A 144,179-nucleotide genomic window follows, 5' to 3' on the forward strand; every position below is an offset into this window, starting at 1 on the left:
TTGGTCATATTGTACTGAATGCAGCGTGCACCTTGAACGGATTGCGCAGTGAAGTTTGTAATGTGGCATGCAAATAGAAGCATATTTCGGGGTTGTACTTTCCAGGCGAACCGCATGAAGATCATCGAGTATAGGCAGAGGGCTAAAATATAAAACAAACTAATTTATCGAGCACTTTTCTACGAACCGGCAAACTTATTTACCAGTGGTCATTGTTCCGGAGATGATTTTCGGGTCCTTTTTGAAATCAGCAATGGCAGCGATAGGAATTCCCCAGTTGGCGACCGGTCCCCAAAAATGTGTACTCATCAAGTACTCTCGAAATTCCTTACTCTTCAAACTATCCACTAATTTGCGCCCCAAACCAGATGCCATCGTAATGTTTGGATAAAGTCTGGTGATTTAATTAAACGGATGATTAGATACTGAAGGAATAAATGACAATACCGGTAATAATGTCTAGCATCGTTGAATACTCACCCGACGAGATTAAGAGCGAACTGTTATCAATCGCACGCAGTAGTTGAATGTGAACGATGATACTATTATGTAATTTGTGCCAATTGAGCGTTGTGACGTGTTGATTAAATTTGATCCGTTTGCCAAAAACTCTTCTGCACTAAGATCGCCCAATTTTAAAGTTGCCGCAAATTCAATTATTCGAGTGCAGCTTTAGCTCACGCTGACTGCTAAAATAGTTATTCGATAGCAGTTCGTTGGATTTGATTAAAGCACTTTCACTAGTAATACTTATATACTAAAAGCACCGATGAGAGTTTGGTATACTACCTAACTTACGGACACCCTTCTGGTGGCCTTGAACAATACGTAATCACCTGGCCAGTGATTCTGAACCTGAAGTCGTAAATCATGCAATATGTACACGAAACGAAACGAGTGATACGTACGAAAAATAATAACATATAATTTTATGCTGAGAAACGTCAAAATCGACGTCGTAGCACGCAGCCAAAGAGACCCGCATGCAGTAGCGGAGAAAACAAAATAATTAGACTTCATCAACATCGGCAAAACGATATGAATTCATCGAATTATATGAACATCGCTTATTAGGCCATATGAATAAAATTTTGTTTTATACTTCTCCCATAAAGTTTACACGGGAGTAGCAAAGCAAACTATTTTATTCATAAGGCCCAATTTTGATAAAAAAATATTTGTAACTTAAAAAAGTACAAACTACAATAACGCTATGGAAAATAGCCCGGCCATTGAATCCCATTGTTTTCATGGATTTAGAGAAGTTTCTACTACAAAAATGAAAGGTGGATAAGTACCTCAATAATAAAAAATACAATTTTTCTACAAAAATCTTTGATTTACAGTAAATTTTTTCGTTTTGCACTACAACAGAACGCAAATTTGAAAGAAAAAAGAATTTTATTAGAATTTCAGTTAAATTGTAGTTGTTCAATACCTTGGTATGAAAACAAAATGATTGAAATTTAATGTTGTGAAATCATTCTTACCAAAGCAGTGCTATTTGTAATGCAATCACGGTGAATTTTAAATAGTCACATGCTAATAAATAAAATAAAATAACAATAATACTATAACTACGGTTCGCCCCTACGATAAAACTGAACCTTGTCGTGGTGTAGGGCTTTTTAACTAATCAGTAAATGAACAGCGGTCACGTTTACTTCTGAATGTGGGTATATATCAAAATACTTTTGTAATTTCAAGTGGGACTCGGGGTAAAAATTTACCAAATGTGATTGTTGCGTTGTTCAGAAAGTGCTTTTATTCCGTTTAAGAATAAGGCCAGTATGGGGATCTCTGACAATAGATGAAGTTTTCTGGGATTCATCCCTATTTATCACAACTGTCACAAATATCTCCGAAAAATGTTGGATTGATTCAGTTGGTCGGGGGCTTAGGGTTAGTAAGGGGATGTAAGCGGGATACCAGATCCGATTGGATGCCGAAGGACCACTCTGTAATGATTACGGGTAATAGCACTTCTTAGGTAGCAGATGGGAAAATTAGGTCAATTCGTGTCGCGTGTTCAAGTTCCGGCTAGGCGGTGCTGCTAGATAGAGTAGGATTTTTGCACTGGCCCCGTGGCTGTCCTGAGCTCTGATGGCTGCCCGCGGGCTCTGTCTGTGGGAAGGGGTCGAGTCTTAAAGAGACGTTTAAGCCCAGAGCTTTACAGCACTTTGCTCTCGAGGGTTGGAAGGCGGGCGAGTCTCTATATTTTGAAGCTTCTGTCGACTACCGCGAACGTCCAGCTTGTGCTGCGCTCAATTTACTTTGTATCGTGGGAATGCATTGTGAATGCTAAGGGGATGAAAGATTAAATTTACCCTGAGTTGATCCGAGTTGCTCCGAAATTTGTCTTATCTATTGGTTCATTTGTGGTTGTTTGTGTTGGAAAACTGAAAGCGGGCGCGCGGTTGAAGACCAGTGTCAGGCGGGGCTGACGAATTCTCCACTTCTTCACTATACCACATATTGCAACTCGAGTGGTACAAAAAGTCCAAAGCACATTTACAAATTCGATCTATTATTTTTCTTCTCATCATCATCATTATCATCATCATCGTCATCATCATCATTATATTTAAAATATGACATTCCGGCCTTTGGCAGAGAGATCTTAGAGTCAGTTCGTGGAGTCCGCGCAGGGCCGAAACGCCTCCGCCTGCGGGTATAGGCGTGACGGCTATGCTTGGGGCTCTACCTGTGTTTTAGTGGGCGCCAGTGCCTGTCTCGTCAGGTAGAACTGATGTTTGAGGTCTCCCTGACACTTTGTTGACAACACAAAAGGGCCCAGCGCAGAGTTTTATACGCTATTAAGCGACCAGTTGGATAACCCGAAAAAAAAAGGAAAAAAAAAGGAATAATACTATAACTACGGTTCGCGAAACTTTTGCAAGGGATATGGTTATTGGTTTTCAACCATTTATTTGTTAGCATATTAGAATGAAATACACAAAATCTCGAGTATTTTTGGACCCAAGTTTTACCAATGTATGTGATTCTCATAGATATCGACTACCGTCATCCGGGGCGAGATTGTGCCAAAAAAGTATATATTTTTGTTCTTTAGCTCAGTATACACACAATTTAGGAACTAAGTTGATTTCGAAGCTGCCAATATATACTAAATTGTTCAATTAACAACTACCGTAGAGATGGTCTAGTTACAATGAAACCTAATTTTACTGGAAGTGCATCAACTTTGGCACAATCTCACCCCTTCTAGGGGGTGACATTGTGCCAAAAACATAAAGTTAGGCTAAAAACCTAAACAGTGAACATTAGCATGTTTATAAACAATACACATAAAGATCAGTATAAAGTAGTTCATTTGGGGCCATCCATGAACTAAGCGGACTATCAGGGGCATGGGGTCGGCCAAAAACAACGCATCATACAAAAAGTATGAACGAAAATAACCTGAGGAGGTCTGAAATAACTAAAAATGAGTTCGTAGTCAATGGACAGCCTTTATATAGCCAGTAGCATTTCTAGGGTTAACAAGGGGGAGATATATGAAAGGGTGTATCCTAAGGAAGCATATCTATTTGATTATTTAACAAAAGTAACCATTACTTCGTTCAAGAACCCGCGGCCGCAGAACATGTGGCCTATCCTACCCCCCTCCCCCCTCCTTAAAACTGGCAGTTTATTCACGGTATAATATATTCGTCTTATATTAGAGTGTTTATTCAAAGTATCTGAAATTTCCAGAGAAAAAGTAAAAATTAATTTAAATTATTTAGCAGACCTATGATGCAGTTTGCTCCAAAATGGATGATGCTATCTAATCTGTCAAAATATTGTGCTCAATAGTAAAGAATGTGAGTGTGCTGGTGTATACTGACGTATTTTTGTTGTGTATGTGAAATCCACAAATTGGATCGATCATTATGGCTTGGCACAATCTCACCCCCGTGAAGCTCGAAAAGTACAAAGTTTCGAAAAATATTATTTTCGTAATCAAAACTTATCCAACACATAATAACCTTTCGAAACATTGTAAATGATTAGTTTATATACCTTCAAGATAGCAAGTTGATGCGATTTCTTGTTTGGGTTGGTTTATGCGGGACATTTTTTACAAGCGTTATTTCCGCGTATTTTTGATCGCGAACTTTGAAACCCTGCTTAGGCTAAATAGTTTGCTAATATTATCTGTGTTCCATTCTAAGTTATGAATAAATATGTTATGTTCATCATCATTTTGAATTTAAGTCACCAGTTTCTACAGATATAATAAATTTTCACAAATAAACATTTTTGGTTTTTGGCCCAATCTCACCCCCGTGGCCCAATGTCACCCCGGATGGCGGTACGGAGAGTTTTTTTTATTGTTGAGCGTCTTAGTAGAATCTCAAATAACTCCTTTTTTCTCATACTCATAAATGCATTAAAAATTCTTCACTAGGCAAATCTTTTTGTCGAAACTTGTGACTCACTGGCAGGTTGACACAGGCGCTATTAGCCGTCTTTGACAGAGCGGCTTTCCACACTAAGCTGGTTTGCACCGGCAACCGGAAATGAACGACCGAAATACTTATAGATTTCACGGGTTTTCAGATGGAATAACAAAAAACACGGAGCTTAATCACAACACGCCTCGATTGCTGAAAGGTATAACCGCAAGTGAAGAATAAAACGGCTAAACGACACATTGTAATGGTGTCCGGCGTGGTAGCAACAGAATACCGCCGAATATCATTCTCCTATATCATGGGGATGGGGAAAGCGACTTTCGGTGAATACATATGCTTACCATCTGGCTATTCGACCATCTGGGTTGCAATCAAAATTGGTTGTTTATCAAATCACAAATTGGATTCTAAAATACAGCCGCGTAGCTAGCGTAGAACTACGTTCGGAGGGTAGCTGGCTGCGAAGTCTGTGGTATAAAAACAGATGTACCAAGTTTCCAAATCGGAATGTAACACGTAAAATTTGCTTTGCTTTGTAGCAAGCAAAAACAGGATCGAAAGTGAAACTTGTACAGTAAAATTCCAAACGACGATTTCCACTGGTGGGGTCCAAGTTTAGATCGAAGTAGAAAATTATACTGTAATCAGCTCGGAAGTCGAGTAGCGATTGAATGACGATAATGGGTTTACTTTTCTTTTTATGTTATTTCAATAGTCTGACACGTAAACATTATTGAAGAAGGCAACCGCCACAACAGCACAAGGCCGCCGACACTAGTTTATCCTGCTTCTCTGTCTTGAAGCAGCAGCAGCCACAATCACAAGCTTGGTGAACGTAATCGTTGTCCGTGCCTGGGAAGCAAGGCTATCACAAATGTATGTATGGGAAAATGTTAACTTTTCCGTTAATTTTTACTATGTAGCGCTGGTAAAACAATCTTTTTAAAAAGCTTTAAAATTGCTGCATGTTTTACGAATCGAATGGTATGCGAACCATTAAAATCCGTTCAATTGGAAGAGCTATTAGCGTTCAAAATCTTTCATTCTTTCGTGACGCTTCGTCCAATTCAAATTTTGGATTGACACCTTGCGGTAAGACGTAGTTCTACGTCAAAAAAGTGACAGAATCTCCAGAACAGAATTAAATGTCCTGAACGTAAACAATTTTGTTGAAGTGTAAAACCACCCCTTTCCTTGAACCGATATCACTTTTAAATATTAAATCTAGTCCAATTTGATGTCCTGAAAGTGAAACTTCATAGAAAAGCGGTCACCTTTTCCTTTTGCCAGATTGCATCCATACACTGAAAGAATTTGTTCGGAACTGTTGTCTTGTTCGGAAACAGAGCTGAAGGGATATTTGTGCATGTGACGTGATGCAGCAATTCTCAAAGCGAGGAAAACCAGCGACTCTCTAATCCGATGAAAATTTTTCGATGAAGGAGGGGAAAGAGCGGAAAGCTGAGGAGGAAGGGGATATATGTATGACCGCATTTCAAGGTCAAAACTAAACACATGAGATTAGTCTATGTCATAGGAACGGGGGGCCTTTCCCTGAAAACCCGCGCTGAGAATCGCGGCTAACACGCTGACAGACGAACAACGTCACGTGTAGTACCTTGCAAGTCGAAAGGGCCGACATAGTTTCGTCGTCCTGCCAGTAAAAACAAGTTAGATTTAAACTTCTCGGTCGGTGGTTATCTACAGTAGACGGAGGAAGAGGCACAATTTGTGTCTAAAACCCAACCAGACGCGTCGCTGTCTTAATAAGTGGGGTTTGCAGTCTCCTTTTGTCCAGCGTCTCTATGGTTGAAAGGTACAAGTACCAGCGAGCCACATGCGCTTGCCCTGGCGGGTGTTGTGGGTTCAAATCCGGTTATAATCTTAGATTATAGCTTGGTTCGACCCATGCACCTTCCAGCCTTGGACAAAAGGTAGGAGTCATAACGACTACTTGTTAAGCGTAGTTACCAATAACCCCCCCCCCCCCCCCGCCTCACCTTCGCGCTCTTTCCCCTCTACTTCTAAAATAAAAATTTTTTCATTGCTTTCCCCTACCATCCCTCCATCAATTGTAGAACCACTGTTTCAAAAAAATATTAAGCAGAAAATAAACAAGAGGACGGAGTGCATTCAGTCACCTCGATCTTCCATTTATGACAGACAGAAGGTGCATTTAGGGAACCTGTTCAGTGAAAAAAAATCTGGCAGGAATTCATCATTTTCGGGGAACATTGTCGCTTCCGTTTTAACTTACCCCGCATTTCAGCTTGTCCCGGTGTACCTTACCACATTTCGATAGTTGCAAGTTGGTTGTAAGGTCTTAATTTGACTGTTGACATAATTTGTCTCCTCAACTGATAGTGCCGAAGTTTCGTCTATCTTCAGTATACGCAGTGGCCGACAATATCGTGTTAAAAACGGTCACGGATTCTCAAACATGCATTTACTCCCATATTTTATAGAAATCGGAATGCTTAAGGTTATAAATATGTTTGAGACTGTTCTCAATCTATCATCAGAACTGAATCGCTGTTTGAATTCAGAATGTCCTGAGCGCTAAGCAACTCATCGTCGAAAAAATTGCTCAATTTTTCTTGATTTACCGTAATGACTCATGATGAGGTGCGATCTAGCAGCTCCAGAAGCTCTTTACTTTAATCAAAGTTTCAGTTACCGTAATGATATTGTTATTTCGGAAGCAATTTTGTTGACCATCCAAACCTTACGGTAGCTTGGATACGGCTTTCTTCGACGGCGCTGGTTTCCATCAGCATAGAGCCGGCGTGGCTAATGCTGTTTCAAGCATTCGTTTCCATTCAACTCAAAGTCGGACCACTCGTCGCCAATTTCTCATGCCTTTCAGAAATCGCAAGTTGTTTTCGATCTAGTGGAGCCACCTTCTATGTTCGGCCACTCTGTTCCTGGTGCCGGTGGGGTTGTATGTTGAAGAGAACCGTTTTCAGCGCATTGTCGTTAGGCACGCTTAGATAGGTGCCCGTCCTACCGTAGCCAACCGACTTTCGCCAGATGTACGATGGGAATCTCTCCAAGCAGTGCCCGTTGTTAGTAATTCATAAGCCTCCGTACAGCTTCAAGCAGTTAGCAGTGTACAGCTTCAAGTCCATAAAGAGCTTGTAACTCGACGGGGTACCAGCGATCCCAGGAAAACTATCAAGAGTCCTAAATTGTGCGTACATTGTTAGGCATTTCAGATGCGTTTTACACTATTTTACAACCGCCTCCCATAGGCCACCGAACTGTGACGGGTCTGACGGAGTCCGACTGAGACTGAGCAATCAATTGTTGCGGGGAAGCTGAGAAAGTATGAATTTTCTGGTCGGAGACCTGAACTATGCCAAAAGAAGCCGGTATTGTAGTCGCGAGTCTGCTTATCTCCGCATAAACGATTGGGTTATTTCGAGTGTAAGTAAGCCAACAATACACCGGATTAACATTTATTTTCATTTATTTTTCTTTCGTATATAGAGAAGATACAAAGGTTGTTTAGCTTTATTTATTCGTTTCTTCCTTCTTCTCTGATGTTGTTCTTCTTCATTTCATTTCTTGTTTCGTTTGCTATTACGGTTTAATCTGTTTGTTTGTTTTTTACTTCTTTTTTTTTTTATTAACTTTTAGGTATCAAATGTGTTACTCTAAACTCTGCAAATCGACTTGCCTGATTGTAGATAAATTGGAATTGAAAGTCACCCTTTCGCTTCGGTTACTCACGGAACCAGTTTGGCAGTCAGTTGCGATCAAATCGTGAACACAACAGAAACCGTGCCTTCAATTCCACTTTATTTTCCTATCACCTTCGCATGACTGACTGACTGACTGACTTACTGTGGTTGGTCGTGTGTATGTGGGTGTGTTGTATGAGAAGTGTATGAATGTGATTGTGAAAGGATTTGATTTGGCTTGTCTAATTCTTTTTTTTTTTGAATATTTTTGTTTAGGTTCCCGTCTATTTTTTTATGTTTTTTTTGTATCTATTACCAATTAGTAATTTAGTTAACTTTTTCGCATAAATGATGGAGGTTACGCGATACCAAAAATAACGTATTTTATTGAAAAATATATAAATCAATTAAAATCGATTAACAAAACAATAGAGAAATTCAAGAAATTGAGTCGCGGGTTTTTGTGTTTTGTCAAATGATCAGTGTTTGTGAGTATATGTGTGTGTGTGCGTGTGCGAGGAAATGGATAAGTAGTAAATTACTGAGAAAAGAAAATGCTATATTGTACATCAAAGCACAAAACAAACTAAGGTAACGTGTAAGTGGACGAAGGGATGGTGCGTGTCAAGAGGTATGTATGAGGGGAATAAAGAAGGCTAACAAAAACTGTCTAAAAGGAGACATACAAAGTTGATACTAAGCGAAACAGAAATCCGGAGTGCAGTGTGAAATCGTACAGTTTAGCCTGTAGAAAGTGCCAGGGGTAATGATAGATTTTTTTTTGTTTCTTGGTAATGAAATTTGTCTTCTCATTTTAATCAGTGTTAGTAGTTATTTCCGTGTTTAACAACTCGCTAGTTTACGTTTGTTTGCTATCTCTTACGCATGGTCTCGCTGTAACCGTGCCTTTTTCGTGTTTCTCATTGGCGTACTCTCCTCGGATGGTTCAGTTTTTGCCCATTTCGAATGGCTTTTAGGTGGTAGATTACTTCGATTTGACCTGACGTCTCCAAAATCAAGGGGGTTGTTTCATTTTTGTTGCTGTTGTTTTGTGATTTGAATTACAAACTCGGTTATTTATTGTTACTGTTGTGTTTCTGGTTCGTTTGTTTGTTTGTTTGTTGATTTGCATGTTACTGTTGAATATTTCTTGCTTGAAAGTTAGTTGCTTTTTTAGATAAAGAGATTAAAACTATTTGCTTCATTATGTTTAAGGTTAAAATTCTGTGATACATCTTATGATTCTTGTTTTCCATATTTTGCTTCTGCTTGGTTCTGCTAAACTAGTTTGACAGCGAAAAGAAAAAAAACTGGAGACTGTGTTGCTATGGTTTGCATCGTTTTCGTATCGTTAAAATTAATTGTTGTAAACATTAAATAAAAAAAATAGTGTGTGGAGGCTTTTGGATAATTTAAAATTAATTAATTATTTTAATTATGTATCTCTATGAATTAGACATTTTACGGTAGAAGGGGAAATCGTTCATTGTTATTTTCTGTTTTGCTTCATGCGTATGATTTAGTATTCAACTTTTGATCATTTATAGTGTGAATTTGCTGCAGTTACGATAATTTAGCGTGGCATGCTTGTTTTGTATGAACTAAAGATAAGGATAATTTTATCTAAAATAATTAAAATTTACGTTAATTAATCAAAATACAATATAAAATAAAAATATATAATTAACATAATAACTTCTCAATATATATTTTTATACAAATATTTTTTTTTGTTTCCATTCTCTGATCCTAGCAGTGTTTTCCCCTCACTTAGCTCGGTTTATATTTGATTCTCTTTTTATAGCTTCTGTGCAATATTCATCCGACTTGTCAAAATTGCCAAACAGCGCGTACTATTAAGAATAACATCTAAACGTTAATATTTATTTTATTACATTTACTTTCCGATGAGATGACCACGCACGCGCGTTCAGTAGGCTGGGCTTGAAGCACCGCGAATGTCAGCGCGTTGCCAGTGGGAACAAAGACGACGATCGATCAACAAAGATTTACACGAAACAAAACAGAAAGGAAAGTTAATCCATAGAAAAGTTAACGATAAAAATGTAACGAAAAGAATAACAGCTAGAAATTATCCAAATTTAAAGTTTCCTCGTTTAAAAGAAAAAAAAACAACGTAAACAAATGAAAATGAGAACAAACTAACTGCTCTGGCAGCACTGGTGGTTTTCGGTGGTGAAGAAACCTACTGAACCGCTACTACTGGACACTTGCGAGTCGCGTGGTTTGCCGTCGACCGGGAAAAACGCGCTACAACTAAATTCCTAAATACAGTCGTTATTCCGCTATAGGTTTTGAGTTTTGAACGTACACAAAAATAGTTTAAAAATAATGATTGAATATTGCATAATTTTACGTTCCGTTCATCCCCTTTTTATCGTCTGCTACTATCCCACGAATACAATCAATTTTGTCGAAAAATAATTATATAGAAATGGTCCTAGCACTAAAATGTTATCTTTTAATCATGAACTGCTTGCTATCGCTTGTTTCGCTTTTTCCGCATACGAGTTTTGCTTTCCTTTTTTTTATTTGTTGCCGCATCGCCAACCATTTTTTTTTAAATTTTTGTGATGACCGATCCACCCGCCGCCTATGCCCTGGCAACACTGCCACTCAGTAGACTGCTTGTCCTCATTCCGGAAGGGGGTCCATGATCAGATCATCGATTCTAGCTGTTTGCCGATCACTTTTCCTTGCCCATCTAAATAACTTGAAATTAATTTTCATTCAGTCTTTTCTCCCACTTTTACGTTTTATGTGTTGTGATAGTAAAAGATTCCCTTTTTTTACATTCAGTGCGTTTGCATTTTGTTTCGTTTAATAAGGCAGCATTTTGGGGCACCGTATTTCGTAGAAAAAAGAAAAAACACCACGACGACTACGCTTTTTATTTCGCTCTGTTTGCTTCATCCAATTAAATTTTTTATGAAAATTGAAAAAAAAATAATAGAAAAAATCGCCTGCTGTTCCGTTTACTAATGAATGAGTGTGTTTTTTTTTATCAACCTTGTGTTCCGTTGCCTATCTGCAATCTGTTCTAAATTGTATGCGGAAAGTTTTTAGTATACTCAATTCCTATCGCTGCTGGTGTTGCTGTGCTTGAACGATTCCTTAGTTTGTGTTTCTACTTTTTTTTTAATGCAGAGATTTGTTTTTGCACAAACAATAAGCAAAGCTGGCTGAAAGCCAAACCTTGAAGAAGCAAAAAACCTATTATTTACCTATAGTTTGCAGTGTTCTATTCTGTGTGTAGAGTGTATTTATGTGTACGGAAGCTTAGCGTACTTCTACGAGAAACCGAAAAAGAACAAAACTTTTGTTTACACATTTTGTAATTTTGGTTTTTTTCGTCATGATTTCAACAGCGGTTGATAGATGTTTGAACTTGGTTTTTTGCTTTAACAATTTCGTTTCGTATCAAAGCAGGTAACGAAAATATTAACAAATTCAAGCCTTGTGTCGCTTGAAATAAACGTAAAAAAGTGACGACGCTACGGCAGCGGCCATTTTGGAGTTAAAGTTTCCTACCGAAAGGACCCAATATCTAGACGTTGTTGGTATTTTCTTTCCCGTTATTCTGCTTCTTCCTGCTCACCTTGTTGTTCTTGTTTCGAAAGCTATGCCGATGTTAATTTGGGTGACGTTTCGATTTTTTTTCCTCTGTATAGTTTGTCTCCGAATTCAATATTGTCAAGCCTAAAAACTGGTTTCGTTTTACCTAAAGCCCACGGCGCGCGAATCACACTTGCCTTATGTTTCCGTTTCCGAAACGGTTGATAATTTCGAATTTAGTTATCACTTCCTAAAGGTTTTACCGGGTGGTTTTTCTACTCTTTCTTTGGAGAGATTTTATCCTGATCACTTAATTTTGTGCTTTTAGCCGAGTTGGTTTTTAATTTTAAGAGCCTAAATTCTACACATTCAATTTTATAATTTGTCTCCTTTTTACATTTTTTTTTCGATAATCACATTTCACCATATTGTTTTTATGTACTTTTCGTTTTTTTTTTCATCAAAAATCACTAATATGCTTTTTTAGTATTGTTTGCAATTTAAACTGATTTTTCTTCTAGTTTTTTTTTTGTTTATTACTAAATACACGATTTTTTCGCACTTTCGAAATATTTATTTACACCTTTTTTGCATTTTTTGCTTCGCATATAATCCTAGATGTTCACCGAATCAATTTTTTTGTTAATTTCTCTTCGAAACGCAATTTCAATTGATTTACTTTTCCGAATTTTCGATACGAACGCCTATTTTTCTTCTAATTTTTTTTGTCGACATCACTAGCTGACAGTAGTACACACTAAACGGTTCATAATAATGCTTTTGTAGTGCCCGTCTTCTGCAAAGACGGTGGTTGCGTTCTTCTCAGTAGTATATATATGTATAGGTGACGCAGCCTCTAAGCGAGTCAGAAAACATTGGTAATAATTTGAGTAGTATTTTTTTTTAATTTTTGTTTATCACTTTCCATTGCCCAGCCCTCGGGTGGTGGAGATCCGCCATTGCCTGTGTTTACAGCAATATTATGTTTAATTTTTTTTGATAATCATATTGGAACACTGGGAAATTATTGAACTTTCGTTTATTTTTGCGTTTGTCTAATTGAAATCGAATCCAAAATGGAGAATTTTGTCTTCAATCAGAAGATAATCTCAGCGATTTTTTTTGGGGTGTGTGGATTTTGTCCGATGATCCTACCATGATTTGTTTTGTTTTCTTCATTCTGTTTCACGTATTAAATTTTTCGTTAATTTCTAAATCTTAAATATTAAGAATTATGAAAAGATCAGTCATTTTTCCTTCTCTTATTATTGTTTTTGATGATTAGCGAAAGATAATTTTGTTTATACAATATGTTGCCTTCTAATTTTTGTATGTCAATTTCTTAAAAGAGTCTAATTTAATCGTATTACTTTTTTTCTTAATTTTTTGCTTGTGTATGTGAGTGTGTGTATATTTAAGTTCACATTTGAAGCTGTTCTACTTCTACTGGTACATACAATTTAGAGTTTAACTACAATTGTGTTTGCGAGACTAAAGATGAGAGTAGACCAGAAAGTAGCGGTTCGATAGCCTGTTGCTATACGCGGTAGTAATAGTAATGATAGAAGTAGTAGGCGATGGTTGCCACGCTTCCTTTGCAGGGGTGTGCTTGTGTTACCAATGTGGCTAATTTCGGTTCGGTGTTTTGTTGATTGTTGTTTGCCAAATTTTAGCTATTGTTCCGCGCCTCTGACTGTCTCTGTATGGGTGTTGGTGTATGTTTGGTGTTGTGTGTGTGCAGTTTATGTATGTTGCGCTGGTTCCGTTGTTCGTCGTTCGTTTTGCATACGAATGACCTGCTCTTCTTAGCTCCACACCGAGTAGGTATCGGTGTACCACTGTTCCCCACCGTTGGTACCGAGGGGCTGCTGGGGCAACGGTTGGCTACCCCAGTTATTACCAAGATTTCCAAGTGCCGCTGCTGCTGCCGCTCCGTAACGCCGTTTGATATCCCCTTGATTTTGATGACCTCCGTCGAACTTACGTTTACCGATTGCTGCTGAAGCAGGGGCGTGTAAGCAGAGTGAATCGGATATTTGTTTTGTTTTAGGGTTATTTATCGAGCGAGAAAAAGACGAATGCAATGGGAGGAGAGAAATATATGGAAAAGAAAAATTGAAACAGGAATTAGCTCACTTTTCAGTATAATATTTTACAGTACAGTACGAATGATACATATTGTTAATCTTATCTGCTAAATGCTCTGATGAATTTTTTGCATATCATTCTGCATTTTCTCGAGGAATGACGTATTACGTGTTTCATCTAACAAATGATAATTAACTTTTCTTAGGATACGGTAATTTGAGTCTGTTGAAAATAAAGTTGACGCTTACGATTGCTTACAAAGAAAAATATGAAATTATTTGTAATTTATATTTTCTGGGATAGATCCGCTGGTATTCATTCGGGCGACGGTCGTTCAGCTACGTAAAAAATTATACATTTTAAGTAAAACATGGTACCACATTCAGCTTGATAATGTGTAACACCAAGGGAAGGTCGGCTAACCAAGCCCGGTTGGCATCTGTTCGCCATGCCAGGAGCGGCTCAAAACTACGTCTTTACTATCATGTTAAGGGTGACCGATCATCGTCTTCGTACTAGTGTGGGATTCTAAATAGTGCTCATTGGCGTAGCTAGAGGGGGTGCCTAGGGGACCAGCCCCCCTCTAAAATTCTGCAGGCCCCCTTCAGAAATTTTCACCATTGGAAATTGAAAACCGCAAAAAAATTCAGTGTATATGTTCTCAAAAATAATTCCCTCCTTATTTTTCTCCAAGCAAAAACCAAACGAATATCAACAGCTTTGTAGTTATGATATTACACATCAAAACCTGACATGTGATAGGAACGAGGGAGGAAATCTAATCACAAGCGAATGGAAGCAGTTTTTCGATGAACACATCAATGGCGAAGTTGGAAAAGGATACGGAACGGAAGCTAACCTGGGAATGCCCATGAAAGATAGTAATGTTCTAGCACCTGACCTCCAAGAAGTTAAACGAGAAATCGAGTTGCTGAAGACCAATAAAGCCGCTGGTAAGGACCGTCTACCGGCAGAGCTGTATAAATATGCCCATGAAATGCACGCAACGGCTCTACACTGAGTTATTTCCTAGAGGATTAGAGGAGAGAGATAGAGGACGGAGAGGCATAACGCTGATAAAGCCGCATACAACGTACTCTCCCAGATCTTGTTACACCGACTACTACCGATAGCACATGGTTTCGTAGGGAATTACCAGAAAGGCTTCATGGAGCTCGGGCAGCCATGGACCATACTTTTACCATTCGACAGATCAGATGTCGGGAGTACAAGCCACGAATCACATCTTTAAAGCAGCATACGATACAGTCGATCGAGACCACCTATATGGCAGATAATGGAAGAACACGGTTTTCTGCCTAAACTGATGTTACTGATCAGAGTTACATTTGATCGAGAGTGGGTTTCGTGCACATCTCGGAGACACTCTCGAGTCCCTTCGAGACGCAGCGAAGATTGAGAAAAGGTGACGGCTTATTGTGCATGCTGTTCAACATCTCTCTTGAGGGGGTAACGAGTCTAGCGGGTATCGAAAAGAGAGGCACAATTTTTATCTAGGGTAATCAACTCCTATCCTACAACGACCGTACGAAGCTAACAATGTACAAAACCATCATTAGATCGGTAGTTCTTTATGTAGTTGAAGCCGGGATGCTGCGCATGGAGGTCATACGCGCCATTGCCGTGTGCTGCAGACGATATTTGGCGGAGTACAAACTGAAAGCGGAGAGTGGTGGAGCCGGCGTTTGAATCACGAGCTACAGGCACTGCTTGGAGAGATTCCCATCGCACATCTGACGAATTTCGGTAGGCCACGGTGGTTCAGACATGCCCTAAAAACATGCGACGAAAATAGTTCTCTACAACAACTCCATTGACACCAGGAACAAGGGGGCTCCACGTGCAGGATGACTCGACCAGGTCGAAAGTCATTTTTTTGGAAGGCACACACTAGGCCCCTTCTACCAAAATTTCCTAGCTACGTCAATGATAGTGCTGTACACAATGGCTCTTTAGCCAGACAGGTGGTTGGGTTCAAGCCTAACATGCCGTCGTATAGAAACCAAAAGTTTCAAATAGCACAGATAAAAAATTACGGATAAGAACAATCGGCAAAGCGACCAGGGGATGAAATAAAGACAGCGATTGGAAACTCGGAACAGAGAATTGTAAGCCGCTCTGCTTCACAGGTTGTGATAGAGTAATCTACGACGCACTTCAATCTCGCACCTTCGCACCTTCGTAGTGCTGCAGGAATTTCGCTGAACAAATAGTATAGAAATGCGTGGCTATCTTCCACAATCGGGTAGCACCCGATCAGTGCGAGGATAGGTAGACTGCGGATTAGCCTGAATAAACGATGACTGCCCGTCGATCACCGTCAGAACAGCCACTAACAGTGTAGCAACGAACGTCTAGGCCGTGGGGAATAGGCTCGACGTAACGAATGTTTTCACGAGAAGTGTCAGAAGATATTAGATAAGAAGAACCCAGCACGGGTAGTAATGCTGCGCAGAGCCACACGTCATAATGAGGAATGATATTGACAAAAGTAGAGGGGTTAAACCCGAGAGATTGAGGGCGATGAACTTAAGCAAGAGATGAACAAGTAGTAATTCGGACAGATGACCATTGGTGCATTGATCGAAAGGCCGAAGCAGCACTTCGATGAATCCCAGAATATCGTGAATGCTTAAGATCAAAAGTTGAAAAGGCTATCAAGCCGCTGAAAAACAATAAGGTAGGGAGAAGGATAATATCCCAAGTAACAATGTAAGTTTTATTGCACTCTTACAGTGGTTTTCACGACCAATTTTGGTCATAACAACCATCATGATCTATAATACGCTAATTCGCCACGAAGCGTGGACGTTGAAAGAGTGCGACCGACAAGTTCTAGGTGTTTTTCAGCATAAGTTCCTGCGATCAATTCTTTGCGGCATATTAGAAGCGACTAAAACACAGCAGGCTACAATCGACTGGCCACATAGCAAGAATGCCGGTTGAGAGACCAGCGAAAACAATATTTAGCAGTGAACCCGACAGAGGAAGACCACGTACCCGTTGGATAAGCGCTGTTGACGTGGATGCTAGAGCAGCGGGTGTTAGCGCCAGGGCTTGAAAAGGGGTCGCAAGTTGAATGTGACTGCGTGAATGCGTACGCTTTCCGCATTCAACTTGCGCTTTTTGAACGACTATTTGACTGTTTTTTGAATCCAGTCAATCTGCCGCTTGCGCTGCTGCGGTCTTGCAATTCATGTGGTCTCTCAAGAGCAGGCTTCTGCCGTAAGGAATCTGACTAAGGAAGTGACAGGTAACTCATTTTCGGTTCGTCGAAACCAAGTGCGCATGAATCTCGATGAAACCTTCTGAATCTTTTGCTCGAAAACTTGCGAAGTATCAGTCGATGAACGCGACTGAAAATAATGACTGCAAGCAAACGGCAACAAATATTATCGTATCATCACGAAATCGATCCGTTCTGCCTAACGAAAACACCAGGCAATCAAATTTGTATCGTACAGTTCATAAAATCGCCTAAATGTTGGACTCGAAAAAATATTGTTCGAACTTTTCCTAGCAACTTTGAACAGAGTCACGCACAACAATCATCGTTGAGCAAATCAGGTTTAATGATGACAGTAGGCCGCGAGTGACTGAGCTCCAATGTCTTTTCTTTAGTCAGATTCTTTATTCTGCCGCGCTCTGCAAAAAATCTCAATTTCGTCGTGCACGACGATGCTAACGAATACGACTGCGTAGTGATGGACGATGAAACCTATGTCAAGACAAACTTCATGGACGGCAGTTTTATACGGCAATTGGAAGGGGATTGTAGGTGACTAGCATTTTTAAGCATATGAAGTTCACTTAGAAGTATTTGGCTTAGCAGGCTATCTATACCGGTGGCTTGAAAAGTGATATTTTCATTGTAAACAGAATCGTTAACGAGGAAATTTACGAGCGCGAGTTTCTGGAAAAACATCTGAACCCTCTCCTAGACCAACACGATTATTCCGTGCTATTTTGGTTGGATTTGTTGTCATCCTGCCGTTACTGAGCAAAGGCCATGGAGTGGTGCGCCATCAACAACGTGCAGGGCTCAGGGATAAAAACCCTCAATACGCCAGAGCTTGTGTCATCACCTTAGGAAGACCCAAAAAAAATATTGGAATCAAGGAGCATTTAAAAGCAAACTAGCGTTCAACGGCGAACAAAATGGACAAGGTGGCTGCACAACATAATAAACAAAAATATAAGTGAAATAACACGTAATTTTATATGATTAGCGATCTACCATTTATGTGCATGTCAGTAGACATAAAATTACAAGATTTTTTCGAAGTGTGTAGAGAAAACCATTGGGCTGATTAAAATGAAAATTTGTACACCTATTATGGTAACTCTCGACTCACATGGAGAGTATTAATCGGAAACCTTCGAATAATTACACGAAAATATACCTCGAAAGCTTGTGTTAAAATTTGAGGTGGATCGGTTCAGCCGCTTTCAAGAAATCTTTCTCACCGACTTTAAAACCACAGTCTTAAGAAAAACGTGTGCACGTGTGAAAACGTTCGCGTTCCTTATTTAATCGCCCAATCGCAGATTTTTAGTATTTTTACCGAAGACCCATTTCATTGGCATCTTTGTTTTAAGTAGTAAATTTTACTGCTTAGAGAAAGTAGTCGTAGCATTCTGTAAGAAACGGTACAATTAAACAAACCCGATGAAAACAAGTATTCTACAGAAAATTTCATATGAGTTCCGATGGATCCAAAAAAAGAGAACGCATGGTCGTTTGTCAACTGTTCTGGCAGTTTTAAGCGAAGGAAAGGACTTTGCTGTTGGACGAAGTGTCCCAGGTAAAAATTATTCAAAATGTGGTTGCATCAATTCTCTGAGTTGAGTTTAATTGCAAGAACCGTGAAAAAAGGTAATTTTTTACTGCAAAAATGGGTATGTCTGTAGAAATTATATTTCTACTATGCTCTAGGCTAGATTTTTACGACTTCTATTACCACTCCAAGTGTAACGACAAAAGATGTGATCTAGATATTCCCTCCAAATCTGAAATGAAAAAAGAAGTTTAAAACATCGTATAACAAAGTTTAGTTTAAATTTTAAGCAAATTTCTCGTAACCTTTCGACTTTATTTCCAACAGATTTCATCTGCCCATTAGCTCTCTTCGGTGGAAGTAGCTTCCTTACTTTCCGAACTGACTGCAAAAAATTCGACCAAGATCACTCTTATCCCTATCACAATTTGTTATGCACAAAAAGGCGCGTTTCATATTTCTGATAGTTTAATTGCATCAATAAGTTATCCTAGGGTTGCCTGGGTGCTTTCGTCGGCTGCTAACTACGCTGCTAATTCCGATAGCCTATCATGTACTTCTAGTTGCCTATTCTTGTTTTTTTTTTTAATTTTTTTTTTCGATGGAGAGAAATTAAATAATTAAATCAACGATGGTGGAGATAAATCAAAATGCCACCGAATTTAGAAGCAAATGTAACGAAACGCAAAAATCAGCTACACTTCAAATCTTGATCAGCTTCTCGCTTCTTTCTTGAACAGGGGTGTGGGGGGGGGATGGAAAAGTTTTTTTCATTATTATTGATAATATTTGTACGGCTGTTTTTCGGGACCATCTCCTTGTGGGTGAGGTTTTTTGAACGGTTTTGATTTATTGATTTTCGAAAAACATGAAAAAGGGAAAAGAAAAAATCAGATAAATGCAAATAAAAAAAAAGAAAAAAGAAAATGAAAACATCGCGATCGCAAAGCTTGCGAAACCGGAATAAATTGCTGAGGTAAGGTAAGTGTGCAGTAGCCACTGTTGCGTTGTTTTGTGGCTGAGTTCTGTTTCGAGGCACAAAAAAAAACCAGAAAGAGAAAAATATTTTCTTATTTCCACGTGAAGAGTTGGATACAGATAAGGCGGCTACCAAACGAAAGACACTCCAACTACTATCGGAACTATGAGCAAATGATGCAAATATTTTTTTTTGAATTGTGAAATAAAACTAGAACAAGTTGGGCAGAAAAATTTTGGCACTTACCTGCGGAAGGTTGGGGTCGAATGAACCGATCTTTAGCGTAATCGGGCTTTAAGGTGGTGTTGTTTTGCTTATCAGTTCTCGGTGCTAAAGCAATAATAGATATGTAGCTACACATAGAGTAAAGCCAATTCGGTAACGAGTGTAAACAAAGTACAATTTACAACACGAAACTAAATATCTAGTTCAAATCGAAGGGAAAAACAATAGAAAAGGACAAAAATGGTGCAAAACCAATCTATGGAATTACTGGAGAAGAGCGAAAAAACTGATCAACATTTATCTAAACAATAAAAGTAAACACTGCATCCAAGCCTTGAGTGAAAATAAAACAAATATTTTTTTCTTTCTATCAACGCTCTAGTCGTCGGTAACTGCTTCGGTGCAGGGGTGCGGGTTAATTGACGAAATAATACAAAAAACCGAACGGTTGAAAGGAAAGAATAGAAATATATTTTGATTCATTTTTGTTTTGCAGTTTGCAGAAAATAAACAAAAAATAAACTAGATTTTCCTTAATAAGTGTCGAATAGCACAAGTTTGTGTTTATTTTCATTTTCTTTTTCTTTATTGATCATAATAATTTGTTTATGTAGAGTAGGCTGTGGATTGCGTTTAGCGCAGCCATTATTTAAGGGAAAGGTTGACGGGCATGTGTGTCTGTGTGAGCGTGTTGGCGGACTTGGGTGACATTTTTTCGTTAACACCGACACACGTTTCTTTCTGCACTAGATTCTAACACTATATAGACATTGAGTTTTTAAGCTACTATTCTCATAGTTAAAACTAAAATAAGGCATTTTCTTTTATCCTACGCACACTACCTTCTCAACATACCAGAAAAAAAACGAATCGATTAGTATTTTTGCTTTTGTTTTTCTTTGCTGTTCAATTTGGTTTTGCCGGAAGAAGTTTTGTCAACTTCCCTTTTTCTTCCATTTTGCTTGTCCAAATTTTTCACCTCTGACGGTTCAGAGCACTTGTATGATTAATTTTTCAATTGACTACAGGAGAAAAATCTATTACGCTAGACTCTAACAGTGGTTGTTGTTTATTATTTCATCGGGGAAACCTCGTCCGGTCGCGACTAGTGATGCTCAAAGTTTGGAAAAGCGATCAGAAGTTTTTGAGAATTTTTACTTAACAGGATTTACGCTTGGTTCCGAGTTTGAGATTCACTAGTCGCCACAATAACTTTTTTTATGATTCGCCGGAAAACGCTGGGTGCAATCTGGCGCTAGGATGTTTCCGGTGAGCGTGCAGTCCAAATGTGAAGCAGAGCATTACGGAAGCTGTAGTGGTGAAGGCATTATTGCAGCGAAATGGCGGATGATGGCATTATTGGCATGTGTTGGTGTGTTTCGTTAGTTGGGTTGTGGTGAATTGGTTCTTTTAATGATGGTGTGGTGGCAGAAGCGGACAAAGAGTTATTACGAAGATTAACTATTATTTGGGGTTGAAACATGAAAACGAACAAAATTTGCTGCGATCAAAACGGGAGCAGCATCCGCTCGGCGATAAAAGATGAGTTTTAGTTGCAACTGGAGAAGGATACAACGAGCAGTATAATTATTAGGCGATAATGAATGTGACACGAAGTTGAACGAAAAAAACAATAAATAAAAATGAAATACATAACTAAACAGTTATCTTACAATACAATTTGGTGCAATCATTCTAACATCAAGGACAGAAGATGTATAAATAGAACGTAGCAGATTATAATTAGGATGAAATCAGACTTATCGTAATAAATATCTTCTCAATTTTCAGTATTTCTCTGCAGTGTTGTTTAGGTTCTAGCATTCTTGTAACAATTTTAGCGGCAGAAAAGAGATGTTGTCCATTGCTTTGGATCCTGAGTTCAATTTTGATCTCGAATGGTTTTAAATACTAATCGATTCATTGTACGAACAGTTTTCATCAAAAAATGCGCATTTTTTCATTTTCGGCGTGGCTTAATTAGTTCTTCACAATATATAAACAATTAGGCTAAACATGGATTACGTTCTAATTTGACGATAGTTTCGTCCTAAGCGTTAGAGGATAAAGTTTCTGTGTTTTCGTTTTGTTTGTTACATGTACTATAGCGATTGAAGTAATGCAGCCGGAGTGAACAACGGCTTGTGTGTAAACTTTTTGTTTCTCAGACAAAAGACGTAGTGCAAAACTTAAAAGCGAAATATTAAATTTAAACAAATGTCACACTATACCTGGGAATGCAAGGACCACTAATATGAACACGTCAACGAGTAAATAATAAATCCACTCGGCACACATGCAAACATACAGCGTCATATGGGGGCCGTGAGGTATGACTGAAGTCGTAATTTAATTCAAGAAAAAAGGAGGATAGATACAAGTAATAAATTGGCAAATTTTTCTACTGAAAATATTTGCAGTAAATACCGGTGTGTTGAAAGTGAGCCAAATTTAACAAACTGAACAATGATCTGGTAAACACACTAACACTGGAACAGTTTCTGTGTTCGATTTTTTTGCTTTTGGCGCATTTTTTTGCTTCCGTATTTCTACATTCCTATGTTTAGCTTATCATCTACTAACAAACAAGAAACAATATGTGCGTTGCCTACGCTTCACAATCTGTTTTCTCATTTCTTCATATAAACGAAAGAAAAAACACTATCTAACAACGTAACGTCTAAATCGTAGGTAATTACAAACTAAATCGTGATTGTCTCTTCCCTTAACGTGTTTTTTTGCTATGACTGTTGATAATTGTAGCATATAACCATGATTGTTTTTTTTTTGTTGCATTTTCGTTTAAATTATAAAACATTACAAATAAACAAAAATAAAAAAGATAAACAGAAAAATGAAAGCTGGCCGTCCTCACCTGGTTTTGGAAAAGGGTGTACGTCGCCACGAAGGTTGAGACGAGTTTGACCCACCCCACGGACCACCACCGCCGCCCCGATTGCTGCCGGAGCCCCCGCGGTGCCCACTCGCCGACCCAGCGGGACCCCCGGGCGGTTGCTGTTGCCACGGTGCCCAACGATTCGGCCACGTGCCATGGTTCCACGTCCACGACCAACCGCCTGTGCGTTCGTTTACGGTACAGTTTTTTCATAAGCAAATTTGCATTTTGCACGCGTGATTTTTTTGTTTTTTTTTGCATTGTCAACGCATGAAAAAGCCCGAATCATTGCGTTTCAGTATTGCGACGGTTGACGGTAGGTTCCACCGCATTCAGTTACGTTTGCGTGTGTTTGGTTCGTGGTTGTGATTGTTTGTGTGAAAGTTTGTGTGTGGATGGGTGTTTGGTTTTTGTTTTTGTGTTTTGTATTTGTGCGTTGTATTTTGCGTTTCGGACGCACGTCGATGAATCAACAGAAATGAAAATAAAAGAAAACACAAGAAAAAGAAGAAAAGCAAACAACGCGTTAGAAAAATGGATTGTCGCTCTTGGTTGGTTGGTAACAAAATCAGGAACTTAAGAACTAAGATAAGACCTATCGTAATGGTAACTCAGAGTAATTATACATGAAATCACCTAACAACTTGGCTCTTGACAATGTGACAATGCACTTCTGAAATTGATTTTGGTTTTTTTTATAGAGTTTGTCCTAGAAAAAATAGCTAATTTGATGAAAATTGAGAAGACTAGCTTGACGGGTATACTTGTTTTGCCCGGAGCACCCCTTAGCATCTAATAAAACATTATTACTTTATTTTTTTGTATTATAGTTTCCTCGCAGCGGGGTTGTATTTTGTAAAACAATAACAATAGATGTTCGAAAACAGTTCAAGTTATTTTAAACAAAAGAACGAAGGAGAACAGCAGACAAGCGGTTAACACTGAAAGTCAGGGTGCGCGGGTTGAAAGTATATAATGAGTGAATGTTATGAATGAACTTTTGAATATTAGAAAATGCTTGATGCTTCCGTAAAAAGTAGTCATTAAAATGATTTAATATATAATTGGTTTAAAACTAGGAAACCTAAAAACGAAAAGTTACGTTTCAAGAATAACACTGCAATCGTGGCCAAAATATGAACAAAGGAGTGTCCGAATAAATATAAAGTAGGAACGCAGAATGTGATTCCAAAAGTAGTAAAAAAAAAAAACATTACTGTATGAAATTTAAAAGCGTTTTGTTAAGAAAGCAAAGGAAATAAGCATTGGAATTACTAAATAAGCATTAACAATACAGAAATAAAAAGCGACTAAACTTAACATGTGTATGTCCTATGCGATTAGACCTAAAACAGAAATGTACTTTGAAAATGAAGGTAAGTCTCGTGTCATAACACACAATAGAGGAACGAAAAACGTAACAACAATCGAGTAAACATGTACTAAATCGAACAGCGGAGCAAACCTTTTGCTCTCAAACGATTTTTCGCAGTTTCGAACCCAGCAGGTTGCCGCCTCTTGCCGTGGCCGCCGATCCGGAATGATGATGATGGTGATGGTGATAGGAGTGATGATGATGGTGAGACGACGATGACGGTCCACCACCATGGTAGCTACTTTCGCCTCCACTGGCCCCACCCCGTTGTTGACCGTAACTTCCTGAGGTACCGGCGACGGCAGCGGCCGCAGCGGCAGCTGCAGCTGCTGCGGCTGCCGCCGCCGATGCCGCACTCGGTGGGTAGTCGTAATAGTAACTCTCCCGGTACCCACTCCCGCTGCCGCGATAGTAATCGTCGTAGAATGGCGGATCGGCGAAACCTCCTCCAGCGCCGCCGCCGCCATGATGCGGATAATCCGCGTACCCGTAATAATCACATTCGAAATCTGACAATTTTTTGGGATTCGATTTTGTTACGTTTTTGTTGTTTTGTTCATTCGATTCAGATACAGGTAAGTACATATGTATTAGATAAACAATTAGTGTGTAGTACCGTTAGTGTGGATAGCACATGAGTAGATGGCGCGGCAGTAGTTGTGGTAGATTGTCGATCGATTCCCGGTTTTGGTATGTGTGTGTGAGCGAGGAAAAGAAGAGAAGATAGAACCAACAAATGCGCTCAATCAAAACATCATGAATTGCGACGCGCTTGCCTCGGTTGCCTAAACTGGGTCCTAGAAATGTAAATTTTGATTTCGTTTTCACTGTTTTGGTCGAGAAGTTGTTTTTTTTGTTGATAATTTTGATCTACTTTCACGATGTTTTACTTGCATTTTAAACTATTCTAGTGTAAATTTGGATTTCTCTTCTCCCACATGAGTACCGAGGAGGATTTGTGTAAGCGGCCAATCGGAAAAATGCATGATACTAAAGAACAAAATAAAACCAAAACCAAACAATGACTAATTGAAAAACCAATAAACCCAAAAAAAACTAAACATGATACACTACGAAAGAAAGAGTAAGCGAATATTTATGGGAAATTAAGGAGGAATAAACGCGATGGTTATTGTATTAATTCACGGGCCCAAGTGTTGGATGTTCGGTTACTTACCAGTACCGGAGAGTACGCGGCTAAGTGGGTGGAAAGCCGAGGAGGAAATAGTTTCAGTTGACAAATAAAAGAAGTTTTGCATTGCAAGCAAAAGCGACTGTTTCCGTCGATAACAGTTTACATTCTTAGGATGTTTTCCTAACAAATTGGGGGTATGAAAGGGGGAAGGCAGCTAGGAAAAAGCGCCCAACATAGCTCTAGCCATCCCAAGCCCCTACCTAGCGCCTCCAGGTGGCCATACCTAGAAATACTTCAATTTGTATAATTGAGTAGCCAAGCTAGGAGGTGCGGGGTCGTGCGGTTTTCAGTTCCTAACCACACGACTTTATTTTCAGGCATTATATGATTTAAACTAATATATTTGGCAAACTAATCTATTTTCAGAGAGCGAAATAAGGCGCTACATCATTGGCCAATTGCAGCCTGGCTTCTGGTCTAAATGTCATTAGTTCATCCTTTGATTTCAAGGAGTTTAATGGAATTAGGTATTTTTTCTGGTTCCACTTGATTCCTTGGAATACTCTCCGCGGTATACGCTGCGCAGTTGGCCTGGCCTTTGGCAAGAAAAATATCTGATTCAAGTAATCGATTTGCCAGGATGCTGGGTTAGCGTGAGATTAGATTAGATTAGATTAGATTAGATTAGATTAGGATGTTTTCCTAACAAATTGGGGGTATTGAATGTGCAAAAACACCCATGAATAAAACGATTGACAATGACGATAAAACAATGTCAAAGCCATTCTTGCTTTTTTCGTGAATGGTTTGAAGTGTGCCAAACAGAGTTCTCTCAATCTTGTTCATCGGCACTTCTCTTTAGAATTGCTGTAAATAATTTCCCATAGGCTAACTGTCAAACTAACGCTGACGGATGCGTATCGTCTTTTATGCTAGCTAGTCAATTAAACGTGTTATTTTAATGGTTTAATTTACCAAAGATGTAAAGAAATTAGCTCATTTCAAAAGTTTCTAACAAGTTATGACTTACACGTTTCCGATTGGCCGGAAATGTAAACACGCGGGAGAGAGTTGGTTGTCTTACTTTTGAGCAATAAAGAGCCTACCGACAGGAAAATTACTCCGTAATGCAAGTGTTTAAAGAGTGTCCCACATCAAATTGCACCACGGAAGAAACGCTGTAGAAAATTACTCATTGGGTATTTTCTCTTGAAAATTTGGTTAGAAGTAGTTTAGAGTGTATTGTTTACCCTGTATTTTTATCGCGGTCAGTTTTTCAAAAATAGGAAAAAATGGCGTTACCCAAAAAGCAACATCGCGAATTTATTTTGCTCAAATCAAAATCATGAATGATGAGATTTACGTCAAGGCGGACTTCCGGCAGCTTCCGGGGCTACTGTACTTCACCGCCCAGCACAAATTGGATATTCCGGAGGAAGTAAGGATGCAGATATTTTCACAATTTGCCAAGAAATATATGATTTGGCAAGCGATCTGTGTGCTCTGTTCGTGACTACCGTGACTGTAAACGGACAGATCTACCTCAAGGAGTGTCTACAGAAGCGTTTGCTTCCTCTGTCGAAGCAATACGGCCCTACGGTCTGACTGGATCCAGCTTCGTGTCCCTATTCAAAGTGGTACGAAGCTTACGAGGTTACTTTCGTACCCAAGGACATGAACCTCTCAATGAACCGGAACTAAGGCCCATCGAAAAATACTGGGCTATTATGAAGCAGGCATTGCAGAAGCATCCGAAGGATGCAAAATCTGAGAAAGACATGAAGCAAAAGTGAGTTTCCATACAGATAGCAGTGTACAGCTGCAGTCAGATGTTGTACAAAACTTTTTGAATGGAGTTAAGCGTAAGGTGCGAGTATACGGTTAGGGTATTGAAGTTTAATGAAATAAATATGCCAAAAGCTTACTAATAGGTTATATTTTATTGTCTGAAAGTTTGAAAAGGATCGGTCAATTAAGTAACTTTCCACAGCGTTTCTTCGGTGGTGCAATTTGATGTGGGACACCCTTTAATCATTCTGTCAAGAGTCTATGGAAAATTGTTAGAGTCAACGCGCATATATCCCGAAACTATGATCTGTAACAACATTAAAGCAAATTTCAGAGATATGCGGTACAACACACCAAACGCAATTTAGGAAAGCATTATTTCAGAGCAAATCTATTTGCATGTTTTTTCCACATCTCTACAAGCCAATCGGGAATGAGAATGGCGTAGAGAAAAAAGGACATTTTCATTCTCTATATGGGTACCAACAAAGTAGCTGCTACACTACTAAGGTAAATTTAAAAAAAAACATCAGAATAAACTAGAGATAAATAATTATCTGGTTGGAATGACACATGCTTAGTTATTAGCGGTAGTGCCGTAATATTGTATAGCACTTCGCGTAACTTTTAACGCTACATACAGCAAACATTCAATAACTGTCGGACAACTTACTAGTTATTGAATAACATTCACCTGAGGATAACTTCGAAAAACGGTGCTGTATTTACTATAAGATTATTAGACATAACAAATGTTCATTTAAAAGAAAAACTTTAAAAAAGGCAAATCATTATGTAAGAATTATCTTTGTTATCAAAAGTTTGAAAAATAGTACAGCAAAGTAGTTGAATATATTGTAAAACAAAATACATGAACACAAACAGGAGATGCGCAATAGATAGATACTTTTCAATACGGTTTTCTAACGGGTGACAACTAAAATTTTGGAATTTTTTCTCAAGCTGTCAAAAAAAGACAAAGATACATGAAGAAAGTCTGATCTACCGAAATTAAAGATACATTATCCATTGTTGAAAAAAAAGTGTACGATTGAAAACGATCCGTAATCGGCTGTTCGGCGAAGCTTTCGTTTGACGTCGAAACAGTAGCGTTGTACGGCTGTCATGTCAACTTTGCGAATACATCTCTTGATTCTACAAATCAACTGTTTGCAATTCGTGGCTCTCCAGTTATTTTTGTACATCAAGGAACCTCAAAATCCCGAAGAAATCCTCGATTGGGCGCACTGAGACAGATTTTACAGGTCGTGGTCTTCGGGTAAAAATGGGATCGAATGGGTTCCTGAATAACGATTGTGTTTTTTGGCATATTGCGATGATGCTCTATACGGCCAAAACACGTATTGTCCATCTGCATGACGTTTTTGTAGAAACGGGATCAAAATTTTCTTCAAACATTCGTCTGATGCATCTTAATTGATAGCCAAACCAGAGGGCTTGTTGTTGAAGAAACGAGAAAGAGAACGATGTCCTTCTGCGTCCATAATTTTGGTTGGTCTTCCACTACCTTGCTTGCGAATAGTTGTTGGGCATCTTAGGATATGGTAAACAGTCGAAACCGCAACATATTCGCTTTTTAAAGGTTTTTTCCGAGATTTCTGTGGAAGTTCGTAGAAGTGTACAACGCGCTCGCGTGATGCTGTTTGTTTTGAGGCCATTTTAAGCAAAACTTGGCAAGCATAAACAAAACAAAAAATACTGACAGAAAGAGGAGAGAAAGAGCTAACACATACACACTCTCATTTCTCCCTGAGCTCGTTTGTTGTTGAGTATAGGGGCCTCGAAAAAATTCCAAAATTTTAGTTGTCACCCGTTATTCGAGTGTCATAACTCATTGGATATTGGTTTGAAATTGAACTAAAGTTATCTAGTTTATTCACTTGAACAACATTGTTGTGTTCGATGTAAAGGTATACAGTATAGGTACATGTTGCATAAAAAATACTGACAAAGATAATTGACTCTAGAAAATCGGGCGGCGGCCGTTCGTTGATTGACGGAAACATCAACGCTCCCTCTGACAGCGAACTCGATGACACGGTTCAATCAATGGTATCGAGAATCGAAGCCCCTACTAATGAGACGGATGCACAGTGGAATGTTGCATGCAAAACATCGATTATTGCTGTCAACCTCATATGCGTTTTGTAGAAGAAAAAAAACAACTCACCCTGTGCTATTTGATATCGTAACGTGACGGGACTACTACAACTACAAACACTACGACAACTACAATTACACAGATAAGCTACGAATATTGATACTAGTTAGTTACTTATCGCAGAACTAAAGGATGCTGGAATGGCTGTGCCAGCCAAGGAGAACCGTGTGAGAGTGAGGGTTAGTAACGCAGCTAAAGGAGCGGTGAACGGGAATGATTTATTAGGAGTGTGCAATTAGTAAACGACATAAAGGAAAGAGCAAGTTATGTGTTGTTCAACTGAGAAGTTTTTTTTCCGTTTTTGATGCGATATGAAACATGATTGCTGTGCAAAAATGATCTGACTTCTCAGCCGAAGTTGTTGAGGTACGAACAGAACCGTGTTTCCGGTGTGACTTTTCACCGCTCAACTATTGCTATGTGGGCAGAAGCAGCTGGCTGCTTGCTAAAGAGGGACCGTTGACTAAAAGTACGGGGTGCGGTTTGAACTACTTAGTTTTACATAACTCGATATTTGCTTGGCATTATACAACGACTTTTAAAAGCACTTTTAATTCTTTGTTTTTTTCGATGAAACAAATTTAGTACAGTCCTGCGGATGGGAGCGGGGTGACAATTTTGAGTTTTTGTTGTCTCTATTGAAATTAATAGAATCTGTTTTGTTTTAAATTTTGTAACATAAAAGTAATAATAAACAACAACATTTTTTCTTAGAGTTTAAAGAGTCAATTGAAAAATCATGCAGTGTCTTTCCTTTTTTTTTCTCTCAGTTTTTGGTTTTGCTCGCGAAGACCTGGATACTCAATTACTCTAGTACTAAATATTTATCATCGATACTATCGTTTCGTGAAGTGTGCGAAAAATAACCAAGGAAATAAAACCTACATGCACTTAAAAACTGAATAGACGAAATGGGATTTTAAAACGAAATTAAACCGAAACAAAAACTAATACTTATAAATTTTCCTCTCCGGGTGAAACCATACTGATATTTTTAACCCAATTTTCATGGTGTAGAGAGAAGATACATTTTGTCTGATTTCTATGTTACTTTAGGGCTGATCATATACATTGAATTCAATTTACATGTGTAGGACTACTCGTTCCAAAAAAGAACTGCTCGTAGAGTATTCTTTAGTTCGAATCACCGACTTCATTCGATGCTACATACAAAGAGGAAGAACAAATCTGTATCGTATTTTTTCTCTAGCATTCGTTGCTATGATTTCTATCATGTATGCTTGGACTACGATTCACCGTCAACAATGTTGGCGGCTTGATGGACGTACAAGAAAGTGAGAGAAAATCAAAAATTGCATCACTTACCATAGTCACCGCGGCTCATCGGACCGCGCATGGGAGCTCGTGGACCACCGGCGCCGCTAGGAACTCGCATCGGTGGCATTGCACCTGGCATCATACCGGCATGCTGGGGCGACATGCTGTAGGGAGGAACGAAATCACTGCAAAATAAGCACAATTTTAGCAACGGTCCGCCAACTTCGCCCGCTAAAGGGGGCCTGACTTATGATGGCTAACAAGGTGTGGAATCTTACACTTTACCAATCTTCATAGGCAAAGAAGTTTCATAGGAAAGAAAATGTCTAAATCTATTTACCCGACTATCCCCATCCTACTCTGCAAGAATTGGTTCATGCGCCTTTCTCGTGCTCGCAGAATTTCCTCCTTCTTCTTTTTGTCGGACGGGGGTTTCGCCAGAGACACCTGTGAAAACAAACGTTAATCAGCTCGAAAGGCTTTCTAGCGTGACGATTGCTAGTGGTAGCTTTACCTCAATATTAGAACCGTTCACCTCTTTGCCGTCCAAATCCTTCATTGCATCGACTGCGTGGTCACGGTCTTCAAAGTGCACAAAAGCGTAGTCTTTGATTTTCTTCACTCGTTCAACTCGACCAAACTGCTCGAAACATTCCTGTGGCACAACGAAAAATAAAGAAGAGAATTTAAACTGTCACCAACAAAGATCCAAGAAGCGGAAATTCTTTGTTCTACGCTTACCTTTAACTTCTCCTCACTGGTGTCCTGTGTAAGGTTTCGCACGTATAATACTTTCACTTTGCTCATCGTTTGCTCGTCCGGTTCCTCTTGAGGGTCCGCCCAGTCCACTATAATATCACAACCCCACACCTGAAAGCGGTGAAAAAGATGTATAGTAAAAGAAACAAGTACGGTAACCAACCTACCTATTTTGGATCCTATCTGCAACTGTACATGATTTGGACACTTTCATTTGATTTAACCTTTAGTGTCCAAATTATGTGCAGCTGCAGATGGGATGCAAAATAGGTTGGTTACCCTACAGGTAACTATGCAAACCAGTTGAAAAACATTGAATTTATTAGATCCTTGATTGCAGCTCAATATTTTGCACACATTTCTGGTTCTCTTGTAAATCAAAAAGAAAGGGAAATTATCTGTTCTGTTTTTGAACTTGCCTTCACTCACTTCAGTTCATCTTAGGCGTGATAGAGCCTTAAGTTAGCTGAATAAAATGTTCAGCAAAGTTAAAGAACATTAAATTTAGAATTACTTTGCTGAAGAAATGAAAGTCCTATCTCTTGTGGTTGATAAGGTGGAGTAATTTAAAGTTTTTTTTTGACGGCGTGGACATAAAAAATCCGTTTTTTCTTAATATTTCCTTTCGTGTTTATTTCTCACAAGTCTTGCCTTCTGAGCACTTTCACATCCAATGAATACGCACATTTTGTTTGAAGGAATCAAGTCGCTATCTCCTTCGGTTCTGTAGCTATAGGCATTTTTTCTAGAAAAATAAGCATTTTTCAAATGTCAATAACGCAAAAACTGCTCAAAAGCAGAAAATCAGAAAATTTGGTATAGATGTTTCGTAATATATTGGCCACCAAAATTAATTGAGATCGCATCGGTCCAGGTCCTTTTTTGCTAGACCGTATTGAATAATGAAGGAGAAATTACCATTTTACTTAGCGAAATCACAATTTTTACGTGAATAGAATGGATTAAAAAGCGAAAATAAGTCTAAATGTTTGTATTTATTTTAATCATCTGTAATCAGCTTATGAAGGTGGCTCTGGGTTTTTTTTTCGAGCTGGAAAACCTTTTATCTTAGTGGATATGAAAGCTGTAATATTAATTAACTGTTGTCGCCGAAAATATAAGAGTAATTCTCGTTGAAACCGGGCTGCTACTGACACGAGGTCTTCAGATATTGGAGCTTCGAGTACACATTTGGTTGAATTGATTGAAAATTGTTTAAAAATGACAGATATACTTTTAATGTCTCGAAAAAGTGGACCCCTCGATCGTCAAGGAACAAAATTTTGATGCATGGCTCTACTGTAGCTGATGTATCTGATATTACCGAGTGGGATCATGTCAGAAGAGGCACGGGAAATAATTAACAAGATATATAGGCGAGTTTCACATACGCGAAAATTTTCGAGTGAGAAAACAACTACTGATTTAATGAGTATAATGATGCAGTACTCAAATCCGCTAATATCAAACATTAGAAGTATTCCAGCTCGTAAAAAACATGAATTGCCCCGAGAAATTTTAACATTATTAATTATACATGATTAAGATAAATACAAACATTTAGACTTATTTTCGTTTTTTTAACACATTCTATTAACGCACTAACGTAAACATTGTGATTTTGGCAAGTAAAACGGTAATTTTTCCTTCATTGTTCAAAACGGTCTAGCAAAAAAGGGCTGACCTGGACCAATGCGATCTCAATTAATTTCGGTGGCCAATATTTTACTAAACATCTATACCAAATTTGATTTGCTGCTTTTGAGCAGTTGTTACGTTATTGACATTTGAAAAATGCTTATTTTTCTAGAAAAAAATGCCTATAGCTACAGAACCGCAAGAGATAGCGACTTGATTCCTTCAAACAAAATGTGCGTATTCATTGGATGTGAAAGTGCTCAGAAGGCAAGACTTGTGAGAAATAATCGCGAAAGGAGATATTGAAAAAACGGATTTTTTAGGTTCACCCCGTCCAAAAACTTGAAATTACTCCATCCTATCAACCATACGAGATAAGACTATCATTTCTTCAGCAAAGTAATTCAAAATTTAATGTTCTTTAACTTTGCTGAACATTTCATTCAGCTTACTTAGGCCATAAAAAAGTTTATGTTTTGTACTCGCCTACTAAGATGGCCACCCTACACCAAAAAATGCAGAAGTTGAAATAACAAATTTTCTCCGAAGATACTATATACCTAGGACTAACAGTTTTAGCGTAATTTCTTTTGTCCACCTAGATTTGGGTTTCAAAATACCCTTGCGAAATAACTTTGTGAAGAGGAATAAAAAAACGGGGACATATGACGTTATTTTGACTTTGGCAAGAAAACTACTCCTAGCTGTTCTGGATATCAATTGAACTATCAGAGCATATATTTCTGCCCTGTCGAACGACAGAGATATCCCTCAAATGCAAAGAATGCTCTGTTCCTGCCTTCACAAGTTGTAGATTTTTCAGACTGCAATCATCATCAATATCAAATTCTAGAGAAACATGTGAAAAGGGCCCATGTGTCCCGCTTATCACATTTAATGTTTATAACAGTGAACTCAAAAATGAATGCGACAATGCAGGCGGTAAACCAAACTTACCATCCTTACTCTACTATGAACTGCTCAAAAAACAAATAGTCACAAATATATTCTGTTGATACACTTACCTTTATCCTTCCCGTTCCGAGTCGCCGCTTCGCTAGCGACGCTGCCTTGTGTGATTCGTATTCGAGGAAACAAAAGCCTCGGTTTTTCTTCTTGTCGTCTGGTGAGCTGTAGATTATCACTTCCACTAGGCCGGCTACGGGTAGGCCAGAGTCGGGAGTACACATTTCGGATCGGTTCGTATTCGCAGGCGGGTCGAGAAAAAAACGGAAAAAAGTTTTGTTGGCCGCCGGTGGCGGTGGAAAAGAATGGATAGAACAAATCAAATATGTTAGTACATCGTCGGGTGTGGTCAGCAATTATCGATCCTTAGCGAACTATTACTTAACAATAAGGCTACGCGCCAATTTGCAGCGAAACCCGCGAAACTTTTGAAACCACCTCAATAGGTACAATCAGGTTGGCTGCAAATTTCGCCGCTTTCTAAGATTGTGGTTAATTTTTTTTTTATCTGAATAAGATTATCGAATCAAAAAAGACCTCAGTTCAACAGGTTGGCGATTCACTGGGAGAAGTAAATTTCAAAATTCTGCTCAACGTTCTAGAAAGCATGGATTTCAACACACCCAATCGTTCCGCGCTGTTGAAGGCCGGTATCGAGAACTCACCCCGATGCCAGGCTCAACAGAAATGGAATATTTTCTAAGCCAAATTCAGTGCCAAAAACGCTTTATCCCTGAATATATACGAGGTCGGTTGTGGACCCGGTAGAGCCTAACTACGGGAGAGCGAAAAAACAGCGTTGTCGAAAGGTTTTAAAATTTCCAGCCAGCCCTCTCCCGTAGTTACCTCTTCCGTTAGATTGATGACAAATTCGTATCTAACAACATCTATTGCTTATGTTACATCGTAAGAAACACGGTAGGGAACACAACACTCATGGGGGATACTCAGGGAATGGTTTGAAAATGAAAAAAAAAGTTAAACAAAAGAAACGAAAGCTTACGGGTCTCGTGTGAGGGAAAAAGATACAGAATACGGTACGGGCTCGGAATCGAGGGTCAGGTGAATGTGGACAGTAGCCAGTTACCACTTGTGTGGTTATTTACATTCAAAGACTAATATTTATCAAACCGGGAATAGTGGAAGTGGTGAAATCATAGAGTTTATTTTTTCTAAGATTCATAAATATGAGTTTTTTTTCGGAGCCTTAAAGTGGAATCAGTAATCTGTTCATATATTTTTTATTCCACACCGAAGAAATACTCTGTGTGGCTTGAAGATTTGTAACACTTACAACGAGCAACATGAAACGTTCATCGGAATCGGCTAAAAGGCCCAACTATAGAACGGGCATTGAGTTTCTCCAGTCATTACACTATAGAGGCATAGGACCAATGGTGGGTAAGTTCCAATCGGTTATTAGGCCGAAAGTGTAGCGAAATCGTTGATATATGTAATAGATTGACTGTGCATACACAAAAGTTTGGCCGGATCTAAAAGTTTATAGAATAGAGATAGTAAAAAAATAGACACAGAAAAGGAGTGATATCGGAAAGGGTCGAATTGTGTTTGGCCGAATTAGAAAAAAAAAACATTTTAATTTGGAAAAAATGGTCCCGACCGAAGTGAGTGAAAAATTTCGCACGAAAATATACACATTCAAATGAGAGAAACAACGGTTGTGTCTGGTTGAATGTGAAGAGGTTTACATCTTCATACGCCGTACTGTAGCTTGACAATTCGGGTCAAAATTTTTCGATTAACAAATCATCCAATACGGTGTGTGTTTGGTGTGGAGGTAAAAATTTTGACAGCTGTTCGAATTGTCTAAAAATGGGAACGTCCAATGTTTTTTTTCGGTTTTCTTTTTTTTATTTTAGCCTATTTTTCGGGGGCCGAACCAATCCGTATGAAAGGGTGTCTTTTTGGGGACCAATGATACGTTCGTATTTTTTCTTTTTGCTTCCGGGGCATCCTTTAATAGGAGGGTACAAGAAGTGCGAATTTGGCAGTGAATTTGGAACCTTTTGTTTTCTAGTTTCAGGGTGGGAAATTGTTGAGCTACAGAACTGTGAAGAACGAGTCCTAAAATTTTCCGATCGCAAGCTGTCGTTGAGATATTTTTAGATTACTGCGGGAAGGTGTTTCCACGAGAATGATGGTGTGTACAAAAACAATTTCTACGCACTACCAAACGGAAATCCAAAACCTATAGCCATCTCATTCTGGAGACACCTTCCGATACATAGTTCTTGTTGATGCAATTTTGAGTGGTAAATTTTGAGAACAAAAAACAAACCGAATTTGAAAACAAACCAATCAGAAAAGTAAAACAGAACAAAAAGCAAAAACCAATCTTAGTTTCATTACTGTGACAGCAAATCGTGTGTAGATACAATATAAACGGAACAGAAAAAGAAGCCAATCAAATGCGTCAAATTCCAATCGCTAGTGTACAGTAGTAATACCAAATCACACTTGTCGTTGGGCGGTCGATAGTTTTTATTTTTTATTTTTTTTGCTGTAGATAGTTAAGACTAACACTATCTGCTACTTGTTTCTACACTTCTGGCAGAGCAAACTTGCATTATCTGCCACACTTCTTTTCTGCAAGTGCAAGAATCAGCCAATCCAATTCATTCGAGGTTGTCGTCCGTGGGCGTCAAGAATTTGGATGCGTAAGAAATTTTGTCCGGATACCGGCTAGGTTTACTCAAAAACAAAATCACATTCCTCTAATTTTGTTCGTACTTTGCTTTTGCTTGCAATAAATTACGTTCGCTGGTAGATTTTGTGTGGGACTTACGTGCGTATTTAGCAAATTCCTCTAACAACTCATCGCGATCTCTATTCTTAGGAATATTCCCGACAAATAGCCGGTGATTGTTAAATGATATCGTAACACCAATCTTTTTGCCTTTCCGAATTTCATAATCATTCAGCTGGAATTGGATAAGTTTGACAACAAATGGGAAAGATTTTGGGTTCAATGCATACTCTTTTAGACAGTTTTTTTTTTTGTTGTTGTTATGAGATTTCGATCAACAAAAGATGGAAAATGATGCGAAACAAAAACATAAGTAACGGAATGCTCGAAATGAACCAAAAATCGATGGATGGGAATCTAAGCATGGTTGGCGAGAACTTAACAGTACACTGCGGGAAATTGAATGGTGCGAATGAGACGAAGGAGTTTTTCCGTTCTCGAATGAGTTGATTTTTTGGAACCCTTGTTGTTTGTTATTATTAATTTGTTTTCGTTGATTTTATTGACGATGAGTGAAATCGAACGAACGAAGTAGGACTGTTTTGAAAACCTTGTGTTGCACACTATTTCAATGTTTTTTTTCTTCACTACTAGTAGCTTTTCATTTTCGGTTAAAGAATTAAAAGAATATGATTTTTTTCGTAAGATAATGACTGGAGATTAGAATTGAAGTCTCTTGTTCGTAGAGCATTCGCATGGCAAGCTAACGAGTGCGTGTGTATGTGTGCGGTGTGGGGTTGCGATTAGCCACGTAGATAACATTGCTGCAATGTTTCTGCTGAATGCAATCAGCACAGGATTAGCACAGTCGAGGGTGGGCATTGCGCGAAAGGATGAAAGTTAGAATGCCGACTCTAACGAGATGAACGAAAATGGGTGCGACGTCAGGTGCTAAATTCATTCGTCGAGTTGGTGGTGATCACATGGTGTGAGGTGAGCTTTATGAGGTGATTTTGGTCGCGTGGGTTAGCAATTTGCCTTTTGTGAGTAATTTTGATGACAAATGAATTTGGAAGCCAATGTTCAATGTTAGAAACAAAATTACTACGAACCGAAATCATAAATGTTGATCAATAGCTAGCTAGAAAAGAAACTGATTCGTACTGAAAACATATTTCGTGGGAGCAATCGAACTTACGTAGCGTGCGTGGCGTATCCTCAAGTAAATAAACTTTATAATTCGAGTACAGATTTCCACCGGAGTGCAACCTGAACGGTCAACGTCCGCGCTAATCCCACAATGTAATGAACAAATTTTGCTTGCTTGAACACACCATCTGGCAATCGGCAAGCAGTGAAAATGCCCACAACGTTGCAATTATAATCATTCTGCAACTTGCTTGCAGATTCCTTGTAATCCTTTTCCCTTTTCGACGGCCAGCATCGCGCATCGGACTGGATAAAGTCAAGTGCACGTATGTTTAAAATTAGCTTCGTTCCTTCTCCCCGCCCCGGTAAGAGCATATTTTCGGGCTATTGCGCAAAGCCAGGTGTTGAGCAACGATTAAATTTTAGTTGCATTTGCAACAATGAATCGGCCATACATTTGCCAGACTGATTCTGAAGTAGATGGAGAAAAAGCAGCTCAGAATCTTGTGGATGAATTCGGTCGGTTGGAATAGGTTTGCAAAATGCAAAGCTAAGGCAGTTTTGGTTGGTCAGGTCTAATATAATAGGGCATTCTATTTCAATCTGTTTATATATCATCATCTGTCTATATCATCTGTAAAGTTAATTCCAGCATTTTTGTGACAATTTCGTCTCAAAATTGCGTTTTGTGCGACTTTTGCAGTATCACTGCACTGTTGAAAATAAACAGTTAACTTCGACAGCATTGATATTTAGGTTTTTACGACCATGTTCTACTAGCAAGAACATTCCGGCACATAGAAAAAGCTGGTAGATGAAGAATTTTACAGAAATGTTTTAGACCGATATTGATTCGGTGGTAGCAAAGTGCATAAAATCACAACATAAACCTTTAGACCTACGAAAAACTCAATACCTTCGATGGTTTTTGATGCCACAGGGTTATGATACACATGGAATGCCTTTTTCAACCGAAAGCCATGAATTTTAAAAGCTTTTGTATATAGAAACCGAAGTATGAGTTCAACAATTTAATTTGAACAACATATTTCGTTGGATCCAAAGCCTAATGTCGGTTTGGTTTCAAAGTGAGCTTTTGAATTTTGCCTTGAAGTTTACTGCCACTACTCGCATAACAGTCCCATTTATGACGGATTTCACGCCAACTCGACCAAAGGTTGACACGACCCTCTCAGAATTCAATGAAACTTTGTGTGTGTAAAGAGTTGATGTAAATTAGCAACTTTGCATGCTTAGTTTTTCCAAAATTGCTCTAGACTAACTTTTGGAAAGGCGCAATTTTTTTCACTTTTTTTTTAATAAAAAATTTAACTCGAAAACTATAGGACCTACAAAAAAATAATGTATTAGTGACCTTTAGAAAATTTTCTGAATTTTTATAAAAAAATACTGAAAAAAACAAAAATAATTTTCTGCACTGGAAAAAAGCATTTCAAACCCTAAAACTCGATTTCCCAAAAAACGCCATCTCAAAAATTTATGAAATTTTTTCTGGAGACAGATAATTTTATGGCCTATAAGTCTTCCGTACATCGCAAAATAGTCAAATTGAAGAGAAAAAAAATTCCTAACAAAAACTTTTTCATTTACACACTGAAAAAAAGATATAAACAGCCATAAGTTTTTGTTAGAAAACTTTTTTCTCTTAAATATGACCATTTTGCAATGTACGGAAGAATTGTAGGCCATATAATTATCTATCCTTAGAAAAAATTTCATGAATTTTTGAGTTGGCGTTTTTTGGGAAATCAATTTTTAATTTTTGAAATGCTTTTTTTCGGTGTAGGAAATAATTTTGATTTTTTTCAGTATTTTTTTATGAAAATTCAAAAAAAAATTTTATGAAAATTCAAAAAAAACTCCACAGAAAATGGGACTGTTATGCGAGTAGAGGCAGTTTATGCATTTGGAATAATTTCTGCTGCTACCTAAACTACTTCAGAATTCGTTTTTCTATTTGTCCAGCAATATTTCCTAGTGTAAAAGTTGTGCTGTATCTGAGGAAAATAAGCGAACTTAAACTGAGCAAAATTCTAAAACATTTGTATCCGAGAAAAATCGGTCCAGAATGCATTAAATAAATCAGGAATCTCTCGCTTTCAGCATTTTTCAGCAGTGCGAAGATCATGGTTTGTTTTCTTTTTTACTACACTGTGAATATAAATGCCTTTTATATGATTTAGCAAGCACGGGAGTTCTTACGGGAGATGGAGTGAACCTAGACTTACGGAAAACAAAAGAACACTACTGTAATGTTCCGATTTTATCAGCTCCCGATTTTGTCTACCCCCGATATGATCAGCTTTTTATCCCGATTTTGTCAGTCTATAAATTTGTTGTTTAGCTTTTGTGCTTTTAAACATAATTAATAACAACTTCAGACTGCTTAAAACTATTCTGATTCTCTGGGAAGAGCTTTTAACTAAAATGATACCTTCTTGCGAGTAATTCGGGGTCAAAATTAGAGTATTTTTATAGTAAAAGTTCTACAGTTCCAAAACAAGCAAAGATAGAGGTATACTATATTGTATTTTTACTATTTGTACAACTTTGTAAAACATGAAAAAGTCATACAACAACTACAAAAACAGCTAAAATATAAAAATTGATTTTATCGATTTTTCATTTATGAGAAACAGGATTTTTCTATCTTTGCAGAAGGTTACTAACTTCAGCAAAATTTCTTGTAAAAATATGCTGTAAAACTTTGCAGAACACATCAATGTGTTGTATTGAAACTAAAGAAAAATAAATTTTTTATTGCACTTTGAATTCCGCTGGACGATAAAACATAAAATTTTAGAAACTCTTCCAAAGGTTCCATAAACCTAGAACCAAGTTTTCTGGCTCAAAGCTAATGCGCACCCGAAAAGGTGCTGAACTAGTGTGCTGTGCCCGGTTCATTGAGCTTTCGGTTGACCAATTAAGGGTTAAAATTTAATTTTTAGTACAAGTCTTCGATATTGCAACGTCTTAAGTCTAGAATCTTGAAAAAAAATCCCGATTTTGTCAGTTTCCCCATTTTGTCAGCCCAAAGTTCAACATTACTGTATTTGGAAATTTGCCCATAACATAGAACTAGTGTTTTCGACTTTTCTTTGGGGTTTTCGCCATTAAATTTTATTGAAAATTTCTTCCTACCAGCTTTGCCGAAAACTATTTACTTCAAGACTTTATAGCTTATTAACCGATTACCCAAGCAACAATGTGAGTTTTGTTGTACTCTTATGGTGGTTTTCATGGCCAATTTTGGTCGTAAATGCTATCATAAGAGTGTAATAAAACCGAAATTGTTACTTGAGCGTAAAACAAACATTTTCTCACTTCGGAGAACATCCATATCGGGAAGACTCGAAAGTCGGCATTAGGCGGTTACATTGAAAAGCTTTATTTATTTCCTGAACTACAACCTAAATCGGCTATTTTCGCAATCATTTATTGTGTATGATCATTGGAGTGTTAATTCAGCAATACTGCTTAAAAAGAATATATTCGATTTGAACTCGAAGGTCAGATCAAATAGAAAAAATGTGTTTTAAGTAAAAATGAATTGAATAAAAGTGAAATAATAGGGCATAACAATTATATTCAAGTTACAATTTCAAATAAGTTATTTATAAGTTAAGTTTAAATAAATTTTCGAAAGTTGTCTAACTTTGAAACAAACTTCATACAAACGTAATATGTGATAATACACGTGATATTAAAAAAAATCCTGCTTTGAAAAGTAAAATGATCAAATTACTACAAACAATCATTATCATTAACAACAAAACTTAAAGGTTAGTTCTTCTTCTATCGGGCCTAAGTCGTAACAGAAGCAATCATCAAGCAATCGTAAAACATGAGTTATGGAGGCGTAGATCGGATGCAATGAACTTACAGTGGATGCGTAAGTAACGATTTCGAGAAAGGATCTGTTTGTGCAACGAGACATCTTTGCTTTCACTAGAGTGGTACAGGGATTAAATATGTTAGTTATGTTGCATTAAACGTCAAAAATAAGTTATTGAAAATTTTGTTACGATGTAATCTTTTTTTCTAATCCGAATCCTAGTTAGATACAATCCTTGTACCACACCAGGCCAGCGCATGCCAGCGTATGAGTGTGTGTATGTTTGCATGTCAGTGTGAGCGGAAATGTTTCGAAGAGCAGAATTCAGCGGCAGTGCCAAAATTATTTTGCATTCAACCAGGGGGACGTGAATTAGAGGAGGCGCCTGCATCTCCGTCCCTATTCGGACGCGCTGTTATCGACGACCGACAGCGACGACGTTTCGACCGCCCTTCCCCCCTCGCGAAACTATATATCCTCGCTGAACTCGATTGGTTGGTTGACTGACTTGAGAATCTTATCAGAGAACGCGTTGCTTTTTCACTTGCGTGCGACCGATCGCCTGAGCGCCGAGGGGCTTGCTTTGCTGTTGGTTGTTTGGTTCATTGTTCTCAAGCTTTACTTACGCTCCAACACTGGAATTCCGTTTCCACTGGTCACTGTATGCTCCAGTGGCAAGTGGGGCAAAACTTAAGCATAAACTTATAGCGAAAACAATAGTAGAAAAAAAAACGGAAACTTAATTGCTAATCGGAAAGAAAAGTCGATAACAAACTCAAGCGTTTGTTGTTGTGGTTGTGGTTGTTGTTGTTGTTTGTGTGATGGTTATTTTAAGATTAGAAGGGGAATAAAAGTTGTGAACAAATTTTGAATGCAATTCTGCGATTTGCGTGTTTACCTGTTAGTTTACCAAATTCGTCTAATATCTCCTCTTTGCCTTTTGATTTAGGTATGTTGCCTACAAAGAGGCGCAGATTCGGTACGCTTACGTTAATTTTCAAACATTTGCCGGGCTTTATTTCATAATTATCGAGCTGTTGAGGGAAAAACAAACGGTACAATGGTGAAGAGAAAGAGTGAAAGAACATATAAAACATACATGTGTTTGTGTAAATAATAAAGGAAAACTGTCAGCTTGTAACATTGGTGAATGGGCCAATTTCAATAAAAAATGGAAGTGCATTGCAAAGGGGTAGCAAAGGATTTTGTTTTCTAGAAATTTAGATACTCAAAGGGAAGGAAGTAATGAAGAAAGAAAACGAATTTAAGGAAAATATATATCGGATAAGAACACAATACCAAAACACCATCGACTAGAGATGGCCTACGAGAAAAGTAAAATAGAACTAAAATAGAATAACAGTGGACGAAAAAAAAACAAAACTAACAAACTAAGAAAGATAAAGAAATAAAGCATGCTCGTGAATAAAATAAAACCAGACACTAGGGGGAAGTAGATTTTTCAAACATTACAAGCTATTTGAAAAATTAACTTCTCAGCGAGTGCCAATTGTGGATAAAACTTATTTTTTGTTCCATCATTAATTTTTCTTTTCTTTCGGGTTGGCTGTAAAATAATCTTTCAACCAATAAAACACGTAGATATACCAATCGATTCGTACCCATCGGCGTTACTGTACCCAATCGCTTAACTTTGTGCAAAGAGGAGATTCTCCTAGCTGCCAATCTTACGGTTGCCGTTGTGAATTTCGCCGATTATGGTTTCGGATTAGTTTTGTCAGTCGATCAGAAAAGGCAAAGGAAGTCGAGCGGGAAATAAAAATGTTCATCAGAAAGAGACAGAGAGAGTATGTGCACCCCATTCTGGTGTTGTTGTAGCGACTTCGAATTCAATTTTATTTTAAAATCATGAAGCGTCTCCATAAGGTAATTTTTGGTAGGAGAAGAAGGATAAATCGACGGCGACTGTGCGTGTCCGCCGGTACTTAGGATTCGATTCGATAAACCGATTCAATTACGTTTAATTTTCACAGCAACATGATTGCCTCCTGCAAAGGGAGCTGTGGCGGCTGCCTGACGATTTGTTTTGCAATGCAAACTGCAAGTATTCTTAAGACTCGAACTTCTGTGTCGGTGCATATGCTTAAGGCGTGCATATAATGCTAGTGCGCTGCATCGTAAAAGGTGTGGAGGAAAGTAGTAATTTATTTTACCGGTAGCAGCTGCCGGCGTCATTTTTTTCTCTTCGACTCGCTTTCTTTCAAACCTTCTTCCTGCTCATCCCGACACGTTTCATTATGCGGCAACAGTCAGGGATGTCTGCGTCCGTGCATTCGGCCGACCGGAAGCCAGCTGACTTGCCACAGGTCATTAATTTTGAATTTCTTTCTCTTTCCACACTAATCGTCCTGTGCTGCACAGTGAAAGTGGTTACGCTGCTGCTCTTTCACCTCGCATGAAAGAAAGTAACCTGCTGTTGCTACTAGCGGTATACGATTTTACGATAGATGAATAAAATTTACAAAGCGGAAGAAGGTGGCTGATTATTTCATCAACAAAATGGCGATTATCCGAAATCGATTCTTTTGTCCGTTTTAGTCCATCCGCCGTGCGAATCGTACACTGACGTCGGTTGCAATGTTTCAGTTTACCACCTGCACGGCTCTGTAGCGCACAAGTACGCAAGATGCATAGTATTCGAATGCACCTGGATGAGGAGGAGACACAAATCTTCCACACGATTGTGAGAAATTTGCTGCTCGAGCCACAAATGCTGATACCTGCTGATAGCTTCTTTTGAAAAGTTATGCAAAAAATGTAAATAATTCATCATCTTGCAAGACTAATCGAAATGTCACAGCTTGGGAGAAAGAACTAGGGAATATTTCATTAAATATTAGAATTGTAATTTCGAAACCTTCGTCTTGTTTAATACATTATATCTCAACAGAGTTGAAATCCAGTTCACTTACTCAGTTATTATAAGTGAAATTTTGAGTTTTTTGTTGGTTTTCAAGAAAAAACTTTTAAAGGTAGAAAATGTTGGAGATTATTTGATTAAGTTATTTAATAGATTTGTAGAGTGATTTGAAGATTTAAAATTTAAAACTTAGTTAAACCAAATAGCTGAGCTGAGTGGAATACTGATTAGAATCTTTCTAAACATCAAATTCAGTTGGAATTCGCTCGCTAAAAGTTCTCTCGTCAAGGGTGGTACAATCTTCAGTTGAATTCTCCATCTCCTAGGATTATTCCCTTGAACCCGTCAGAAATGTTTATTAAAACCATTTAAACTACATTCCAATGTATATTCAAGCTAAAACTGAACCACTCTAGTGGTCGTGGACGCGGATACAGGTCTCCAGCAAACACTACCCATTCCGGGTTGCATTATTAAATACGTTCAATCAATTGAATAGGGACATAGGGAGGTGCACATACTGCTCTCATCGGTCCGGGTTCGAAAAACGTCGAACACTGCAAAACACACACGCTGCTAGTGGAAAGAAAAAGGTGACGCGAAGAGGTCTCACGCTATCATTTGGAGCCACATGATGATGGTTCGATGGGTCGGTTACCGTTATATCGCTTCTAGGTTTCCGGGTGCTTTCAGTGAAGCGTGGCAAAATGTTTCCTGCTTCTTCGCCACCGCCACCACCTGCGGCGTCAGGTCGAGGTCGTCCTTGTGTAGCATTTTGCAGCACCCGAAACGGTTGATTAGGATCGCAGCCCCTCCCCGAAACGATGTTCGCTTGGCTCGGCTTCGTTAGCGCGATGGCAGATCAGCTGCATCATCAATTCGTGGAATGAGGGAATTTTTTTTTGCGACGGCTGCAGTTGTTAGACGCGTGTCCTGACGCCTAACGGGACTTTTGCAGCCGATTGCACATGTGAATTTCTTGCGCCCTGTTGCACACGAGTGGAGTGAGGTTTGAGAGGGGGGATGCGAGTAAGTGTTTTGTTTGCCGGCGTGACATGGAACGGCTTCTGCTTGATTGTTCGACTTGATCATGGCAGGTTTTTGTTTTTTGTGAATGGGTTGTTGTGCAATCCGTATGCCGCTACAAACTACTGAACCGTACGCAAAACCATGAGGCGCCAAGATAACGGGGTTATTTACAGATGGTGAACTGTATCTCGTGACGGATATATTCAATTGGTTCAAACACGTTGACTGTTTTGGCCGCTCCCACGGTTGAGGGAGCAGCATGTGTTACTATACTCGGGAGCATGTAGTGCAAAGATTTAGAGAATAAATGATCTAGGATTTTTTTTTCAGTAGAAGGTAGAACATGCTTGATAAAAGGAAAGGAATCGGAAAAATAGTTTTTTTTATATTCCTATCAGAGCACTGTTTGAATGAAAAGTAGTTTTGTATGCATGTACTTCTCGTGATGTTATACAAATAAAGTACAGTTTTTCGAATAAAATGCATACAAATATTTTCTCAATGCAGTACGGAAGAGCTGTAAAAATACTATATCGCATTGTATCAAACTAAAAGGAACTAAAATTATAACAGAAACAGAAGAAAAACAGAATCGATACAAAGATTTTGTGGCCGAATCATCAGCGCAGCTGTATTGTTATTAATACCAACAGTATTAGTAATATCCTGACGAAATACATAAACCACGAAACACCAATCACCTCTACTCAGTTACAAAGATTTTAATGAGAAACAGAGAGCTAAACTAGAAAGGTTAGGAAAGACCAGACTCCGCTACAACTACAGTTTGTTTCCCGTGTTGTTGTTGTTTTTGTTGTTGTTGTTGTTGTTGTGGTTCTAGTGGTTGTTTCATGTTGGACTACTTCGAAAATAGTTCTAAAGCAACCGCACCAGATGTTGCAACATTGCAACAGTAGTACAAAACAGTAGTGAGAGGGCAGTCCGAAAAAAGTAGATGAAGTAGAATTCGGGATATTGGTTGAGGGGACTGTCAGTTTCAAAGGGTTCAATGATATGCCGGAGATTACGATCTACTACTAGAGAAATACGTTACAGGATTACGGGTTGACTACGGGGTAACGGGAAAGACAGAGTGGGAAGACGTTTCAGGACGAAACAAACAACGAAAAATGGTCGGATGGATTGGGGCAGAGTGGTTTTGTAAGTTGGACAAGTAAGATACGGGCGGCCAAGCGGAAACCAGAAACGACTTACCTCTCTCACAGCATTGCAGGCGGAGTCTCGCGAGGTGAAGGTGACGAACGCGTAGCCTCGATTCGTCCCAGTCATCGGGTCCATCATGAGGCGGAGATCCCAGATTTTGCCGCACTTTTCGAACAGCGGTATCAGTTCGTCTTCGTACATGTCTTTTGGTATTTTACCGCAAAACACCTCACAACCGTTGCCCGGAGTGCCACCCTCCCAGTTTGGAGGCGGCCCGCCGTACTTTCGTTGTCCTGTAGGGTGACAAAAGAGAAGAGGTTAGAATCAATTACTCAATTCTATGGTTCTGTGTCAAGTGGTTAATTAAGAGATTATTTAGTTTCTGCTCCAAAGTTTTATAGACTTCTTATCTAACGAACTGCTACAATCAAATAACATTGTTGATTTCAATACCTGTAGTCACATCGAGTGTGTATCCTGTGCGTTCCAGAATCGCTTTGATCTTGTCCTCGTCTGGACCTTTTGCTTGTACTGTTATTGCAGGTGTAGGAAGTCCTTGCTGGCTGGCTCTGCTTTTCTGTCTGTAAGATGTAGCAGCAAAGAACGTATGGTTGGTTCGCGAACGTACAGTTGGGTGAGCATGGCATAACGAAGGATTTAACTTACCGATAGGTTTTCATCACTCCGCACAGGTAGGCCGATTTGTTGGACACATGCTCCAGATTCGATTCCAGAAACTGACTCAGAACGTTCAAGGCTCCGTCGACGGGGAACTCTTTTAGTGCGTCCAGAGCTCGCTCATCCAGTTCGGAGTGAGCAAGCTTGCCGGTTTTGTAGATGTCGTCCAGCTTGCCGGCCACCTGCAGGAAAAAGAGATAATTGATTGCGAAAATTGGGTAGTAGGATAAACATCGTTTTCGTTTTCTGTCAAGATTTTTTCAACAGAATTTTACTTTTTATTGAGCGTAACTATCATAAATAGATTGTACCATAACTCCTTTTTTGTGCAAACTTTAATTCAATTCAATTCAAAATAATATATCAACAAGTTCGGGGTAAGGGAGCCATGTAGCCGGAAAGCTTACCGAGTTTGATTTGACGAGTGAGCGGTGTTTAGTTAAAATGTTAGTAGAATCTGACCATTCTCATGGATGGTTTTATCATGGATTCCTTTCTTCGTATTGAATTCTGCATTTACCAACACTAAATCCATTTGTCCATAGGCAAATTATAAGTTATTTTGCCTCCTGGTTTTAAAAACAAAGTTGGTGCTGCAAAGTGGTAAGGAAATATACGCACTTTCTTTGGGCTGATACTGAGAATGATACTGGTTCGAGGTGCGTAAAGAAGCCAGGGGCGGACATTTGCCTGGTTACCCGGTGGGCCACCATTAAGAATTTCGTCGTTATACAAAATGAAATTTTATTTCAGTTAAACTCTTTCTACAACTCACGAGTGCTCGATTGCTGGAGCCCCATGATTTATGAAATCAACCGATTTGATGATTAAAAATTCAAATGTAATTTCTCATATATAAATTCAATTCTCTTTGCAGCTTTAATTTGGACTTGTGATCCTAAACTCCGAAATATACTTGTAATAGTTTGCAAATTTTAAACCAAAGTTTCTAAGTTAATGATAAACTCATGTCATATAGCTGGAATGTCTACAAATAGAATTGTAAAATTTTGTTATTTTTTATATTTCTGCTAAGTGCAGCTCAATTATACGAATAGAAGATCAGAAACTGCAATCAGGTATGACAAAAAAATGTTATATTTAATAGTCTATGTGTCTATATTTAATGTAAGTGTTTCTAAACTTCGAATTGCTTGGATGAAATGACTCCAAAAAACTAAGGATAAATTCCTTAAAATTATGAAAGTAAAAATTCTATTTCATGCAAAGCCGTCCTATTGTTTATAAATATAGTAAAGATTTGTATATCACGGTGGGTGGTGCTATACGCCCATCGCGATATCTGCGTCGAATAGATTATGGTCCTTAGATGAACGTGCATCATCCTCGATAGCACACATTTACCAGTTGCGATGTCTGCTCCGAAATCTACGGCCTCTTCTTGATTCTCTGCTTAAAACAATTTTGGTTACTCTTTCGCCGGACATTCTAGTCACGTGACCAGCCCAGCGCAGACTGCCACACTCTACTATCTTCATTATAACAGCATTTTTGCATACTTAAAACAGCTCGTGGTTCATGCGTCTGCGTAACACTCCATTTTCCATTTTGCAAAATTTTACGCTAAAACCCCAAGCACTCGTCGATCAGCTTCCTTTACCGTCCATGATTCATGTCCGTAAAGGGTCACCGAGAGGATTAGTGTTCTCTAGAGCGTCAGTTTCATGCGAATTGGCAAGCTACGGAACTTCAGCCACAAAACGTAATACGCAGAACACTGCGACTTATATCTTTGTCATATGTCACGAGCATACCAAAATATATGAATTCATCTAGTACTTCATATCCTTCCCCATTCAGTTCCTCTTCGGCACCAACACCATTTGGACTTCCACGTTCTCTGCTAGCCATGTACTTCGTTTTGGCGGTGTTAATGGTAAGTCCCAATTTCCCAATTAAATGACCTAAAGGCTTCTTTCCCAGCTCTGCTGTTGATTTCGTTGATATTAACGTCATCCGCAAAATCGAAAAGCATGTGAGGTCTCATCCGCTATTCTGACACACGAATCAACGTAACCAGTTCTGTAGGAAAACCATGTCCTAGCGTTACCTGTCACAGCTCATTTCGTTTGACTGAATCGTATGCCGCCTTGAAATCCAAAAAAGATTATGAGTCTGCAAGTTGTCCTCCCGGAACTCGTCATTTACTAAACGCAGGGTAAATATCTGATCCATCGTGAAACGACCCTCATGAAAACCAGCTTGGTACTCGCTGACGAAGAACACCGCTAACGTTCTCAGTTTACAACACAGGATGGGGAGAGCACCTTATAGGCAAAGTTGAGCAACGTAATGCCTCGATAGTTTTTACTCTCGAATCGATGTCCGTTTTTGAAATTTATGGGAAATGAGGCCAATCAACCTCCTCTGATACTTATTTACCACCCATATCCTGTTCCTGACAATGAGGCGGCGAATTGTTTCGTACAGCTGCTCGCTTCCGCTTTTAGAAGTTCAGCCAGAATACCATCCTTCACAGCAACTTCACCGTTTTTTAGCTCACTGATACCTGCCCTCTTAACCTCCTCCTGTGTTGGTGGCTCCACAGCTTGGCTGTTACTCATAATTTTTATCCTGTACCTGCTGATCTTCGTGTTTACTTCTCTATTCAACAGCGTCTGAGAATACTCTTCCACCTGGCTGCTACCGTCGTTTTGTCAGTAGCAGGTTGCTAGCACTATCATTGCACATCACAGGCATGGCATGCCCAAATTCTTGCACCTGTCCGTTTTGTAGAAGCTCCGTATGTCGCTGGCAATCCTCTCCTCTGGACCGGCGAGCACGTGCTTTTCGTACTGGCGTTTTTTAGACGGCGGGTTCTTTTTTCTGCAGCTTTACCAGGACGAACCAAAAAGATTCGCGCAAAGTCTCTGCTACTTATATATATTGATCTGTTGACATACTATCATTTATAAAATAGGCTTATTTGATACTTGCAATTTTGTATGTAATTAACCCTATAACTTAGAATCTGCAGAAATATAACTGGGTGGTAGATGAGGAAAACACTGTATTGGCGACAAAGATGCATAGCGGCACTCATCAGAATGTGGAAAGTGCTTTTCCGGGTTCGCTGAAGGGCGGTCAGTAAAGAATCAAATATTCACGCTGCGGCAGATCCTCCAAAAAGTCCATGAATACAGAATTCAACGCACAATTATTTCATTGATTTCAAAGTTGCGTATGATACCATCGACCGTAAAATCATGGCCATTCTAACCTCGCAGGGAAATTTATCAACGTGATGGTCCCTCATGTGGGCTGTTCAACATGCCGCTAAAGGATATTATGAACGGAGCAGCACACAGGCACAATCTTCAGCAAATCTACTTAATTCGTCTGCTTTGCCGATGAAATGGATATTTTCGATAGAACAACATCTGTGGTGATGGCTGAACAAACTAAAACTCAAAGTAGAGAAGATTGGGTTGAAGAAAAATGCGTCAAAACTAAAGTACCGTGAACCGCTAATATGACGCACACGCTAAAAGATGGTGACTCGGTCCTAATGAGTTTGTTTTGTTTCGATCGTGCATCGAGCTGCTATGCTGCTCGTTCTTCCCGTACTCGACACTCGACAGTGACTAAGTCGAGTCGAGTTGCATGACACGACATTCAAAATAGAGCCCATAATTATTCGATTTACTGTCCTTGTAACACTGATGTCTTTTGAGTAGATGTCGTTTTTTGTGTTAATTTACTGTCATGAGAATATTGCAGACTGGGGCCGTCTAATCTCAAAGACCCGATGGGTCATTTGGCTCCCAGTCCGCCGTTGAAAGAAGCCTTTAGGCAAATTGTAACCAGTTTTCGCACTTCCTGGCTGTAGAGAGCCAAATTAGTCGCAAAGTGGTAAAAACATAAAGGAAATACGGTAAAAAAACCGACACAGAAACAGAAGCATCGGTGATAAATCGTTCGCTCATTCAATAGCGATAGCGCAAAAAGAACGAAGTGTGGAACATAACAAAACACCTGGACGATATTTCACTATAGAGCATTTCCAACTCAAAACGCTAAAAGAAAGCCATTTTTCTCTGAATTATTTTTAATTGGAATAAAATTTTGCTGATATGTTGGATACCACGGGAGACTTTATTTTCCATTAAATATAATTTTTTCCGACAAGAGTAACTATTCAAAAAGGCGTATTTGGAAATCATGGAAGCATATATACAGTACATGATCAAATTTTCTTTAACAATGTTGCCAGTCTGTGAGTTTTTCGTATCGTAAAAGGGGTATGAACATTTTTACAGATTACAGCATAGTATGGACATATATGTGGATCATTGAACTGAAAAACTGGCAACACTGTTAGAGAAAATTTTACTATATACTGTATACATGCTTTCACAATAGGGCAAAATATTTGTACACTACATAGAGACTCACTGCTTCATGAAAAAGTAACTTTGCTCTTGGTTTTACATGACAAATTGGGGGTTGCTTGCTTCGAAACGCTGTATCTCTGAATCGGTAAGGAATACCTCGTAACGATAAGTGATTCTTATGTAGAAAAATCAGGGGAATACTATCGAGTTGGAATTTTAAAGATCAAAATTGAGAAAAAATAGAAATTTAGTTTTCCAATCGAAGTAAAAAAATATTTGGCAGCACTGGTGTTAAAAATTAATAATTTTTTCGAATTTCTTGGGCAATTTTCTTTGAAAATATGAAAAAAGTGTCTTTCTAGACTTAATATTTCCGGAGACATAAGCAAAAGAAAATAAACGGATTTGACGAAAACAAGGTTTTGCTTATAACAGGGTGGGAGGGGGAGTCCAATCGGCACCAAACCTGGGATTTTTGCCTTTTGATCCAAAACGAACAATCTGACCGAATTTAGTAAAAATCCGAGAAGGTCGATTACACGGGTCTCGGACACTTGGCGTGGAATGACCCATGTACATATTCAAAAAACCCCAAGAATCGTGAATGCAAAATGTGTTATTTTATCAACTTGTAATGAAGAAACACGATCAAAGATCGCAGTATCATTAGGCCTATAGGAACAAACTTACCTTTTTGTCGAGTCCATATTCCAGCAGTTTGCTGTAATCCTCTGTCCGTTCGCCATCGCCAGCGCCTTCTCCCATTTTCTGGTTTGCCATTTCTTCCACCAGTTCACCATTACCTTCGGCCATTTCTGAAAATAATTAACAAAAGCATAACCTTATAAGTATTAATGCATTTTACTTTCACAGAACGGTTGGTCAAAACATCAAGCAACTTGGCTAACGCAACTCATTGTAAATGGCATAGAGTAGATGGGGGAAGAGATGGAGGAAGCGATGCGTCACGCACCCGCCCGCCTTGGGAGAGGTCAGGAACGAACGGCATACGGCACAACAGACGCAACGTGACAACCGTTCGTTGCTAGACAGACTCAGTAGAAAAATGCATGGATGGAACCCGGAAAGAATAAGACGAGAGAGCCAGAATAAAGCGCGTGAGCAATTCGACGCTCTCGTTAGGCATCGCGCCGCACGTTCCATGGGGCCGCGTGCTGTCCCCGCGGTGAGAGCGAAAAGCGATAGCCGGCTCTCAGCGGAGTATGCGTATCAACCACATCATTGCATTTAATGGCGATTGCATAGACAAAAACCTAGCCCTCAAACTGGGATCTCACTTGCTAAAAACAGAAAAAAATGTATAGGAATGAAAAAAACATCAAAGTATTTATCCTCCCCTGTAACCCCTTTTTTCGATTGTAAACATAGACGATTGACGACTAGCTGGCGAATATTTAGTTCAAGGCCGACCGGGGCTCATCGCATCGACGCACACTACGCACTCGTGGCGCAGGCTCTCTATCTAATACGCACGGTCAGCTGGACGAGGACCAAACATACAAACCAGTCGTCGGTAGACGCAGGGAAGTAGCGAAAGCAAAAAAAAAAATCCGCACATCTACTATAATCGCGAAATTTACGCACCACCACGATGCAAATTCAAGCCACACGCATATTGCCAAAATATAGCCACCGACTGACGGTAAGCTTAGGCACGCATAGAAGAGATTGCGAAAAAAAAGCGCGTCTTGCCATTTTTTTGTTTATTTCCTATCCTACCCACTTTGGTTGCGTCTTTTACGCATCTTTCGCAAACACTCGCAGAAATTTAAAAAGACAATTAGCTCATCGCGCTTGTGGACTGCGGACCGAAGCGCGGGGTGTTGTGTATGCGCGTCTGGTACATCCTTTGCTGCGAAAGTAAGAGTTTCCACATTGGAAACCACCCCCTAACCGGGAAAAATGGGTTCTCAAAAATAACCCACTTAAAAGATTTTCCTAGTTCCTAGCTAGTAGACCCTTCTGCTTCCTTGTTCTTTGTTCACTTTAGAGGCAACGTACAACAGCCAGTTGATGCTGCTTCTCCCATTCTCTCACCAATTCTCTTGCATGCTCAAGCCGCCGCTCAGGTTGCGCGGTTTGCAAAAGCTGCGTAACGCACTTTCTTCCTCTTGCCGTTCCTTTGGTTTCGTCGTCGTCGCACGCCCTCGTCTAGTATTCTGTTCGGTCTGTTTATTCGTACGCACCAGCAGCAACAGCAGGCAGCAGCAGTTGCGGAATGTGCGAATTGTGCGGCCGGCATAGACCGGTAGACGGAATTTAAAGAGAGACAAAGAGAGTGGTGTTAGCCGACGCGACGGTGGCCTCGAATTTCGCATCCCTCTGTGGGTCGGAAAGTAGGTCAAACTGCGTGTGTTGGTTGGCTGCCGCCGCATTAGAATAGAGTGCGTAGCGTAGACACAGGCAAGCGCGCATTGGCAAAAATGTGCGTTGCTTTTATTTTCGCGAATGGCCCATGCGAATGCGATTTGATGGCCATCGCTGTGCTGTGTGTTGGCTGTTGGGTTGGGTGCGTGAATTTAGTTTTCTTTTTCGGTTGGATTCGTTTTCTCTAGTTTCGCGAGGGGGGAAGGATTGGCAATATGTGTGTGCCTGTTTATGATTTTTTTTTGCAATTCAGTTTTCGCATCACACTGCCAAAATCCAAACCGAGGTTTGAGCCACGGAAAGTGAACTCGCGTCAGGCAGTTGTGGAAGTTTCAGCGATTCGAACGGATCAGGTCACCACGGAGTGCGAGGTACGAATCGGGTGACAATGCTTACCAAGTTAGGTTTAGACGTTACCGTTGCGGGATAAGCAAAAAAAAAGTGGTTCAAGTTCAAGTGCGTGAGCGGGAAGAGTGAAATATAAAAATGTTTCTGGTATGGGACGGTTGATGACGATGAAGGTTGTAAAAATGGCGAGTGTGACCTACTTTCCGGTTCTTATCTGTGGCGAGCGCGTGTTACGCCCCCTGGTGGATTGTATCGTGCTAGTAGAAAGCATTGTGCGAGATTCGTTCGAAAAGTGCGACGATGACCTAGTTTAAACAGACACCCAGATTACTGAATTTGGGAATATGTGGCACAGTGCGCAGAGAATAAAGTCATGTTTTAGTAGATTATGCAAACCCTAAAGCCGCCTCTGGCATGTACTATCGTGAGTTCTCCGATGGACGCCATTTTCGGTCCATCTAATGAAGCAACTCGACATTTTCTACACGCACTACTTGCTCCTGGAGCCTCGCTGGAACTTCTAACCAACTTTGGTGTACTAATAGGACTAGAGTGTAATGAGTCCAGAAGAAATTTGATCCCCCGAAAGCGATTATCCTTCGGATAACGCTTCGAAAAAAAACCTGCTCCGCACGATTCTGAATCGCACTAATACAGCGAGCAATACCCTTCCTTTGATGTTGGGGAATTCAAGTGCGTAACAGAATTTCGCAGCTGAACTTGGCCCCAAAAAAGCAAGTAAAATCTTCATGCAATGCCAACGGACGGAAAGAGTTGCTATTTGCAAAATGAAAAAATTGCGAATTACTCAACAGAAAGGAAAGAAAGATACGCGGTGGTCCACGATTACGTGATAATCTGACGTATCGGGTCGGGCCGGAATCCAAGATTTAATGATTGGGTACGATTTGGTGAGTGGTGTACGTATGTATTGGTGTGCGTGTGTGCGTGTGTAAACGTTACCTCAAATTCAACAAGCTACCCTCTCCCCGGTGGGTGGTAGATGGAGGACAGAAGGTGGGTGATGATGGGGGGAAAGCCCCGAAAAAGCAGATCAGTGAGACAATGCCGTTGTATGGGTGTGTATGATGCGAGGAACCAATTCGCAATTCGCACACCCATACCACCCCACGTTGCTAGCCCTCCGTAGATTTGCTTGCCACGAAATTCGCGACTTTTGCAATTTTCTTTCATATTTTTCGGTTTGCTTCGCAACATGTTTCATGCACTCACACCACTACCGTTCGGGCGAACTGTTTCCGTATTGTCCATGGCCTGGTAGTCGTCTCCCCTGGACATGGGAGGCCTGGTAAAGTGCCCATTCCACTGTACCGTTCATTTTCCGGACCGCTTGGGGTAATACACGAAAACTTTCGCACTCCGGCAACCGACTTTTGGCTCTAGTGCCCCACACACACGCATAATGGACATCAAACGTTCTCTCATACACAGAAAAAGGCAGCCAAAATCTGTCAGGTCAACGACCCCGGGTATAATGACCTTCATACACGCGTTTTAAGTACACTAAATTACTGCAATCCTTGAAAATCATCTGTTAACCCAAACAGTTCCCAAAAATTCGCCACTTACCGTTTAATGTTACAAAAAGTTACAAGCAATTTGCATTCGGCCACGTAAAAAACGCTTAAGATTGTCTTCTTCCACAGCCTGCCTGCTTAACGCCTTCCTAAGCTTAAATCTCCGGATCTCTGACCGATACTGCCTGGCAACGCCTGCTAGAACACGGAGGACAAATTCCGCAACAGAACGCAGAACGACCTGCGACGATTCCTTTTTCTATGAACTGCGCGTACGGTACTATGAACTATGCTACTAGCAACTGGTGGAGTCCATCCTGCTTAGCGCTCTAGTCTAGTTTGAGTGTGAAAAGCGCTTCGCCACCACTTCGCTACCGCTCGCGTACTGCCCGGCGACGGTCGATGACGGTGATGATGACCACTATACGCAGCACATTCTCGGTGGTGAAGGAGGGTGAAGAATGTACCTTGTATGTAGTAAAAGCGAAGTAAGCCGCGCTTACACGCCAACCAATCAACGTGTGCTGCTGCCGACTCTATCTGGGTTCTTGGGTGGGCGAAGAGACGAATCAGGTGACGGAGGAAGTGGGAACGAAGGATGGAGGACGAAAATCAGAAATCAGAGAAAGAGTAGGTGAATACGTTAAGATTTTTCGCGATTTAGCAAAATTAATTATGCTTGATTTACAGAACCGCGTTGCCGTCTTGGTTGTGCCTGGCAAACATGGAGACTGCCCAGTTCCTTTGTCTGTCTACTGCCGGATGGTCGACTCGGTCAGGACCTTTTGAGTGTTTAATTTTTTTTTTGCAGCCCGCTGTTCTGATACTACACACTTACAGGTGAGACGTGATCCGTATGCTACAGATTTTGCACTGGATGCAAGTTGCTTACACTAATCAACGGCACCGAAAGCAACAACAAAGCACTGGGTCGCTTTCGAGACTGGGCTATAATAATCAGTGTGAGGTTATGTTTTGCTTTCAGCAGTGTTTACAAACCAGCCAGTGGTGACGTACAGTTTGGGGTGTGTAAACAAGGCAGTCCGTGGTGATTGGTGGGGGGTTTCTATCAGTGCCAAGGGAAAATAAAAACGATTCAACAGATTCTTCATACCCCTGTTCGGCAGAGAATTATTGTACACAAATTGCACATGATTTGAGTGTTTCGTAAAAATTTATGAGTGGTTAAAAATATCAAAATTACAAATTATACTTCACCGATATTGACATATATTTTAATACCTAAAGCAAAGCCTATTTGCAACACGCCGTATTCGAAACTTGCCCTTCTGTTTTTATACGACAGACTTCGCAATTGACTGTTCCTGTTCGATTACAGGACAATTGCGGGGCTATCCTATTGAGCGTGATTTTTTGGAGTTATGATTACCCAAAACTATTATAATACAGTATTGTTCCGATTATATCACCCCCTCCGTGAATTTTATGCTGATATAAATTGGAAAACTGATATAATCGGATTTTTTTTTACTCAAAGTATGCTAAGTTCACTAATAAATTATGTTCTTTTTTTCTCGCATTATTCGGGTGGTCATGTTTCTACATATTAGGGTGATCAAAATAAAAAAAGGTTTAAATGCGTACGAAAAGTGCGATGTCTTTACAAAAGTTGTAGAACATACTAAGATAAGTAACTTTGTCGAATATAGTAACTATCTCTCTCTTATGGTTGTCGAAATAAAATGATTTGTATGTAAAAAACACTTAAAAAAACACATTTTAAAATAACTGTAACTTTTCAGGGTACAATCAGATACAGACAATTGATACTTGCTTTTACAGGTTTTTTGTTGTACTTTTATGTGTGAGTTATTTGATCTGCCACCAATTACCACCTTGGGAAATATTAGAGCTCAAAGAAATACTATTTTTCACCGAAAAAGCCTAATATATCGGAAAATTTAGAAAATATCGTGTGATGTTCTACTAAAACGTGGATTTTAGTAAGGCAAATACCTTTCTAGAAGACTATGAACACGTAAAAATTGACCAGAATAAGTCAGGGACAAAAAAAAACTGTTTTTAGGGGTTTGTCCACAAATAATGCTTCATAGCTAATTTATATGAAGAGATACAGCTATGATGTCTTCGACAAAGTTGTTTGAATTGACATTTATTACATCTTTGCTGAACTCATGAAACCTGTTTCTTGAATATGTGAGAAAATAAATTTCATATTTCACTTTTAAGGGGATTAATCACATAACGGTTCTTGTCACATGAAGGGGTTTTTTAAACCAAGAAATATTGCTAAAGACACCATATGCGAAAAATCTCGCGCTTCGGCGTAACAAAGAATTTATTTTTGGGGCTGATATAATCTGAAAAAAGCTGATATAATCGGGTGTAGTATAATCGGGGGCTGATATAATCGGAACCATATTGTATAAATCGTGAATTAAGCAGAATTCAAGAATCAACGAGAAATTAGGAAAAAATAGTAGGAATCGTACGTATCTATGCGCGGATCTATGGATGCGTATCTTTAAAGCATATCTGTACTAGTATAGAAGAATTAGATTGATGAAATACATATATTTTTAGAATCATTTTTAAATTATAAAATTTTTCAAATTTCTAAAACAAAACCACTGGCGTGCAAAAATTTTGTAAAAGTTTGTTTTAACTGGCGATACGCAGAGGGAACATTCACACTTTAAGTCAAATGCATTGGGCCATAGGCGTGGGTTCTTTTTGAAATTTCTCCGGCCGCACACTTATACTTAGGGTCGAGCGAATTGGGATAGTCGGAAAGAATTGACAGTGTGTCCGATATAGTTCTTAAAGATGCATTTTTGGAAACATATGACTGTGAATTATCAGCTCTATTCTAGCAACGTTCGGAAATCATGGAAATAACCCACCCAAGGTTGCAGTACAGAACAATTTATGTGTTAGAGCTCAAAGAAAAAACGCTTGCCGAATGACAGTTGATAAATTTTATAATTTTAAGAGCATTTAAAACAATGGATCTACCACATAAGGTGGGGATTTGAGAAAATGTATAGAATTGATCCAATAGTTGTCGGTCTAATAGATATCAGCTTTGAATTCGCATAGAAATCTTTTGGGAGTACCGCAGGGAAGTGTCTTGTGACTACTATTCTTTATTTTACTTCTACTATTCGGCAGACTAAAGTTATTTTCTAAAAATCCCACAGCGTGATAGCGAAAACTAACGACTATCCGGTGGTTAGTTTACGGCCATAACTGGAAATCGGAAAAGAAACGCGGAAAAACCCTGAAAGATGAGGAATTGACAAACGAGAAAAAATATTTTAATTCAATTAATTTGAACATCGAAGTTCCTTTGGCTTTTTTCCAGATTGCTGAGTAAGCATTATTACCTTTTTAAAGAAAAAAGGCTGTTCTATAATTGCTGGTCCAGAGTTAAGAGTTTTCAAACTAAGCGAAACCCGAAAAAATTGTAACTTTACCTTCCTACGGAAAGAGTCCTGATAAAAATTGAGATCTGGATCTCTCTGGAACTGGATGAATATTGGTCGCTTTATTATTATGCGCAGCACTGAACAAAAGGCGATTTTCAAGTAGTGCTTTGGTAATTCACTTCAGCTTTAAAATTCACGTTAAAAGCTGCATAAATTCCGAAATTTGAGTAAAAATAAACACGAAAACTCCCAAATTCTCGTAAAAACTCCGCCTAAAATTCTCCTCAAAAAAGCTCTTGTATAGGAAAACTCTGAAGTTTGTGTAAAGAAAATCCCATAAATGCCTAAATTCCTTGCTAAACTGCGTAAATTCTGAAAATTTCGTAAAAATTGCATAAAATGCAGTGGAATTCTAAAAACATCGAGAGTGTAAGAAAAAACTCGGAACTTTCGGTGTGCACAAATTGAAATTTTTAGTATTAAATCGACTCTAGTTTTAAAGAATTTATTTGTAATTTTTCACTTAATTTGAAAGGCGATTAATTTCCATCAAATAAATATACACGTTTAAGCCCCACCCTATGAAAATTCAAAACCAATAAAATGATAATACCTAAATGACTGAAAAGGTCTGTAAAATTGCTATGAAGGTAACTACCACAATACTGAGGACTCAGTCGAATACGACGATATCGATGCCAAAAGGGATGTTACATGTTAGATTTCAAGTTGTTAGATACCTATATCAGGTAGCAGGCAATAGGGGTTTAATATATTAGATATTTAGAACAATTCAAATCCTCTTCCAATCCCAGTTTTTACTTGTGTCGGTTTCACAAAAGGCTATCGGAAACCGGAAACGAATGCTGTTTTCCGGTTGGCAGGGAAACGCATCGAATTTTTGTTTTTTAATCCGTTAAAAATCTTTGGCAAAAACAATAGCGTGTCTTATCCCACCAAATAATCCTACCTTTGCACGGTTTTCTTTCCATAGTCATTGCTTTTGTGTCCATTCCGAATCGGATCCCTGGCAATGATTATCGTCCCAAATGAGCTTCTCCTCCGTTGTTCATAAAAAATTGAAAGGAACCACACAAATTTTTGTTACACAATTTAAAACTCCGAACACTTCTTTCTCGCGCGATTTAGTTTAGAACTATAGGTCGAAAAAACGAGGCGGAATAAATGAATAAGTATTTTTATCTTGATTTTCACTCTTTGCTTCAAAAGCAAATTAACTTGTTTGACTGCTGGCCGAAAACGAAGCGAAAATGCATGGCTAACTACGATCGAAGAAAATACTACTCTTCGGAAGAGTGCCTCTGCAAGCCAAGTTTAGCACCGAAACTATCAGTTTTATTCCATAATTTTCCTGTACCTACTTACAAATAAAAACTGCATCTTTTAAGACACGATGAATGGAGTGGAAGAAATTTATTTGCTCAACCTTTTTCGATAGGTCTAATTGTTACCTATAGGCATATAGTTTGCACACGTAGTAGTTCTTGACCCGTTGCCAAAGCCTTTAGGGAAAGAACTTTTGCTGTTTTACTTATTTTTGCCCAATTTTCATGAACCTGATAATATTTGCCTCTGTGCAATGCAGCATAAACAGATAAACCCGCCAGCAATTGCAGAAGCAATCACCATTACACCCCAACTGATGCAGTTCAAAGCAGCGAATCCAAATTTCTCACAAACCAAGCCAACGGGAAAGATTCAGCTCTCCGCAGCAATAAATCAACCAGGAGACTCACCCCAACAGTATCATTCTCCAAAGCATCGAAACGATTCACCATACTGCTTCCACCTGTACCGGTAATGGTGCGTGGGGTAAGATTCCTCCTTCCTGTCGGAGCCTCAAATACAAACACAAACACAAACGGTGCCATACAGGTGCTTTTCCGCACCAACACTAGAGTCTAGCTTGGTGTCAGTGTGATAGTGCCGACAGGATTTTCCCGACTGCCCCGACCCCTGCTAGGGAAAATGGAAAAATAACCCCCGTCTAGACGTCTCGAACCGCACACAATACGTACCTACATGTAACGAACGCACTGCTGACTGGGTGGACTGGGTGGAGGACTGGTCGGGTGGAAAACTGCAGCTTAACGGGGTTTCCATGGGAAACTTGGCGAAAAACAGCAGACAAAATCGATATTGGCTGTCCTGCCGGCTGGCTTCCTTCTCTTTCTCTCTTTCACTAACATTTTTCTCATTCCTGGCTGCTTCCGGAACCACACGGACCGTGTTGAGGAGAGAAACGAGAGGCAGTTTTAACTTAAGCAGAGCTGCGACAAGCCAATGCCAAATCGGATTGGTTTGTTAGCAAACTATCCATCGTTGTTATTACCTTCGGGTGTCATTTCCCGATGCCGCGACGCTTCCAAAGGTTGCACCTTTGCCATCGAATGTGTCAATTTGCAGACAGTTCGCATCAACGCTGTCACGTTAGGGGTAGGTTAGGGGCTGACGTCGTCGTCGTCGTTATCGTTGTCGTCGTGGTGCAGACATGCTCATACCCGGCATGTCCTCGGGACTAGTAAAGTGTGAGTGTGATGCACCCCGGAAAATATCGTTTTGGGGATGTTGTACATAAGTGGTTACACTTTGTGGGGAAGTCTACCCAGGAGTTGGATTGTACCGGGCTAGGAAACGGCGGGAAGAGGACTTCGAAAGCTGGTGCTTTTCGTAAGGTTTGGGATCGGTTACGAGAATCGAGAATTGTGTTTAGGAATCGAAGTAATACGATTGTCGGTTCTATTTTGTACAATGTTGGGACAGCGATTAATTAAATTGTTTCCATTCCTTGCGTTCGAGACGACGAGCAATGAGTGAAGTTGTGATGAATTTATATCGAAATTTCGAAAATTAATTAAAGGAATCATCAATTGGGAATGAATTTGAAAACGCTGCTGTATTATGTAACTAAATTTAACTTCATAAACGATTAAAAATCTGCACAAGGGATATCTCTAAATTATTATCATATCTTGAAACATAGCATATTTATATTGGTTCCAAATTACCACGAAGGCACAATTGTATATGAATTCATTGTTAATCTAAAAGATTCGATAAATCATAAAAAGGTTGAATCAGAAAGTCCTACTTTTTTTTCAACATCAAAAACAGCTTTTTTTTCATCAAAAAACTGACTTATCTTAACTGAGTCCATGAAGCCTCTTGCAAGCTAGCTGACTGAGATACTTCGTTATAAGGCAATTTTCTTTTAAAATTCCCTATATCGGTGGGTAGGTATATATGATCAATTGGATGTCGTCGTGGCAACACGTTTTATTAGAGACAACTTCTAATAAAAGCAGCACGAAGTATGCAGGGTTCGTCGCTTAGGAAAAGTCGTCAAAACTTATACTTTTTATCTGGCTCCTTTCAATTCTCAGTAAATTTGTTAGTCGCTTGGGGCGTTCCACGAAAATTAGCGAATTTATAGAGACAGATATTCGCTACTATGGTTGAAGATATTCGTATCCGTTATTTACGTTATGTTATGTTTTATGAACAAATTCAGGCAATTTTCGAATTCCATCTAGAAATACAAATTTTCTATTTGCTCGTCTTTTGAGAAAACATGTTGTTTTCCATCTGTTCGAAAAAAGTGAACCGGTGACCTGCAAAGTTGTGCTGTACTCGCCGGAAAACCCAGTAGTCAGAAGGGAAAATATTTCATGACTTTTGCGATATGAGGCCGAGCGTTGTCATGCAGTAGAATACTTCTATCGTAACTTTTCGCAAAATCTGACCATTTTTTCCATAATACAATTTATTGTAGCCTTTACCGATCGCTCGTAATGAATGGAATCGCGAGATTTAAGTACAGTGCATAACACACATCACACTTTTACATCCACTTTTTAAGCCCCAACAGACCACCATCTTAGAACCATGAATATTAGCTATGGTGTTGATGTTGAGACCGATGACAGTGAACCATCCCCCTATTTGGCCTATAAATCCCAGATACTTCATTTTTATATTTTGATATATGCTCATACCTTCTCATAACAGTCTAATTTATCTAGTCGAATACATAGTTTGACTTATTACGTTAATTTGAAACATTTATTTCGTGCTAAAGTTGAAAAAATTCTTGATCGAGAAATATTTTCGTAAATTTTTAATTTTTATAAAATACGATGACGAGGAAAACAGAAAAATTTACACCAAACAATAAAAAAATCGATCACAATTCGAGAATTTCCGCCTATGGGAAAAATAAAACCTTAAAATTGTGATTGGAAAACGGAATTCCATAGTTCTCTGATGATGGTTGAAGAAATTCCTCTCTCAGAAAGTAGACAAGATGGCATTTCGGCCACACAATTAGTTATATATTAATCCTAGGAAAAATATTAACTGTCGGGTTTTCAAAGAAATCAAAATTTTAGCAAATTTAAGAACAAATTAACTTTTCAAAGCGTTGCAGGCATTCGTTTAATTTTTTCGAACAGTTAGCTTTTCGCCTAGGTAACGTTTTTGTGACTCGTGGGCTAGTAGCAAATTCAGCTATTAGCTAAAGTATGACAAACTGGTCTTCGAAGGCCGATTTATTACATGGTTAGAGTTTATAGTGTGACACATATATATTCGAACAAAAACAAAGTCATTTATTTTTGTAAATAAAGGCTTTATTTCGAATTTTAGTTGTAGAAGTTGACTCATAAATACAGAACACAACAAACAATCATTGCTCTATTGAAATGTCTTTTGCCTGGATATACAAAAATCCAGAGGTTAAAATCAGAAGAACTTGAAGGCCATTCCTTTTTCGATATGAAATCCGTCAGATTGGCTAACCACCACGTCTGCACAAAATTTGCAATGTGGGTAAGAGCACCATCCTGTTGAAAGCAGTAATATTCTACACCGTACATTCCCTGAACGTAAGACATCAAATTTTGTTCTAAGACCATTTCTGGATAGTATCTTGCATTAACTTTCACACCCTTTTCAATAAATACAAGAGGAAGTTTCCCTTTCTTTGAAATTCCTCCCAATACCATGACTGCTGATGAGTTTTGGTATCGTGATACATTCCTTTTGTGTTTTGGAACAAAGAAAAGAAGAACGTCGGAATCATCGTGCCGACGGAGCAGCAGTTTGCATCTTTCCCACCCTTTTTTCTTTTGTTGCTTCCGTTAATCCATGGATTTTACGTTTTTTGAATGCTTTCACATCCAGATCCATTTTCGAAATTCGACGAAGAGATTCCCTGTCGATATTCAGCTCAACTACCTTTTTCCGTGCGGACTGGTCGCTACTGTGACAAATTCGCTCTCGAACAACCTTTTTGACCTCTGCAGTTCTAACGCTTCGTTTTCTTCCGGTTTTTTTACGATTTTCAACAGATCCATTCTCGACAAATATTTTTATTGTATAGTATGCAAATCCTTTGCTTATGCCGAGATGTTTGAAATCACGAAAAATAGTGCTGCATGCAGCACCGTTTCGAAGTTTATTTATTATCAACGACCGTAATTCGAACGTACCAACGTGTACACCGAACGAGACACAATAGGAAGATGAAACTACGTCAAGTAAGACTTAAGTCATGACGACACACACATGGTATTAGCCTAATTGTATCAATTGTATATGCCGTTGCAAGCATAAAATGATTTTTGTACGAATATATGTGTGTCACACTGTATATTCTTTGAATTTTTGTTTGGTTTGTCTTACCTTCAACAAGGGACAAACAAGTATCAAACTCAAACTATAAACAGAAATTTATAAAAATAATTTAAATTGTGATCGTTTATTCCAAGAATCCGTATGCAAATGTTGAATTGAATATGTTATATGTAACTTGTTCACGATTAAAACGATCAAAATCGTTGGTTCGAGTCTTACTAAAAACATAATAAAAAATCCTACAAAATGTGTCAGAACACAGAAATCATAAATCATTTATCGTAAATCACAAAGCATAAATTCTCTACTGAATTTTTCGCTGATTCATAGCTGCGTATACTGTCAGCAATGTGAACTTTCATCATTCTGACGAAAAACCATGAGCTAATTTATGATAAGACCACGCTGTGCGTAATGTGAATAAATATTTAGATCTATCAAAGTGCCTATTTTGTTTGCATGACATTAAATGAATTTAACTCTACTTTTCATTTTCGTTTTGCAGATTTAACCACAATACAGAAGATTTCTGGACAAAGCTAAAAAAAGCTGAACAAGTTGGATTTCTAAGAGCAAAATGTTTCCACCGATGCAAGTATTATACAATAGTAGCGGTGCACCTTTCAACGACGGAACGAAAAGAAAAGCTTCACAGCTATCAAGAGAAGACTAGCTCAGTTGATAAGAGAAGCAATTTGATAAATAATCCCCGGTGCAGCTTGGTCTAATCAGTGAGGTTAGAAATTAGACTCTGTCTGATAGTGCGCGAAGCGCGAATGCATTTTGAATGCGCCTTCTCCCCCTTTTTGCATTGTCCATTTTCTTTGTCCTGATTCATTTTTTTTTTTTGCAGATTCAACCCTTTGCAATCAAAAGACCCGTTTGAAATAGAGGAAAAACTTGTCTTCACTAGACACAAGGAGTGAATAAATGGAACTTTTTTTCGTTTATCTCCTTTGGCTGATCGTCGAACAAAAAACGCATACGCCGGTCTAGTAGAGGCTGATGATCAGCTGGACGGATTTGGTGTTTTTGTTTTGAAGTCGATTCCTGGAATCCTCTCCTTGATCGGTTGGTCTACCTCCAGATGATGATCCACGGAGATGAAAAGGATAAAAACGGCCTGTCTGTGTCGGTAGGCTTCCTGCCTCTGCAAAGTAGCAATTTTCTTATCTGATTTTCTAACGTTTTGTCGTTCTTTTATTCCTCTCGCTGCGGATGCGATTCGAGTGAAGCAGCTCGGGGAAGGCTCAGCAGGTTGGTTGATGTGGGAGTTTTAGAACCGGGTGGGGTCAACGGCGGTCAACCTGGGAGATTGTGAGCATCGCTTGCTGCCGGCATTTTGGGATCTGAAACGATTCGAAGAGGAAACACGTGTTTCTGCGGTTGGGCTGCGTGCAACGCAAAGCAAAGCCGAAAGGAAGCGAAGGAAACTCTCACAAAGTCGGACGGCAGCAACGCAACGGTACGGTACTGGTGTAAGTGCGCTTTGCGCTGAAAAATTGCAGTGTATGTATTAATGCACTTTTCCGCATCCACTGCGATTCGCTGCCCTCTTGCGTCTGGTTGCGATTGTCTGTCTCGTTTCAGCACGGAAACACAAACACACCGAGCGAGAAGAGACGGACGCGTTGCACTTTTCGGTTTCGATACGCTAGCTGCTTGTGCTTGGCAAGGAGGACACCCGGAGGAAGTTTCGATGTGCTGCGGCGGAGTCGCGGCCTGCCTCGTGCTACTCATAGACGGCACTCGGTAAAACCGACCGCGAGGAAAAGCGAGAAAGAGCAAGTATCAATACACATCACAGTGCGAAAAAACAAAATGGTGGACGAATTGTGTTCTTTTCCATAAGAAATATGCTACCGATCGACAAGAAACGCCAAAATTGATGCTGACTATGGTTCGACAACATTCCGATCTAGCACCAGTATGGGGTGGAATGGTTGCTCGTGGTAGCGTGCCCCAAGCAGACGAGGGAAAGTTGCCCAACTGCTCAATCAATCCAATTAGACTAGGCCCTAAACAGTGCACCCGACCTGAATCCACTCACACTTGCAGTTTGCCAACGGAGACCTCCCATCATCCCATGGCAACAACGATTGTGAAAAAAAAACTTTGGTTGAAAAGTTAGATAAAATACCTCTTAAATGACGATTTCTTTACAATCACGCTGCCGGTAATCGCACACGGAACTCGCACTCGTACTATCGGCGTTTCTGCTTTTGCCTCCGACTTTGATGCTGCTGCTATTGTTGCTGATGGACGGACCGATGCCACACAAAGGTACAGTTAGATGATCTGATTTCGAAAACTACACACTTTTCCACCACATTGGGATCTTTGCACTGTATCACTGGCACGGGTTTCACACAGTATGTCGCATTTCCCAAGCTGGACGGTTTGCATAAATTCACTAAAAAATTTCGACAAATTTAGGGTCAATTTGAGCACTGCTAAAACATTGCACTTGCATTGGAAATCACTTTCTGTTGCCGTTGTGCAAGCGTTTGACGAAAACGAGAACTAGGTAAGGGTAGGTGCTTTAATTGAGGAACACAATCAGGAAGACGTCCACCCAAAGCCGCGTGGAAGGTATCCACACTGTTCCCTTTTCGACGAAAGGTTCGATCACCTTTGTCTGCCTAAATCTCATTCACTCTCAGCGCACCGGCGAGCGCTGCCTATCAGTTGTGAACATAGAGCAAAAAAAACCACGGTCGGCGAACGGCACTCGAACTGTGTATAATGGCGTTCACACTACGTCACAAACTCTCTCGTCGCGGCGATATTACGGGTGTTATGTGGCCGACAGACAAAAAAACAGACCCTCCGGAAGCCACCTAGGGATCCTTGCTGATTGCGACCAAATCCAATCCGGTTTAACGTCAACAGTTGTCGCACAAGTACCCACAGGTAGATTGACAGGACTACTGCAATTCCGTGAACAGAAAAAGCTACCCGCACGGGGTCTGGGTCGGCCAGTTGGTAGCGCGTGTGAGTCTAATTTCTTGGCCGATCTGTGCCTGGAATCGTCAGAACACACCCGGTATGTCTCGTTCGGTTCCAACACACTTCACACTCTGAAGCAGCTATGGTACTACTGGTCTCTGCTGGCGATTGTGCGGTTCGTCGATATACACACCGGTCCTGTGTCAGTATGCGAAATAAATAAACATTAAAAATTCAAAAAGCCTGTACTTGCACACAAACAGGCAACCAAGTACCACCCGAGAAGGCTGAGAGGGAAAACCTCCTTTTCCTACCTCCCAGCCACCTCCGGGAAGAACAAGGAAAGTACACATACCAAGACGGAACACCACATCACGTACACAACGAAACCATTTCATTACGCTTCACCAAAGCTCCCAGCCACCCAGAAACCCCCGCCCCACAAAAAACTCAACCTAGCATTAACATAACACTAAAAATCCTTTACCTTACTGGTCGTCCTTATGCCATAAGCAACAAAAAAAAACACCACTCACCTCCAAACGAGTACCTACTGCTTTCAGGATACACAACCGAACCGAACCGAGCAAAAAAATCCTTGTCACCCGTACCGAACCTCACCGTTTTGCTCTGCGGCAGAGTAACCTAGCGCATTTGGATTCGTGTTTTTTCCACCGACACGACTACGACACTACGGTTCATGTTCTGCTGCCCTGTAGAACATCATAATCAAACGACAAAACTCACCACGACCACCAAACCATAACTTAACCGAACCAGGGGGGAAACGAGACGAGACGTCGGGTTCGGTGTAGAAAATCTTCCATCCACAAGGGGGGGTAGGAGGGCGCTAGCTGAAGGGAACTCGGCGGGGCGATGAAGAGGCTCACTAACACCACCAGCCGAAAGCAAAAGCTACCAACATCTTGTCGAAGAGCGCATTTGCGAATTTCATGCTGTTATTTCGCCACCCCTCACCCCATCGAAGAGCAGCACTGACAAATACATCGTAACAATACAGCGGAGGGAACTCACGACGCTAATTCGCGACGAGATGAAAAGAAGGATTGCGAAATTCTGGTCGAATAGACGCGATGTGCGAAATGTGCGATTTTTTTGCGCTTTTTCTGCCATATCTGCACAAGCAGCAGCAGCAGCAGCACCAGCCGTAGTCATAGCCGCAGCGAGCGAAACTGTGCGAAGCGACTAACTAACGCATTCACTTCCAACAAACGTCAACTAGGAATGGAGGGGGACGGTAGCTTGTGGCCGATCGTAGTGGGCTTTGCTGAACCGGGCGTCTCCATCGGTATGCAGCGCAGCGGCGGCGCGCCACCCGGAACAGCAGGTAAGCTCTCATCGTTTGGCTTGGATCATGTTTTGGGATGTAAATAAACTGCTGTAATTGCTTTACTCTGGATGACACTTCCTCCACCGAGCAGAGAAGGATAGACAAAACGGAACAATGGATTTCATGATTGATTGGAATGGATGGTAATGTCGCTGCAGTTGACATAATGAGGTTTCTGTTTCACCAGAAATTAATTCAAGCTAGTCGGATCGATTTATTGCAATTCAGGCTGCTACCCGAAATGCTATATCTATATGAAATAATTTTTAGGTTATGTTTTATAGTGTTGAAAAATTTTAGCATTTCTGATCATGAAAATTACACAAAGTGATTGGAATGTAACTTAACAGTTAAGTAATCTTTTATGTGCTTAAGACCAAACACTTATTAGAAATACCTACCACTAAATCAAAAGTTTGCACATGGGAAACTAAACTATAATTTCTCATTTTTCCCTTATCTCAAACAACGGAAGAAAGGCAATGTTTTAACGTTGCAAGTGAGTCATTCGTTATGCCAAGCGATTATTCATTAATTGTTATGACTTTAAATAAAAGATTTTTGTTTGCAATCTTTGATATCTTTGAGATTATGCTATTGGACAGCTACAAAGCTTGCAATATGTAAATATGTTTCATTATTGGTGACATCAGTTCAACATCTACAATCGAACAATATTTTCCATTCTTAAATTCCAACTATAACTATCATTGTGCCGTTTTTAAAATTAACTTTTCGCATTATTATACAAAACTGATATTTCGATTTTTGACGTAGAACTATGTCTTACCGCAGGGTGTCAATCCAAAACTTGGATTTAGACCAGCGTCACGAAAGAATGAGAGATTTTAAACGCTAATAGCTTTTTCAATTTAGAATGGATTTTAGTGGGTTCGCATACCATTCGATTCATAATAGAATAAAGATGTAACAACTATATGGGTTTCTTGAAAAGATTGTTTTCTAATCGTTACATAGTGAAAATCTACGAAAACTTTTTAGTTAAAATTTTCCCATACATTTTCCGTGAAATAACTTTTTTTTAATATTCGATTAACAAGATATTTGAAGTGTTAAAGTTTACAGTTGCAGTGACATTTAACAACAATGGTTGAGTTGTGTATTGCGACATTTGCACCTATTTAGACTACCCCGATTTGCACGATCATCAAGTCAAATCTCGCACATGATTTCTCTCAAGGAAAATGAACCTAGGAAGAAGGGCAAGAAGAGAAATAGGAAGTCTACCCATGAGTTGATTAAACTAAACGCCACTCTAGCGTCAGATTAACAGTGTGAAATACGGTATGTTTCATTAAGTGATTATCACAGTAGTCTAAATAGTCATAAAAGGGGCAATATCCCCCAAATCATTCCGCGGGACGCACGGACCACCTTTGATGGGCCATATGCGTTCATGGAGTTTGGCCATCACTGCTAAAGTAATGTTTGTGATGTTTGACACTGTTTTGAATTAGCAAATAAAATTCTTCGATATTGTGTGTGTGTGTGTAAATGTTACAATCGAAAGTGGACCCTTGAGTGCTTGAGTGGTCTTTTTCCATGAATTATGTTGAACTGGTAGCGCTAAACACCCAACTGATGGCACTTACAACACGAGTAACTTGCGATTAAGCCTAAAAAATATCAATTTATTTTCCAAATCTCTATATTTTACACATTTTTAATACAGATTGGAATGTCCATTTTCCTTTCATAGACCCTTGTGGTTAACAATAAGAGAACGACCGAGTCCATTATAGGAATTCTAACGGGTGGCAACTAAAATTTTGGAATTTTTTTCTCAAGCTGTCAAAAAAAGACAAAAATACATGAAGAAGGTCTGATTTATCGAAATTAAAGATACATTATGCAATGTTGAAAAAAAATTAGTGCACATTTGAAAACGGTCCGTAATCGGCTGTTCGGCGAAGCTTCCGTCTGATGTCCGAACAGGACCGTTGTACGGCCGTCATCTCAAATTTGCGAATACATCTCTTGATTCTACTAATCAACTGTGTGCAATTCGTTGCTCTCCGGTTATTTTTGTACACCAAGGAAGGTTCTTCAAACATTCGTCTGCTGCATCTTAATTGATAGCAAAACCAGAGGGCTTGTTTTGGAAGGCACGAGAAAGAGAACGATGCCCTTCTGCGTCCATAATTTTGGCTGGCCTTGCACTACCTTGCTTGCGAATAGTTGTTGGGCATCTCAGGATATGGTAAACAGCCGCAACATATTCGCTTTTTAAATGTTGTACCGTAAACTTTTTGCCGAGATTTCTGTGGCAGTTCGTTGAAGTGTACAACGCTCTCCCGAAATGCTTCTTGTTTCGACGTCATTTTAAGCAAAACAAGGCAAGCATAAACAAAACAAAAAATATTGACAAAAAGAGGAGAGAGAGAGCTAACACATACATACTCTCATTTCTCTCTGAGCTCGTTTGTTGTTGAGCATAGGGGCCTTAAAAAAATTCTAAAATTTTTGTTGTCCCCCGTTAGAATATTTTGTATGAAGCGGGTCCACTAATGGCGACATATTTTGCGTTGTTAACCGTATAATGGACCCTCACTTGTTGAAAATGTCTATTTTAGGGCATTAAAAATTAAATCCAGCTAAATCTTTATGAAGTGAAATGTGTGGGATTATTAGTACTTTCTGTTGCATGTCAAATATTCTCGGAAATAAGACGTACAAGCTAATAAAAGCCGGAACAGTACCCGAGGTCCATTATAGGTAGAGGATCCACTATAGGATAACTTACCCGAATAAAAATGTACAGCGAAGAAACATTGAATTTCACTATTACAAAACACCGAAAAACTTCGAAAAACCACATTGAAACAGTGAAAATCTGTATAAAAGTTACACCGAAGTTACTGTGAATATTGCTGTTTTCACAGTAAATTTTAATGTAAACCGCCAATTTTACAGTGAATAAGGGGGTGATTAATCAGCTTCTCAGCATCTTTGGCTCGAGCAGCACGTTCTTCACAATCATGTGGAAGATTTGTGCCACAATTGTGAAATTTGTGCCACATTCACTGTAAGTTTTACACTATTTTACAATGAAGTTACAATGAAATTTAAGGTAAATTCTGCAAATAAAATTGTAGGCTTTCGGATTATTAGGACAAAATAAAAACGGCTGATTAATTAGGGTATTTCATGTTTTTGAAAAGATATGTCAATGAACTTGACTGACTTCGAACTATTACGATTTTCGAGCCGATTTCATCGCTCATATTAGGAGCACCTACGTAAACAAATTTCGCTCTTTCCTCTTAACGCCTGGTCCCAATCTGTTAGATCCTTTCGACTCTTTGTTTCATTACTGTCTTCTATCGTTCCCTGCGTCAATTGTAAAATCTACCGTTATAAAAACTTAATTGACACATTTCAGCGTTACGGGACACTATTCCTACTGTGCAGATCGGTACCTGTTTCATTAAATCCCTGGCATTCTAGTGGAAAATAAAGTATGTACTCTTTTAACAATTATTTTACAAGGTATTTGCCAAAAAATTGGTGAAACACGAGGCGGTTCACAGGGTAACAATGGGTGCTAATTGTGTCCCGTAACGCTGGAATGTGTCAATTGTATACCTGACCTCATTCAAGGGCAAGACATAAAAATAACGAGGTTGGTCTATTCTAAAGGAACGGAGCCTTTCCCCGAACACCCGCGTTGACAATCGCGGCTAACACGCTGACAGACGAACAAGTAAGTCGCAAGCGCTTGCATAGTGTCGTCATTCTGTTAGTAAAATGATTTAGCTTAAACTTCTCGGTCGGTGGTTTTTACAGAAGACGGAGGAAAAGGCACAATTTGTGTCTAAAAATAACTCAACCTGTCAAGGTTTGGACCTTAGATAGAGATGATTTCCGGCGGCCATTTGCTTCGAAAAAATTTGCATTGTAGCCGAATTTTATGAATTTCTTTCCAAGAACGGTACAGTGAAGTTACAGCATAAATTGTTGTAAACAGTTAAATTCATTGTAATAGTAATGTTTTTACATTAATATTTGTCATGCATTTCTATCCGGGCAGCCTAATCCTGCTTTTCGGGTCAGATTGTCGAACGACAGTGACATTCTCCATTCCGCCAGCAAAATATATGAAGCGATACCACTCGTTCATAATAAGTCGAACGAAATTAAGATCCGTCGGAATACGGAATGAGCGTTCAAACGAGCGTTGATTCAAACTGGCTGCGGCACCGGAAATTATATAGAATGCGCCCATAGCTTACATCTTTTTAATAATGTGCCAATTCCTAGCCTCTGCAGATAACCTCGAAATCGTTACTAGAAATCTTAAGACGGCAGAGGCAGTCTACTCTAGACTAAAAACATAGGCTAGCAATTAATGCGTCCAACCAAATATATGGTAAGAAGAGGCTTCAAAGAAAACAACGTTTGTCTTCCACGGACAGTGGCTATTGACGGCGATGAACTGGAAATGGTTGATGGGTTCGTATATTTCAGATTTCTGGTCATCGCCGACAATAATACAACTAAGGAGATTCAACGACGTGTTCAAGCTGAAGTCCTCTACGGATTTGAGACAGTAACTTTGCTTCCGGAAGACATACGTGCGCTTACCGCATTTGAACAAAAGGTGCTGCGAACTCTTTTTGGCGGAGTACAAACAGATAGCGGAGAGTGGTGTAGGTGTATGAACTATAAGTTGCAGGCACTGCTTGGAGAGATTCCCATTGTATATCTGGTGAAAGTTGGGAGACTATGGACCGGCCACGCAGTGGAATCCGTTCTCTTTGGGAACCGCATTGGTACCACGAATAAAGGGGCCTAACGTGCTAGATGGCTCGAACAGGATGAAGCCGACTTGCGTTTGTCGAGACGCTCAAACGAATTGGCGACCGAGTACAGTGCAAAGAAATTCTTGATATGGAAAGAACCACCCCGGCTCTCTGCTGGTAGAAGTAAGTATGTTGTTTCTCATCGAGAAAATGGCGTTAGATCAACGTACGAAAAATTCAAGGAAAATGCTCTATAGCTCTGCACTCGATAGAGATAGAAATGTCATTTCTTTGGCAAAATTGTTTGCCTTTATATTTTCTGTAACTTTGCCGTAGAAACCATGTGTTTATCTATTTGCACGAAAAAATGGACGTGTATCGAGTCGAGCGAACGCGAAACACATAAAACGTATGATCCCCGTACACTCGTTCAGGTGGTTGGGGGCAAGCGGGACTCATACAAGCTCATAGTACTCGACTTAAGTTTTAATATGAAGTACTGATTTCATAAATCCACTTGCCCTATTATACTCCATAGGCTCGTGAAGCTATGGAAATTTAAACTTTAAAGATAACTTAGAAAGTAAAAGTCGCAGAGATTTGCGGTTTTCTGCAAAAGCATGTGTTCTCAGTGCTTCGATAATTCCCTAGAACAATGTGTTCTTGTAAATTGCAACTAACAAAAACTAAGAATGAAAAACTAATTTTTAAAGAGATTTCAAAGAATATGCCCTGTAGTTCAGCATTCAATAAAGATAGAAATTTTATTTCTTCGGTAAAGTTGCTTGTTTTTACATTATTTACAACTTTGCCGAAGAAATTATGTCTATATTTCCTAACACAAAAGTTATTTTTTATTTTCATTATATTAAGCAATGGCTAACTTTTGATAGTTTTAGATTAAGGGGGTATTCATACGAATAAAAGTGATGAAGACCATAAATGATAAAATAAAAGTACAAGACACTAGGAAAAAAATTCCACTTTTCACCCTTTAGAACCACTGTGCATTGATTTTAATAAAAATGGAACTAAAATTTGCCAATATATTTTTTAATTAAAAAGCAATATAATGTGATTCTTTTAAGGTTAATTACATAAAATCACTGGAGATAGAATCAAAAGTGTAACTGCGAGTACCGAGATATCGAGGACGTAAGAAAAGAAAAAGGCCAATTGAGAGGCAAATGTTAAAGAATTCGCTGCATTTTCAGACAGTAGTAAAATAGACCTCAACAGGAATATCTTTTTAGGCATCCATTTTGGGCATCCGGCCTGTCATTGTTATTTTTTCGCTCTTGTGCAGAATTATGTGCCAATCGATCGATGGTAGCTTGTTCCCAAACAGTGGCACCAATATGCTAAAATTGATTTTTAAAGCAGTGGTTCAATCTACTAATATTTTGACTTGAATATTAAATAAAACTTTTCGCCTGAAAATTTATTTTCAATGGAGGCGCGAGTAGTTTGTGATAAAATGAACAAGTGAAAACATCGGATTGTAAAATCACACTTCTAGAAAATAATTTGGTGATACTTCAGATGAGTCTCATGTGTGATTCTATTTAACACGGTTGATTTTCAGAAGCGTGATTAAGTTATTCACATAGACTGATATTGCGATTTTTGTATAACTTTCTAATATAACCAACCAGGTATAACTATAACAGTTTATAGGGTTTATAGGTCACCTGCAAGACATATCTTACAAAAATTTGGGTTTTTTCATTTTATACAAATTTCCTTTAGAAACAATTAAATAAACCTGAACGTTAAAATAAAACTAAAATGATAATGAAATGCGTCCACCCTCGCAAACACAGTCATCTTTTCCTCCCATTCAGTTAGTACCGAAATCGACTCTGCTCTTTCTTTCCTTGACCGTGAAATGCTTGCTTTGCTGCTGATTTCTAACTCGACCGTGCGAACGTAAGTAAAATTAGTAAAATGCAGTGTAAACACATACTATCGGAATTTAAATTTCCGCCAAACCTCGGTCGGCTGAGAAGAAGTCACACCCAAAAGGAAGAAAACCCTACAACCACAGTTTCAATTAACATTCTAATCACCCGGTCAGAGCCAAATTCTTTCGTTCGCAGTTAAGAAGCCAGTAGTCGAAGGAAAAAAACTACACTTGGGACCCCCTCAACAAATCATACACGGGTTTTTGCCCTTTATTGTTGAAGTGTGCATTCAATTTTATACGATTCACCAATATTTACTCTTCGTCCTATACTACCAAAACATAGAGTTGAAGTCCCGTTTAAAATCTGAGCTAGTCCTGGTTTGATTACAGCACAAAAACACAACTTTTTCCGATATCATCCGAGAAAAAAATACGTTTAGAACGCCGCTTTTTCGTTTCGCTGGCTGCAAGCATCACATCTCATCGACCAAGATGTCATATCGACAGCGAAACCCCGCGCCGAAAGCGTTCCACCGAGGCAAACGTCAACACACACAAACACACGCACACCGCCGCGCCGCCCGTAAATCGCAAACAAGCCCGCGACGCGACCGAATGTGAGTGATCGCATAAATTCGCGAATAATTTGCGAATTTGTTGTTGTTGTTGTTGGTGTGGTTCACTGTCTTGCTAGTTGCCGTTCGTTACCGTCCCACACTCCCGCGGCCCGGCTGAGTGCGTTGTATTGGATTCTCGTGTGAACGAACCGTGCCGTAGCGTGGCACGGCGCGGCAAGTATGAACGTCAGCATCAAGTTCCAAATAATGAGCTGCAATCTAAGCACTCCTCTGGAGGTTGCCTGCTGCCAGGTGAAACGACCGGACCGACGACCGAGAGCGGAGGAGAAATTCCTAAAAACTGGACGGAACAAAGCATGTAGGTATGTGTGTATCTTGATTTGTCACGGTTGATGCGTCGGGGTGTGTTAAAAAATTGCACGGTGATTAGATTGATCAGAATTGACAGAACGGTGGTGATTGGGTTGCTTTGTTGCAACGTTAGCGAAACTGCGAGGTACATCGTGGAAACGAACCCCGATGCTGTCAAAAACTGTTTGCTGGTTAGTCAACGTTTTAATTTGACGGCCTTTTGTTGTTAGAACTAAAAATCGAACGAATGTTAAATTTTATGACGATTTTGGCATCCGAATGCTTGCCCTGCGTGCTAGGCTGGGCAGCTGACTGGACTACGCAAGTACCGGGTTCTCATGGCCGGTAAACAACCACTTGAGATACTTTGTATACAGTCTCCTGCTAGGCTTCAATTAGCTCACTGAAGGATGCTTGACAGTTGATGCGATACACCGTTGAAATCATTCAAAGGGGAAGAGCATGGAGAGAAATACGCTGAAAGAAAAAGATTCCCAGTTCTTGATATGTAGCTTCACGAGGAAGTTCTGTGCATTCATAATTAGATGCACTAATAGCATATACATATTGTTTTCGAAGGGACTTTTACGCTTAATTGGCCACTTGAGAGTGAGTTTGCATACCATACAGTTTTGTTTTAGTTTCAAATAGATTGTTAATGGTCCTCTATTAAACCTCGAACATTTGTGTATTATACAATTGCAAGATCAGTTTAATGTTGTAGAAGCAACACTAATAGCTAATAGATCTTCAAGGTGTTATGATGGCGAACTCAAGAGCTGCCTGGGTAATGCACTTGGATGTCTACAAATAGAAACTCTTTTCGAAACTCTTTTATGCTCATTGAAGCCAACGGAAGTGAAATGAAGTTAAGTGATCTATGATAAATACCTGCTTCGGGAAAAAGTTCCATCATTGGGAACCAAAATGTTTCAATGCAATGCAAATCAGAGCTCATCCACAGTTTAGAAAATGTTGAACAACGTTCCCTACTAAACTTCACCTAAACTCAGGTAGATTAGTGAAAATCTCGTAGTTTGAAACGCTTGCTTAAGTTACACATGTATGGCGAAATTATTTATCGAGCAGCCGGATGTCTATGCTGAAAGAAATCTCTTATGTTCCCCCCCTTATGTTCAATCATGAAGCGACTTTGCTAACAGATCCACCCAACCTATGTTGGTTCTTCACAAACATCATTGCTCGGCAGTAATTCTACTTGCTTACATACTTACATACATACACACACACATATATCTTGGTTTAAAACGCTTGCGCGGGAAGCTTGTGTCTCCAATCTAACTTTACATCATTGCACTGGAGTACGTAAATGGCATTTGCAACGTTCTAGCAGCAGCCATTTCAAGGCAAATAAATTACAATTTCCAAGCTAGTGCAACGTGCCATGCAAATGAACTGAGCCGGTTTGCAGTGTGTATTTGTATAAGTTTATTTTTTCTTTCAAAGGACAGCAACTGGCATTTCCAGTGCCTCGGAGTGCGATAAGTAACGATCTTCATCGTCGCCATCATAATCTCGATTGTAGCAACTTTTTCTATTGCGTTATGTAGTTAGCAAATACATGCTCATTGATGTACAGTTCTTACCGAACATTAGCGACATAAATCTCACCTATAGAGTAAATTGGATTGAAATGTGTTTTATTTATCGTTTGGCGTAACAAAACTAAGGAAAAACCCCATTGCAGGACGCGTGATGCATCTAACTTCTGAGCACACAATTGTCTCATAAAACCAGAATGAGTTAGATGCGGTTAGGATTCCAGCCATCCACTGTAGACAAGGCAAAAATGTAGTAAAAACGGGGTGCGGTTAGTACCGGTTTTTCGCATTATAAATGCACACTGCAACTGCACATGCATCGCAAAAATAGCATGAAGGCATGTTTGAATTGCAAACCGTTCAGCCTAACCGACAAAATCTATTGCACGTACGACGACGACGACGACAGCCTTGAAATACGGTCGCGCACACGTTGATGCCACATTGATCTTCGCTTGAACTGAACAAACCGCTGGCTGCAAAAGGGGGCAAAAAAATTGAACCACCCTAATGCGTGACGCTAGCGCTCCAAGACGGCTGCACGCTGCTGTGGCGTCGCTGAAATGGACAAGATGAGCTCGAGAAGTATAAATATTGGCATGACCTCGTTTTCTCTACGAACGGCGGATGGATCCGTGTAATTGTCTGCGAAGTGCACTGCAGTTCACATCAGAATGCACTTCTTTGTCCGTCGTCCGCGATTAGCTCTTATCAGCGGACAATATCGCGCGGAAATGCCACCGAGTTTGTGTTTTGCCTGGACGGCTCACAGTGGCTCCATTTGGTCGCAGTTTGCACTCCAGAGGATTAGGACGGCTCAATTGGGTGTATCATTATTTAGGCATTGGCAATAATCTCCACTTGGCAAGCAGAGAGGCGGAGGGTGCGATGGGTAAATCAATCGAACAGTTGATCCATTAGCGGCAATGAATAACTCATTAGTAAGTTGCCAGCTATCGCCACATTGTCAGCTTCATTTTGCATTTGTAACTCTGTCTTTGTGTGATAAAAATGATATTTATTCTGTTACAACTGTTCTTTGTTGCATTATTTATTATCTTCGATCATCATTCAGTTAAGCACAAACAAGTTTGTTGTTCTTTGATAACACAGTTTCGAAACTTTTTAGCAAATAAAAAACTCACTTGAAGTGGTATGTAATGTGAAGCTACTACTCTGAAGCTGGCTGCGGTAGCGGAAACGCAGGGAATAGTTGCAGAAATAGTCAAGGCCAACTGCATCGGTGTATTCGGTTCTCCACGTTGCATACAGCAGGCGACGAGCGCGTCAAGAGTATCGAATCAGTGTGCGCGTGCGCCTTCACCGATGTGAGAGATTTCTGAAAATAATTGAAATCTTTCCATTCACCTGGCCAGAGTGCTGCAAGCCGACGATGTCACTCGCCGGCTTGTCTGTCCCATAGGATGGAATGGTAAATTGTTTAGCTCGTCAGTTTGATGAAAACCGATGAATATGCTCTAGGTACACATCAAGTGATGAAAAGCAAATTTATTAGCTAGTTCAGAGTGCATCTCCGACATGAGGAATGCACCTTTCGAAATTATTAACTCAAATTAGAATGAAGCAAGTAAAGAATTAGATCACACTGCCAGTGTCTTCGATGATGACGGTCGGTATTTGCATTTCAACCAGCTTGCTTACTTGACGTACGTGTTTCTGACTAGTTTGAAATACTACACCCGTCAGGGCACACTTGGCAAACTTTGCCTTCGTTTTGCTATCGCAAACTTACTGGACGAGGAAAACGGGGGGAGCTCACTGAAGAAGCTGCTAAGCAAAGACGGCAGTAGACGGCACACATTCAACCGTACGGAGGTGCAATTGCAGTTGCAGTATTACAGTATTTGCAGTCTGGACATTCGGCAGCTGCAAAAGCTGCTCTGTTCAGTGAACGCTTCATACTGCCCGCGTGCGCATGCACATTTGGCTTGTGAAGCACAAATATGGACCCCAGCTCACGCTTCTCTGATGCGGAAAGAAATTTAGCCACTTTCGAAAAGCGTTTATTGTGCTAGAAAGAACTTTGGGCAATTCGGGAATTTGTCGCACAACGTCAAACAAGCGAAGCTTGTGCTTGCGTTATTGCAACGTCGGACGAAAAATTCTAACAGAGATTTTCCGTTGTAACGTCACGGATTTTTTCAGACTTGTGATAGTTGATTAGATTCGGATAAATCACTAAAAATCCGCAAAAGATTATGCTTTTCGTAAAAAAAAATATGTGCAGAAACAACCGGCTTTGAGGAATAATTTTATGTAACGTTACAACGAACGCAGAATTTGTCACTTATTGACTGATTAACTGTCTGACTAACACGTCGGAATATTACTCAATCGGATAACTGAAACATTAGAAGTCTACTGCTTAGAGCGATTAACATGGATTAAAAAGCAAAATACCACTGCGAAGAATGTGCCATCATTATGTTTGATCATTATGTTTGAAACTACTCGAAAGACTAGGATTTAAATTCTACACAAGTGTAGACGCATTCCGCGGGCCGGTAGATATTTTATAAAAGTTGCTTTTAGCATTGTTGAATATTTTTTCATGATTGGGCAATGTTTGAACCTCGGTCGGTTACCTTCATTATAACTTTTTTTAGGTTTTCCTCAGTGTTCTACCTTAAGCTGTACATGGTGGAATACAGCAATAATTAACTCACAAAACAAGTGAGATTAGCAGCTGCTCATAGCTGCTCTCCCCGTGAAAGAGTACATGTAAAAATAAAAAAGCCAGTGACAGCTTCTTAAGGGAAAAAGATAATGCTCTACTATTTTCGACAAAAATGTGCAATTTGATTAGACTACCAATTTCTTAAAACATTTGCAAGCCATACGAAGCGTTATTAAAGAGCTAGATCGAAAAAAATATTTTTACGGTGTCCCTACGAGTTTGGCTCTATAACTTTTTTCATGTAAGAAATATAAATCTTCAGCGTACAACAAAGTTTCTTAAAATTAGTTTTTCTACAAATTTTCTGTAGACAGCAACCATTTCTGACTTAAAATGGAGAAAATATTTCTTGTACCTGCTTGAGGACACCCTAATGTTCGAATATTTTCTCACCACTAGAAAGTGCTTTTTGAATGAAGAAACTTTTCTGAAGCAACTATTATGCTATATTTTAAGGTTTCGATGCTATTACTTATGTCTCACTTTCTTAGAATCCCTCCCACTGCGCGACGTAATTTATGAACAACCCCACAATTACGTAGGCAAAATAGTGTAAAGACAAATTAATAACACGTTTTTGGATTATGTGCAGAAGGCAGCAACAGCGATAATTCATAAAAAAATAAGTTTTTCATATTTAGCGTATGTTGGTTGCATTTTACAAGAGTATATAGTTCTAGGCGATTATTGAAAGACTTAAAACACATGTTTTTACAGAAGATTGCAAATCTCTATGACCTTTTCTTACAAAGTTATCGTTTATTTAAGCTTTATTTTTCCTTAATTTCACGAGCCAAAAGTATTTTGAGTCCTTTAATAATCACCTACAACCATATATACCGGTAAAATGCAACCAACATAAGCTGATTATGAAAACTTATTTTTAAAGAATTTCCAAGCAAAATGCTCTATAGCGCTGCACTAGATAGGAATAGAAATATCATTTCTTTAGCAAAGTTGTTTGCCTTTATATTTTCCATAACTTTGCCGAAGCAACCATGTGTCTATCTACTAACACAAAAAAGGGACGTGCAACGAGCCTTTAGCGAACGCGTCTTCTGCAAAAACGTGTATTTTGAGAGCTTCGATGATTGCCTAGAACTTTGTATACTTGTAAAATGCAGCTAACTAAAGCTAAGTATGAAAACCAATTTTTAAAGAAGTTTTAAAGAATATGCCCTATAGTTCAGCACTCGATACAGATAGAATCTTTATTTCTTCAGAAAAGTCGCTTGGCTTTACAATATTTACAACTTTGCCGAAGAAACTATGTCTATATTTCCTAACACCAAAAAGTTATTTTTTTATTTTCATTATAATAAGCGATGACGAACTTTCGACAGTTTTACATTAAGGGGTATATTCATACGAACAAAAGTGCTGAAGACCATAAATGATAAAATGAAAGCAAAAGAAACTAGGAAAAAAGTTCCGCTTTTCGCCCTTTTGGACTACTGTGCACCGGCATGCTACGGCATCGACTGTTATTAAATTTAGAGGCTTCGCATCTTTTTTTACGAAATGATTCTAAATTCGAATTTACCACTATTGAAAAATAGTTTCATCGTATAACAATCTGTTAAAAAGCCATGAATATAAAGCTATGAAGACGACCATCTTTGTAATTTAAAATGTTATCCTTTATCCTCAGCACAAATTTAGTGTCATCGGAGAGTAAAAATAGACGTGACTAAATTTTTGTCATTTAAAGTGAAGGTCATAAGAGTCCAGTTGTTTTTTGCTGATTTCAGTACTTGTTGCCACTATCGTTTTGTTCTTTTTGCAGGAGAACAGAGTTGCTAGTAGTAGGTAATAATCTGTTATGAACAATTATGAAACGTAGAATCGCGCATCTATTTTTGCTGTTGAACGAGATCCGACAGTAATTCTATCACATAAAATTGTCGTTTACGGTGAATTTTATTATCAGTGAATTTTATAAGTATATCATCGAGGCTCTACGACCTTTAATTTAATAGCGAAAATAATTGGTCAATTTCATGCTCAAATGTTTACGTTGGCATCACTCCATATAAACGTCCGTTCCCTTGGCAACGAACAACAACGACGGTCGCGAATTCGGAATTGCAATGTAAACGAAGTGAAGTTTTTCCTATCAATTCAAGTGAACAGTTTGGGTAAAATCATTATAATATCTTACTAAATAACTGTTCGGGTGGTAAATTGAAGTTTTCTGTGCCTCAAGTAAAGTTTCGCGAGTGATGTGACGAATGGACCGGCCGAAAAAAAATTAATGAAAAATCGACGGCGAAAAAGTGAAAACATAGTGATGTAATAAGTAATAAAGTAATAAAAAGTAATAGAACCTTGGAATGCAAAGTTTAGTGCTTCGAGTTGCAAGCTCTTATTACGGCTAGCTGGTTACTTGATCTAATTTTATTTTTTGTGATGGTTTCTCGAGTTTATAAGCGCGTATTGGTACACTGAAGAAGGGAAGGGAAGGGTGATATTCGGTGCCATACTGACTGCCATAAATGTACTCGGACGACCTTGTCGTTAAATGCTGGCAACTAAAAACTTTGTTCAAAAATGTAACAGCAACTTACGTAAAATGCTCTATTCGATTTGCATTAAAATATAATTTCGTTAAACTAAATTAGATAAATAAGAAACTAAAGAATATTTATACTCATTGGTGCAAAATTACTACTCCAGTGGATTAGCTCAAGAACATATTCATCGTCAAATCTATAGGCTTGACGACTGGTGTTGCTGAAGTCCGCTGATAATAGCTAGAATTCAAACTATTCAATCTCAGTTGATAAAGTTTGGCTTAAGACAGCTTCCGTGGGGTAACACAATACACCTGCCAACGATAATGAGGATCACTGTCATTTGCTTGGACTAGAGTTAATTCTCTGCGGCTGCTAGAGCAGATTAATTTAAACGTGTCAGGTGACTTTCTGAAATCCAGAGAATTTCTAAGAACTTCAACGGACGGATTACAAAAGAAGCGATCCTATTCATGCTATATGCAATGAATTTAAATTCTTTTATTTATTTTACCTGGAAATTAAATAAAAAAGAAAACTTTATTTTCCAGGTTTCGTATTCTAGTTACTAAGACGCTTCAAAAACTTCAGTATTTATTTTATTTATTTTGTTTCTGTCCATCTGACCTTATGGGTCTCCATGGAGTAACTGGATGGGGAAAATCCCGGTTGAGTCCATCCTTATATGGGCGTAAAAATCCCATCATCTTTTAACAAAAAATACAATTGAACTTAACATAGCGCATTACAAATAAACATTTATATTGTCAAATAAATAAATTAATAACATGAAACTACATGCAAAATATTATCGTCACTTATAAAATTCTTCCATTTAAAATTTTTTGATGAAACTTCTGCGGTTCGTTAAATCCAAACGTAGTACGGTGCAATTCGGTTTGTAGTAATCCAGCAGAACGGAAAAAACGTTGAGGAGCACGAAAGTTTAGCAGAGATAGAATGTTCAGTGAATCAATTACTCCATTCAGCACCTTAGCAGCAAATACAGCTTGTTGAATTTTCCTACGACGTTCTAAGGTGTCAAGATCAATTAGTCGACGTCATTCAGGATATGGAGGCAGATTCAAAGGATCACGCCAGGGTAGGTCACGTAACGCTAGACGAATGAACCTCTTCTGCACTCGTTCAATTCTCAAATTCCAGGCTAGTTGGGGTAGGGAGTCCTAATGAAACACGCATTTTCCAATAATGGTCGCACTAATGAGCAACATAAAGCCTTTAAACAGTATGGATTTTTAAAATCTCGTCCAATTTTCGAGATATTAAGCTTGGCATCAAGAATAATTCCAAGATCGTTGACATGTTCAACCCTTTGGAGCACTTGATCATCAATTTTGTATTCGAATATAATTGGGTTAACAATGCGATGGAATGTCATGATCCGAAACTTTGCTGTACTAACGATCAACCAATTCTTGCGGCACCAGTTTTCGAAAATATTCAGCAGCTTTTGAAGATTATGACAATCTTCAAAGGACCGGACAGCTAAGTATAATTTTAGATCGTCTGCGTACACCAACTTACATCCGTTACCCAGAAGCAATGCTACGTCATTAAAATACAACGAGAATAGCAAAGGTCCCACATTGCTGCCTTGTGGTACGCCCGATTTGTTTGTGAATGGTGAGGAAAAGCAGGAATTGTACGCGTAATGTTCGACCGCATAAGTAGGAGCTCAACCACTCAACAAAATATTGCGCCAAACAAGAGCCGGAACCAGATCGAAAACCGGAAACATATAAGACTCTTTACAGATTGCTGCAAATTTTTTGTTCAAATGACTCCCCGGAGTTTCTTATTTTAAAGCTAACTTACTCAAAGTAGCAATTTAGGACCGTTTTCGTTCCACAGATTACTAGAAGCTTTAAATTCTCTCGTATATATGATTGTCGACCGATGTCGAAAATATAGCTTATAGTCACCAACTCAAGGTGTCAACTAATGACTTTTTGTCACAGTTCATTTGTTTTAACTATTAAATAAACAAATAGGTACTCTCATCAACTACCTTATGTCAAACGATTACAAAAATCATTCGTCAAGATTACAGTGAGAGGCATAAAGCTGCCTTTAGATTAGCAACATGTAGTATGCAACTTATTTTCAAATGCTGCCCGATGTTACCGAGTAACTATGGCAACATACCACAAATGTTGAGGTGGCGACAGAACCAGGTGCTACCTGGCGAGATACAGCAAATTTATCACTATATCTCTATCGTTACGTTGAGCTCAATTTTACTTTCAAATAAAGTTAACCAGTTATGTGATTTTCAGACTTGAAATGCTCTAATCAAACAAATAGCTGCTCAGCTATAGGATTGCCATACAATATAAACCGGTTCTGAGTACAACTTCATGCAATTTCTGCATTGAAATTGGTCAAGACTGTCCAATACATTACTAACAATAAAGTCTGAAGATAATTAATATACAAATTATTAATTTTTTAATATGAAAATTGAGGGATAGTTTATCGACTGTAAATTATTATTCTTTGACGATTTTGCGATTCGGTCAAGTGGATGTAGCAAACGATTGTTTTGCTTTTGCTTATCCGACGTTTCGGCGATCTATTTCACCGTTCCTCGTTTGCTACATCCACTTGATTGAAATGCCGAAAAACCGTTAAAGAATATGAAAATTGAGAAATGAATGAAAGAATACTACTCATCAAGAGAAAATAAAAAACCTTTAAACATTTGCTATTTCGTTAAAGAGTAGTTGAAAAGTGTAGCATTCATATCCGTCAAGTTGCATTCATACAGCACTTTCATTTACACCACCGAAACAGCAAATCATCTGTGAACAAATGTGTACACTTGGGTGTTAACTCAGAAGCAAAATGTTTCCGCCTCATGCCCATGCACGGACACTTTCCACTTTTACCAAGTCATGTCCCATCATGTGAAGGATGAAACCTACGTCAAGTCTGACTCCCGTTTATTAGCTGGATAGTACCTAGCTTTTCATCATTCAAGTTCAAGTTTGTCATTCTGAAGCATGTTCAAGAAAACAAAACGCTGAAATATACTAGGAGCTGACTGCACTTCTGGAACAGTAAACAGTGTGACACATAGAAAAAAGAGTGTTTGCAGAAACGACCGTTGCCGTTTCAAAGAAAGTACAATACTCTAACACTTTTGTGTGCCACTATTTACGGTCGAGAAGTGCTGGAGTAACACAAGCCCAACAATGTGATTTTGTTTCCCAAAAAAGAGGCAAAAAATTTAAAAGCAAATTGAAATTAAAGAAACGTTAAGCGGTTGCGAAATCTATCGAGGAATAAATGACTCAAATTCGTTTAAGACTTAGATAGGAATGGTTCTCTATCTGTATCTTAAATGAATTCGAATCCGAATTTCTCAATTGCTTATGCGGAGAACTTAATCAAATGAGAAATTACAATCCTAACAACAATACAATCCCAACAAAAACCTGAATTTTACCAATCCACAGCTTCAACGGAATTGAACGCTCCAGTTTAGTGGCAACACGAAACGGATTCCACGACGTACAATGAAAAACCCGGCGCTTCCGAATGGAGACGCGTGATGTTTCGTGACTAACCACGTGTGCCCACGTGGGAAAAGTTGAAAAACTAGCCACTTACCTTCAATGGTTATCCACCGGTGGCTTTCCTTCTGCTATTCTTCTCTTTTTTTTATCTCACTCTCGTGTCGGCTCCTGTCCTTATTCTGCTTTTCCGGTTGCTTCGGGAAAATCGCCAACTCTCGCTTGTGATGGGGTAAAAGAAGGTGGGACTCTGATGGAGGGAAGTAATCCAACGGAATTTCCTGTGTTGCCGAAAGGTGTGTGAATTATCTCCGTTTCGTTTGCGGGTTTCCAGCTGGATCGTGTTTGTGTATGTGTGTGTGTATGTACCTGTCAGTGTGTTTCGGGATTCAATTTGCTGAGGTGAAATTATTCGATTTTGGGTTGATTCTTGTTTTGGGGATCCGTCCAGCCGTTCAGAGGTTTTAGGTAATTTTTGCCTTCCCTCCTTCGTCGATAGATTTCCGGCGTGTACTCCAAAATGGTGATCGTTACGAGTGCGTTCGGTTTTCCGGTTTTGTTACATCTAGCTGTTTTGGGCGAGCCACGTTTTAAATTATTTCACCTTCCGATGAGATTTTTGAGTTTTTAAGCCAATGCCAATCTTCGCTATATGTGAGAATTTGCTGCCAGCTTTTGACGACATTGAAGCTGCTTTATGCCGGATCTGGGAACGATGCTAGGATTTTTGATCCATCCACGGGTCGGCCGTTTGAAGAAAAGCACCTTTCAAGAATGTATTTTGCCACCAGATTTTTTTTCCAATAATTTTCCAAAGCACCTTCTGGCGAATTTTGCTATGTCTAACACTTTGCTTTGGTTTATTTTTTTTTTGTTTCGACACTGCACTAGGATGTTTGTTTGTTTTTCACTCTTTTTCGCTCGAGCTATGCACACACTCCGCCAGTATTTCCGGGGTGGAACACTTTTCCAATAATCAACCGTCAGAGCTTTTATGTAACGGCGAGCGGCAACATTCTTTGTTCACTCACGAACTAGCGCACAATGTTTCACAGTTTGCTCCGAAATCGGGAGGTCGTGCTCTGGTCTGAGGGTGGGTTGTGTCTGGATCTTACGATTAAATGCTTAAACCGAGTAAATAATAAAGAAAACTAAAGTATTATCCAAAGAGCTCGCACACACTTTCAACTGGCCTTAGCTTACTTATCCTAGGCACTAGGGCTAGCTTAGATATCGAATAAAAGAACGATTGAAAACAAAATTCTCAGTTGCAAGTGATTCACTTTGCAGCACTCTTTCTTCAGCTTGTTTGCCTTTTAAATTTTCAAAACACCGAAAAATTCACCGAGTCACTTTATGGGTAGTCACATTTCACTTGGAAGAAATCAGAAAAAAATCACTGTGTCTGCTTCTGCCGCTCCTGCTAGTGGTATTTCTCCGTCCTTTCCGAACCGAAATTTTGAACTCGAATGAAGTGCAAGTCTCTGCTCCCGTAGGAAGCAAATTTTCGTCTCCGGGAAGCGAAATCGAATGAAAAAAAGGTTTCTCCGCACTCCGCGGCCGGCAGCAATCGAACCGTGCTGTACTGACTACTGACACGATGACGATGACAACGAGGACGACGGACAACAGAACGAAAATTCACAAATGAAAAAAAAAACTATAGTCTAGAGTCTATTTCTTTTCCACTGTGTGTCCTACCGGGACTAACTAATCGCACAAACGGCTCTGGCGGCCACCGTGTACCAACTACCAACGATGTTAGACCGAGTACCTCGCAGCAAGGGATGGATGAATAGATGTTGGTCAGCAACTTGTGTGAGGCGTTCTTGATCGTCCGCGCTTAGCTTTACTAGTGCACCGGTGTATGCGAGAATTTCCCAGCGATGGTCTCCCTTTTCGCCACGGCGCGCCGTCAAGTTTTTTGTGCTCCTTCCTTTTCGGAATCGGGTGCTGTGCTATTGCTGTTGGCTTGCGCAAGTATGTATTAGTCTGCTGCGTCCCTTTTGGCCTTCCCGATGTGCCAGACAAGGACGCAAGGATGGTTCGCCCCTTTTCGCTCGTTTGCGCTTGCATTCCTGCATACCAATACACTAAACTCGTTCACACTGCCCAGTGCGAGGAGCAGACTGAATTTTGCCCGGTGGTCATGGCATGGGAGGCAGCATGGAGCGGTGCGGAACAGTTGCATCTTCGAACCGACTGCCACGAACAGAGCTCCGATGTGCCTGCTGAAGTACAATCGTTTGCCATACCAGCGCACAACCCTTTGGTGGTGGTCGTTGGCGAAACGCTTGCATGTGAGCAGAAATCCGGTACAGTCGAAAGAGGATGCAGTTTGCAGCAATGGCTGCTGGGGTGGTTCCATGGAAGGCGTTCGAATCATGCAGTTTAGGATGAAACTAAAAACCATCCCAAGATTGAAGTTTTTTTTTCAATACTGACAATTTAGTCACAAATACAGCGGAAATAAGCCTCCCAATTGGGCTCGAGGGACGATACTGGTCTAAATCTCGACCGGGAGTAGTAGTGTTATAAAGAAAAAAGAAAGTTCCTTCTGTCGTCTACGTTTTCATACGTGACATCAATTTCGATTAAACTCCAACATTATATTTATTTACCTGTTAACGCCAAAATAGGGAATTCTACCCTAAACGATAGGAGATAATAGCACTCTCTTTCATGCCACATATAAACATTTTGTATACCAATGGCTCTCTTACCTATATAATTGATTGAATTGATATTACATAGTCAGTAGAATAAAGACTCTTATCAATCATGCATCGTACATCCAAATCTCTATCGCGATCAATAAAGATTGGAGTACACAGGTGCCTCGTTTGTAAAACTTAGCTAGTGTCGACTAAGATCCATCCATATCACAACCGGTGCAGTACATGTACAATTACCTGACCCCACGATCTGGCGAATCAGGGCTTTGCCCGAACATTAATGGTCCTTCGAGGGACCGGATTGTGGAAATTTAACGCGAAAAGGTGTACTGCTCAAAACGTCTAATTTGATTAGACTTGTCGAACAATTGTAATACGGTGATATTTCAGCGTCGATCCAGAGTCAGCTATTACGGCTCATTTCGACATCTACCACTGGATCGACAATCGACTCTCATCCACCATCGGATCAATCTCCAACCACGAGATTAGGCCTGCCTAGTGGTGCTAATTTGCCGATTTATTAATTGATCATCCTTCATTGCGCGGGAAGAAAGCCGCGGCGTTGCTTGGGTTTGAGAACAATAGGATGGTAGCGTGAGTACAATTACTCAAAGTACAAAGGTGCGATTATTAATTTGATGCATGCAATTTTCACTTAAACCTAAAAGGATTACTAATAAAATCACTAGTGAATGAAGTGCAATTTTAGGGAAGTGCCAAATTACCTGGCTAAATGGCATCCTTACGTGAAATGGTTAAAACGGAACGAGGGCTTGGCGACTCGTTATCTAACCTCGAACAATTTGTTAAAGGCTACAATGCACAACGGGACCAATCGAAAATTAGTTCCCGTTTGGATTGCTTAGAAGGAGTGTTTGCCGAATTCCTAGCAAATCGTGCAAAAATAGAATCTCGACAAGAGTAGGACTTGAATTTGGTAGACGATTTAGCTGATCCTAAGGAAAGGCAAGTGAAAGTGGACGTTGAGACTACCAACAAATCGATTCGATTGGAATTCGAGTACAGGTATTTCGATATTAAGGATTTCCTTCAGTCTCGACTAGCTAAACCGACTGCTGCTACCACTACCTCTTCTGTATCCTTGCCCAACCAACCATTAGCATCACGAATTCCTCTTCCTGTATTTAAAATTCCTTTCTTTGACGGTAGTGTGAAAGACTGGTTTAGTTTCCGAGATGCGTTTCAGAGCCGGATCGACAGGAAACCATCACTAACGGCAGTTGATAAGTTTCATTATCTTTTGACGGTGCTTATTAAGGATGCTAAGACGTTAGTGGAATCAATAGAGGTAACTGCAGCAAATTACGAAGTAGCTTGGTCAATGCTACAGGAACGGTTTGAAAACAAGATCATCGCCCGGACGTTAATTAACGGAATTCTTGATTCGGAGCCGATGAAGAGAGAGTCTTTCGATGCGTTAGTTAATCTCATCGACTCGTATGAGCGGAACCTACTTCAATTAAAAAAGCTAGGTTTGGAACCTGATGGATGATCTAAGGTTATTGCTCATCTGTTATCTAGACGACTAGACTCAGATACCCAACGACATTGGGAACGGACACACAGAAGCCGGGATGTTCCAAAGTACGAAAAATTACTGAAATTTCTACGTGAGCATCTTACTACACTTCAACTTCTCGTTGCGGTGAAACAGCGCAGTTCCGATCAACGTCATGAATCTTCGAAGCCTCCAATGAGACAAAGGATCGAATCAACTCTTACCACAACGGCATTATCAAAGAAGCCGTGCCCGTTTTGCCAAAACCCTCTCATTCTCCTTCCAAATGTGATTCCTTCCACAAGCTATGTCCCATCCAAAGGCGTGAAGCAGTAAAACGAATTGATCTCTGCCTAAATTGCCTTTCTCTTTCCACTTGGTACGGGCGTGCTCCAGCACAGGATGTCGCGTTTGCGGCCAAAAGCATCACGCCATACTGCACATCAGACAATCGAATAATCCTGCACCTCAAGGGCAAGCGCCAAGTCACACTCAGGCCGTGCCAATTGCAACGCCTCCGAGTCAAGCCAGTGAATCAATGAATTCAGTCGTTTCGCCAGCACAATCGCAAACCTTCGCTACTACGCAGACCCTTCAGCCTTCTCAACCCGTCTTAGCCCCCAATCATCAAATGATTGCTTTTCCTGCCAGTCCATCTTCTACGGACAACACCATGTTTCTTGCGACGGCAGTTGTTAAGGTAGCAGACGACAACGGAAATACTCAATTGGCTCGAGTTCTTTTAGACTGCTGTTCAGAACCAAATCGTCTGAGTGAACGTGGCGTTCCCAAATCTATCTACTGCGACAACGCCACGAATTTCGTCGGGACTCGTCGAATGCTGAACGAATTCTTGGAATTGTTTCGTTCACAGCAAACTCGCAACGACATAGTGCGTCCGTGCTCGGACAAGGGCATTGCGTTTTGCTTCATACCGCCAAGATGACCCCATTTCGGCGGATTGTGGGAGGCCGCGGTGAAGGCTCTCAAAACTCATTTCTACAGGACTCTAAAGACATCGCTAGTAACAGCCGAACAAATGCTAACAATTCTTACGCAGGTCTTGTCTGTCTAAATGGAAGCTTGTCTAAACTCCAGACCGTTAACTCAACTTAGCAACGATCCAGATGATATAGACCTTCTCACGGCAGGTCATTTCTTGGCGCACCGCCAATTAACCGCCAGCCCTGAACCCTCATGCGAGGAGTTACCCTCAAACCATCTGTCGCATTAGCAAACAATCCTTGAATACTTGCGTAGTGATTGGAAGCGTTGGTCAACCGAATATCTCTCTAGTCTTCAGCAGCGTACTCGGTGGACTCACGAGCGAAACAACATACAAATTGGCACAAAATGGATGGTATTACTGCGAGAGGACAATTTGCCACCACTGAAATGGAGATTCGGTCGCGTGATCGAAATTTTTCCTGGCAGCGACAATCGTATTCGTGTCATCAGCATTCGAACCAAGGGTGACATATATCAGCAGGCAATCAACCGAGTCTGTGTTCTACCGATCCAAGACAACCAACCACCGAACACATCAACGTTCCAGTCGTTCGAGGTTCCAGCAAACTATGCAATGTTGGATGGGAGAGGGCCTTATGGTCCTCTCACAAGTTAAGTATCTACGTTCCATCAACTATGCGGGGCCACATCTTCTCCACCTAAAGTTGACGTATTTTAACAGATACCTAGGATGCCGTCAAGTCCCATCCTATCGAGTTTGGCAATCGCAATTTCATGATTCAACTTATCAAAAGCAGCAGAGAGGTCGATGGTTTATCGACGTGGCATGAATCCATGTTGACAATCGTCGATGAATTGGGTACAATGGTAGAACACTGGTTCTAAAATTACTTTTTCGAATAGCTTGGATGCCGCACTCAAAGCGGCGATAATTCTTATGGTATATCGATAAAATTAATCGAAGCGAAGGGGAAGTAATTAGATGTTGATTAGGAAAGATTAAATATGGATAACTTAATTTTGGTTCGGTTGGTTGGTTCAGTCACGTGTGTGCTGGATTAGTTCACGCTGGCATGGCGATGCTCGGGGCGGCCTTTGAGACTGCAGTAACGCTTCTTCAGCCCGACATAGTTCGTCGCTGTTGAGTGTGGTCCAGTACCGAATTGTCCTTGCATTTTGCCCCACTGATCAAATCTTGCGAAAACCATGTCTGGAGCAAAGTGAGTAACGTGGAAATGAATAGGACGGAGCTTTTCTTCAGTCGGTGCAACAGTGTGCTACTTAGGCCACCGTTCTTCGGACTTTTCAGGATATTGATTCTTTCGTTCCAATAGCTTTATAGTAATTAGTATTTTCTAGGTTTGATTTTCTGGAGAATGATTCTTTCTTTGGAATATTCTTCAGCACTTTATTTTCTGGCGTTTTCTAGATAAAGTCGGACAAACGTCTACCTTCGGTATTCGAAAAGGTCAGAAAATATCTGGCTGGCAAGTCGTTGATAAGCTTAGTCATAGTGACTTCGACAGTTTTTTTTGTTTGCAGATAAATAGGATGCCTTCTGGATTTCGAGAATTTACGAGATCAAAAATGCTCATGGCCTAGTTAATTGGAGCTTTCGCGATCAATCATCGAGCAGGCAATTGGAGATTTGCCAAGCAATCATTGTTGACCCTAGGAAATGGATATACCTAGCCTCAAACAGGATGTGAATGCTTTTGCAGAACTATTTATACTTCACAAGCAGGGTTTTTAGCATAGCCAGCACCACCCTAGCAACCAGCACAATTACAATCAATGAAATGTCCATTAGCGGTTCCTACGTCACCTCACAGCGTACTGCTTGCAGCCTGTCTGCCTGCCGGTCGGCCGGATTGCAATCCATCATTCTACCAATAATGGAGCATTGCTGCTTCGTAGCAACATGCAGAAATTTGCACACAGCACACGCATGCACTGGGCAAAATGTTCGAGTCGCTCGTTTGTTTGCGAATGAATCGGGTCATGGCGCACACAATCACAGTATCGGAAGCCGAACGGCCCAGTCTCGGCCCGCCGCGCTCCGGCGTGTTCTCAAACACAATCAACCGAGCCACGGAAGAATTTCGATGCATCAAGGCGAATGCGTTGCCGTTGCTTATGTTACTTTGCATCGTTGATTAATGTTACTATCATACCGAGCGGGGGTCCACCAAAAATCAATTCCACCCGTCCGGCCTACAGTGGCGACTAACTAATCTATCTATCAGCTATGTTCAATTGGATCAATGCAAGCGACTAAATCATTTAGAGGCGTCAGCACCGGCACCCCAGCGGAACCCCCTGTTTCACACCCGTAAATGCAGTTCCACGTTCGTTCGTTGTGCCGCACCTTTTCGTTTTCGGTTGCAGCTATCGCGTGCTGGCACAGCAGCACCAGCAGCAGCCTCGTGACGGCCGGCACAATTAAAACGATCATATTCGCTCACGCTTCGGAATTTATGGCAACGGTACCAACACAGCCACCTATCGAATGAATGTGTTCGTCTCTGCTGTGGCCACTACCACATCCTCTGTTTAGAATCAATTTTTGCAACCACGCCACTACTGCGTCCAAATGCAACAATTTCCTCGCTCGATGATGTAAGACAGCAGCAGCAGTAGTTAGCAGTCAACATGAAAACTAAATTTCTAATGACAGGAATAATATGCACGAAAAAACATTGACCACCGTATTGGGAGGGTACATAATTACCACCTCTAACCTAAAACAGCCCAGAAACCAAACCGAACACGAAAGATGGGACACCGGTCTAAAACGTGAGTCCCTTCCCAGTGTGCAGTTTTTTTTGTTCTGTTTGTTTTGTTTGGTGTGGGAACTTGGAGGACAAATTTCGCAGTAATTGCTGCGGTCTTCGTAATGGTGGCTTAACCTCAAGTTTTCGGCTACAATAGAGGGTTCTTGGAGTACCATTCGTGTCAAAACGGGAAGATAAAAAAAGCCTTATGAAAAGCTCAAAATGATACCCCAGGTTGAGTTCGACACGAGAACAATTTTTTGCGAACGTCTTTAGGGAATTCAGATCGCAAAGCACGTTTTGACTTTCTGCGAACCACCCGAGAAGCATCAAAGCGCGTCATCTTCTGGATATGCTTTAGGGGTAGTTGAACTTACCCGAAAACCAGCACTGGAAGCGTTACCCTTGCTTCTGCATCGTTGCACTCCGAGGGGACGACTTCTTTCCTTCGTTAGACACCGTCTAGAATCATCGCGCACAACGTGTGGTTTCTTTCACGAAAAGAAAACTCAGATCGCTCAAAATTTGCGCTAAAATCGTTCATGTGGAATAATTATGTACCATCATATCAAGCCGGTAGTTTAATCAAAATTACTGTGCAGTAATTGCACTGCTGGATGGATAGCTCAATAACCATGTTGTTAGGAAGGACGAAGCGGGTTTGCTTAGGCAACAGGCTGGGACCGTGCGGTTAGCAAGTTGAGTTTTTTTTTTTTGACTGCTCACATCGAGTTTGTATTGGTTGTCAGTGAAGCAACGCATATTTTTTCTTATTCTACTGCAACCCACCCCAACATCACCACCCAGCTGAGTCGGGTAAGACTGGCGTGTCATGGCACTGATGCACAACACAACAGGGATTACACACCGTACCCATAGTCGAGAGCAGCGAATGAGTGATACGATGGGATACCGAAGGGTGCCCGTATGGATACACAAACGAACGAGCAAGTGGTAAATAAAAACCGCATGGTTTAGGTAATTTTTTTTGGCGGAAAATACGAAGGAAAAAAATGTAAGGAACAGAAACAAAAAAAAGACCACAAGCAACAGTCGCAAAGTGCATTCTGCCCGCGCGGTCATCGAACGCAAACAATTTTGGATTTGTTTTCGGTTTTTATTTAGCTTTGCCTTATACCTACAATAAATTGGAATTATAAATGGTGATACAATGCTTCCAACTTTTCAAACTAGTTCACCTCAAATCTATTCCTCTAATTTTAGAAGGGACAAAAAATGTTGGAAAACTAAATTATTAATCGGTAAATACGGGTTCGATTATACGGCGTTACATACCTAGCATTCAAATATGTTACAACAGGTCTAAGTTCAACACTATCAATGCTTCGAAGTCAAGCCATCGGTGCTGAACAACACACGGTTCACCTTTTGACACGGTGTACGCTAATACAAGTTCCGAGGTACAGCCCAAACTACGAGTATCTACTGATACGGGAAATCCCGCTGATGCTCCACACATGCAAGCAAAACACTTCTTTTTGCCTGACCTGGAATTTGTTTAGACTGAGCGGTACTTATTCCGATCGTTGCAGCAGCAGGAAAAACTTTAGGTTTAAAAAAGAAATTCCGAAAGGAAACAAATCAGTCATGAATGGACCCGCTGTCTCATTCCGGCAACTGCACAATAATTAACGTAATCAGTTAGAGGTAGAGAGGTAGAGTGCGTGTTACGGATCCACTGATATCTTCTTTACGCTTTGAGTTAGCACATTCTTTTCAATTTTGATCTTAAACAATACATTTCAACTTCAATCATGCAAATTTAAAGTGGTTTTTATCACAAATTACACAATCCGTGTAATCAGAACAGACTTCTGATCTCACAAACAGCAATCCACAACAACGCGCGAGCCAAAAAGCGATCTGTCATTTCATTTAACGTTCTATCGAAAAATGCAACCAGTGGTGCCAAGATTTCCATTTTGCTGATGCTGTCAAAAATCGCTAACTTGCACAGAAATTTCACTATTTATATTATAGGGTAGAAATAAGAGAACGCAGCAGTAAATTTAGGCTAAAAGGATTTCTGATTAGCTTAAACGTTGTTCTAGTCATAATTTTATACGTTAAGACCCAGACACAAACCCCATGACAGAAAACAGAAAACCCATGGAAAAACTGTCAAATTTTTCCGTATTTTTACCGTAATAAAATCCGTTTGCATTGTGTCTGGCCTTTACTTTCGTCGTAACCCCGTTGCATTACTAAAATAACAGATTCGTAGTCCAAATTACTAAACATAACCTTGAACGGTAGTTGTCCAAGTAACAACGGCACCTGAATTGCAAGAGTAATAGTTGTTTATTTACTGGTTGATTTGAAGCAATCATAGATGCATAAAGTAAGCACTAAAATGATGTTTGAACAAGCGATGCTTAAGCTACTTTAAGTACTTCAAATTAGCACTCTACCAACAACTGAAAAACAAGCCAACTAGCGGGTCTTTCTGCTAAACAAGCTATTTTCAAACAGCCATAAACATTAAACCACTTTACAGCTGCTTAAAGGTGTTATAGCGGTTTTATGGACCAGTAGAAACTTTCATTAGACTCACAGCTTTCAAATTGCTTTAAGTTTGCTTAAAGGTGATAATCATAAAATTTCGCAATTCAGCTGACAGTAAACGTTTGTGTCAGTTATTCGAAATTAAAAATATCCCGTTCGATGCCATTGCAAAACAAACAAAAATAACACTTTGTTTCGTTTTATTAAATTTTGAATAAGATTTTTTATTGGCTGCATAAACGCTGATAAGACGTTGATTAAGGTGAAGGTCGTCAGAGGCCAGTTGCTTTTTTACCGATCTCAGTACTTGTTGCCACTATCGTTTTGTTGAGAATAGAGTTGCTAGTAGTAGGTAATAATCTGTTATGAACAATTATGAAACGTAGAATCGCGTATCTATTTCTGCTGTTGAACTAGATACGACAGTAATTCTATGACATAAAATGTTGTTTACGGCGAATTTTATTATCAGTGAATTTTATAATTATATCATCGACGCTCTACGACCTTTAATTTAATGGCGAAAATAATTGGTCAATTTCATGCTCAAATGTTTACGTTGGCATCACTCCATATAAACGTCCGATCCCTAGGCAACGCACAACAACGACGGTCGCAGATTCGGAATTGCAATTGAAACGAAGTGAAGATTCTCCTATCAATTCAAGTGAACAGTTTGGGCAAAATCATTATAATATCCTACTAAATAACTGTACGGGTGGTAAATTAAAGTTTTCTGTTCCTCAAGTTAAGTTTTGCGAGTGATGTGACGAATGGAACGGCCGAAAAAAATTAATGAAAAATCGACGGCGAAAAAGTGAAAATATAGTGATGAATTTTAATTGGGCAGAAATCTCAATATTTAGTGTAATTTATGCCCAAAAAATAATAGAACCTATAGAATGCAATGTTTAGTGCTTTGAGTTGCAAGATCTTATTGCGGTTAGCAGGTTAGTTGAACTGATTTTATTTGTTTTGCGATGGTTGGGAGCATGTTGGTATACTAAAAAGGGAAGGGAAGGGTGATATTCGGTGCCATACTAACTGCCATATATGTACTCTGAAGACCTTGTCTTTAAGCGAATGAAAAAGCATTGCAAAAATATTTCACGTTCCAAATATAGAATTGACAGCATTACGAAATTTGGCTATTTAAAAGCGCAACAACGCCTGTATGGTAACCAACATATTTTGAACCCGTTCAGCAGCTGTACATAATTACAGCAAAATCAAATGGAAGTGTCCAAGCTATGTACAGCTGTTGATGGGGTCCAAAATACGGGTTACCCTCTTTTGAGATTCATTGCAGCTTCGAAACCAGCCAATAATAAGCCCAAAGCAATTAAAAACCACCGGATTTAGTTATTTAGTAGCTGAAAAAGGGTTTTCAATTCTAATAACAAACCTTAGTCCACGCAAAGGTTAAAAAATCAGTTACAGTAGCGTTTGATCAGCCTAAAATTGTAACCTGGTGTCTGAGAATATGTTGCTTTACAAGATCGCCGATTCTTCAAGCGTCTCAGCACTCGCAAATCATCTTTGATCTGGCCGAGTAATGTAGCATGGCGGATTTCGCCGCGTTGTCGTCCAGCATTCTCGCGATGTGGCTGGTCTATCGCCGCCTCCGGACTTTTACCAGGTGTACGATAAGAATCTCTCCAAGAAGTGCCTGTAGCTTGTGGCTCATGTGCCTGCGCCACCTTTCGTTCGATTATGGCAAGTTTACGTTTGTCCGCCGTAATCATGGTTAGAATCTGAGTTTTGACAATCGCCTTAACGTTTTGTACACGCACTGCACAATGGGCAAAAACGAGCTCGTAATCCCAAGAATTAGAAGCCGCTGGTTTGGAATTTTACAAGATACCTGTTCCTATATACAAAAATGCAGGAAATCGATTGGTGATGGTTTCATCCTGCGCAGACTTCGGGAAGTAATCCATTTTACCCTATTTTCCCCAAAACTCATGATAAAAGCTAAGTAAACAATATAAAAGCTTATTTGCCGCCCGTGAAACGTACTCAAATAGCTTCCAACTGTTGTCAAAACAACAGAAGAATTAAATCTCATCCATTCCATACTGTGTGAAATGCAAGAATAGTCCATTTTGCCCAATTCACTCCGAAATACACAGTAAAACCTAATTAGAACGATTAAAAATAATTCAAAGACAGGAGAATAAACCTGAATAGCACCAATTTACTCAAAAGACATAAGGAGAGTTGAATGTCATCGATTTAGTACCGTGATGAATTCACAATCGGTCCGTTTTGCTTTTGCCTGATTCTCTCCTAGAACTACAAAAACACGTTCATTTGCTATTGCGTAAAAAATCGTAATTTTTCAACGATGCTGTCTTTAAAGAAGTTTATCAATAAAATAAAGCGCAGCTTTTTAAACTATCCAAAAAATTTTGTTTCTCAGAAAAATTATAGAAAACAGTAAAATGAGCAACTTTGCTGAATATAGTAACTATCTATCTTATGCTAGTTGCGAGATATAATGATTTATTTAAAAAGTACACTTAAAAATCAATTTTATACAATAATTTCCAATTTATTTATAGCTTTTAACTGTTCTCCAAAGTTATTCAGTATTATAAAATACACACTTTTTCTGGAGACTGTTTTTGCCTTTGAATTAGTTTAAATCGCTTTAATTAGGTTATCTATGTATATGGGCAAAATGGACTATTCTTGCATTTCTCACAGTATGGAATGGATGAAATTTGATTCTTTTGATGTTTTGACAAAATTTGGAAGCTATTTGAGTTCATTTCACGAGCGGCAAATAAGCTTTTATATTGTTTAAATACTTTTTATCATGATTTTTGAGGAAAATTGGGCAAAACGGAACACTTCCCGAAATCTGCGCAAGATGAAACCATCACCAATCGATTTCCTGCATTTTTTTACATAGAAATAGGTATCTTGTAAGATTCCAAACCAGCAGCTTCTAATTCTTGGGATTACTAGCTCGTTTTTGACCATTTTGCACTGCTTGGAGAGATTCCCATCGTACACCTGGCGAAAGTTGGGAGACTACGGTGGGCCGGCCTCGTCGCAAGGATGTCTGACGATTGTACAGTGAAATCCGTTCTCTTCAAGAACCCCACCGGTACACTGTGGGATGAAATCCAAATCTAGGTGAACAAAAGTAATTGCACTAAAACCTTCAGTCCTAGGTATATAGTACCTTCGGAGTTAATTTCTTATTTCAACTTCCGCATTTTTTGGAACATATGTCGATAGGGTAGCCATCATAGTAAGCGAGCCTAATATATAAACTTTTTTAAAGAACAAAAAAATTGAGTAACTTTGCTAAAAAAAAGGAAGTCCCATGTCCTATGGTTGATAGGCTGGAGCAATTTAAAGTTTTTTGGTCGGGGTGGACCGGAATTGAATAATGAACTGAAAATTACCGTTTTACTTATTCAAATCACTATTTTTACGTTATTAGAAGGAAAAAACCCCGAATTAATCAACCTAGCGGTGTGAACTGGCCTTTCTACTACAGCAACAATTTTTTTTCTTTCTCAAGAACATCTATAATTAAGTTGACTATATCTTTAAATATCTGTTCCTTATTCTTCAAAATCCTTATTTAACAGTAATATTCAATAAAGAATAAATAAATAAATAATAAATAAATAAATAAATAAATAGAATAAATTCAATAAAGAACGTACTGCGTGCAATATTTTTGCGTAAATATTTGTAAGGTTCGTTTAATTTACTTTATCAACACCTTATTTAGTTTTATTATAGTTAAGTGATTCCTAGAAATATATTTAAAGACAAACGATGATTTTTCGGTCTCGGGTTTCTTACGAAAACTTTATTTTATATTCAGCTGACTTAGGTATCATTAAATATCATCAGTTAAGTGTGGAAATCCTTCGATAACTAATTCAATTTACGAAAAACACATTCTGTGGCAATGGAAGGACAGGAATTAGATCTTGGGACATACCCATTCATTTAAATATTGCTTATTTTTTACGTGCAATAACGAATGTGTGCTAGCTTACTAACTAAAAATGAGTTCCAACAAATCTTGCTTTATATTGTTTCATATGCTCAAGATCAAATGCTGTACGTATATTGTAATAGATCGATTTTCCAACATTTAAACATCATCTTGAACAGTGACTAGTGAGAATTCGAAGAATATTTTCTCGTAAAAATTGACTGAACCAGACTAGAAGCGAGTAGTACCACAAGGATTCAAAACCCTCCTCACTCATACTAAAACCAAATTGTCCTATAGTGATTGTCTAAAACTTTGTCTAAACTGTTCCAATACTTCAATCACCCCCGAATTCGTCTCGTAGATATTTGATAGGCAATCCTATCCTAGTGGCGTTTCTTTTACTAATTTTCAGCCAACCTCTCAAACGTAAAAAAAACCTTCAAACCTCCGCCTAAAAGACTAATACGGGAAACAGTTTAAATTCATTACACGTACTGTAAGTAACACAACTACTGAGAAGAAACTCCGAATCTCAGGGGAAGAAAAAACAAGCTATCAGAAAATTTAGAGGAGCTGAAAAGCACCGGAGTAAATCAAAATTTGGCTTCTTCATCATTGTCCTCGCTTTGCGCTTTCCTCCCCATTGCATTGCACGTTACGGGCGACAATAGCGAGCGGGTCGGGCGGTCGAAGTGGGGCGGTAAGATGATAAAATGAAATGTCTTATTTTTGCAGTAATATCCGAGATGCTCTTCTCCTAATGGCAGCAGTAAGTGTCGGTACGTACACACACACACAAACACACGCATACCACCCGTTCCGTGTGATCCATACGCGGGGTCGGTGCTGTGCGAAGGAACGAGCTGCAGCATCCGTTCGGTGCTGGAGGGAAAATTATTCAACGCACTGTAGGATGGAAAAATATATGATGTTGCTGCTGCTGTTGTTGCTCGACTGTTGGCAACCAAAGATACCGGGTAAACCGCGAGGGAAAAAGAATCACCGGGTTTGGGCAAGACTGGTGACGTGGAGCAATACACGGAGGCAACGGACGGGACTGACACTGGGAAAGAAGCACGTCTTGAGCATTTTGGTCGTTGTCTTTTGCTGCTTCGATGGTGGCTTCCTTTTGCGCTAAGTCTAAGTACCGAGAGGACGCTTGTGTACGCGCTACACTGTACAACAGGATGCTGGCCATTGGAGATGGCAGAAATTATAAACAGGTCGAAACAGCAAACGAATTTACTTATACTGAATTCGGGATTTTAGAAAGGAAATAAATTTGTTATGTTGATGCCTATTTTCCAACAGTTTGGACCCTACAAGTAAAGCTTTTTCCAAATGTTTTTTTTTATTCTCAGGAAACTATTTCATTTAAATAATATTAATTTTAAATCACAGTTAACATACTAAATAAGTTATGCTTAACGTGAATTTCCTGCTAAAACGTATTCAACCCCACATAATTTCAAAGCTTTTGACAACCAGCAAAGTTTTTGCTACGTCGCAAAACTCCTTTCCGAAGCGGCATTTTCGCTTCACTAGTCTAATTTATGTAATGCACTCCGCTGTCCGAATACAAAGTATGAAGCCCAATGCATTTCCGGTTGCATTTGTTTACCAGATCGGCCCAACGTTTTTCGATGAGAACAAAATACGGGAAGAACAGCATCTGCATCTGCTGTTTTACTTATTTTTCTTTCCCCTCTCTCGCTCCACTGTTTTGAAAGCTGCATCGGAATCGTATGAACAAAAAAGCAAAACAAAACAATTCCCAACTGCCGATTTGTGCGATGCAATTGAACTCTGGGTAGTACCACCATTATTGTTCTCGATGCATCCTCATCCTCACGCAATGCACATTTCCCAAGGATCCTCCTTACAGCAGCAGGAGCAGCAGCATCAGAAGGGCTCTTTGTTTTTCATGACGATCGACCAGGTCATTGCACTCGTAAGTGATCCTTGGGTCCGGCGACCCGGGTCGATAGAAGTTTCCTTACGAGATGAGGGTATGTGTGTATGTATGCATTGCTTTGAGCCTGCAAGCAGTCAAATCAATCTCCGATCTCGGCACAACAGGGAAAGCGATTGAAATACACTGCACCGGATGTGAATGGCCATAGCGCGTAGAAAGTTAATCGACATTTTCAAGCTGCTGTCGCCTTCGATTCTGGTCGGTTGAGGGCAATGAAACTTAACCCCCAGAGAAACTTGTAAAAACAGAAACAAAAAATAGCTTTGAAGTAAGGAAAAAATTAAAATAGGACATTACCCGGTTGTACACAAGGTAATCGCCTGTGCAAGTATGTAAGAAAATTAAACGAAAATTGACTAGTCGAATTTCATAATATTTCTACACCTAATTAAATTATTTAACCTGGCGGATCGAAAAAAAAACATGTAAACTCACATCTGCATTCCGTAGAGTGGAGTAGAAGTCCGCGTGCTCAAATGCGGGCTCATGGTCTTGTGCTATGACTGCAGGAAAAAGGCGCGAATCGTGTAGCGTCCTCCGGTTCCAGGATTCGGACGGCCGCGCCGGTGGGGGAAGATGGTTTATCGACTGCAGAAGATAAGTGTAAGTAAGTACAGCGCAACGGCGAACGACAACCAACCAACGGGGCGGTACGGACATGAGCTGAACAACATACGTGTGTGGTTTTGCGTAATTGCGTGCTGCAGCTGTGCCCATGAGTGCGTAGTTTTCGTGCGGGAATGATGGAGCTTCTAACCGGGTGAAAAACTACGTAAACCGTTTGCCTTGATCCGATATGCAGCAGGCAGGACGAAGAGACGTTCTGAGGGTTTGGAAATTTGAATTATGAAAAAATAGTTTGTGTTAAGTTGATTGATTAGCAAATCAAAACTGTATTATTATGATAATAAAATAGATTTAAATAAATTTTGAGCGTTTTATAGATTATTATGTACATGAGACAGAATTAAAATCTTCCACGTGGTTCAACTTTCATTTTCGCGTAAGCACAACAGAGAAAGTTGTAAACAAGTACGCGGTTACAATGGAGCTTATTAGTAATGAAATTGCCTGATAGAGCATTCAGCATACTACTAATTTTTGGACCTACTCTGTTCTCGAGGTACCAGGACCTGGCTGAAGAACTAGTGCCCTACGCTATAACGAATTGTTTAAGGGTTGGAATGGCTTAAGAAAATTGCTTAGCCTACCGTCCCAATTACCAAAGTAACATTCTTTTTGTTTTAAATCATGTCTAGTTCAGGAATAATTTCGAAATTTTTGAGTCTATTCCTCATGAATATGTTCATAAATAATTTTATAACACGGGTGAAAGGGGGTCAGTCCTGGCGTAGTGGTTAGCATTCACGCCTCTTACGCCGAGGACTCGGGTTCAAATCCCAACCCCGCAGAAGTCACGAATGACCCAAGACTGGTTAAAGTGACTATAATCTAAGCAAAAAAAAACGGGTGAAAGAGTGAAAAAACACACCTAAATTTTTATAGTATTTTTATCGCTATAAAATTTTCGAAAATTGGAAAAAATGGGGTCACCTGAAAAGCAACGTCGCGAATTGATTTTGCGCAAGCACCAAGTAAGTCCTCAACTCTCTCATGGAGACATCGGAAAACAACTCGTAATCATGCAGTCAACGGTGAGTCGTGTAATTAAACGTTACTGCGAAACCCTGAGCGTCGAACGGAAGGAAAAATGCGGTCAGAATGGATGTTCTATTAGTGATTGGGATCACAAGCGTGACGTGAAATCGTTTAAGCGGAATGCCAATGATTCGGTCAGGGATATGGCCAAAAATTGGATCTGTCCAAGACTTTCGTTCAGAGGGCTCAGAGTTCATCAGAGTTCAGAGAAAAAGTGGGTTTCCGTACAGAAGAAACTACAACCAGATGTTATGTACAGAACCTTATGAGTAGAGTAAAGCGTAAGGTGCGAGCATACGGTTATGGTAATGAAGAAATAAATATGCCAAAAGCTTACTAATGGGTTATATTTTATTGTCTGAAAGTTCGAAAAGGATCAGTCAACTAGGTAATTTTCAACAGCGTTTTTTCCTTGATGTAATTTAATGTGGGACACCCTTTAGCTATAAATTAGTGGCTCTGGTTGCACTACTTATTACTCTTCTGCCATATTTCATTTTATTTATTTATTTATTTATTTATTTGCACTTTAAAATATTCATTATCGTTCTTTTCATTACTGAAGGGAATCAACTTATTGGTGTAGAGGTAATTACCCAAGGGCCATTTTTGTTATATAACAGCTTACCAAGCGCTTATTCCATCGGTTTTAGTTAGCTATACAATAGTTGAATAGGCTGCTCTTAAACAAAAATGTTTGTTGGGTATTTTGCATTATAAGTTAAGTATTTGTATTTTGTAGAATGTACTGTAGAATGACTATCAGAAGCATGAACAGAAAAAATGCAGGATCGGTAATAGGACGAAACCCCCATGCTCCGTGCCATAATCTGAAGTGAGACGAGCATGAGGTATAATGAGTATGAGACACGATGGACGAAAGATTGGAGACCGAATTGGACGAATGAGACTAGATGAACACAAAACCAAATGGACACGAAAGACCGGACGTCGAATGAGAGACAAAGTAGTATTGAACTTCGCTTGTCACTATTGACTACTCACTACTCACTTCTCTCTAGTCACTTCATTTTCCACTATTCATTTCGGACTCCTCCTGACACACTTCTTACTTCTTAATACTGACTTCTCACTACTCAATACTGACTTCTCACTACTCACTTCTCATTATGCACGTAAACGATCATGAGGAACCGAAGTGACTTGTCGTCTTCAAGTAGGGTGACCCGAAAAAAGGAAAGCCTTGGGTATAAACGTCTTTAAGACTTGACCCTTCTTTATCGATAAACTTCGCAATCGATTATTATTCGAGTACTCCGCCAGTGATGGACCTTCGCTGCCACGTGTGGCTCCCTAAAAAGAGTGAACAAGTGATGGGAAAATTGGATCGGGACCCGAGCTGTCTATCACAAGCCAGGATAAAGGAGGAGTGTTAAGATTTGTCGCTCGGCGTGCAGCTCCGGGTGACTCCATGGCAAATTTGTGGTGGATCCATCCGGAATTGCACATCGAGTCACTTCCGCGGCAAATCTTGTAAAAATCTTTTGCGCTCAATGTAGCATGCTACATTCTGAGCAAAGTGCAGAGGAGGACCCCAATCCTCGGTGTAACGCGACCCGTGCCTAGGGATGAATGCTTGGGGGGGTCTAATAAAGTTTCCCAAGGTCGAACGGAGCCTGCATGGTACCAGGGCACCCTGTGCAGTAAATTGCTCCCTCTGTTCCAAGCTGGCAAAGGACATTTTCTCCCCAGCAGCGTACAATCATCACGATTGCAATTGATGGGGCAACCAACGATCCTCAAGAGTTGGTGATAAACACCATAGTAGGTGTAGAGGTGGCGCACGACGGTAGATCGGAAGTGCGCAGTCCGATCGGCACGAACGATACTGGCGGAGTGAAGGATACAGGAACGGAAGAGGACTTTAACCTCAACAGTATGTCGATGGAAGAAGGACTCTCGGCTTCATCCTTGATCCTGAATTCACCAGCAGGGAATGCGGAGAGTGACGCGGATAACCTTCCCGATCCGGCGACGCTACCTGAAGTCAAGGGGCAACCTGAGACTTCCAGAGTTTTGGTCATACGTCTCTCCAACGCGCAACGGCGACGGCAGTAGTGGTATCGTAGCAAGGGCTACTCAAAGGAGGAAGCGGAGGAACTCGCCCTTCTGCCGGCCGGCCAGCCTAGCCAGCGGGACCTGGTTGGTCAAACGGCAACGATCCGCTGATACGGCGTCTTCGAACATCAGCAACACAAAGGTCCCACTAAAAAGAGACCACGCAGCCGAGCCTGTGCGGGTCCTTCGGCTCCAAATCCACCGAAATCATGAGTTAAATTTTACTAAAGCATACAAACTCTGCCAGAGGCTATGCGTCTGCAGAAAGCGATGTCCAAGAACCACTGCAATGGTCTAGGGCAATTACCACTGTTACCACCAGGGAAACTCTGGAAGTTCTAATGAACACGCACTTCCCTGGCTCGACAGTGACCTGAAGACAGTGAAGACATAGGCGTGCAGCAGTAGGATGGGTCATTACACAATGTGCCAAATGATTCGGTTCTGCTTGCACGCCGATTGTTTACGGAGGCTTCGATCAATTTGGCACTCAGCTCTTTTGAACCAATGAAATCTCCAGGTCCGGATGATATTCTACCCATTTTCTTACAAGAAAACGGTCGGTGCCAGAATGTCCGAGCTCATCAACCTCTTTCGATCCAGTTTCACTTTGGGGTATATCCCGGTGAATTGGCGAAAAGTAAGGGTGGCGTTCATACCTAAGGCTGGCAAAAAAGACAAAACCATGCCTAAGGCATTTAGACCGATAAGTCTGACTTCAACGCTTCTTAAGCTGACGGAGAAAATCACGGATAACTATATCCGTAATGACTTTTTAAAAAACTCTCCGTTACATGTAAGTCAACATGCATACCAACACGGTAAATCTACGGAAACCGCACTGCACTGCTTAGTGACGTTAATTGAGAAATCGCTCAAATATCAAGAGACAGTACTACGTGCTTTTCTTGATATTGAAGGTGCTTTCGATAACACGTCCTTCGCGTCAATTAATACGGCTCTCTGTCAAAAGAGAATCGACCACACTACAATTAGCTGGATTTAAGCAATGCACTCGAGCAAAGAAATTACAGCATCATTGGGAGATACGTTGGTCACGATTTCGGTGATCAAAGGATGTCTACAGGGAGGAGTTCTCTCCACCCTGCCGTCGCACTCCTTCACAAGCTATCACAGCTTGGTTATGAGACCATTGCTTACGCCGACGACGTTGTACTTATCGTCAGAGGTAAGTTTGACGCAGTATTGTCAAGTCGCTTGCAAGGAGCTCTAAACACCACCATGTTATGGTGCCCACAAGAGGGACTTAATGTTAACCCCACCAGAACAGTCGTTATACCATTCACTAGGTGAAGTAAACATACCATTACTTCCCCTATACTGAATGGTGTGAGACTGGGCTTCAGAAATGAAGTCAAACACCTCGGAATAATTCTCGATAAAAAACTGAACTGGGCTGCCCAACTAGATTATGCTGCTAAAAAAGCAACTTCGGCTATCTGGGCATGCAGCTCACCGTTTGGCAAAACCTGGGGATTGAAACCTCAACTAGCCTTTTGGTCATATACTACTATCGCTCGGCCTAGGATAACCTATGCTGCAGTCGTATGGTGGCCAAAGGTGAATTAGGTGACAGCCCAAGCCAAACTAAACAAACAAAGTTCAGCGCCTGGCCTGTCTTACAGTTACCAGTGCCATGCGTACAACACCTACTGCAGCCATGGAGGTAATGCTATGCTTACTGCCTTTGCATCTTCATGTGAAGAAGGAAGCAGAGCTCGGCGCACTACGGTTGCAAAGGAATAAAACTATACTTGAAGGTGACCAAATCGGTCATCTTCGCATACTTTGGAAGTTCAATCTGACATCCTTAGTAATTTCAGTCTCTGACTGCATGGAAGCCGGGCCCAATATGGACGTCCCATATGAGGTGATTGAAACAGATCGCTCAATGTGGAATAATGGAGGGCCCGATCTTCCATCTGGAACTATCTGCTTTTTTTACAGATGGTTCAAAAATGGGGGCCTGCACAGACTTCGGAGTCCACGGACCCATCAGGGAAACTATCTCATTAGGAATGTGGCCCACCGTTTTTCAAGCAGAAGTATATGCAATATACATCTGTGCAACAATATGCTTGAAACGAAAGTACAAAGCTTTATTACTTTGGGTGCCCGCTCACTGCGGAATCGAGGGCGATGACTTTGCTGACAACCTATCAAGGCAAGGATCAGCTCAGCAATTTATTGGTCCTGAACCGTTTCTGAGCACCTCCACAGCCGCCGTAAAAGGCGAATTGATGACATGGGAAAAGCTAGAAATAGTATGACGTTGGAATCAAACACAGAGTTAAACAGTTTATCTACCCAACCCCTGCAGTAGCTAAAAAACTACTCCATTTAACTCGTAGTGAACTACGCACAATCACGGGACTCCTAACAAGACACAGTCCCACTCTTCATCATTTAAATAATATCGGTAAGGTTTCATCCGAGACCTGCCGCTTTTGTAATTCTGAACCTGAAAGTTCAGCGCATCTGCTCTGCAATTGCGGGGCTCTTGCATTTTCAAGGCTCAACTTCTTCGGAAGTTTCCTTCTTACTCCGTATCAGGTATGATTCCTAGATCCCAAAACGGTCATTGACTTTATAAACCATACCAAAGTAGTACCAACCATATAAGTAGTACCGAATTGGGGCACAGGATTACAACTGTCAACTGTCATTAAGACTGTCGCAATGACCTTTTAACCCAATGCCCTTCTGGCATACAAAAAAAAATATTAGAGAACAGGACTATTATGGGACTAGTGCAACGATCCTTCTGACTCTGGCAGTACCGCTCAGCCGAGATTCGAACACACAACGACTGGACCAACATCGTAGGGCAAAGTGATGCAGAACGCTTTTTTGGGTGTTTTTTTTAACGCATTAGCCTGTATGAATAAAATAGTTTACTTTGCTTTTCCCGTGTTAATCTTATGGAAGAAGTAAAGCAAACGCATTTATGCATACGGCATACCGCCTATTGCCTACAAACTATCGAAGACTACAAAACTGAAGACTGGGCATAGCCGATGGCTCGTATATGCATAGCAAAGGACGATACTACTAACGCCATCTCTTATCTCAAGGGAGTTACTACTCTGCTGCTTAAAGGTGTTAGTAATCGCAACCATCTGAAAGAACGTATACGTGTGAAGTTGATGTGCGATGTCATCTAATGATGTCGGTGTGCTAGTGATCTTAGAATAATGGCACATACACATACTAACAGTTGCCACCGTCGTCCATGGAGGGCGTACTAACCCTGTCCGCAGAGATTCGACAGAATGCCCAGTCTTGAGTTCGAAAATATTCTACATGTTTACTGAAAAGTTAAATTCCAATCACCTTGGTAGTAGCTATTGATAGTCCTAGTTTAGTAAAAACGTCAAAAATGTTTCACTGCCGGTGCCGTTTCACAACCGAAGACAATTCACCACACGTTTCATCCTCCATAATGACGCCTACTTTACCTCCAGATTTCGCTTCGCGTTACGGTCCAATACAACTTATGCTTTGAAATTTCTCAATCCAGCTCAGTTTTTTGCTTTCTGAACCTATGTCCAGACATATTGCTAAAACTTCTATCATTTTTAATGCGACTCTCAATGAGAATTTCGGGTTCCGTTCGAGTAAAAGGAATTCACAGGCGGAGATCGAATATAGCATTATAACGCTAAAATTGTGAGAATTCTACATCATTTTCGGTATCCGCTATTCTGTTCGTTAGACCAAATGGAGAAAGACCTGTAAATTTTGGGACATTCGAGATTTTAGACGGACAGCCATGGATTGCGGAGCAGAATGGTCGTTTTATTTCACACCAAACATTCAACATGATAATAGTTTTTTTTATTTTGATTGTTCGTGAAGTATATTTATACTAATATTGTCCTATGCATAAATCCCATTTTTGATCAAAATCTATCAATACCAAGTAGATATAAATCTGAATACCGATTGATATCACCTTCCGAGTTCGATGAGTATCGAATACTGAAAAACAATTTCCATTATTAGCGTTAGGCAGAAACGATAAATCATTATAATAATAATTACAATCACCAGTCCCTACCGCCGAATAAATAAACCGAACATTAATTTGAATAATTCCCACGACGACCCTGTTTCCGAACGTATTCTCTAACGTCGTGACCCAGACACTAGACAGAAAACTCGTGCCAAAATGACTTGAAATGAACACCGGCCAGAGAAAAAAAAAATCGAAAACATAAAACGCGGCACCCCAACACCTCGAACCGGCTTTAAAAAGCAACTAATTGAAATTTGTCCAAATAGGATAGAAGCCAAAAAGTTGCTCCGTTACGCAACCGTTCGGCTAGTCCTCATCTAGGAATTCCTCAACCTGTCCTGCGATCAGGGCAGTTGTCAAATTAAACGTGACCTGCCACGTTTACGCACCAACCGGCCGACCATTGTGCACTGCACTGACAGGACCACTTTTTACCGGTGCCGTGCCTGTGTGTTAGCCAGTCTAGCGCACTTGCCGAAATTCGCTACCAAAAATTGAAAGAAAAAAATCTCCTGTAAAGGATTCATGAGAAAAAATCGCCCCTTCGACGAAAAGACAGACCGTCATGGAAGGTCCTTAATCATCCGTGCCAGACAGGCACACACGACGGCGTACGAGATTAGCATGAGAGGCAAGTTTTGATGAAGAGTTCGGAACGTAAAAAAAGCGCTTCTTTTCTTTGCATCCAGTAGAAACGGCGGCGACTACCGCGATGAAGGTCTGCTTGTCTGCACAACAATGGGTCATTTCTTCCCTCTGTTAGACCGACCCCGGTGAGGGTAGGTGAAGACTTGAATCAGATGGACACTGGTCATGCCTGTCTGGGATCCGTGCATGAATGGGGTCTGGGTTTTGTTTTGTTCTGGGAAAAAGGAAGTGGGACTATGTATGGCAATTGCAGGGATTTTTTTTTCTCGCTTCTGTTTGCTCTGTTGAGTGGTGGAAACCTGACCTGGCGTGTTGGTCAGGACTCTATGTCCCGATGTCCATTCGACCTGTTGTTCACCGCAGCAGAATACGATTTTTTTTTTCTTCATTTAAATTTTATTTTTGGTTATCACTGACGTGAACTGCATGCGAGAACGAAGGGATCTTTTGTTGCGGATTCTGGGAAAGCTCTCGTATTACTCTGTGGGTAGGAATGATCCTGGATGCCTCCAGTGCCGCTTCTGCTTCTACCATTGCAGTGAGAGCGGAAGTGCCGATCCTGAACGCAATGCAGCATCCCGAGTGTCCAAAAGGGGTTGGGCCGCGTCTCGCGAAATGACCGTTGCTCGCCACAGGATCTGGAAAAAGGATGCGCACGAAAGATGACACTCGCCGCACTGCTGCCTGGCAGAGTGAATCCTGCAACAGACATTTGTGCTAAGGCTGGGAAACACAAATCGATTAATCATAGTGAGGAACGCGCATTATTTATACAGAGAGTCGGGTAAGAATAAGAGTTTCGCATTCCGTTTGCCCGTTTGATCTCCTGCTCTGGTGCTCTGCTTAGGAGAAAGGGCGATCTCCTGGCGCGGTCATCCTTCGTCAAGGAAATCTTCTGCAAGTACCCTTCGGATGGACCATGCGAGATGCGAGAAGAGCGAGACAGCAGCACAGGTAATCGGAATAATAAACATATGTGCAACATTAAACGCGAAGATGACGATGATGATGATTATATGATGATCTAACCCGATCTGCACCCATCCCTCTCTGGCGTATTGACGCGTCAGGACCTTCCTCGAGTCCAACAAAACCAACAAGGAGAGAAACAACAGAAAAAAAGGAGTTGGATGTCATCTTATTATTCGTGCAGCCGGGAGAATCTGTGGGAATAAAAACAGGAATTACGCTTCTGTTGTTCCTTGCAGCAGCCGCTCCTTCGAGGTTGAATTTTTTAATATGTACAAGTTCTTTTCTATCCCCTCCGCTAATCACCTTCTTTCCAGGGCTTCCCGTCCGCAAGCCGTCGCTCTTTCCACAGGATTTGATGGTCAGAGAGGGAGAAAATGGTTTGCACAGTAGTACACATTTTTATGCAAGGATCTTCGCGGCTCGCCTTTCCGATATTTGTATACGCATAAAAGTTTTTTTTCTGCCACCGAGCAGAGCACCTATAGAACTAGAACCTTTAAAATGAGTCGTGTGTGTTTTTTTCTGTCTTTGCTTAGCTTCTTTGCTCGAAGGACAAACTGCATGCAAACAGACACGCCACAGAGTCCGGTTTGGGCGAAGAAAAACTGGTTTCCGCAGGGCCGGCGCAGCATCCTTTCCACTGCGCGTGGACCTGAGGACACTCTCTACTGCTGATCGAACTTTCGCTTCGCTTTGCAGTGCGCACTCTAGCTGCCACATAGATAATAAGGGTGTACATTTCGGGTGCCCAGTAGCCGCTTTGGCTGCAATTCGGCTAGTTATTCGCTACGAAACGCGGAGGGAATTCGACGGCAGGAAGACATTTAAAACTTCTTTCCATCCGAGCCAGAGCGGTACTAAATGAATGAATACACAGAGGGAATGCTTCTCGGCGTGGTGAAATGTGTGGCATTGTCGTCACCGATTTTCCCATTCAGAAATCGGGGGATGGGCACTTGGGATAATTTAACAATTGCGATGATACTACGGTAGGCAGATGGGTCGTTGTGGGTCTAAGCTGAGTATGGGAACCGTTGAGTGCAGGCAGTTTTGCTACAATTATCTGCGCAACATAACAGTGGACAAGCGAGCAATTACAGATTGCATTACAACCTATTTCTAACGTGTTTATTGTTTAAGAATTTATCATCCTGAGACAGTGATCATTTGAAAAAAGTGAATAGTATTGTTAATTAATCAGTCAGGATTGAATTACTACGATATTGCTTTTTGCTAGTTATACATCATATCTAGACAATCACGAGCGAGCAAGCTGTATCAGTTCGATTTCCCTCCAACTTCAGCTTACCTCGGATTCTTGCTTTGGTTGGTTCACTCGCAACAAAGACAAATTTTGATGCAGCACAGTCTTATTTATTCTTAGCAAAATATTAGACTATTAACAAAATTTTCGACAAGCGGCCACTAGCATGATGGCGATCGTATCGATGGAGCTATCTTGCACGTTGGACCCTGAGCCCTGATGCTCCTGGTGCCAGCGGCATTGTTGGAGAGAACTGTTTTCGTCGCACTGACGTATGGTATCCTTACGATACAACGAGAGCAGATTTGGCACTCTTTGAACATTCTATCTACCTGTGGAAATATCACATTATATCGGATAACCGATTTAAACGACTAGAAGTTTAATTTTACTATTTGTTTACGGTTAGGAGCGGGTTAATATGGAATGCAAAAACAAAATGGTTTAGATAGAGCGCGAAAATTGGTGTCGTGTGGACGTCGAAGAACGTGTCGGGTGCTTTCAAATATTTTTAAACAGATAAAACTACGGGCTTTCGCTAAAAATCTCACGCAATGTTGGCCCCAGCCAGCAGCTATAGCTAGACGATTCCGAACAGTTGCGGTGCAGTGCCCTTCAAAACATGCACTTTCCAGCAGCGTGAACCTGCAGCCTATAATTTCCCCCCTGAATGTCACTCTCACCGGGAATATTGTTATTAATTTCACGCATCACCGGTTGCCCTCGACGAGGATGGCACCATTCGGTTCAATTCGGTCAACATTTGGCATCGGCAAGTCAATGGACTTTTACGTGCCATACGCTTTTCGGAGTTTGCGTTGTTTGTTTTTAGTCGGCAAAGGGGTTCGCCGCGCGTTTTCGTTGCCAGCCATTGACGTTCGATAATTTTGCGCGGCTTGAACAGTTACGAGCACAAGTGTTTCGATTTCGATGCGAATTTTGGCTAACAGGCGTGAGTGTAAAAAAATGCACCCCGAGCAATCAAACGCCCATTTAATATATGCACGGAAATGTGCCGCTTTTGGTCGAATAGCTATATAATCGAATAACGTTGGCAAGGTGAATGAAAAGTACCGTTAGAAAAGCACCGGTTTTTGTTCACGCGATTTTTTTTCGGAAACTGCAGCTAGAGTTTGGTAACATGTTGCAGGCGCGTCGTAAGAATATGTATGGTTCTGAATCCTGACGCTTAGGGTGAATATAAAGAAGCTACAAATGTGGAACTTCAATGTAAACAATATTTATCATTTATCGTCAAAATCGTTACCTGCTGGTGATAGCTCCATGGTTAACAGAGATCGACTGCTTTGAATGTTATCTATTATTTAAGGCATACAGGGGATAGACAAAATGATCGGGACAGGCAAAATGTTGACGAAATTCAAACGGCCATAAGTTCTACTAGATAAGACAATGAAACCAATATCATTTGACGGGAAATTTTTTCTAAAAGATTTCAAGATTGGCAGTAGCTAGTGGACACCGGAGATATTGCGGGTTCGGCGGGGGTATGTCAAAGACTGATTTTTTTCATCGTTTGTATCTTTTTCTGTCATGAAAATTTAATAGTATTCCTATTTTATCTCAAAACTAGTCTTCATTTCCAGTCGATTTGTGAAAAGAGGGCGGAAAGCGCGTCGTGAAACAACCAAGTTACAGCCATTTTCGTGAGATCAGTACCAGTAACATTTATTGCTCTGAACATTTTGGGACATGGTACAAACCATATCAATAATAGCGTCAAACTTTAAAGCTTTATGAGCCATTGACACTGGTAGCATTTCCAGGTCCGCAGGTTGCCACGGCAACCCTGTAGTAAGTTCTAGGAACCCCGGTGAAAATGGTCGTTTCAAGGAATATTGGAAATCATATCAATATGGGTGTCAAGCTTCAGGATGTTTAGCGCTCTTTAATTCTTGAAGTTTGGCATCCATATTGGTATGGTTTCGGCCAAATTTGAAAATTGCCAAAAAGGTGGGATGTCACTGGCAACGTTTCCAGCACTGGTTTCACTGAAATGACCATATTTTGGTTATTTCTCGACGGGTCTCCGTTCTTAACCAATAATCGACTGGAAAAGACTTCAGTCTTGGGATAAAATATGAATACTATTAACTTTCCATGAGAGATAAAGAACAACCGATGAAAAAAATCACTTTTTTCACTTGATGACATTGATTTCTTGATTTCTATGTTACTGTTGGAATTCGCAAGATATGATTTTTTAAGGTATTGTAATCCGAAAAAATGCTATTTTTTAAATGCTGATTGCAAATATAGTTTGTAATATCAAAAAATGACTTTCTCCCAGATGTGTTCATTATTCCTCAAGCTTTCAAAATTGGTATGTCATACCTCCTCTCGAGTGTTTTTCAATAGTTAAATAGTGCATTTTTATAAACAATTGCAATTCTCGATTTTTTTTATTTTAAAATATTTATTGATCTTTCTCGAAGGAGCATGCAAAATGTGGAAATGGAGAAATGAAAACTCTAGAAGCTATGAATATGCAGCGACTCAAAACTAGCCGGCCGGTCGCTCGCCTCGCAGAGTAGGGGAACTGTGGATAAAATGCCCAGTCGGGGCAAAACGCGCCATAGTGATGCATGTGTCTTTTGCATATTTGGTAGAATTTACTAACTTAGAAAGCTTATATAATCCACACGGGTTTATAATGTAAAATAGAACCGGTAAGATGCCAACCAGTAACTGTTAACAAGTGTGAAGGTATGCGTAAAATATTACAGTGACGTATTTTGTCCCGACTGGGCATTTTATCCACAATTCCCCTAAGCTTTTTTCATTTTTTGACGCAGGATTACGTCTTTGATTTCTATTCTATCTTAATGGGGGTGCACTTTAAAAAACGAAAAGGGAACATGTAACGAAAAGTGGTTATAGTTTGCACGCCTATAACTCAGTCATCCGTCAATAGATTCTAGAGATATTGGTATCAATCGATTGGAAATTTTTCAAAAAATCCATTACAACACAGTAGATTACACACAGTAGATTGACCCTAACAGACGTTTAATAATTGAGAAAATATTAGACGAATATTTATTATTTAATTATTTTCATTTTTTTCCTTTCCTCGTCAATGCTTCCCTAGCACGAATGACAGAAATATATACGAGATGAGCTATGGGAAAAGCTTCCTTATGATTGTATTTAATTTACGCCCTATAGAATCCGATCGTAAATTGTTGAGCCTCGGCTGTTGCTGCTTCCCGGATAAGGCAACGAAGACATCCAAATTCACCAAGCGAGACGCCAACAAACCGAAGAATCCAACGACTCATCCGCCAACGAACGATATGATTTTGGCAGCTATTTATTTGAAACTATTTATTGCTTGCCTTTTGGTGACCATCGTCATTCGGTTTCGGTTAGCGGCTTTCGCTGGCGACACATCGGCAAGCAGCTAGCTAGCGACACATCGAACCCGCAGCTTTCGGGTCACATCCGTGGCATCATTTTAAAGGTTTTACTTGAAACATTGCTTGCCTTTCGGTGCGCATCGTCATTCGGTCAGCGGCTTTGGTTGGCGACTTCCCACCATTAATCCTCACACCAATAACCTATCTGATGGACAAAAGTAGACAATGGACACTTCGTGTCAGAAATTTGAGAATTCGAGAATAACAAACGGACCTTTTCAGGTTCATCATTCAAATTAGCTGAAGAGTTGAAATTATGAATTTCTCACATGTAAGAACACAATCCTTTAATGCGCAACTCGGGCATCTATATATGAAATAGCTTCCATAGCTTCCGAAAAAAAATCACCGGCTTTAGCATTGGGAGACGAATTGCTCTACATCCGTAGTCCTACGTCAAGCCTGCGCCCGTGCCACTAGGCATGGGCCCTTGTACTTTTCATTTTATAAAATTGTAACTAAATTAATCTCGGACCCCAACAGTGAAGGAAAGCACAATATCAAAAATTCAGGATTGTATTTTTTTGATTTTGAGATTAATTTATTCACTATGCGAACATCTAAGAGCTTCTAAGAGTTAGTTCCCTATTCGAAGCTTGGAATAAAACAAGAAAAGTATTGTTGAACAATGTACGTACTATCGAAGCAAAATGTAATATCGGGGGTACGTACTATCGAGGTATACCTGTACATGTACCTATGAAATTTGGAAATAAAATTTCAGTCATAAATTTGTCAACAAGCACAACACGCAAAAGTTTTTGTAAAATATTTCAACAAAAATTATAACAAAATGTTTGATGTATTCAATCTTTTTATACAGCACTCGTTCGCTAATTGCACGAATGAGGCGATGCGATTAGCGAATTTCGATTTTTAATTGCACGATGGTTGCCAATATTTATTGTAAAATGTGATGCGTTATCACTGTAAAGAACTCTTCCATGCATTCACACGTACGCTAAATTTTGGAAAAAACATTTAAATTTTTACAAACGAACTAAAAGCTTAATGAATATTTGTTCGATTAGTCAAAGTTTAGCCAAAGTTGCTTGAATATGTTTGTAATGAATCTACGTAATGCATCTACGAGATAGAGAGTTTGCATTCGGCAACGCTGCATTTTTGTTTATAGCAACCACCTGGAAAACCACGTATAATTTGACAGATAACTGCTTTTTAGTTGCACGATCGTGCAACTAGCGGACGTGCAATTAAAATACGGTGTGACTAAAGGACGGTCAATTAGCGCACGAGTGCTGTATTTTTAAAATAATGACTTAGCAGATTTGATAGTCCAAATATATAACAAACGTTGTCAGCAAAACGATTATAACCTATCATGATACGTTACATTTTCGATATAAATTTGATATGATCGGAAAAACCTAGCATATCTACACGGTCAGTTTTCGGGTTTCGGTATTCGCGACTATGCGCACATTAACCATCCTTGCTTTAACCAAAGCAAAAGTGCATAGCACCGCTAGTAGCAGCCAGCAGCGATCAGCATGACGACGTCACTCGCGCCAATGACCGCCAAATTGCAGCTCGCGGTGCGCTGCGCGGCACACAAACACGAAAGCCAAACTGCTGCGAAAATACATGTGCAGTGTGGAGGATGCATCCTCCTGCCCGTCCCGTACTATGCGCCCTTCCTGTCTTCTGCTCTGTAGGTACGAACGGCTTGCACGGGTCGGTGCCAATCTTACCAATTTATTTAAAGTAACGCAGCGCATGTGTATTTAAGCCAACTCTTCGAGCTTTCCACCCACTGACCTCATCCGCGCACCATTCAGTGTTCCAACACCATCCATCCAGGGGGAGACTTGTTTGACACAAAGTTACAAGCAGATCGGCCGGTTGCATGTGTGCCTGCATAGAAAGAGCTGCAGTGTGATCGCTCTGCGCGATGCACTCTGTCGACCCTACCTGCGCGTTTTGGTGTTCGCGAGCGTATGTATGGGTATTTGTGTGTGTGTACGTGAATGTTTTGGTAAAAGTACATTTTGCGACTCTGAGAGCCAAGAAGTCAATAAACTTTGCATTTTCGGGCGCTTGACAGCCGAAATCTAAACAACGTGCAATGACTGTGCGCGGGACTCTCGTTAGAGGGCAAATTTTTCATTACGTCGGTCAGAATTTTGCGATCCGATTTTTTTGTTTCTAGCTTGCATCTGAAATTGTTCGGCTGTTTAGATAGAGGTATGGAAAAAATTTAGTCTTCGTGTCAATTCATTACCCTCGAGGAAAACCCTAATCGCTTGAAGGCATGTACGAACTGGTGACGTAGAACTGGACTATAATCAGTTATTTCAATTGTATTGTAATTATGATAGCATAAAGATGAGTAAGAATGTTTTACTAATTCTTACTTTAGAAAATTTAAAAATTTCTGCTGTCACAGATGGCGCCAAGGTGATGAGTAGGGGAAAGACATCTGCAGCACGACACTTTTTTCCAAAAAATTTAAAAAAATTTGCTGATTGCATCCAACGAGCTATTTAATCCATTTGAAAGGTATACCCTTCTAGTTGTCTGTTTCAATCGTTTCAATTTTAAGCTAAATTAGTCAATGAAAAAAGTGAAGGTGTCATTTTGTCTCACTGTTCCCCAATAAGTGGGAAGCTGAAGGTCATGACTGAGCCAGAGTGAACAGGGGCTCTTGTAGTGCCTTATTGCGTGCGTCCATTGGCGTAGCCAGGAAATTTCTCTGGAAGGGGCCTAGGAGGTGCACTTTAAAAAAAAATCATTATGATCCTGTTACACCGGCTGGCTACTGCGGACCAGATGTTTACCATCCGACAGATCTTGCAGAAATATCGTGAGTACTACTTGCTCTCGCATCACATCTTTATTGATTTCAAGGCAGCATACGATACAGTCGATCGAGACCAGCTATGGCAGATAATGCACGAACATGGTTTTCCGAATAAACTGACGCAACTGATCAGAGCTACATTGGATCGAGTGTTATGTGTTTCGTGCGCATCTCGGGCGCATACTTTCGAATCCCTTTGAGACCCGGTAAGGGTTGAGACAAAGTGACGGCTTATCTTACATGCTGTTCACCATCGCTCTTGAGGGGGTGATCCGACGAAACCGGAGTCTAGGAGAATTGGCCTAAATATAAATGCGTCGAAGACCAAATACATGAAAGAAAGAGGCGCAACGGAAACGAACGCGTGCCTCCCACGGACGGTAATTGTTGACGGCGACGAATTAGAAGATGGAGTTGAGTTCGTGTATTTAGGATCGCTGATAACTGCGGGCAACAACATTAATGAAGAGATCATGCGGTCCATTTGAACGGGAAATCGGGCCTAATTTGCCCGTCGCAAAACGTTATCAAAAGGCATACGCAGCCGTACAAAGAACAGTAGTTCTTTATCGACTTGAAGCCGTGACACTGCTCACGGAAGACATACGCGCCCTTACCGTGTTCGAGCGGAAGGTACTGCGGATGACATTTGGTGGAGTACAAACTGAACAGGATAGTGGCCGAGACGTATGAATCACAAGGTACAGGTACTGTTTGGAGAGATTCCCATCGTCATCTGGCGAAAGTCGGCAGGTTACGGTGGACCGGACAAGTCGTTAGGAATGCCAAACTACAGTACTCTTCAACAGCGTGCAATTCTCATAATTCCGAAATGCGCAAGTGCCTCTACTTGCGGGTCCGCCCAAACCTTTTTGACCCTTTTAAAAGATATTGGTGTGAAATTTATCTAATCATCAAATTTGGAAATACATACTCTAAGTCTCGCTCCAGATGCGTTGGCAAATGCTTGAAATGATGATAGTTTCTTTCACACAGTATCCGCGTAATAAAATGAATCTAAATTAAATTTACTAAACTAAATAAAACTTTAGAACCATATAAGGGTTGTACGAATGGGTGACGTAGGACTGTATCAGATCATTAGATCAAAGACTAATGTAAACTTCATTTCTGGTATATGTATGTTTGTAAGAATCTGTGAGTGCCATTGTTTAAGTGAATGTTTAAAAGAGAGCGAAATTCAGATTTAATTCTCCATTGAATGCAATGGTGACTTTGAAAATACGTGGACGGGGGTTCACAAGTACAACGCCTGCAACCATTGATACATAGAAGATTTCTTTTAAAAATCACATGTGTGCATCATAAAGGTTGAAATAGTAATGAATGACCAGCCTCCAGATTATTGTATTAAATATGATTATGAGTAGCTTGCCATGTTTCAATAATTGTACTTTTACTCGTTTGTGGGCTTCAAAAGTGCCATTGGTTACAAATAGCATTAAAGCCAAAGCGCGTTCAACGCAAATATGACGTGCCATTCTAATGTCCTTCTCTTTTGACATAAATAGTAACAGGCACGTAAGTTAACGGCGTCGATTCACTGTTTTTTGCTCCGAGAGGGTTTTACTAGTTTACTTTCACAGCTTACCGCTTGTTACATAGCAGAAAATATGGCACATACCCAAAAATATCTGTTTTATTTGTATGTGAGTCCTTATCCTTCCCCCACAGGGTCGAGGGGTCTCAAACCATCATAAAATAAGTTCATGCCTCCCCACATGCCAAATTTAGATCCATTTGCTTGATTAATTCACGAGTTATAAAGAAATTTGTATTTCATTTGTATGGGATCCCCCCTTCCTAAAGAAGGCAAAGGTCTTAATTCACCATAAAAAAATTCCTGCCTCCAAAACCCCCACATGCCAAATATGGTTCCATTTGCTTAATTAGTTCTCGAGTTATGAGAAAATTTGTGTTTCATTTGTATAGGAGCCCCCCCCCCCCATACACCGTCCATAAAACTGCTCTCTCACCCCTTCATAGAATTGCTGATCATTTTATCTTTCCAACAACATATAAATTGTATAGTTTCGTTAAGTAGTTTAGTAGTTATTAGCATTTGAAATCTTTCATTCAAACGTTACACTTCTATTTTCGTTTTCACAAAATGCTACCCAGTCCCAATATAGTAAACAAAAACGTAGTCCTACGTCAAAAATGCAACTGAAGTTTTTGGAGCGTCTTAGTATAATATGAAACCTGGAATTAAATAAAAAGAAAATTAATCCAATTTAATTCTACTATATATATTAATTTGGATATAGATTAATTTTTGACAGATACGTATTTCGCCTACGACTTGCAGGTTTCCTCAGTGTCTGTTTTCGAAAACAGACGTATCTGCCAAGAATAAATATACAGGGTGTTAATAGCTTAATACAAATATTTCAGGGCGTGATAAAGGGTCATATTTGACAAAAAAATCCTTCTATGCATATGATCAAATCTCAATCCTTACAGAGTTATTGAACTTAGTTTTCAGTTCTGTTTACCTTAAATTAGCTCTGGTACAAAACCTATGCTAGCTCAATTCTGTTACTTTCATTCGGAAGCTGAGAAAATTTTGTACTGAAAATTGGTCTTAAACCTCCTACTTCATTAGATTCAGTAAATTTTTAGAAGCAAAAAGCTCTAAAATAAGTGTTTCTCAAGACATTTTTATCGAATTTCTCCTAAAAATGTGTGATAAAACTGATTGCTGTTATTCACCAATTTGAAGCTCTAGTACCGTTCTACAATTCGTTCTTTGACGTAGAACCTCTATCTCTTTAGTTTCGTTGCAATTTTGAATTTTGAGTGTTCAATTAGTATCTGAAAACTGCAAGAATTCATACATCACGCATATCACACTAGATTACCGTGTGCGATGAACGCATTCAAACAATTACAATGTTTTTCATAAATTGAGGGTTCGCCGCCACTTTTGCTTGCATAATCCTGCAAAACTCAAGCCGCTTAGGTTTATTCGCTAGCAGCAGCTCTTGAACCTGCAGTGGGGAAAGGATGCTGTTTACCCGGTACAATAGGCTCCACACCTCCATGGTGACAAGGGACTGTGCCGCAATTTGCCTTGTGGTTGTCTTGAAATAGTTTCCCACGTTTCGCAAAATTATGATCAATTGCTGACTCCACTTGCTGATGAGGCTGAGGCTTCCCTCAAAGCCTCGTTGAAAACAACGTTCCTTCTTGGAAGCGACGGTGCGTTGACGTAGACGTCTCTGAATTTAAATCATTGTGCAACAAAACGAACACTTCTGGATTTATGTTCACTTACTTGCATTAGGTAGCCATCGACCAGAAAATCTACAACCATACTTCTGCTGGGCTATCGTTGCTACACAATTAGCGAAGCCATAACCAAGGTGAATGATGTCCGTGAGTGGTGCCGGAGAATACATTTTGATACTGCAATCGTTTTTAGAAACGTCGCAGAGAGACCCGAGAAGTCAGTTTCGAAACTATTTTCCATATGCGTCTAACCGTGTCCCTCGCACGCGTTAATCTAGTGTGCTATGCGTGATGTATGAGTTCGAGTCGCTTTCAGATACTTATTCAACACTCAAAAACATACGTTTAAAATAAAATTGCAACGAAACTAAAAGAGATAAGCGTTTTACGTCAAAGAACTAATTGTACCGTGAACGTACCGTATTCTGCGCAGTTCAGACATTTTAATAATTCTTCCGCTATTCTAAGTATTCTAGATTTAAATTAACAACGCGGATAGCAGAAACGTGTAGTGCTACGGTCTATAATATCTGGTAAACTTATCCACGGTGCCTAATTCTGCGCACTTTCTTGCCCATGTTCCCAATTCTGTGCATGTTTTCTCCTAATTCTGCGCACCCAAAAAGTGAAAATAAATACTCCTACCATGCTGTTTATGTCTTTATACGCTGAAAGCACACCAAAAAATCCGGCATTAGTCATTACCATAATTAAATCCATGATCCGGCCTCCTTGTGCTGTCCGGGTGGCAAAGGAATATTGTTAACATTTTAATTGCCTCATTTTCAATATTTTATTCTCGATAACGTGAAGGGCGAATTGATTCGGGTTTTCTGCAAACTGAACATTACACTTTAAACTTATACTAACATTGGACATTAAAAAATAGAATACATGGTTTCATGAATTGGTGCTCTTAGGTTCAGACCCCGAAACACAGCACAGGATTCCAGTCAATGCAAGTTAAAGATTCTACTTGAATTTTCATGCCTCTATACCTCAGCCATTTGGGTGAGGTTGCGAATTCTTTCGCGATTTCTTCGTAAGAAACATTACTGCGCAGAATTTGGAACATGAATAATAAAACTGTGCCTAAATCTCCGCATTAATGCATCGCATTTTTCTAAGGAAAGCAATGCATGCAGTCACTCTTTTTGTCTAAAACATGACTAAAACTAATTATTCTTTCTAATTATGCTGGATAATTTGATCATTGCAAAGAATTTCGATCATAAATTTGTTAATTTTCTAGAAGGACAATCTTAGCGTTGGTGCTAACGACGATGTTTTCTGTCGTATAAAATACTTTCAGTTTCACGTTAAATTATTTCGCTCTCAAATATTATGGTCCGTTTGTGAATAATAGCGTAATATTCAACAGATATTTATAAAAAAAATAACGCAATGGTCATAGTTATGCACAATGTTAAAAAATGCTTATATAAAGAAAAATGCGCAGAATTAGGAGCGGTCACTTTAGACACACCGAGCTTTAAATTGGTGAGATACACCTATTTCAAAGCCTTTTGCTTCTTAAAAGTTACTAAATCTCATAAAGTGGGAGGTTTGAATGCAATTTTCAATACAAAATACAATTCTCAGCTATCGAATGAAAGTAACAAAATTAAGCTAACTAGCATAGTTTTTGTTCCAGAGCTAATTTAAGGCAAACAGAACCGAAAGCTGAAAATGTTCAATAACTCTGTATCGATTGAGATTTGACTATATGCGTAGAAGGATTTTTTTCGTGAAATATGATCCTTTATCACCCCCTGAAATATTTACACTAAGCTACCTAGCACCCTGTATATAGTAGAATTTAATTGGATTGGATTAAAATGCAAATTTCCACTTTTACTACAAACTTTCCACTTTTACTACAAACTTTAATATACAAAGCTTCACTTTTTTCACTTCTATGAATAAAACTTACTAATACGCTGACCCCCAGCGAAGTTTATAGCACTAAAACGCTCCCCGGGCACAGAGACAGACACAGGTCTTATGCAGATTATAAAGCATAGAATCAAGCGCATGTTTATTTTTGTTGTACAACAAGTTTTTACAACAGAAAACCAATTTGCAGAAATTATGATAATTATTAGCTTATTTTTAACGATGGTGAAAAATAATTTTCACTAATTTTTTACGGTGGTGAAAAATTGCAAAAAATAGGGAAAAACTACATGGAAAAAAATCATGGAAAATTGTCAATTGAAATTTTGTTCGTCAATTTTTGACCATTTAGTGGTGAAAATTTTTAGACAGCATGTTCGTTTTCATTCCTGAGTAATAGGTGCAAACTAGTAATCAGCAATATGTATAACAACAATGCATTCGTGTGCACAAAACCGTTAGTATGTTGCATCTGAGCTGAACATTTCGTTCGAGAATAAATTTTCCCGCGCTAGTTGGACATGCAGCTGCGCTAGAAAAAGCAAAACAGGCCAGTCAGCCTATTCCTAGTTGGTCTGACCGGCTAGCGGTGTCTTTATTGTCCAGTTTCCGGTCTCGGACCCTTCGTTGGCCGGGTGCGTGCAGCGTGCAGTGGGACAGCGATGTGCATTGCAATCCGGTTTCCCCTTACGAGACCATGCACGCACAGTGTACAGTGTGCCCTCTAGGGTCATCCTTGTCATAATCCTTTTGCCACTGTCTGCTCCCGTCGAAGGGGACGGACAATAGCATTTGCATCTTGCGATTTGTGTGCCATTGCAAATCTGCCTATGGGTACCCTTTACTTGGGAACGCGTGGTAAAAGAGAAGCTATCAACTGAATGCAATAGTACCTAGTACAGACCGTGTCGAGTTCTGTCATTCTACTAGTATCATAATAAATAACTTCGTTACGCAGGATCTCACGTCAATAGTGATGATAGCTTGAGAACTGAAATTTCAGGATTAACGGGCAGTCGGGCTCAATATTGTTGAAAACCACCGGAAATTTGCAGCGAATGCTTTCTTTTCCCATAACTGGACGCAAAATGTTCGCCACAACTAGCAAACCAACGCAAGTGAACTGGAAGCAGATGCGTTTTGAAGTCGCTGGAGGAAATAAAAACGAATAAATATACCTATAGGTACAGCCTTCATGAATGCCAGGATGAAATAATGAAAAACACCATTGCTGGCGATCCCGGCAACAAGAGCCCATTTTTCAGTTTTTTTTTGTTCATACACTCACTGCTGTAGTTGTGCAAACCGGAGAAAAGAATTGCAAATGCACTTACTTCCTCTCCGTGCTTTCGTTGCACCGTCGACAACCGTGCGACTGCATTAACCGTGCTCTTGTCCAGTAGCCTCCCGCCGCGCCGCCCGGATTCGTTCCTTCGTGCGTGGATCAAAATACTTTATGCGCACTAGATTGCACTCGTAACGGGGGTATTGTAAGGGCAGCTGATAGCCACCTGGCCGGGATGTGCTTCGAATGGTTTCCTGTATGTAGCGAAAAGTGATTCGTTTTTTTTTGAGGATGAGATTTGATCGGTTCTAACCGAACGATGCAAATACAGTCGCATTGAAGAAGGAAAATCATCGCACACTTTCTATCTTTGCATCTGTCAGTCCAAAGACCTTTCGCTGGCGTAAATGCGTATTTATTAATAGATGTCGAGAAAAACAAAACGATTCACACGTCGACTGCACTCACACTGCATCGCAGCGAGGATCCAGTGCGGGTTAGGGGAGCCTCCCAAAGCCGAAATATGTCGACGCTTGACGTGTCGCGGCCTGGCGACGACGGATTTCTATTGCATGTTTATGTTTTGAGCTAATTATAATTGCATCGTTAGTGTTTTTTTTTCTTTGTTTGCTGCCTGTGGGACTGCCTGTGTCTGTTGCTCAGCTCAGCTGCAAATGAATTTGTTTAATAGCCGGTCCGCTCCGAGTTCAGGGACAACTGCTACCGCAGTACATGCACGCCAACAAACTTGAACGACTTAGCGACCACAAATCGAGTGATGTGGTCGGATGGGTGAGGGTGGATGGGGTGTTATTCGTTTTCTTCATCAGTGACTATTTTTCTAATGCATTCCATTTCTAAAAAAAATCGCAAATCGGAGACGCACCTAAGCACACATCAACGGTTCGTAACGCAAGTTTAAGTGTACCTCCGTTATTCAGACAAAATCGAGCGGTGCCCTGAGCATAGAAGTTGAGCAAAATGGATCAAGCTGCTAAATATTGTTAGACATTAGTTAACACCAGCTTTAAACGAATATTTTATGAAGAACAAAAAGTCCAACAAGCTCAAAGTTTACATGGAGTGAAACACAAAAGTATATTGTAAATATTCGTATCTGTGTAATAATCTAGACTTTTACGTATAAAAAAACTGATTATTCAGCAATAGGTTGGATAATTTTTCGTAACTAAAACAAACGTGAAATTACCAAGCTAATAACAAACAGAAGCGAAAAACTTTTTTCAAATCACACTTTGTTACCTCATGGCTTAAGAAAAAAAAAGATTCAATACTACGAACTCCATCCATCTATATAAGAGTCAATGTAAGTTTGAAAACATCGCCATAACTCCGCTGAATGACGCCTATAGAAGGTTCTTTATCAAACTTGATATAGAGTAGGGCGGGGCATAAGTGCGATGTTTGAAGTTGTCATCAATTTTCGCGAGATATAAAGAAGAGCAACAACAAAATATATTTTATTGTGATGCAGCTACTCAATGTCTTTACATTCAACTATAAATCATCTGGAATAATAGTGTTATTGAAAATAAATTCTTCATTCTTCTGATCAAGTGCCGATTCGCACTTTTACCCCACTAGCGGGGCAAAAGTTCGAATACCGCGGGGCAAAAGTGCGAAGCTCGAATCCATGAAATTAGCACAGCAGTAGCTAACAAAACCATATTATCGTCAATCTGTGGTATGTTTCGGTAAGGAAGATTCTCAATTTACACCTGTCCTATTTTGCGCTGGTGTATTGCAGCCTCCGACAGATCGAAACTTTCCCAAACGTTTGGTTTTTGTTTCATCAGCGGAAAACATTGTTTTCCATCGACCAACATCTGTAGAGCACAGTTTTCTGCGAAGATCTGCATTTCTTGTATCTGTAATATAGTGCCAAAAGCTGTATATAAGCTATACATTTTTGCCTCGTCCGCGAATCGCAATTTTGCCCCGTCCGTGAATCGCACCTTTATTCCACTAGGCGCTTGACGGGGTTTGATTAAATTATGGAAAAGCGAAATATATTTTGTAAACTCTTTTCACCGTATTTTCAAAACAGATATGCGAGTGATGTAAAACACTGCTACAAATTTTCAACAAGTAATATGCTCCTGTTGATATCGTATTACCCGTATAACGAAAAATTACATCAAAACCGCCCTAAAACAACATTTGCATATAACTCAGCAACTATGCTTCGTAAGCAACCAAAGTTTACGTTAGATTCAAGCAGTCAAAGTAGTCACCCATTAATGCCAATGTAGTCAATTTACTCGGAATCTGTACCGATAAATCATCAAATCACATCCTTACTCTATAACAAAGGTAAAAATGAAGTTTCAACCACATTTATGGTTGTTTTCCAAACGGATATGTATGATTAAATTGAAAATATTTACATCGAAAACTCAATTTGACAATACTTTATTTTTAATAAACGCGTAACAGTGTGATTTTTTACACAGTTTTTACACAGTTTGTTTCCAAAATGTTAAAAAAAAACCAAACCATGTTAGTCCCACGTTACAAATAAACGCATAACAGTCGCAGTTGTGAAAATGAAACAACAAACAACTGTTTTTTTTAAATACCTAAATCGATTTGGTTGCAACTACCAAACGGAAGGTTTTAAGGATTAGAAGAACGCTATTGAACGGAATTTGGATCGGATGTACGATTCCGAATATATAGCCGGAACAAATTCCGAAATACATGGAAATCGTATAAAGTGTTCAACATGCCATTGGCCACATCTGAACATGTTCGGGAATGTTTCAGAACCATCTACGGGGATCAGTTCCTGAATTGAATTAAAATGCAACATACTTACTTACTTAGGTGGCTTGCCGTCCTAAGACAAAGCCTGTTGAACAAAATTTCTCCATGTAATTCGGTTGAGGGCTACCGCTCTCCAATTCCTCGGGCACCGAGTACTCTCCGCCAGATCTCGCTCCACCTGGTCTAACCATCTTGCTTGCTGCGCTCCTGGTCGTCTTGTTCCTACCGGATTTGAGGCGAACACCATCTTTGCAGGGTAGTTGTCCGGCATTCTTGCAACATGCCCTGCCCATCGCATCCGTCCAGCTTTAGCTACCTTCTGGATACTGGGTTCGCCATAGAGCTGTGCGAGTTCATGGTTCATCCTCCGCCTCCATACTCCGTTCTCCTGTACGCCGCCGAAGATCGTTCTTAGCACTCGTCGTTCGAAGACTCCGAGCACTCGCAGGTCCTCCTCGAGCATTGTCCATGTTTCATGCCCGTAGAGAACAACCGGTCTAATAAGCGTCTTGTACAGGGTGCACTTTGTACGGGGACTTAGTCTGCTCGACCGCAATTGCTTGTGGAGCCCATAGAAGAAAAGAAAAGTTTAAATATAATTCAAATGAAGAAGCCAGTCGGTCCAAACATCCCTCAGTACTGAACCACTATTGGAAACTAGAAGCTGCCTTCACTCCGGAAAAATTTCAGATACAGTAATTTCCAGATATAGACAGCTGAATTGAACGAGCACGTGAATTAACAAAACAACAACACGTGCTCTTGAAAATACTGCCAAGTCACCGGCAACGCAAGTAAATCAAGGCATGCTGCTACTGTTATGCGTTTATCTTGCTTCGGTAGTTTTGTTAAGTTATGGAACAAATTTTAAGTCGCTTGTGAACAAATTGCTTATTAAAGTCTTATTCTGTCATGTACATTTATTATGATATTATGGGATATTATGAAAATTTTGATGATTTATTTCCAAAATCGACTCAATATTAAAAAAAAATGGTAGCGGTTTCCACAGCGTTTTTCGCAGTTGCACGTTTTTGCACGTGTGACTGACTTCCATTTATGGAAATAATGTTCAGCAATGCACATCATTCATCTCATAGTTACTCACAAACCAGCTAAGTAGTGCCAAGGATGGTCCGAATCGAGAAAAAAAATTCACTCACCGTCACCATAAGCAAATTTCTATTTAAATTTGCGTGATTATAGACAAGTTATCGATCGAGAGCCCAATTTCGGAAGCAGTTTTTTGAGCCCAAAAACGGGGTTCTGTTTATAGAAATGTATTCACAGCATTCTTTTTGCTTATCTGAGCACAGTGAATATATTTTCATGACCAAAATTTTTGTTTCAAACAAAGAAAAACTGCTTTTGAAAGTTTCAGAATCGATGACGACTAATTTCACCTAAACTCAAACCTGAAATTAATAAGCGATAAGTATTATGTGTAACCAGAAAGCCGTAATGCAACATTGTTTAAAACTGTGATTTAAAATGAACACTTTTCTGTTAAATGATTTGTATTAATTTATGAACGCTTTGACAGTATTAGCCATAATAGGTCTAAATCTAGTTAATAAGTGAACTTGGTATGGTAAAGATTGTTTCAATCTCATAGCATTGTACATCCAATTCTTTTCAACAGTTAATTGAAGCCAAGCATAATTTCTGCTGTCAGATTCAAACTGCCAGCAGAAAATTTGTATGCAATATTGTGTGAAACACTCAACAGCTATGATACAAATAAAAACAGTCAGAAAGCTCATCTCTTTTTGCTTTCGATGTGCAATCAAGCTTTGAATATGAAAGAAAACATAGAACAGATATTAAATTAAACGCTTTTAGAAAATATTAAATTGAGTCTTCATTTTCGAATGCGTTTAATTTCTGCTGCTCGACATCGTGTCAATCTTCATTCATTTTTTGAACCACTCGCTAAAAGTGCGTTGCGACGGCAACGATTCCGGTTGTGCATTGGTATTCGTTTCACGATTCACGACTACTGACAGCACACAGTGCAGGTACGACGCGATCGCTTCGTATCATATATGTGGGCGAGCATAAAATGTCAAAACAAATTGAAACTGCACGAAACCATACCTGTTTTGTTTTGCTTCGGACGAAGGGCTTACATTTTACATTATTTTTTTCAGTTTTACAGTTTCAATACTCTGTGGAGGTAGCATATAATGCACGACAAAAAGTTTTATAACGTCAACTTTCTGTTTGGCAGATGAGTTCATAAATCCTAAGAGGTCGGTGGATCGGTTGGATGAATCATTGCGCCTTCGGTCGATTCGTGCGCTTAAGCTACCTGTCATTCTGTCAGAGCTGCGGCATGCTTGTGTATATGTAAAGGCATGAATGGCTGATGCTTAGCCTTATACACTATTAATGACTTATGACTGCACGAACGGTCGCGCGACTGACTGCTGGCGAAAAGTGATTAACAAATAAACATTCCGTCTGCCAGCCATATTCATTTCGGGCGTAGCCTGTTTGTCGGGGCAATCAAGAGCAAGTGTTTGATGAAGTGTTTTGTGAAAAAAATGTTATAATTTAGAGTGAATTTTTAATAAAATACACACCATTTAGTAGTTTTTAGTGGGAATAAACTTTGTGGCGTCTAAAATGTCGATTTTGTGGCGCTGTGGTGCGCTGCTGGCGGTTCTAATCCTAGTGGGTGTGTTTGCTCAGTACGAGTGGCAGCCGCGAGATGCTTTCGACGAAGTTAAAGTGAAGTTCGACCGTGCCACGGCCGATAATTGTCCTATTCTGCATGTAGCGGATTTGTTCCTGCCAGACGACACGGTGTCCCATTTGCCGGATATCAAGGAATTTGATCAGAATCCGATTTTCCCGAATCGAACGGCACTGCTGCTGCTGCACAACATGGCGCTGACCCGTGGCTTCTTTTGGAGCTACGTTCTGCAGAGTAGATTCATTCGGCCGGCCATTAACGATACCTACGATCCGGGCATGATGTATTACTTTCTGTCTACCGTTGCGGACGTGGCTGCCAATCCTTCCATCAACGCATCGGCCGTTTACTTCTCGCCTAACACATCATTCTCTTCGTCCTATCGTGGTTTCTTCAACAAAACATTTCCACGCTTTGCTCCGCGAGCCTACCGATTGGACGATTTCAACGATCCGATCCATCTGCACAAGATTTCCACGATGAACACATTCGACGTACGCGACCTCGGTGCCTACTCGCCGGACTCGATATCGCATGACTACACCACGGATTACTACAAGGTTAACGAGTGGTACAAGGCCTGGCTGCCGGACATCGTCGAAAGACGGCACGACACGAAAACAACCTACCAAGTCGAAATTCGGTACGCAAACAACACGAACGAAACGTTCACCTTCCACGGGCCGCCCGGAGCGGACGAAGATCCGGGTCCAGTGAAATTTACCCGGCCCTACTTCGACTGCGGTCGGTCCAATAAGTGGCTGGTGGCGGCGGTGGTACCGATCGCCGATATCTACCCACGGCACACCCAGTTCCGGCACATCGAGTATCCCAAGTGAGTACATATAGGTGCTGGATTCTTGTAGAATTATGATTATTTTTTCAACCATTTTTTGATTAACAATTAACAAATAAGCGGATCTAAATGACGCTTTAACTTTAAAAGAAAGTTTAAGGATTAGTATACGTACGTAAAAGAAAACTGGAAAAAGATTTTTTTTTGTTTGATTATAGTCACTTTAACAGCACGAGTTTGGTCTATGTTTTCTGTGTTTTCTATTTTACTTGATTTCTGTTTGCGTCCACTTTTAAGTCCGAAATTTAAATTAACATCCTCTCTATTTACGTTTTTCAAACATTGAGGTTACGATTTATATCTTCATTATAGATAAAATGTCAGTGTTTTGGTGAATTTACAGATAATTAAAACTAATGCATTTAATCTTTTTTTAACAGATACACCGCCGTATCCGTGGTTGAGATGGACTTTGAACGTATCGACATCAACCAGTGCCCGAAGGGCGAAGGTAACAAGGGCAAGAACAAGTTTGCCGACACGGCCCGATGCAAGAAGGAAACGACCGAATGCGAACCACTCGATGGCTGGGGATTCCGCCGAGGAGGCTACCAGTGCCGTTGTCGGCCCGGGTACCGACTACCGTCGATCGTCCGAAGGCCCTACCTAGGGGAGATACTGGAGCGGGCTTCCGATGAACAGTACTACAACGGGTTCGACTGTAAAAAGGTCGGCTGGTTGCAGAAGATTCCTATCGAGTGGTACCGTTTGCCGGAGTATACACGCGAGAAATATCTTAGTCATTACTATGAGTACAAAAACTTCAGCAAAGGTCCAACCTCGGTGCACTCGGATAAAGTGAACGTCAACGAAGTGTTGAACTTCATTTTCGGCGTTACTGAGAATACCTGCAAGAACTTCCACCCGCAGGATCTGGTGCTCAATGGTGATCTCAGCTTCGGAGCAGAGAAACACTTTGCCAACGAAGCCAAAATGGCACTGCGTTTGGCGAATTTCATAAGTGCCTTCCTGCAAGTGTCCGACCCGCTGGAAGTGTACTCCGGAAAGCGCGTGGCAGATAAGCCATTGACCGAAGATCAAATGATGGGAGAAACTTTGGCTCTTGTAATGGGAAATTCGAAAATTTGGTCTGCTGCTACTTACTGGGATCGTAGCAAATTCCCGAATCGTACTCTGTTTGCCCCGTACGCCTACAAAACGCAGAAGAACACGCGAAAATTCAAACTAGAAGATGTGGCTCGATTGAACAAAACTGGCGAAGACTATACAGAACTACCATATTTCAAGCTAATGAAGCAACGCTGGGCTGCAAACTTTGATTCATTGGAGAAAAATTGGATGAAAATGCGCATCCGGCATAACGAATCGGGCGAGTACGCCCAGAAGTACGAACGCTATCCGAACTTTTACCATGCTGCTACTTTCGACCACGGTTTCTGGTCGGCACCGCAGTTCCACTGCAAAGGCTACGTAAAAAAATGGCTCATCACATACGCAGCGCCCTTCTTCGGCTGGGACAGCTTAAAGGTGAAACTGGAGTTCAAGTGAGTATAACCCCCTTCCCGAACGAACCAACCAGTTTGGTTGAATGCACTTTTTCTCACCTTCGTTCGCTCAAACGTTTTTTTTTTTGTTTTCTCTGGTTCTTTTTTCTGGTTGTCGTCCTTTGAAACCAAATCAGGGGAATCGTTGCAGTTTCGATGAATATGCTACAGCTGGATATCAACCAGTGTCCGGATGACTATTATGTACCGAATGCATTCAAGAATACCCACAAATGCGACGAGAAGAGCTCATACGTAAGTACCTAGGATTTTTTTTCATTTTTATTTTCTGTACTTCTGGATGCCCATTGGATCGCGTGTATGCTTTTGTTTCTGTTTTTTTGCGTATTAGTTTTTAATGAAAATCAGAAAACGGCGTTTTGTTTCCTTCGATAAAATGTTTACTGTGCACTGTCATAATTAAATCAAACTTTGATTGAATTCCTCCGATGATAATACTAATGGGCAAACAACACACCCTTCAGAGGACATTGACCTCGGCAGGATGTACAACCCCATAATTATTATTTGCCAGCCTCATAATTGCAGAGCAGTGCCACCGAACAATGGTGCCTTCGGCAGGGAAAACATGTTTTCATGTTAATGAAAGTGCCTAACTAGAACACCCTTTTGCTTGCAGTGCGTACCCATACAGGGTCGTGAGTACGAGCTTGGCGGCTATAAGTGCGAGTGTCTGCAAGGCTTCGAATATCCATACGAGGATCCGATCACCTACTTCGACGGTCAACTGGTAGAGGCCGAGTTTCTCAACATTGTTAACGACGACAGGAGTCGCTACGATACGTTCAAATGCCGACTGGCCGGGGCCGCCGGACTGCGAATGGATGTTACCATACTTGGGGCAATTGTGCTGCTTGGCTGGATGTTCCTCCGAAGGTGGAATCGGTAAGAGTAGAGAGTAGAGAGCAATACGCGAGTTTTTTTTCGTACTGCCCAGGGAGGGGCAACGCTGAAACAATCATGTGCATTCCGTCAGTCCGTTTTGGTTTATTTTAATTGCTAGAATAAGATTTTTAAAAAACTAAGCATCAGTGCCTTGATCTGGAGTTTACTCGAATTCTTACCTGGTCAACACGTTACCGGGTAATCTATATCATAACGAAGATACAAAATAGAAGTATTGAACCTAATAAAGGTACTGTTGGAACACATTCCGTCCTCGATTAGAAATGAGTTAGTCGGTTCAAAATGCTGTATCGAAGTAAATAGTAGGAGACGACGAAAAAAGTAATCAAGAATCTCCAAGCCATTAGGTTAGTGCAAGAAAATTTTATACAAGATCAACAGACCCGTCCATTTGTGCAGTTCTAATGCCGTAGAAAGTTTTGTTTTTAATAAAAAAAATAAGTTTAAGTGTTCAAGTCAACTCACAGATTCTATAACTTAATGTTATTTCAAAAAGGAAGCTCTTCTAGGAACGTTATTTTTGTACAATTGTAGAGAAATTACACATGCAACCATAGTAATAAAATTTGAAAAAAGTATATATACTTATCTCGTTTGATTTGTAACATCTAAAAAATGCAGACGAATCAATTATTTATGGCAACAGATCGGAAGGCTATCGTTTATGTGTAGATGCATTTTTTCTCATGCTGGTAAGATTAGAAATCAATTCAAATACCACACATTAGGATTAAAATCCAGTGGTCTATTTGGCGAACCAGCTGAACGGGTTTACGGAAGGTGATACATTTTTGGGGAGGTAATTAGACGACGTTCTTGTTTCAGGGTAGATCCCCGACTAAATTCTGTTTCCCTATAAAATACACTTTCTAACTTAAAAAACTGTCCCTCGTCTAGCCCTACATAAAATAAAACCCCTACTCTGGGAAAAACCTAATCAGCATCGGAGTGTTTGCGTTGGTCGTCGTTGCGTCGGCGTAAAGCGAAACGATAACAGAAACGAGACGAAAAACAGATGCCAGCGTACCGTTGGTTTGCATAGGATATGCATATCCTCCAAGGAATACATCACAGGATGGCGATCTTGAAACCGCAGCTATCGCCTCGCCTTGATTTTTCATGTCTGGATGCCATAAAAGAGTAATAGTTTATTTAGGATAACTATCGCTCGCTTTTTTATGGTTCTTCATCCTCCTGCGATCGTGGTGGCATAGATGGGAATAGTATGCACAATGATAAGTTGTACACACCTTTGTAGTTTATCTCCCGCATGTTTAATGCTTTTGCAAGAAAAAACCGTTCGTTCGAAACGAACCTTCAACCAAATGGTAGGCGATAAGAAAATAGCAGGGATGAGTGGCTTTGCAGTTGTCCCAAGTCAGCTTCCATCGACTATCGCCAATAGCCAATAGATTTGTGGGAAGTTACCAGGCCGGCTTCATGGAGGGTCGGTCTACAACGGACGAAATCTTCACCCTGCGGCAGATCCTCCAGAAGTGCCGCAAATTCCCAGTCTCCACGCACCACCTGCTCATCGATTTCAAAGCCGCATATGATAGCGTAAACCGACCAGAGCTATGGAAAATTTTGGACGAAAACGGCTTTCCGGGTAAGCTTACTAGACTTATCAAGGTTACGATGGATGAAATCCAGTGCTGTGTGTGGATTCTCGGGTGGATTGTCGGACCCATTCGAATCTCGCAGGGGACTTCGACAAGGAGATGGTCTTTCCTGCCTGCTATTCAACATTACTCTTGAAGGTGTTATAAGACGAGCGGCGATCGAAATGCGGGGCCCGATTTTCAATAAATCCAGTCAATTTATCTGCTTTGCTGACGACGTGGATGCTGTCGGCAGAACATTTGAGACGGTGGAAGATCAGTACGCCAGACTAAAACGCGAAGCAGACAAGATTGAATTGAAGATAAATGCGTCTAAAACGAAATATATGCTGGCGGGCGCACAGTGGCGCCAGTCAGAACAAAACTGAGACAAAACTAATAAAATTGGCAAAGTAGCATGGAACTTACATATTTTGTATATAACTGTGATCCAAATTGACCACTAAAACTTAAAGTTTTCAAATATTAAAAAAATCAATAATTAGGGTGTCTCTAAAATAATTCTCTAAGAAAAGTTTCATAACTACTTGATCTGTCTGATCTGATTTTTTTTATTTTGTGTTTTTTTGCATTGGGATAATTAGGAGAAGTAGTAATGACCTTGTAACACTCAGCAAATCATAAGGTTGCGCCACATTTAAAAATAAATTTTGAATTTTAAAAATAGCGCTTTCTCCAGCCAATAACCATGTTTATTCACTAAAATTTGAATATCAAAGTGTCACTTCTGCTCTGTCGACCTGGTACTAACCTGTACCTGCTAAATGCTCAAAGATTTACTTTAAAAATATCTGTAACAGTATTGCTTGAAGTAATTACAAAGTGGAATTGCCTAAAAACACATGGTTCTATAAAATTCAATATTTTTAGTCTTTGCGCAAATCTGCGCAAAATGCGGATATGATTTTTGGAAAGTAGACTAAAATCTACATAAAATATGAAAAAATGACGGTTACCTTCCGTTCCCAAAAAAAGATGCTAAACTTTGAAAATGCGAAGTCACATGTGTGTTACTATTTGGAGATTTGAAGCAAATATATTTTAGAGTGTACTTGATTTTCGTCAATCTGCAAAATAAGGTGCTAATCTATAACCATTTCAATACCAAATCACGTTTTTTGTATGCAAATACCTAACAGGATACGATTAAAAACCGTTTTTCGAAATTTGCGTTGAATGAAAAATATGAGAAGTTGTCACACAAACCTCAGATTCAAAAATTTCTCCAAAAAGCTGTATCATTCCCAGCACTTTGAAATTTTGCAATTAAGTTATTTAGTCTGTTTACTTTCATAGAAAAATAATACTTCATGAAAAACTTCAACTCCATTTTGGGTGTTTTGTCCCAATATTTTCCACTGTGGGGCGGGACCGAGCGCGACAGGGCCCGCATGGGCAGTACCGTGGTAATCGACAGGGATGAGTTGAAGGCAGTCGACGGAAGTCGGGCCTACTACGGACTCCACAAACACTTCCGGTCGAACAATCTGAGCCCCCGTACAAAGTGCACACTGTACAAAACGCTAATTAGACCGATTGTCCTCTACGGGCACGAAACGTGGACACTGTTAGAAGAGGACCTACTAGCACTCGGAGTTTTCGAACGGCGGGTGCTAAGAACCATCTTTGGCGGAGTGCAAGGGAACGGTGTTTGGTGACGAAGAATGAACCACGAGCTCGCGCGTCTCTAAGGCGAACCAAGTATTCAGAAAGTGGTAAAAGCTGGACGGATACGTTGGACTGGACATGTGCTAGAATGCCGGATAACTATCCTGGCAAAATGGTTTTCGCATCGAATCCGGTATGAACAAGACGAAGAGCGGCACAGCGAGTGAGGTGGAAAGACCAGGTGGTGTGAGATCTGACGAGCATTGGGTACCCGCGGAAATGTAGATCAGTTGCCATGGACCGAAACAGATGTAGAAATTATACTGCGTAGGCCTTGTCGTAAGACGTTAGGCCAATTAAGTAAGTTAATAATATTTAAAAAAAATCATGGATATTCATTCGTATAAAATATAAACTATTCGTTATTTTTATTGAAAATGCATCTCGGTATTTGGATTTGAAATGTGCGAAGCGGATGGTGAAGACCGGTTTTCAGAAAAATATAGCTTGACGCACTTATAAAACTTCTGAACAAGGAAATACTCCTTAAACATAAGTATTGTAATATGAAAATGTTGATAAAATCTTTTCAGTAAGGAGTAAATGTACGCAATTCCATATATTTATCTAGGCTTAACTTTGTTTCGTTTCGAAGAAGCTCTATGGTTTTTTTTTCTTAAAATTTTATTATCAAAAATCGTGTTCTGTAAAAAATGCCCTCAAAGCAAACAAGAATCAGAGTGAATCGCAGGTGGACAAATTTCGCACGAGTTTGGCATATTTTTCCGTAAATAATTGTGTACAAGGTACGCTACTACTAAGTGTGTGATAGCAAACCAATAAGAACGATATTTAAGGATCTCCTATTAAAGTTTGATGAGTTAATCGGTTGAAGCGACCAAGTGAAGTAATCAATATCGTTCAAACTGGTCTTGGCTACAGAATGTCGATTTTTCAACTGAATTAATCAGCGCATGTATTTTCCATTCAAATCAATTTACTCTCAAATATTTTCACCGAAAAAGTTCATCATAGGTAAAATACAGAATTTTCTTAAAGTTCACAAACGTAGATTCGGAGTAACTTTAAATCAAAAGAACGATGGAAGAAATTCAAAAATAGTTTATTTGCCGTCGTAAATCAGTAGAAAATAGCAGAAAGAATGACCAATTTTCAACTAACGGTATATATTTAAGCGTGAGGGCTGAGTCTTGATGCTTCTAGTCCATTGAAGGTTTAGGAGGTTCATGGCTTATTTTTTCATGAAAACGTGGCGGGATAAGTTTGTAATCATCACTTGATTTTTCAAAAAATATGGAAGGACCTGTTGTCTCGGGGCACTAACGCAGCTTTACTACGAATATACGTACAGTTCCTACCCTTGGTTTTGTAACGTAACGTAAGTTAACCTAAGAGTGCCCATGGAAGATACTAATATCCTAGCACCTGATCTCCAAATAGGTCAAACGAGAAATCGGGATACTGAAGAGTAATAGAGCCGTAAGGACCGTCCACCGACAGAGCATTTATAATTATGGCCGAGAAATGCTGGAAACACTGGGTTATTTCCAAGATTTGGGAGCTGAAGAAACTACCGTCAAACGGGGTAACTTGCAACAGTTGTCAACTATGAGTGCAAGTGAAAACTTATCTGTAGTTCATTTGAGAACATTTAATTAATACAAAGTTATTAGGTCTACCATAGAACAATTTCACATACTAAGAAAAAATTTGCGATCAATATTGGCTGTTGTAGACATTTTTAAATAATTTGTTACTAGCAACCCCTTAAACGGGGTAACTTGCAACAGCGGGGTAACATGCAACAACGCTACATCGATCCAATTTACTGTACTTTTTGATCTGTTACTTCAATGTTTAATCTATATCAGTCACTGAATCTTGTTGTTAACAGTTCAAAGAAGCCTTAAATACTGTTATGTTGATTTTCTGCTGTTTTGGTGATTTTTAAAAATCCCACAAGCTGGTGTCAAATTCATCGTCAATTTTTCGTCAGTAAAACGTTTGTGTCGCCCACAGGCACTTGGTTTCATGGGGACTCGGGCAACTACGGACCATATTTTTACCATCCGACAGATCTTTCAGAAATGTCGGGAGTACAACGTGCCCACGAACCACAGATTTATCGTTTTTAAAGCAGCATACGATACAGTCGATCGGGACTACCTTTATATGGCAGATAATGCAAGAACGCGGTTTTCCTCATAACCGGGACTGATCAGAATTACATTGGATCGAAGTTGTGTTTCGTACGCATCTCGGAGACACTCTCGAGTCCCGTCGAGACGCAGCGAGTGTTGAGACAAGGTGACGGCTTATCCTGCATGCTGTTCTACATCGCTCTTGACGGGGGATCCGACGAGCGGTATCGAAGCGAGGCACAATTTTTAACAAGGGTGGCCAACTCCTAGTCAGCCGCTTTGCGACGTAAACGCTACGATGAAGAAGCTACGATCGCCGCTGTACGTAACTGACAATGTACAAAACCATTACAAGATCGGTAGCTCTTTACGGAGTTGGAGCAGGGATGCTGCTCAAGGAGGACATACGCGCCATTGCCATGTTCGAGCTCAAGAAAGAGTTGCAGACAAACTTTGGAGGAGTACAAACTGAAAGCGAAGGGTAGTGTAAGGGTATGAATCACGAGCTACAGGCACTGCATGGAGAGATTCCCATCGTACATCTGACGAAGGGCTGCAGGTTACGAGCCACTTCGGCTTTATGATGCTGACGACTACGACGACGAAGGCGCTTATATAAGTTTTATACAAAGCAAAATTTTTTTTGGAAGGCCCCATCCAGAGAAATTTCCTAGCTACACCAATGGCTACAATACGATGCAACAATAATCTATAAGTTCTATATTTTGAATATTTATGACGGAACACAATTCTACTTTCCTAATTCAAGACGTTCTTAGAATTGGTGCTATTTCAATTATTAACTTTCAGTGCATATTTTGCGTTGATATACTGTCCTTCAAGTGTTAAATCAAGCTGTGGCCATCACCACGCCTTTATTACTGTGATTAGTCTGGATATAGCGATATAGATCTACGTAGCTTTCAGGGCTATGTATAGTCATTATTCAATAAATAACATCGAGTAGGGGAACTGTGGGTAAAACCGACACCTTAACAATTTTCACAGAAATTTCATATTTGTGCGTAAATTATTGTCCAGAAAACCTCACAGAATCTTAGTTTAACTCTAAATCCTTCATTCCACGAAGTCTATTTGATGCATATTTTGAATGTTTTTGATATATAATGAAAAAGAAAACTCTGTATCTTCCGGCGTAACAAGCAGCAGTGCAGGTAAACTCGACACCCTGTCAGGGTAAAACCTCATAAATATCAAGTGAAATTTTTTCTTTAAAAAAATTAGGATTCTCAGGAAAGGTACCTATAGTACGCCTAGCGACAGCGAGGAAGAATCAACCCCCTCCCCTCCTTCCCCCCTTGACTTTTAATTTATCCTTGAATTCATCTTTTTTAATCCAACGGTCAATAGCAATTGTGACATTTGTGACATCACTTGTTTTCGGCCCAGTATGCAGTATGCATTCAGTAAACAGAATGCATTAGACGATTTGCAAAAAACAGCTTATAACTTAAAAATCGAGGGGTGTCGGTTTTACCCGCAGTGTCGGTTATACCCGGATTACCCCAACAGAGCATTAACGAACGAACAGTTAGCTTCGAGGTACGATGCTGGTCTAACAAGCCAAACGTCGTATGTTAAATCTCGGCTGGGCAGTGCTGCTTCAGTCAATAGAATCGTTGCACTACCCCCGTAATTGTCATGTACTCGCTTATAACCGGTTGCGAAGCCTGTCGATAAAGGAGGGCCAACTTAAAGACGTTTGTAACCCAAGGCGTTGCTTTGTTGTTTATTCATTGTTGGCCTTGGTCTCATTTAATACCTTCAATAGATCAGAAACGCTAAGACAAAATTTTCATAAGATTTACATAACTTTATTGCTCTGTCTTACAAGACATCTGACACAGTACTGATCACATTATAACAGCGTATCCATACAATCGTTCAAAAGGAGAATGTCGTTACGCACTTTCTCAAATCGATTTACTTTCAAGACATCATATTAGTCTTGGTTCAAACGACATAAATAATCTCCGTCCTGTCGGAACGGGGGAATATGGTCACGTTTTAACTAAATATTTTATGAAACGGTAGTTCTTTTACAATTGACGAAGGAACGATAGAATGAAGTAATGAAAATAATTAGAGTGAAGCAGAAACCATCTGGTGGGTTAGGATATTTATAGACACAAATTGTGCCCCTTCCTCGATCTATTGTAATCGAACCATCGAATTGAGAAGTTTTAATCTAACTCATTTTACTCACGGGACGACGAAACTGTACAGGAAATTGTGACTTACAAGGCACTGTTCGTGACGTTGTTCGTCCGTTAACGTGTTAGCCGCGATTCAAAACGCGGATCTTCCGGTTGAACTGAAGTTCCAGTAGCTAGGATGCAGACATATCTAATTGTGGTCTGCCTGTACCTGTGGTGGTACTGAAAATATATGGGAAAGTTTGAATTTATAATTTTTCGTTGATGCAAAATAATTACCATATACATAATTGCTACATTTTGTGATTTTCGAAAAATTGAAAACTTAAAGCAATTTGGCAAAACAAAATGTGTCCTCGAAATCGAGTCAGACGAATCCGTTTTATATTTACCATTTGAATTGTCCAGTTATCCCAACGGTTACAAAACCTTTTTCTGCCTTTTAACGCCTTTTGCAACGATAAGCAACTTCGCTCTCACTTTCGCAGTGAATCTGTCACTTCCATTGGGCAGTGCTCATTTCCCATGCTGGGCTAAGGACATCCAGCAGGCCGTGCGATTGCCTGCCGCCCGCCTTCAACCGAGGGCGTACGAGAATCCACGGGGAAATCACGCGTCGTCGTTCTCTCAGCAGACACATGCGCTCTCCGAGTTATGTTGTGTTTTCTCACAAAATTTCCAATTCCTAGCTCCATACCCTACACACTCGAAAAGGCAAAATTTGTCGCCATCGGAGCGCGGCATGAAACGTGAGCCTAAACGACGGTTTGTGTTGCAATCATAATTTGGTAAGTACATTTCAAAACACGGTCTTTAGAATTTGGAAAATAGATTTATAATTTCTAGGAAAAATAGAAAACTAGGGCGTTTTCCAAATATCCTTTTCAAACCATTTTTACAGTTTGATACAGTTGTTTA

At 40.0% G+C, this 144,179-nt stretch overlaps 3 protein-coding genes across 7 annotated transcripts; 1 reads left to right on the top strand and 2 right to left on the bottom strand.

Moving 5' to 3' along the window:
* Positions 1–7,873: 7,873 nt before the first annotated feature.
* Positions 7,874–88,985, bottom strand: LOC128744274 (heterogeneous nuclear ribonucleoprotein R). 5 transcript variants are annotated; one of them, XM_053841351.1, is made up of 13 exons: positions 87,251–88,985; positions 52,298–52,422; positions 47,241–47,434; positions 47,028–47,155; positions 46,626–46,867; positions 36,595–36,730; positions 33,848–33,981; positions 31,167–31,295; positions 30,940–31,080; positions 30,766–30,872; positions 30,474–30,610; positions 22,647–22,848; positions 13,559–13,676 (listed from the first exon to the last, which is right to left on the bottom strand). In XM_053841351.1, exons 2-13 carry the CDS (start codon positions 52,418–52,420, stop codon positions 13,667–13,669), a joined length of 1,683 nt encoding a protein of 560 aa, XP_053697326.1. In that variant the 5' UTR covers positions 52,421–52,422; positions 87,251–88,985; the 3' UTR covers positions 13,559–13,666. The 5 variants fall into 5 exon arrangements, with proteins under 5 accessions (XP_053697492.1, XP_053697411.1, XP_053697326.1 ...); XM_053841260.1 differs by lacking the exon at positions 87,251–88,985 and adding an exon at positions 67,087–68,051 and having other exon boundaries at positions 13,598–13,679; XM_053841171.1 differs by having other exon boundaries at positions 13,600–13,679.
* On the bottom strand, positions 23,802–30,463 carry LOC128744527 (transcription factor MafA-like). The gene has a single exon (XM_053841637.1). The coding sequence runs from the start codon at positions 24,625–24,627 to the stop codon at positions 24,142–24,144; it is 486 nt and encodes a 161-aa protein (XP_053697612.1). The 5' UTR covers positions 24,628–30,463; the 3' UTR covers positions 23,802–24,141.
* Positions 88,986–132,125: 43,140 nt separating the features above from the next.
* Positions 132,126–136,243, top strand: LOC128735846 (uncharacterized). The gene is made up of 4 exons (XM_053830332.1): positions 132,126–133,239; positions 133,641–134,765; positions 134,903–135,020; positions 135,406–136,243. The coding sequence occupies exons 1-4, from the start codon at positions 132,335–132,337 to the stop codon at positions 135,673–135,675; spliced, it is 2,418 nt and encodes an 805-aa protein (XP_053686307.1). The 5' UTR covers positions 132,126–132,334; the 3' UTR covers positions 135,676–136,243.
* Positions 136,244–144,179: the final 7,936 nt, after the last annotated feature.

This window comes from Sabethes cyaneus, chromosome 1 (genome assembly GCF_943734655.1).
Source record: "Sabethes cyaneus chromosome 1, idSabCyanKW18_F2, whole genome shotgun sequence".
Taxonomy (NCBI): Eukaryota; Metazoa; Arthropoda; class Insecta; order Diptera; family Culicidae; genus Sabethes; species Sabethes cyaneus.

Excerpts from the sequence above, each read along its gene's own strand:
- LOC128744527 (XM_053841637.1), bottom strand. The coding sequence starts at position 24,627 with ATGTACTTACCTGTATCTGAATCGAATGAACAAAACAACAAAAACGTA.
- LOC128744274 (XM_053841260.1), bottom strand. The coding sequence starts at position 52,420 with ATGGCCGAAGGTAATGGTGAACTGGTGGAAGAAATGGCAAACCAGAAA. Across the intron at positions 47,435-52,297 it reads AATATGGACTCGACAAAAAG|GTGGCCGGCAAGCTGGACGA; the intron begins GTAAGTTTGTTC and ends TTTTTCCTGCAG. Across the intron at positions 36,731-46,625 it reads CCTGCAATGCTGTGAGAGAG|CTGAATGATTATGAAATTCG; the intron begins GTAAGTCGTTTC and ends ATCCAATTCCAG.
- LOC128735846 (XM_053830332.1), top strand. The coding sequence starts at position 132,335 with ATGTCGATTTTGTGGCGCTGTGGTGCGCTGCTGGCGGTTCTAATCCTA. Across the intron at positions 133,240-133,640 it reads CGGCACATCGAGTATCCCAA|ATACACCGCCGTATCCGTGG; the intron begins GTGAGTACATAT and ends TTTTTTTAACAG. Across the intron at positions 135,021-135,405 it reads GCGACGAGAAGAGCTCATAC|TGCGTACCCATACAGGGTCG; the intron begins GTAAGTACCTAG and ends TTTTGCTTGCAG.